This window comes from Cyprinus carpio, chromosome B23, assembly GCF_018340385.1.
Source record: "Cyprinus carpio isolate SPL01 chromosome B23, ASM1834038v1, whole genome shotgun sequence".
Classification (NCBI taxonomy): Eukaryota; Metazoa; Chordata; class Actinopteri; order Cypriniformes; family Cyprinidae; genus Cyprinus; species Cyprinus carpio.
The window spans coordinates 12,378,519-12,493,776 of NC_056619.1; the positions used below are offsets into that span (position 1 = coordinate 12,378,519).

Here is a 115,258-nt window from a genome sequence, read left to right on the forward strand (position 1 = left end):
CTCCAGACCCTAGTGAGGAGAGAGAAAGAGACTTTTTTCAATTAAATTTAACCAGCAGGTCCTACGGTTCTCATTATATCTCATGTATTTAATCTCAATATGACTAGATCAAATGTTTTTGTGTTTAGTTTTTATGCTGTTTGAAGGGTTTTGTTTAATGCTTTTTTACATTCACTGTTCACTGTCTTCCCTTTGTGTTCCGACAAAGCATATCACAGCTCAAAAGAATACAAAGGATTTTCTTTCATGCCATTCAACATACTTTTAGTTACTAACTTTCAATATTACATTCTAAATTCAACGTCCTTATCCATATATCATTCTCTCCCTACTTTTTTTAAAATACAAAAACTGCCACAAAACAGCTCTCCTCTCTCTCTCTCTCTCTCTCTCTCATATTACATTCTAAATCTGTTTTCCTTATCTCTTTCTCTCCCCACTGGTCTTTGTTATCAAACAGGAAGTGGCCGTGAGTGGCATCCTGTCCCAGTTCCATGCTAAAGGACAATGACGTCAGGAGCAAGAAAGAGACAACTTTTAATGAAATATTCAAGACTCTAGCTCACCCGAATGCACCTTCAATTTTTCATAAGGCGTAATGTGCCTGTATACTTTGTCTGTGAGGTTATGTGTACTTGTGTGCAGATAGTATTTCTTCTTATAGTTTCAAACATATACACACACATAGTCACGCTAAATGAGGCTGTATTATATACTGGAGCCTCTAAGCTCCACTACTTTATGTGAGGAAACTTGCAACATGTAATTTACATTTCCTGAACAGCCACAATCTCCCCTCCAAAACATCTCTTTCTGAATGGGACAGTAACCGGCATGACAGATATGCAGCTGTGACCGGCCACAAACAACTGAACTGAAACCAGCAGGAGACAGTAACAATTTGCTTTAGTCTGCTGCTAGCTAATCCTTTATGTTTTGACACAAAATCAGTATGTGAGGTAAACTTTGGCCTACGCTTGTACGTTTTCAGACACACGCACAAATTATAAGCCATATACAAACCAATATAACAAGGTTTCATACTGAACCACAATGATTCAGAACAAAACAGGAGCTGACTAAACAATGACACAGTGGCATTACTACAGTTGCACCGTTATTGCATGGACTGGGAGGCTCAGATAAACTCACAGCATGAAAGATGTGAGAGGAGAGGAGTCGGAGGGGGAAGCTTCATTATCAGGGCCCCAGAAACGCAGCACCCTCGGTAGGGCAGACGCAGCATGCCGCTCCAAACAAAGTCAGGTCTGATGTAAGGTGATCTGGAGATTAGATCACCTTTACCGGAGCAATCTGCGTCACGGCTTTGAAGGGCTTCAGGTGAGTCAGAGGACAGGTCAGGTCATCTTGGACAAGACTGGGAGGAATGTGCACAGGGTGAGCCGCAGGTGCCTTGGGCAAGTAATAAAAATGACAGCGCATAAAATCAAGAGATGAAAAGAACCTGCGTGATATTATCCTGTGCTACACGCACGAGATGAGTAATGCAACAAGCAAAGACGCATTAGACAACAACAAGTGGTTCGATCTGGTGAAATTCCACACCTCTCCGCTCTTTCTGCCTCCGGTTACACAGCTCATATCTGCTCCTCTCTCTCTTGCTCTTTCTTTTTCTGCATGTTCAACAGCTCTCACAAATACACTTATACATATTCTAACATGACTTCATTACTGAGTAGACATGAGACAGTCTATTTTGAATGCTAACATTATGTTTTAAATATCCCAGTAGGTAGAGAATTTTTCTTTGATTGGGTGAGACATGCTAATATATGTATATATATTTGTCATAACAACTCTTGGAGGGATTGGCATGGTAATGTACATGACAATGTTAATGTACTTGGTCTTGGCGGAATAGATCTGCTATACGCTGCTGGTGATGGTGATGGCGCTGCTGCTACTGCCAATACTGTACATCCACAACATGCTGCTGTGAGCATGTAAGAAATACTGCTGCTGCAAATATAACACATGAAATAACCCCCCCTACAGCATACATGAATCACCTCATAGCAGATCTACACAGGTGGAGCTGGGGAAGGTGGGGGGTTCCTGAAGCTTGCTGCAACAAGCACTAGTCAGGAGAGAGCCAATCAGCTGTGCCATATGATAATGATGTCATCAGGTCAGATTGAGTTAGACCTATCAAACTGCGCCATTTAGAGTGTCATATATATACTTAATTTGTAATTATATAAATATTATATATATTATTATGTTATATGTAATTATTATTTTCATCACTTTTCATCACAATTACTTTATTTTCTGTCAGGCATAGTTTTTGTTTTTCTTCACTCTTAATAGTTGGTAGAAAAACAATAAAACAAATTAAACAGAATTAACAGAAAGCAAAATTAACCTTATATTTTACATATATTTATAATATTTAAAATGTCATAATATAAATGGGTCTTTATGTGTGAAAATATATAACTGCCTTTTATATTTTTTGAAGGTGATCCATTACAAGGTCATCATTGGTAGTCTGTGGCATTAAATAGTTTATACCCCCTTGCAACTTGAATGCCATTTTAAACAGATATAGTATCTACAAGACCTCAGAGATCAGACTGTACTCGAGAACTAAATTACAAAAACAAGGAACAACCCAAACAAAGGATCCTCTGAGTGCTGTGAGCCTCCTCCGATGAAACAGTCATGAAAAACATCTCTGTGGAGCTACAGCTGACCTTAAGACACAAACTGCAGACTCAGCATGCTGTGTGATCATACGTCAGCAGCAGAGGCAGTGGGAGTAAAGCTGACGACAGACAAATGAAGACCTTAAACCCCCCACACACAATTAGGTACTAGCACAGCTGATAGACAGTGCTTGAACCACAACAAACGCCTCATGTTATTTCAGACCCTTCCTGTCTCTGCCCACATGACCTATGATGCACATCTCCACCGTTATGATGAAATATCTGCAAGAGTCAGAGGAGTAGGGGTGTGTGGTTCCGCAAGGATGTAGTCAGGGTTACAAAATTATGCATTTATGCAGAATTTGAGTAAAAATGATCTTTGACAATACTGTTGAACTTTATTAGAAACAGCAACATAATACATGATTTAAAATGATAGTTTGTAGCAGGCTGCAACAAACCCCATTAGTTAAGCTTCTCACACACAAGTAAAAAAACAAGGTTCAGCTTTTAAAAAAGTTCAGAGACCCTGCTTTCCTCAGCATCTCATGTTTTTAAACTCACCAAGACGTGGCGCTTTAAGTATATGTTTACACAGAAAAACAGTTTTAAAGATAGCATAGTGCTGCTGTAAAAATGTGCTCTGCGTGAACAATTTACGCAATTCAGATCAAACCATCTGTTATGACTCGCACATTTCAACAACAATTTTGGATGTTAAAATGTATTTTGGATGGTATTGTTTCTGGTTTAGTTTCTCATTTTTGTGTCATTGTTATAAATTTGTATCCTGTATGGTAGGAAGTTTTCTGATGTTTTGCAAAACATCTTAAGAGGCCGTTCTCACTGAATGCATTGTTGCATTTAAAGGGATAGTTCACCCAAAAATGTTTATTCTGCCATTAATTACTCACTCTCATGTCATTCTAAACACGTAAGTCCTTCGTTCAACTTCGGAACAGAAATTAAAATATTTTTGATTAAATCCAAGGGCTTTCTGACCCTGCATAGACAGCAATGCAACTGACAAGTTCAAGGCCCAGAAAAAGTAGAAAGGACATCATTTAAATAGTCTATGACACATCAGTCGTTCAACTGTAATGTTATGAACCTATGTGAATTCATGTTTAAAACAACCCAGTAGGCTAATTCAAAAAGCAGTCTAAAAGTTGCACATAAGATTTACTCATTGGCATTAATCACAGTGACCCCTTTAGCTGATATTAGAGGCTTTTGTAAATCGTAAGTATGTATCATCCACACTTTTCTAGCACTGTGTTTGTGAGCCTCCTTCAAAAATGACTATGCTGAGCTGTGTCTCAAGAGGAGGTTCCCCAGGGCTCTGTGGCAGGGTGTCATAGGATTAGGTCTCGTTCAGGTAGAATAAGAGGCTTTGAATCGCAGGACAAGCAAACTTAGTCTGATTGACAGGACAAACAGGCAGCTGTAGGGAAGCTGGTTCACTCTAATCTCAGGTCTGAATTTAGATTTGATAAACATTATGTAGTATCAGATAGTTTCACAACCTTGTGAGTTGCCTAAGGATCCCACAATGCATTACGATGAGCTCAGTGCAAAAACAGAGGATGAAAAAAGAGGATAAATCAGCACATGTATCTCATTTAATATTGAAAAGAAGATAAAAATAGTTCACTGTAATTAAAAAAAAAAAATAATAATAAATAATTCGATATGTATGTGTCCTACGTTTAGGCTCATTAAAGTACTGCGCCATTACCTTAGCAACATGCTAACAGCAAATTCAGTTATGAGTGAAATCTCTTGAGAGGAGTGCTATTTGTGTGGCATGTGGAGTTGATTGCTTATGTTAAATGTTCAAAATAATTTAGTTATGAAGTGAGGATGCTGCCTTAAGGCTAGAATGAACTACTCAACTGTTTCATAGATTTTTACCCCATTTAGAGTCTGAAGGAGTCAACTGAAAGTCATATCCAGTCAGATATTGGGCAGTTGGAGCTGACAGATTTCCCAGAAAATTGTGAAGTGTATGATGGGCACAGACTCTAATTTTTCACTTCAGATTACGATTCCATCCAATAGGAGGATATTATATGTGTTTAGTATTTGGATCTGATTTTAGAACATGTTTTAATTTGTCACGCGTCTTCTAGGAACAAGCTGAATGTTTCTGCATTACTTTTCTGTGTTTGAACGACTTGAAAGTCTGGTAGTGTGTAGTGTTTTTTGTGGGTCAAGTTCTTACTGAAAATAAAGTTCATTAAATAAAGTTTATCATTTGGTTTCTGCATAGACCTGCATTTGCCGCTCTTGTCATACCTACTACGTGCGTGAATTGGTGGGTGGGGCTAAAGTGTTGATCTTCTTCTGCATAGGCGGTGTTTAGCCACACTATTACATCATAGAGTGGCAGATTCCACAACCTTTTGCTTTGGCAGATTGGCTTCAATATAAACTGATTTTACACTAACAAGAAAGTTTGGAATTCTGAAACTTACAGAATGTTTTTATAGAACAATGACCTCTTATATATATATATCAAAAGATCAAGGTAATTTTAATTTCTCAGTTCATGACTGTTGTAGTTCAATGTAGTTCAAATTAATTCAAAAATAATTTCCTGTTTAATTTCCAATCACATGTCTGTTAGAGCTTTACTTGGGGTCTTTTTTTTTATTAATTTATTTTTTTATACCTTAGCTTGCTCACGTGTTTCCCTTAGGAACAGTGTGTGTCAGTGTGCAGCTCTATTTTTGTGTTCAGTACTTCACATTTTCTGCATGCACAAACTCATAGCACTTCATAGCATTAAATCTTGCCCATGTTACATTTTTCATGAGTACTGCATGTGAAGAACTCTAAACATAGAGACATCTAGACTTTTCTGAATACCTATTACATATCAAATTTACATATCAAATAGATAGATACACTCACACACATATTAAAAGTATGTCAAGACAGAAATAGATCTTTTCCATTCTTCCAAAAGACAAACTCTCATGCAGCACATCCTTATATGACAAACTAGCGAATATTCCTCCTATTATTCTTCCTGGCTGCCCACGATGGCTTTAATTTAAAACAATGCTCAGTAGAAAATTATATACAATTCAAACTGAACTGAAATAGAGTCTCTTGTTTGACTGCATTGTAAGGAGAGCCCACCTACAGTTCTCAAGACAAATGAAAACTGTACGAACACAAAACAGTCTTTCTCTGTGCACATTGTTCTCAGCCTCAACCACAGATCTCCTCCGAATGCAAGATCTCATGCCTACTCAAACGACCCAGTTTGCAGACATTGCCTTTGAGACATTACTGTTTCTTTTTGAAGACAGCTTGAGCTGCACAGCATGACATCCCTGTTAGAGAGAGAGCGTAGGAGAGAACTAAAAAGAAAACCATTTCCAAAATAATAATTATTGTTACTATTATTGTTATTATTATTAATTGTAAATTAATCAATCAATACATAGCAGAAAGGGTCCCTTATGCACCACTAAAAATACAAGTACAAGGTGAAATAAAAAAGTTTCATTGGTTGAATGCTTATGTCAGTGTGATTTTGCTTAAAATGTGCATAATCTACAAAATAGTATCAGTTTGCTCAGAGAACAATAAGATCCGTGAAAGTCTTTTCTTCGCCTGTCTCTTCTGGTTTTAGGAACCAAGCCATCTTGTGCACATGAAAAATCTGTAATAGTAAGATCAAAGAGAGACTGAAATGTTTAGATACTATAGCAAAAGGACACGATATGTAGGTTAAATAAGGTTTAATGAAATGCCAGGCTGCAGGATTGCAACAGAGCAAATGGTGACTGTTCTCAGTATGTGCCAGTGTATGAATCTCTCCGTATATGAATCACTGCCTGCTAACTTGAAAGTCATTTGTATTTTTTATTTCTGAACATTTTCACCCACACGTCAGGTCAGGAGTGTGTGAGGGAGAGAGAGAGATTTACATTACTGAGACCTAAACTGAGAAAGAGGGAGCGAGAGAAGCGGCATCAGAAAGTTGCAGGCGCATCATAGCTCTCTTTACGCGCATTAGTGGGAGCCAAAAGTGGGCTAGATTTTGCATTTTTAATTAGAGAAGGGATTTGCTATCTGTAAGAATCCTCTGCTGAGTGAATGGAGAGGGAAGTGAGAGGACCAAAGAAAGAAGAGGTTTTGATGATGCTGTTGTTTGTGTGCCCTCAATACTGTATATCTATCTTCTCTTTAATTTCTGGTTGCTTCCAGCTGGCTCTAGATGGCTTTCTAGATATTATGAGGTTTGCAGACATATCTTACATTCAGTACATAATCTAATGGGTCTGTGTTTTTGGCTCTGCCTGCAGGTTCCCACACTGCAGATAAGCTAGAAGGACATACTGCATCACACAGCTGCTGATGTCACTGTCCAGAAATCACATCTGTAGCAGGACACTGTTACAACAAGAACCATTTAAGGAATATTCCAGGATCAGTACAAGTTAAACTCAGATCGACAGCATTTGTGGTGTAATGTTGATTAAAGGGGTGGTTCACCCAAAAATGAAAATTACCCCGTGATTCACTCACCCTTAAGCCATCATGACTTTCCTCTTTCAGACTAATACAATCAGAGTTTAGCCAATCACATGTGCCTCACATTCACGTTTTTATGAGGAAAAACTTGATACAGTCTGCAGTATTTAATAGAGGAGGAAGCACAATGCTTTTACAGCCGTTACATAAATATTGTGTGGTGCATTCATCCACTCAATGACACTGACACACTGCAAATATTCAAAAAAAATGTTAACACGAGGTTTAGGAATGTATATTGTTAAATGTAAGTCTACGAACACACAGGATTAATTGTTAACCCTGGGTAAATTATGAGCAGTGTGAAACATGAAGCAGGATAACCCAGGATTTCCTGAGTTAGAATGGTCCATATTATTTACCCACTATGTAAACTATATTCATGCTTTTTAAAAAGAAAAAAATAATGTTGTGGCTATCCACATTATGCTACAAATACTACCAATTGAGCTTAACTTGTATCACGCTTGGAATATTGTTTCCCAACTCTGTGCATCATATCAAGTAGACTACATCCTGGCCACATGACCCCTCAAAGGACAGAGTAAGGATTGACAAAAATAAATAGACTACATTTAATTAGTGCTTTGTTAAAGATTTCTGAAGTAGTTTACCTGTCATAATCTATGCCTACAACATAAAACAACAAACATGTAGAGACAAGCAAAACTACTTTCATCCCAGAGTGATAAAGGAAAGGATTTTGTGTGCACACATAAACCGACTCAGAGATTCAAACAGGAATCAGACAAACAGCCTAGCTCTTATCTACCAAAACACCTGCCGTCAGTTGGGACCTAGTTTCATTTAACACAATGATGCAAAGACGACTAGGAGTTGGGCCGAATTGTGTATATCTGTTCTTGAGTGAGGGAATGGGAAAGTAAATTTTTTATGGTAATGAATATCCAGAGACAAGAGGCAAGAAGAATTGAGCAATGCATGAAATAGAGGCAAAAAAATAGAAAAGTGAGAACAGGCAAAATACATATTTTGTAATACATGATGTACTCCTTTTGTTACAAACTTTTATTGTAAATTTTAGCATTAAAAATGGTTGTAATTTACAAAAGAACTGCCGTTTTCTACAGCATGACATTTAACAGTATTAAACCGTAAAATTACATGAAAGGCCCATTATAATGTTTTTTTCCATATAAGTTCCACAGTATTTAAAAGTCCAATCATTATTTGCAGTGTAATGAATACACTGCAAGGAGAAACTGAACTGAAGGGACGGTGTCAGAGAAGGAGAAAGTGCCATCACATGACCTGGTTTATTAGTCAGAGTTCATGCCTAATCAAGTGCCGCTCATCCATCAAGGCCATGAGCCACTGATCTGATGAGTCTGGTTGTTGTAGAGAAGGATAAGGAGCGACTGATACATATCTGACTTTCTGTGAAAGATCAGTTTGGACTGGTTTGAAGTCATCTAACCAATTTTTTATTGTTATAATTGTCATTGCAAAATGTTCATGATTATTTACAGACCTGGATTTAAATTTTTATGCTTTTTGTGTGCTAGCATAAAACATGGCTTGTTTAAAGAATAGCCATTAAGATGTTGCACAAATATGTAAAAAGGCTGTTGGTTTATCTCACAAGGTCCACAGGAACTCACTAATCTCAACTGCTAGTCTGAAATAATAAATAACCACACAGTCAAGGCCTTTATATATTTAAGGCACGTTTTACAACTTACAGAAAGAAGAGCAAAACAATTAGGCCAAAGTCCAGATAAACATGGCCTGCATCTCATTGGCTAGCCCTCCTTTATCTCATGGGTTTAAGCACAAAGCAGACAGACACAAGAATGCACTACATTTCCTGAAAAACTTCCCAAGCCAGCAGCAGTGTCTCTCTTCCACCATATACCACTTCTCATAAACAGTAAAGCCAAAGAAGCAACATTTACAGCCTGGGGCATGATTGTCAAGCTACCTTCATCCAAAAGGGCTGCAGTGTTAGTTTTCCACTGGTCTTTATAATCAGCTCTCACAGAATTTTATATATGTCTATTGACTGAGACAAATCAAATGCCCATAGGGTGCAGTTCATGCTTGTTGAATAGTAGCCATATCCTGCTTAGTGTTTCTTTCTCAGATCTCTGAGAGTGATGAAATATTGAGCAGGCATCAGTGTGGGTGTCCTCTCCATTAACATGAGCAGTGATCCTTTCAGAATTCAAAGCCATGCTTACATTGTCTTTAAAAAAAAAAAAAAGTAAAAAAAAAATCAATGAGGACATATATTATATGACGGCATCTCTCTATTTTTTTTTTTTTTTTCTCTGTATATATAGTAGTCAACATATGTGGTTAATAAAGTTGTTTTGATGAAAGGTTCACATTTTGGTTTTCGGTTTTAGGACATCTTTGTTTATGTGTTTATTGTTGTATACATATGAAGTGATTATAATTTTGATGAATGGTTGAATTGTTTTGTTTATTTTTGTGTTTTTTAATGATTGTATGATATTCATGCTTTTAAAAAACAAAAGAAGATATTTTGAAGAAAGTTGGGAATGGAAACTAAACAACACTGGAGCCCATTAGATTCCATTGTATGAAAAAAACCCCCACTATTTCTCAAAATATCTTTGGTATTCAAAGAAATTCATACAAGTTTGCAAAGACACAAGGTTTAGTAAATGATGACAACATTTTAAAGTTACTTTAATAAAAGTTTGCAAAGACACAAGGTTTAGTAAATGATGACAACATTTTAAAGTTACATTAGAATTTAAAGTTTTAAAGTTATGTTAGAATTTCAAATATGTTTTTCATGGGCTAAAAACCTAAACCAAAAAATTTGTTAAAAGTTTAAATTTGGCATACTAAGGTTGAAGACTGTATATTATATATATATATATATTTGTGTGTATATCTCTTTTACATTTACATATATATATATATATTATCTCAATACAGTTTACTCATATGATTATGAACGGAAACATCTGAAACACGCAATATTGCGAAATAAGTCCTGCCTTTTGGTAAAGTCATCACATCACACACTTATGACTGCACATGCTCATCGGCTGGACCAACTCATTTGAGAATAAAAATAACAGGACAGTTCATGTCAGAAATTGTTGTCGATTCAAAATATTGAGATTTTGCTATTTCCTCATTCAAGTAGATAATAGTTGGTCATGTATGGCTGCCGGATGTGATGTAAATACCTGCTAAGTGAACTGACTTTTCTTGATAGAGACTTTGCTAAAGCATATGCTTAATAGGTCACAGTTCATTCCCACCATCGATAGATTCTGATTCATAAGACTGGCCAGAACTGACATAGATCTGTACAGCTTATCCCCCTGACTTCAGCTGCTGACAGTCTGCTCTCTAAGCAGATGAGTGAGGGTTAAGTGGCTTTAGCTCAGTGAAGAATGAGGCTGATGAGAGCAGACTAACCAATACTCAAGGCACATCCAGTTAGATGCACAGGGCAGATGGAACTGTGTATGTGTATCTAATCAGCTTACGACCACATATCCACCCGACCGCCTGTGAGGGAACCCTTGGGTCAGGCAGTGACATACATTGGCGGCTGCTGTGCTTTGTGGTTTACATCAACACACCACATGCCCTGCACTGTAAAAATAAAAGGGAAAGGTTGTGCATTAAGATGGTCTTATTTTTCTTGCTTAGTTCTGCAGATTTGAATTTGTTTGTTCATGAAATGCAAAACGTCTCATTCACCCAATAAACTGAAAAAATATTTCTCATTTGGTCACCTTTTCATTCTTTCATATGGTTTTAAATGGCTCTTATTATGTAATATACTCTAAAATAATAATAATAATAATAAAAACAGCTTGTGAAGCAGAAGCAGCACACATAAACTTCAATAATGGTGACAAGTCAACAAACCTCAAAAGTAAAATTTATAACATCACCAAACATATCTAGCAAAGATAACAAAAACAACATCATCAGCATAAATATAGCCAGTAAACAGCACAAAATAAAGCTAACTGCATAATTTTTACATGCTACAGTGAATGCAAAGTGCATCCACACTGCAAATTCAGCAACATTGTTCACAGTACATTTGGGAGACTTTCATTTGTCTCACGTTTTATAAAGATTCAAAGTAATTCACATTTCTCATTTGCAATTTAAAAATCCTCTGGATAAAATCTAATTCCTTTTTTCACAGCCTCACTGGTGCAATCCCAAAAAAGTCACTACACACTAGTCTGATCTCTGTGATGTGTTTAATATGTGATCCCATTGTAATATCTAGAGAAAGCAGGGGAGCAATGAACACCCTAGTAACTGATTACTAGAGCATAATGCAGTAAGTTATGAAACTGTAACTAAACAAATTCTTCTCAGTATCCAGAAGTGAAAATTAAAATACATCGCCGGAGGCTCGTAGGTGTAGAAGTGTTTACTGTACTTTGTGTGTTCCTGAGTAAAGCAGCTGGTGTAACAGTAAACACTGTATGAGTGCACATTTCCCTCAGCGTCTCTATCATCCATCTACATGAGTTCACTGCATTCACCAAAAAACACACTTCACCCCAAGCCACCTCACTAGGGAACAGCATTATCCTAAATCTTACTCATCCTTACACCAGTTTCATTTTCTTGGATTAAAATGGGAGGTTCTTCAATAAAAATTAATTGGACTGTAGAAGATGCTGTTAATCACACCTCTGGCCTCTTCATCTTCTTCTAAAATGGTCACATCCCTCTCTCCTCTCCATGGCTGTAATTCTCTACTTGTCTGCTCAAGGTTGGTCATAATTCAAAGGTGAAGGGGGCAACAGGCTGCTGCTGTAACAGAGCCTCAGACTCATCCTCAGGAAACAATATTTTACAAAGTATATGTTTGGAAGCAGAGGTTGCATCCTTAAAGAGATAAAAAAAAAAAAAAAAATCTTTAAAAAAAATAAAGATTCTGTCATATGCTAAGTCTTTGGACTCAGATGACTTTCACTCTATAGCCAAAAGCATGATAACATTTTTAATGAAAATAAATTGTTTCAATTAAAAGTTTCTGCTGTAAGTTAACACAAAATATTAGCAAACCCACCTTCACAGCTTGGGATAACAACATCTGTTCAGTTCAGGTTTGGATTTTACCTCATGTTAGGCTGTATCTGCTGCCTTTATATTCAGTCCTCTCCGTCTCAAGGGACAAAAATTTGTAATCATATTCAGAATGACATCTGTTCTGGATCTTTATGTAAAGTGGCTTTCAAATATGTTGCACCCTGGATTAAAATGTCTTTTTCAGTAATCTAGGTGAAGTTTTAAACTACTAAATCATACAGAGAATAAACAACTCACAATTTGTTTTCAAAAACATATCTTTATTGACATCTTCAAAGGACCGATTTTGCATTCGACTCTTTCCGAGTCAATGGTAAACTTCAGAGAACAAGCAGAACCACCATGTTACCCTTGGTTTGTACCTTTTTGTGTATTCTTTTTGAATGTGCTGGCAGAGCAATGTATTTCAGTCAATACATGTTTTGCATTTACCTCTTCATGCATTTATGGCTATATTTAGATTGCACAGTCTAGGGGGAAAAATATTTTGATTATTGTGCATTTTTTTAATAAAGCAAATCTTTCTCTCAAAAACTCTCAACCAAAAGTGAACATTTGTGTGGCTTCATGACTTGTCTATGTGCACGTTCAACCAACTTCCATCAAAATTGCATTTTTCTCTTTGTAAGGCTTTCCTTTCTCACTACAGGTGTGAGAACTCTGCAGTAAACTGATTTAACAGCTTTGATTCCCCTGAGAGTATTGAGCCAAACACTCTTTCTCTCAGTTCTGTCAGCTCTCAAACCTTACCTGTCTTACACAACTGTTTAAAACATAACCTATCCAAAACACAAAAATAGGCAGAAGGAACAGTCACAAACAAAACCCACACAAATCATACATAAACATTAAGCTGAATGGAATGTACGTCCATATGTTTTGGAATGCATGTTTGAGAAGTGCACATCGTGCAACTGTGCTTTGCCACATAATACAGCTGTACATCCACGTGTGCATGCTGACAAGAGGCTTTCACATGCTTATATTTTGAACTTCTAAACTTATATTCAACATTAACAGTCTACCAGCCATGTTTGCAGAGGAGCAGCGCCTCTGTAGAAGCTCTAAATTCTTCACAGTATCATAGCCTCGCCTTCAGAAAAAAAGTCTACACTGAACATCTGACGCACTTGTGAATTTGACACCTAAGAAGCAAAAGTGTGTGTACAGTGAGCAGGGGTTCGTATGTGTCTCAGTTTCTACATGTGTGCACTTTAGGACTTTGCATGCTGTGTCTCTGTTCTAGGTGTGGCTTATTAAACACGTCCCTGAGGTCTTACTACCACCGAGACCAAACGATGACCTCATAAACAAGCATCCTAAATAGGTTCATTCATTCTTCAATTCTTCAAAGATTTCTAAAACTAGAAAGTACCTGCTTGATTTCCAATACTATGAACACAATGGTTCCTACAGGAATTAGCTTAGGCCACGGGTCCGACAGCACTGCTGTTAATACAGACTTTGTACCTGAACGGCACCAGCACAGCAGATCGACTGCTGCTTTCATCATTCTCATCACCATCCACTCTTTTAGTGCCTTTAGCATTAATCTTATTGCTTAAAATCAAAATGTATCAAAGTCACAGTGCTGAGTCTGTAGTATTCCGCATCTAGAGGTACGTTATCCTTGCAGATAATCAGATACTCAAAAAACGACAGGATGTATCTATGTATGTTACAAACATCATGAACATTATCCATATAGTAAGGCAAATACAAACGAAACAAATATTTGTCAGAGCCTTTAAACATCTTCAAACAAGAACATAATAAATATAAGGTGTGTGATAGACATCAGCTGAATACTACAGCAAGTCTCTGTCTTATTTATATTGTCTCTGTCCGAGTAGACAACCAGAGAGAAGCTTCTAGACATTGGAGATGTTTTGTGATGCATCCCGTGCTTGTCGAATACCATAGAGCCACTTAATGACACGTGCGTTCCTCTCGATGACCGAGATGCCATAAGGAACACGCTCACTGGGCTTTATAGGCCCATCGTCATCATCCTCCTCCTCTTCCTCTCCTCGTCGTCCATCCCCACCGTCCCCACACTCTGAGCTAGGCGTACTGACACTCCGGAGCTTGGAGACCGAAACAATGTCTGAATTTGCCCGGGCAAACCGCTCCACGCCACCCATTCCTTCCACCTCATCTGGGTCCAGTCCACAGTAGTTGAAGAAGCGCTCCAGGTCAGCTGTGGCGCGAGAGTAGCGGTCGCTCAAGTCTGACTTGGAGCGGTGGAGAGAGGGATGCTTCCGGGTTGAACCGGGACGTGACCCTCGAGAGCTGGCTGAGGAAATGCGGGTGAAAGCGGGGGAAGCCGGGGGTAAAACGCCAGGGCGTAGAAGCAGCGGGCTGGGGGGTATGCAGGGGGATGCAGGGTGAGTTCCCGAAGGTTTCTGCTGTGTGGGAGGTGCCTGTGGCTGGGCTATTTGTGGTTGAGCTACTTGAGCTTGTCTAGGTTTGGGTTGAAGAGGCAACCTCTGAGGTTTCCTGATCTCTGCCTGTGGTCGCACATCCACCCGTCGTACAGTTACGGAGTTGGGGGTCCCATAACTACCTTGTGGTACCAGCCGGGGAGCTCTGGCTGGGACCGGAGGTGGCCTTCGGCTGGGCTCAGCACGTGAGGACTGATTGTTAAGAGGAGAGGAGGTGCGAGAGGAGTTGGACGTTGAGCCAAGGTGTGGTTTGAAGTTAATGCAGTGCTGAGGTTCTGCAGACTCTCCACTACCAACACTCTGACCTCCGGAAGAGGGTGAGGAGGCTGAGGGAGAAGGAGAGGATGGGGTAGGTGAAGATGCAAGTGGTCCATCGCAGACGTTGATTAGATTATTGAGTACTTCAAGGTTGAGTTGTGGTCCTCTGCTCATGCCATGGTCCGATCCTCGGTTCTCCGTCTCAAGTTGGCGCCGAGTAATCTTCCTTGCTGGTGGAGTGTTTATTCTGCACTGCATCATCATGCTTTGTGATAATAGCGGTTTGCGGATGATTGGGGGTTTCACCGGTTCTTGTTTATTGAGTGCTACTTGCTGACTCTTTACGTACTTGGCCTTGTCTGCTTCCAGGCGCTCAACTGCACTCAGCTTCCGCGTTCCTGGTTCGGGCACTCTACGGAAGTAATCCGGGCCTTTGTTGAGGATTCGGAAAGGCATGGCAGAGGTGAAGGGACCCCCAGTAAGACGGCCATCTGTGGGACGAAGGGTCTCCACTGGCATGATTGTAAGCAGTGAGATTAATTTAAGAGGTGAAATGCAGGCTAAGGGTCAAAGTTTCGGTTGCGTTCAAGAATGTCTTGCAGTCCCAAGAAAGACTTTTGTAGTCACAGGTCTCTTTATTTCTTTTCCTTTGTATTTTAAGTTCTTTTTCCCCACCTTCAACGACCCCTTTAACTTTCTTACCAGTCTGAACACTCCTGCTGCTGTTACTCCACTCTTTTTTTGTGTGCTGGCCTCTTCCTTCTATTATCTGTTCTCTCCCCAGTCCGGCTCATTGAATAGAGGCCCGTGGGATGGGGTCATAAAGGGTCGCATTCCACATCAGTCCGGCTGAGTGACCCACCAGGACGGAGCAGATCCTGAAGCGAGCTCCTTGCAGCTGAAAGGTTAGCAGAACAGTTCTGGTGAAACACGGTGACTCGGTTCCTTCCTCTCAAACTCCAGACGTCCCAGACTTGTAAAACACTCCTTAAAAATCCTATTCTCTTTTTCTTGTAATCCTGGACTCTTTTCCTGGAGGAAGGAGAGAGAAATAAAGATGCTGTCAGACATGGGTAGGCAAAGAGAGGACCTCCTCTCGCTCCCTCTGCTTCACACATATAACTGGAGTACTCTAGGGCGAATGGAGGCAGACGTTTGGTTTTAATGCACTGTCTGGCCCCTCCCACTACAATCTTAAAGCCTCCAGATGCTGCATGTGCGAGCAGCCAATCAGGAAAGAGAAAAGAGTTCCAAGCACAAGAGGAGGAGAAAGGAGTATGCCAGAAGCCAATCTCTGATTTGTCTAAGGTTGGAAAGCGGACCAATTGCACCCTTCCCCCCACTCACAACAAACACTCCTACTGAATTTTCATTCAAATGTGATTCTTTGAAAAGAAACAAAAAAAGAAAAGGACAGAGCTAAAGAACAGCTGCAATCTTTTATATTCAGTTGCATCAAATAGTGGCATTTTATGAAAATATTTAAATGTCCTCCTCCACTTGTTCAGTGTTCATGAGCACACAAAGGCGCTTTGTGTAGTATCTTTACAAAGTACATTATAGGCAGATTATCATCTTTTATATTCTGGTCTCAGACTAGATCTAGGCCAAGGCTCATTTAAATCCGTCTGAAACTCTCATGAGCATGCATACAGCTTGTCTCAGAAAAGCTAGTTTTATAGTAAAACCCTCTTACCTTCAGATTTTAAACAGAGTACTGTTCTCAAATCTGTGCTAGCTCAAATTTAGACATTTCCCTCACTCTCCTTCTCTCTTCATCACAACTTCTGATGCTTTTATATTCCTCTTGATCCTCATTGTCAAGGGAGTAAAGGCAATTTGCCTTTTCCCTTCCCTATTCTCCTTTTCGTTACAGCATTAAAGGTTTGGATTACATCATCAACAGCGCTGAGAGGCTTGTTCCTTGGCGTTCATCATCATCATCATCATCATTATATTCAAATACACATTTTTAATTAATCTTTTTATAGCATGACTTCTAGTCTGGGCCCTCATCCCCTTTATGTTCCCCCTCCCTTTCTTTTACTAATAAGATAGAAAAGACTTAATACAATAGAAAGAATCCTCCAACCAAGCAAAAGTTCATTTGAAATCATAAATATAGTCTTAAACTAATTGCAAAACAGAGTGAACTGCCTTTAGAGAAACCTGCTAATAACCTTTCTGACATCTGCCAGAAAGACTTAACAATAAATAGCCTAAAAAAAAAAAAAAAAAACTAAAATTTGACCCCATTTACTTTCCTAATACATGTTGCTTGTATTATTGTGAACATTTAATCAGTTTGGCTTTATTACAAATGTTAATCAAATTTTAGTAGCTTGCTCTTCCTCTGACATTTCAGGGTCCAATTGTTCAGTTTAACTTCAATGTAATGCTGATTATCATTTAAATATGTAAAATGGGAACATTTCATATTAAAATGTCTCGATTTTTCAGCGTTATTTGCTGTTAACTGTTGCTAATACTTCCATTCTGGTTTATAAATCATTCCCATATGTGACTCGTACATGACTAAGTTAAAAGTAGGTTACCACTGATGAAATGTCTTGTGTTGTGTTTTGTGATTTTTTATTTAATTTGGATTTTTTATTAATGCTTGGCACAATTCTGACTGTTATTGTGTCTTATAAGAGGCTTATGGACAGAGTAATGCAATAAATGCTTATCCAGGTCAAATTCTGTGATGGATTTAGATGATGCACACACACATACAGCTGTCTCTCAATGGCCAGGCTTTTAATAGAAGGCACAGTTGCTCAGGACCCTGCTATGCTGTTAGGGGTGATGCAGCTCTAGTGTCCAAAAGTCAAAATGGATCATCATTCTTTCCCCTCCACATCTCTGTATTCCCCTCTGCTACACCGGCCAAACACCAATATAGAAGAAAGCTCTTCCACAGGGACCATAGACCACAAGCATGAAGGCTTGTACATATATGGATAACAATTAAAGCTAGCAGAAATTCTAGGCTTGTTAAGTCATCAGAGCCCTTTCTCAAAACTATTTAATTACTTCAGGCATCAGTGAGATAAGCAGACAGATAAACACCCTATGCAACATCCAAATGTGGTTCCAACTTAAACTATATACTAAAGATAAAGATTTTCTGGAACATTATTAAAGGGATCGTTCACCCAAAAATGAAAATTCTGTCATTAATTGCTCACCCTCATGTTGTTCCAAACCCGTTAAGACCTTCATTCATCTTCAGAACACAAATTAAGATATTTCTGATGAAATCCGACAGCTTTCTGAACCTGCATTGACAGCAAAGCAGCTACCACATTCAAGGCCCAGAAAGGTTGTAAGGACATCATTTAAACAGTCCATGTGACATCAGTGGTTCAACCTTAATTTTATGAAACCACGAGAATACATTTTGTGCACAAAAAGTGAACTTTGCACATGGACTATTTTGACAATGTCCTTATCACATTTCTGGGCCTTGAACGTGGTAGATCCCTTGCTGTCTGTCTATGCAGGATCAGAAAGTTCTCAGATTTAATTAAAAATATCTTAATTTGTGTTCCAAAGTTGAACAAAGGTCTTACAGGTTTGAAATGACATAAGGGTGAGTAATTATTGACAGAATTTTCATTTTGGGTGAACTATCCTTTTAACTTTAACAGTATTTTAATTTTATGGCTGGTAACCTTTAAATGGCTGCTACTAAAAGTATATAATAGTTTGTTAAAATAAAATAGGCATGAAATCAAATCGCTTTAAACATGAAAAATCATTTTCAAGATTACATTTAACTGTTTTTAATATGCAAATCAATAACACAGGGAAAATTAACATGCAAATAAATATCCAAAGTTGGCCGATATGCATCCAAAATGGTCAGATACAAACAAATGCTTAAAATAGATCTCTAATATTGGCAGATAATATGCATACCAAAATTTTGTACATTTCTAATCCATACAGAACTTAACCTGAGCTTAAGCAATGATAAAAATAAAGTTCTCCCATGCAGACTGTAATAAGCAGGGTTTAGTTCTCAATGTTGGGTTGCAACCCACCAGCTGGGAACCACAGTTTAGAGCAATGATATACTCAGTCCAACAGAAGTTGAAATCTTCTCATCTTACAGCACACAGGGATCCCAAAACCATTAAAGTGTTTAGGTCTCATGTAAAATAAGATTTCCAAACAGAAGCAAACACACAGTGGAATGTAAGGGCCACAGGGGTGAGGGTGGCACGAACAGCCCACAGCTATGGGCACAAGCGTGGTGTGAACTGATTGAGATAACAGAAGCATTTCAGCGCTGAGCCAACTGGACCCAGAACACCGAGGACGTGAGAGCCAAGAATACACACACTTAGAGCCACACACACCCACGTCAGACTGCCACAACCACAGAAACACACAGGAATCTCCAAAGCAAACCTTGCTGGGCACAAAATAAAGATCTGGTTTTGATTTCTGAAAGCTGATGTAATTTTCCCCACAGTGTTTAGCGGTGAACTGGATTGTTGAGCCACAAAAACGTGAATGGAAAATGTTTGCTAACAGCTTGAGCATGGCATGTAACAGTGATTTTTTTTCTGGGTGTTTTTAACCTGAATGAATATGTAATGTTCATTTTATTAGTGTTTAATGATTTGAGGTACACTAGATGAAGGAAAATGTGATGCAAATAAGCTTAGAGTAAAATCCATGGACAAATGCACTGGGAGACAGTGGGTCAAGCACGGTGGTCTACAGTTGCAGGGAGAAAGTAAAAAATTACCTAATTTTGGCTGAAAGAAACTCTGCATTATAATTAGAGGGGAACTCAGTGTGGGTCTGAGTATGAGTGGTGTTTTTATGATGTTTTTAGATTTATACTGCGACAACAGATCCAACATGAAAGATACATGTGAGTGGGGAAAATAAAAAATAACAAGGAACAAAAAATGCACTTTGGGAAAGAGAAGAATAGTAATGGTAATGCTTGCCCTAGTTATAGAGTTGTCAGGCTTGGAGCGCTGATGAGTAGCTTCTGGATGTCAAATTGTCTATGTAGAGGTACGACTTTGTGACTGGAGACTGACAGCTCTAAATAGATCAAAACCTACATTTCCTGCTCGTAGCAGCCTGGAAGGATTCACTCTAAGTCACCTGTGCAATGTTACAGTTGTGCTCCTGTTCCCCAGGCTACATACTTTCCATCCTTTAACGTGTCAATATTGCAGGAAGCTCTTGTGAATCTCTTCAGGTATTAGGTAAGGACTGAGCGTAGAAGATCTGACGTCACTACTATGAGTAACGAGGGAATTCAGGAATCTCTCCCAACTGGAAACATGAGGCATCCTGCTGACTAAGCGGATGTTATGCAAGGAAAAGAGAGAACGAATGTGTAGATCAAAATATCACAACCCTGTGTAGTAAAGAGACATGGTAAGGTAAATATTACCTTTGCAGGGTCTTTTTTTGCATGCCACCAAAAGAGGAATGTGATAAGGAGAGCCAGATAAGAAGAATTCTAGACAAGCCCCCATAAACTACTATTCAGCAACAAGTAGCTAAATATTATGTGACAGTTCTCAACTGATTTATTGATATCGGCTTGTTTCAGAGTAAATGTGCCCTACAGATGAACCTCACTTAAAAAGATTTGACCTCTTGCACTATACACTGTAGGTGTTAGGTGTAAGTACAAGCTAACTAGCATCATTCCCAAGGGTTTTCCCTGATGGCTTTTACTGCAGTAAAAGAGTCAGACCTCTCACTCAACTCACCTCAGAGACCACGATAAAGACGCCCCAGAGGATTCAAGCCTTTAGTCTGATAACCTTTCACACTGCCTCCATCCGTAACTACCACAAAGCTCCATCGGTGATGGACAGCTGGTTATAGAGTGTTTTAAACAGCCTTCTCTTCTCAATGTGTGGCAACGTACAGCACAGCTGTTTCCCCTCCGTCCACAGCAGGCCAGGATGACCTCTCAACACAACATCATTAGATAGAGCTGGTATTGTACTAAACGGCCCACGGTTAGACCAGGATACAGCTAACACTGAATGTCTGAATGAGCCCTGAGGATATTATCATCATTCATGTCCCATTTATAATGTCAGCCAATATGTGGATCCCTAAAGTTGTAAACACAGTTGTCCTCAATGCCATTTCTGACACTCAGAGTTTGCCCAAATAAATTAGGGCATAGCAGACTTCTGTTGATTTCAAGAAATATAAATATATTAAATAAATTTATAATTACTACAGACTAACTCAAAGCATAAATAGCATTTTTTTAGAATTACTTATAATAAATATATATGGGGCTGTACTTGATTATTTTGGTAACAATTTTGGTAATAAATTATTTTTGATCTGTCAAGTAATTCTTTAGTAAGTCAGATTAAAAAAAAAATATTTTCTGTATTTTATTAAAAGAAAAACCATGTTATTTCACTGTCATCACTCAAAGGTTGTGTATTTTATGTAAAAAAAGCATACAGTTTGCAGAAAGGCAGTTGTAAAACATCACCATATTTGAAATGATAAGAAAAAAAAATAAAAATCACATTATTTCATTATCAATTAATTGTTGCTGTCTTAATACTAATTATTTAATCTATTAATCATGTTTTTGTGTATCTTACATATTTATATCTTTTCCATCATATTGGGGATATTCATTTTATGCCTAAAAGGTATTTCAGATTAATTGGCCTGCCTATAATATCAATTTATCATTAGTAGAAAAACGTACAAAGTAATGTAAACTAATTACAGTTATCCACTTAAATGTGCCACAAAAGCACGTTAAAAAGAAAACATACAGAGAATAGGATCGGTCCGTTCCTCCATCTCTCATGTTGACTGTAATAAGATAATCAGATGAGAGCAAAAAGTCCATCTGCCCTTCATGAGCCAACCACAATGTGACCATAACTTCCCCACATTTCCCTCCATCCATCACTTTAAAACTTCAAATCAGAGAAACCATATTAGATCAAATCAGATCCCTGGTGTTTCCAGATCACAGCAGATCAGGACGCTCACACAGCACAGCGCCGCTCAGATAAATGTATTTGACCCCAGAGACCTGGGTGATCTGTCACTTACACGACTATTAGTGATTTATGTTTTCCACTGGATAAAGCTCTGCAGTACCAGCTGCACATTTGAGGAAGAACACTGCGGTGTCAGAGGTCACTTTAAACTCTCAACCCAGTACTGTTCAACCTTCCTGGCAACATCCTCACAGTGCTGTCAGCGGTAAAAAGAGAGATGCACCACGCTGTCATATTGATCAAGCAAAATGCCCTGATCATCCCCTAATTACAACCATAGCAACCTTGTCTCTGTCAGACTCATCTCAGGAATCTATGACCCTGGGGTCCTCTAAATGGACCCTGACCCTGTGGCCCACCTCAGGCCTGACAAAGTAAAGCTGAGAAATGTCACTCACACATTCTCAACACTAAAAGACACATGCACACTCATGCCTGCCACACACAAGCATATTTGTGTGGACACAGTGTGTAATCAGAGAGATGAGATGGTTCAAGCGTCAGCCCAGAGTGTTGTTTTTACCTTCTTCCACCGCTGTTAACAATTCTGCTTTCCCACAGTCACACACACACTAAAACAAAAGAACAACAAACAACTAGTAACTACGTTTACAAAAACTAGAGCACAACACAAACACAACATCCAAACACACAGAGACAGAGGTCACCTATTAACTCAGTTTGACCAATAACTAAGCCAGGAATGTCAGTGAGTTAATGGATCTCGGAGAGGGAAAGATAGAGAGATAGAGATAATCTAAGACAATATGACAGAAAATCCCTCACAGTTATTATTACACACACACACACACACACTGACTCAGTTCCTCCTTTCTCAATCACTATTGTTTTGACAAACTGTTGACATTGATTTTAGGGATGTATGATGTATCGTATCATATCGGCTATCAATTTTTAATCACTATTTTTTGATATTGGATATTTAATTGTTGATTCTCATTTCACCGGTTTACATTCAAATTACCTTTGGTGTCATCTAACGCTCACTTAAAGTTAATCTTCAAAACACTTTTTAATAAATTCAAAAAAATGAAGCAAATATCAAGATGAATGTCCAGTTTTATGTACAACTGTACATCAAATAAAAACCTCACAGACATCCACTTTTTTAAAGTTTTTTATAGAATGTCATATGGGTTTTATTTGTGTTTATTTGTATTTAATTGTGAAATAAATTGAATTAAATACTCAATGTTTTGCTGATCCTGTATAAACAACCATTATGTCCTACTAGGTAATCAGTCCAGTCCCAGCACGCTCAAATTAGCCTCACTAGACACTCACATCCTTCATAAATGAATGATGAAATGAGAGGATATGAGTTATAAATGAGCCTCACTTTAACTGCTATAACAGTTGAACACAAAATAACACAAAAGGAAAGTTAGGGAGATAAATAGACAAAAAAAACTAAAAAAAACTAAAAAAAAACTAATATAAAGCAGAGTTCAAGACGGTCAACACAAACTAACTGCAGAAAGCATGAGACTAATCCACTAGTCTATAGATCACTGGATTTCTGTTACAGGTTGCTTAACTTACCAGGACAAGTGTTTTCCAAGAGCAGGATGAAGCTCTCAGGCTGTCGAGCCTTTTGAAGAACGGAGCTCAGCAAAGAGTCGGCGCTCCAGTGAATTTGTGTGAGAGTCTGTGTGTGTGACTGACACGGCAACTCAAATACTTCTCCTCCTCCTACTCCTCCCTCTTTCCTACATAGCTCCTCCCAGCCAACTCTTTCAGGAAGAGCTGGACTGGAGAAATACAAGCAGGAAGCGCAACTCTTCCGTACAGACACATGACCAAATGAATATGTGTTTGTGTCTTATTTACTCCACAAATCCTTTGCCTATTCTTGGTCTCGAGAGGTTTCCGATTGGAGTTGTCACTTCCGACTGGTGTTCACCTCCTGGATATTTGTGGCGGTCATTTCCCAAAACAGCTCTCAATCTTTTCCCACGTTCCACCTACTGTAGACTACAGGAGGAACTGATATAAGAGTGTCTGTCGGCTTCATCAAAGTAAAAGGAGTGCTGTGGAAGCCATAAGGAAATCCATTCATTCGGTCTGACAATTTCAGGAAGATCTCTAAGGAATTAACAGACAGACTGAAGAGAATCATCTTGTACCATTTCTGTTCTGGGAAGCAGACCGCTAAGAAGAATTTGTGGTTTCTCGGATCTCAGAATGTGAGTCTGGGTTGAGCATCGCCCTCAAAACACAAGTAAAATCCTGTAAGAGCAGGGAGTGGACTGGATCTAGCTCAAAGTGATGGAAATAAATGAAAGTTACGAAACAAACACTTTTTTTCCCCTCACTCTTCACGCCAGTATCAGAATCACTTTGGAGACTCCACCTCTCCTTTTTTAGTAAGATTAACTAGATTTAAGGAGTGGTTCTGGTTTGGCAGACCACCTTTGTTTGAAGGTGAATGTTCTGCTGAAAACAGATAACATCTGCCATCCAGATGCACAACAAATAAACAATAAACAAGTCAGTCACAAATAGCTCCACCTTTTCGGGTCTATTCATTCAGTCAAGTGCAGGTGTGGATTCTTAGCCAATTCCTCTCCATCTGACTGCCTTTGAAACCCACACCCTCATGCCAAGGGGGCATACATGAGTCCCACTGAATCACAATACCCACAGAATGTCCGCCTGTGGCTATGGTAACAGATCTCTATGGGAATGGCTGAAGCTCTAAGTTGAGGAAAGTGAATCAGGCAGATGCTAACCAAAGGTCTGAAAAAGGAGGGTTAACAACCGATTGACAATTAATTTAATTTATAAAAGGACGCTGATGATTAATCAACTTAGTAGTGTGAAAACACGGTCTATACAGGGATCTAAGTAGGGTTTTTTATTTGTGAGTTTTTGTAATACGATGTTGATAAATAGTGTTCAGTATTGGCCGATACCGATCCGATACCAGTGAAGTTTTTTTTCCCCATTTAAAAAAATGTAGAATTTGTATATCTCTGTGTGTGGAACTGATAATCATTCTTTCACCATCTACTAGATACAGACTACTTCATTATAACGAAAAATAAAATAAACAATAAATATGAAAAAATATAGACCTATGCATATTCATAATCTACGAATGACTGACAACCACGGGGTAGAAAAGAGTTTGTGTGAACTTTAATGTAAGGACTTAAATATTCATATGTAGCTCACATTAAGCCAGTGGTTCTCAATCCCAGTCATCGCGCCCCCCAGCTCTGCATATTTTTCACGTCTCTCTTTAACATAACTGATTCAGATAACCAGCTCATTAGAAGTGAGCTCCGTGCATGAACTGTTTCCATTGACATGCTCCCTACTCCCCGAGCAAGGGAAATCTGTGGAAGTTTACCTCACTTCCCAACATGTATTCACAGATTTGCGCTGCGCAACATCTTCACACACGGACAAGTGTGACATCATATACCTCTGTAAATAAATGCAATTTAAATTCATGTCTCGCACACTTCAATGCACTTTGAATGGAACATATACGTTCGCTTCGAACTGGAATCATGACGGAATGTCCAGTGATGTCCACTTCGCAGGGGACTTACGTTCAAATAGAACAAAGGTCTGAAGCGATAAGAGAAACATACAAAATGTGCAGAGCAGAAGGGTGCAAGGACTGGAATTGAGAACTGCTGCATTAAGCTATCGTATGGATTCAGAAGTAACACAGAATAATTTGCACAATCGAAAAAACTTGAATTGTGTGCTGAGCAGAAGGGTAAGGTGAAAATGCACATTGAACTGCATGTAATATTTGCAACACAGATGTGCACCCCTGGATTGTGAAAACGAAGCAGGCTAAATTTGAAGTGTTGCAACATTTTACTGTCTATAAACAATGATCAAACAGTAACAGAGACCACAACAACAAGCACTATCAGGATTTTTTCCTGCTTTCCCAATCAGGCCAAAACTTGCCCTGGTAATATTAATTAATGTAAATTAATTAATTAAAATGTCAATACTCAGATTTCATAAGCATATTCATTCACAATTACATCTAAAATAGGGTATATGTATAAGGTATTCAGAGTCCTGCACATTAAAATTAACAAACTTAAAATACATTTGAATGAAAATCACCTCTATAGTCTCAACTACAAAAAGATTGTTTACATGGGCTACAATAGTTACTACGTTATCTAATTATTGTATGAACTACTTTCATAACCATCATCAAGTTTTGATGGCCACTGAGTTCTTCTCATGTCTGTCATCAGACTTCCTTTTCTATTTCTATATCTATCTCTTCAAACTTAGTGTAGAGATGAACACCCTGCTTCATCCCTGCCCAAGTTCCTGAAATGTTTACGTTGAAGCTGCTTACGTTGCAGGATCAACACTAACGTTAAAGAGGCTGGCTGCCCTGTGTGCAGTGCCACATTGGTAATGCTGTCAGCATTGATCTGTCTCGGTGCTCATCGGAGCTGCTGAAGAATGGCAGTGTCTTTGAAAGAGGATTATGGAGCAGTGCAGGATTACTACTGCTGGCCATCTTTTATTCTGAAGATCATAGACCACGCTGTAGGCTCTGAACAAGACACACTCACATGGTCAGACTCGCACACGGACATCTCACATGACATACAGACATGTCCAAACGGGCTTTCACACCACTAAATGATGACAAATACACACACACACACACACCCCTCTGTGAACGCACATGTACACATAAACATGATCGAGTGATTAGTCAAACAGTGGTGAAAATGACTGTTTGCCACAATGAGGTCAACTATCACAACAAGCTGTTTACATACTTAACAGCTGCATTTAAATAAACAGTTAAAATTTCCATGTGGGTAACATTTCTTTTCAGAGGACTTTTTAAACACGTCCAGACAGAATCTCCACTGTTTATTTTTTGCATGAAATTCTGCAGTAGGCTATGGATCTACCCAGCTAACAACAATTTGCTAACATTCTCATTGAGTCATTTATTATTAAACCATTTTAAAACATTACGTTTTTTTAAAATGTTTTCAAAAATCATTTTGCAAACTTTATGGTAATGTCACTTTTGCACTGAATGTTCTGAAACTAGTAGCATTCTAAAAACATTAGACAAACATCCAACTAAAACATTTTACAAAACTGAATTTTCTATTAACATTACTGGAAGAATGTTAGTTCATAACTTTAAGAGAACCTTGCCAGAGCATTTGCAAAGGTTCTGTGGATGTTCCCTGTTAGCTGGATGAACAACAATGCAAGGGGTGGAGTGTCAATAGAACTTTCCATTCCGTGGAAATCTACAGAGTTTTCAGCAGAATTCCGTGCAGAGATTATTATGTGTATGTTCAATACAAGTGGATAGTATTGAAAGGATTGTCTGAAGTCGAGCCTGCTTTAACACGTGCACACACACAGAAAAGTTTAAACCGTTTGTTAAAGAGGCCTGGCGAGTCAGCGCCACAGATTTGGAGACGTTACACAAAAACAGGAGCACCTGAGCCCATCAATGCATGGAGAAAGAGGGAGATCAGGGGTGAGTGTACTCTCTGTTGCAGTGTCATACAAGGGAGGAGGCTAGATCCACTCTCTCACGTGCTGAAGGGAAACAAGGCCCTCTGGGAAGGGTGGAGGGCTGGCAGGACTAGTGCTGTTTATCTTGGGAGGGCAGTTTCTAGGGAAAGGCTTGAAAGAGCCAACTCACATTCCTCAGGAAAGAAAAAAAAAAATGGAGATTTAGAAGAGTGTGTGAGGAAAAGAGAAAAGCTTGGTCACGTTTTGAAGTCCAAACGTGGGGAAGCTGTATTTAGTCAATGCATGTGGGCGGTTGATGTGGCAAACATCTTATGGGTCAAAAGCATCATCCAGAGATAAAAATAAGACTAGTTTTATTAGTTGAGTGTGCCAGAGTTGCATTTTTCTGGAATTTCAGTGCTCATATTATATGACTGTAACGATGTTTTTTTTGTAAATAAAATAAAATCTTTATATTTATTCATTTAGCAAATGCTTTTATCCAGGTTGATTTACAAATGAGGAACATCACAAGAACTTTATAATAAAAGTCCACAATATTCAGTAATCAGGTATACAGGAGAAAATCAACTTAAAAAAAAATACAAACATTTGTTGATTAGCAACTATTTCTTAAGTCCATAATAAACAGGGGTTGTGGTTAAATTGGCTCTGTCAGAGAAATGAGTCACACGGTGTGTCACTATAATAAAAGATTCAAACTCCGTTAGAAATGTTTGTGGTAATACTTTTTTTGCTCATTGGAGAGGAAAAAATTATTAAGGACTTGACTCAAGATCTCTGTGTTCTATGGAAAGCCTATATCTGCTTTAGTCAATAAAAAAATTAAAAAAAAAAAACTTTATATCTTTCAGCAGCATGATACATAAAAACGTCATGTGTAATTGGGAATGCTAAAACAATTCTAGGCAAGTTCAAATGGCCACAGATTGAGGAAACTGCATGAACCATTATGTAAGTCATAGGGAACACAGTCACAATCTTATATATATTCTGCAGGGGCTTGCTTGTGTGTGTGTGTGTGTGTACTGGTATATATGGTTTATGAGGACACAAATGTGCATAATGACATGGGTACTGCAACATAAACATGGTTTATGAGGACACTTCCTGTCTTAAAAAAAAAAAAAAAAACAGTGTTTTATGAAATTCAAAAATTGCCAGTAGTTTCCTGTAAGGGGTAGGTTTAGGTGTAGGGCCATAGAAAATACAGTTTTACAGTATAAAAACCATTATGCCTATGGAGAGTCCCTGTAAACAACAAATGCAAGCATGTGTGTGTGTCCCATTATCAACCCATCATCTACTTAGAAATCACAAAATAAACTAGACCTCTTGTTTTTACATTGATGCCTATTCAAACACTTCACTGATTCAATATTTTGTTCCAAATGAATCATCAACAACAGAGTTTTGGAAAGTTTAAGATCACTCAGAGAACCCAAAGTGTCTCAGATTTTCTCTAATCTTCTCAACTCTGCTGAGCATAGGATCATTTTATCCGCTGGAGCCCTGAGGGCGTCAAATATCACAGAAAGAGCTGTGGTGCTTTGAATGGATTGCTGAGTATGTGGGTTATGACATAGTGGGTATTTTGCGGTTGACATGGTATGTGTGTGTATGGTTTGAGAAAACAGACTTTGCTCTGGAGGAGACAAAGAACATGCAGACTACAGATTAATCTTTACTAAACAGTAACAGTCCCCGCATTCTCACTCTCTGCTGATAGACCTCTGCTCACCGCTGACAGTCCTAAATTGGAATTTGACTTGCAGCACATCCTGGAAATCCACAAAGCACATGCAGAGACAGAGGAGGCCAGTGAAGTCATGGACCTAGGCTGTGTTATGACATTCAGTCTGATCCCACATTTCACAACACTTTGGAGGATGACTTCCACAAAACTGACATAAGCACTAACAGAGTACAATCTTTTGCCACATGTGGGATGCTGTGGGACTTTACTCTATCCAAATACATATTAGGCATGATTAGTCTTCATTTTCCACGTCTAGTGCACAACTGAGCACACAAACTCTTCAATGAATTCACTGATTGATTAATTCCTAGTGGACATTAGATTTATGTAATGCAGAAAGGGAAAATACAGTCAGAACTGTAATAACCCAATCTTTAAAAAAATTAATTTACGGTATAAACTGTTAATGTTTTATACCTTCATTTGATTAAAATATATTTTGATAATTAATTTGTATTAAATCATAATCCAGAAAAATTAAAACAGACACAAAGAATTTCTGAAAAATGAAAAAATAAATATAGCATTATTGTAGCACTACATAATTATTGTAAAATATTTTTATAAATTATGTTAAAGATTTATAAATTCACTTGTTTATAAAATTTTATTAAACCATTAAAATTGCAAGCACAGAATTTGGGAAAAATAAAGCAGAATTTGGGAAAAATAAAATGGATCTCATACGGCCTTAATGTAATTTTTGTAATTAATTTAAATTGTAAATGGGAAAAAAAATGGCCTTAATGTAATTTTTGTAATTAATTTAAATTGTAAATGGAAAAAAAAAAACAGAAAAAATAACCATTTAGGAAATAATAATATGGACTATGCTGATGACAAAAATTACATCACAAATGTCCACAAGCAGAAACAAACACGGACAAGCGAAGACATACAAAAACATAGCTTAAATATCCTATCAACAAAATAATGAGGTAATGATATGGATGAAAATATTATATAAATAATGTTCTCATGATGAAACAAACACGGACAAGCGAAGACATACATGAAAATACACTAAAAATTCATTATAGCACAAAGAAAAGAGCCACAAGTGCCAGGATACACAGACATAAAATAGCTGTTAATGTTTGTGTGAATACTTTGGGTCTTATCGTTCTAAAAGGTCATTGTGATGCAATTCCCTATTTAGACAGACACTTAATGATAATGCTCAGGCTATCAACTAACAGGGAATAACAAAAACATACTCTAATCCCTTTTCAGTTTCCTCTGCAGTGGAATCAGGTCAGAACGAGTTGTAGCCTATTGATTTTTTTGTTCAGTTTATAGTACAATGTGACTAACCAGAATAATCAAGGTTTTTCGTATAATTTTTTTATTGCTACGTGGCAAACAAGTTACCAGTAGGTTCAGTAGATTCTCAGAAAAACAAATGAGACCCAGCATCATGATGATATGCACGCTCTTTAAGGCTGTGCAATTGGGCAATTAGTTGAATTAGTTGAAAGGGGTGTGTTCAAAAAAATAGCAGTGTGGCATTCAATCACTGAGGTCATCAATTTTGTGAAGAAACAGGTGTGAATCAGGTGGCCCCTATTTAAGGATGAAGCCAACACTTGTTGAACATGCATTTGAAAGCTGAGGAAAAATGGGTCGTTCAAGACATTGTTCAGAAGAACAGCGTACTTTGATTAAAAAGTTGATTAGAGAGGGGAAAAACCTATAAAGAGGTGCAAAAAATGATAGGCTGTTTTCAGCTAAAATGATCTCCCAATGCCTTAAAATGGAGAGCAAAACCAGAGAGACGTGGGAAGAAAACGGAAGACAAACCCATCAAAATGGATAGAAGAATAACCAGAATGGCAAAGGCTCAGCCAATGATCACCTCCAGGATGATCAAAGACAGTCTGGAGTTTACCTGTAAGTACTGTGACAGTTAGAAGACGTCTGTGTGAAGCTAATCTATTTTCAAGAATCCCCCGCAAAGTCCCTCTGTTTAAAAAAAGGCATGTGCAGAAGAGGTACAATTGCCAAAGAACACATCAACTGGCCTAAAGAGAAATGGAGGAACATTTTGTGGACTGATGAGAGTAAAATTGTTCTTTTTTTTGGGTCCAAGGGGCCACAGGCAGTTTGTGAGACGACCCCCAAACTCTGAATTCAAGCCACAGTACACAGTGAAGACAGTGAAGCATGGAGGTGCAAGCATCATGATATGGGCATGTTTCTCCTACTATGGTGTTGGGCCTATTTTATCGCATACCAGGGATCATGGATCAGTTTGCATATGTTAAAATACTTGAAGAGGTCATGTTGCCCTATGCTGAAGAGGACATGCCCTTGAAATGGTTGTTTCAACAAGCCAATGACCCAAAACCACACTAGTAAACGGGCAAAGTCTTGGTTCCAAACCAGCAAAATTAATGTTTATGGAGTGGCCAGCCCAATCTCCAGACCTTAATCCAATTGAGAACTTGTGGGGTGATATCAAAAATGCTGTTTCTGAAGCAAAACCAAGAAATGTGAATGAATTGTGGAATGTTGTTAAAGAATCATGGAGTGGAATAACAGCTGAGAGGTGCCACAAGTTGGTTGACTCCATGCCACACAGATGTCAAGCAGTTTTAAAAAAACTGTGGTCATACAACTAAATATTAGTTTAGTGATTCACAGGATTGCTAAATCCCAGAAAAAAAAGTTTGTACAAAATAGTTTTGAGTTTGTACAGTCAAAGGTAGACACTGCTATTTTTTTGAACACACCCCTTTCAACTAATTGCCCAATTGCACAGCCTTAAGAGCGTGCATATCATGAATGCTGGGTCTTGTTTGTTTTCTGACAATCTACTGAACCTACTGGTAACTTGTTTGCCACGTAGCAATAAAAAATATACTAAAAACCTTGATTATTCTGGTTAGTCACATTGTACTGCTATTATTTTGAACAATACTGTGTATTTTGGTTAGTTAAGTTGTAGTTGTATTCTTTATGTTCAGAGTAAAACAAAACTACCAAGCTGTCTTGTTATATGATCTGTTTCACTTGGATTGGTGACTAAAGATATCCTGTATGTGCAGACATCCAAACACTTATAAGTTTACTTTTCCTGGATTGCATCAAAAAAAATTGCTGGGATTTAATAACACGGGAATCTGTGTGAAAGGTTAAAGAAAATAAACCAAAACATGTTAATAAAGGAAGTTCCTGCGGCCTCCAGGGCCGGTTTCCTTATTAACAAAATGTTCTATCCACTTACTTAAATATAAAAATAGTCCAAAATGCACAGTACCGTGAAATAGATAGGAAGCAGCTGTCACTTCATACTCCTGTGCTGCTGTTTTGTTACTTTAGTGAGCAGTGTAACAGTCAAGGACAAATCACCCACAGTGTGAGGTAACCTTCACTCCAGGACTTGCCCTCGGGCTCCACTTTTAACAAGACTGCACATTAATTTATCAAAGTGACGTTCTGCAGTAAAAGTGCTCATCACCCAAAACTGATTAGGAAGTGAATCGGTTCTTTCGAACAGTTAATATTCAAAGGAAAAGATTCAATGATTCAGGGAATCACGTCATCCCGCAGTGCCTGACATCAAATTATATTATCAATGTAACACTCAACTCATAAAAATATAATTCTCAAGAACACATATACCACCTGTGTTTACATTAAACAACATATTAAAAAAAAAAAACATTTACATCACTTGGAATCATTCAAACCATTTGTGAACCGATTCAAAAGATTCACTAGAGCAAATTTCCTGAGATACATATCTTTGTAAGCATTACAAAACACATTTGATCTAACTGAATATGCTCAATCAAAATTTTACAAAATAAACTGCGTGATTAACATTTTCGACCGTTGCGAGCATCGTCTATTTTTAATACTTATTCGACATTAAATATCCGTTAAACTGGAGTAAATTTTTAGAAAGTCTTTTCAGCATTTAAACTGATGCTATCGTTTTTGGTTTCGAATAATCCAAAGTGTGATAATCTTTGGACTATCATAAACATTGAGTCTTTTTAGCACTCACCTCAGCAGCGACACTTTCCAAAGGAAAAAGACAAATCTAACTAGGCTGTACCGTATGCATTTTGTGCTAAAATATCTTCGAGAGAAAATGTGAGAGTACCTACATTTTCATGAAGCCTGATAGCCGATTTAATTTCTGCGGGGAATATACCACTATCAGACCATTATATTTGGTGGGTGTAGTGTTATTGTGTTTTTAAAAAATGGACGAGGACGGTAACACATGCTTTAATTTACCACACAAATATATGTATGGAGTGTCTATAGATGTTCTTACAATAAAACAAAAATATTGTTTAGGACAAGAGAGCGGGTTAGAGTGTCTGCACTCTGTGCGAACACCCCTAATACTGCAAATAATAGTATGAGCCGAATCCCGCCATTGGTCGCGTCCCAGTTTGGAAAACGCAGGACAGTTTCCAAGGTAACCGCCCCTCAGTGTGTACGTATTACGTAATTGTTTTGCCTCCCTAAAACTCATGGTTAGTAACTAATAAAATACATTTGGGGGAAAAACATTGGGTTTTATTCTGGCATCTACTTCGGAGCATTCACATTCATTTTTCCATTCTGTCAAGGCCTGGATAATTTAGCCAACATTTTAACCTTGTGATTTGACGGTGATGTTATGTCAGCAATAATAAAAACACGGTTAGGTGCAAGGAGAGGAGGCTTTGCAAGCCGAATACAAAAAAAGAGGAAGGTACTTTAGAAATGTAAATTTATTTCAATTCTGGCCTAAATTAATTTTTGCAGCCCAGTTAGACAAGAGAAAACTTATTTTATGGTTCATATCTACAACAATATTAATTATTAATTAGTTAGTGGAGAAATCTAAATTTTTTATTTTTTTATTTTTTATTTATTTATTGGAGTTTGTTCATTTAAGCAGTTGTGCTACATGGACTACATCACGTGTTGAGGCTCAGCCAGCTGGGGTGTTATGGGGGATGGGGTTAATTCATTACCTGGCACAGATTCACTATAGCAGTGTTTGTTCTTGTCTGTGTATACAATGGGGCTGCAGATAAACTAAAGTAGCAGTGTAAAAATTAAAAGTGATTCAATTAACTTAAGGTAGACCAAATTGTCTCTGGGTAGACTTTCACATTTTGACTTCTTTATGTGCTATTGAGAAGCAATTGTGAAGACAAAGAATGCAATAATGTAATTAAGTAATCTCAGTTATATTTACAGATTTTTTTTATGTAATATTTTTAAGGTATATATATTATATTTTAAATTTGATAATGATCCAATGTTAAATCATCAAATAAATTTAAAAAACAAACAAAACAATACAGGCATTTTAGGGGAATATATTGCATCAATCTCAGTTAAAAAATACAGATTCAATTATACATATATAAAGTGCATATTTTATTTTTTTAATATGATTTACAGGCATTGTAGGGGAATAAAATGAACCAAAAAATATAACACTACACTGCTGCTAATTGAAGATGAGGTCTGTGTAGACTAGTTGTAATTAACGAGGAGATGCAGAAAATAAGAAACAACTCAGCTAACTGAGTTAGCTGGATTTGATTGTTGATGATTTGGCATGATCTTGGATTGGTTGATTCTTCAAAGCTCATCCCGGAGTTGCTGTCATAGCAACAGGTCCTTAAAGGGATACTCCATCCCAAAATAAAAATTTTTGTCATTAATCACTTACCCCCATGTCGTTCCAAACCTGTAAAAGCTTCCTTCATCTTTGGAACACAATTTAAGATATTTTGGATGAAAACAGGGAGGCTTGAGACTGTCCCATAGACTGCCAAGTAAATAACAGTGTCAAGGTCCATAAAAGGTATGAAAAGCATCGTCAGAATAGTCCATCTGCCATCAGTGATTCAACCGTAATGTTTTGATGCGACGAGAATACTTTTTGTTCAGGATTTTTAGAGTAATAGTTTCAGAGGTAAAGATTTTGTGTTCTATTTTTATCTTCAAATCACCATAGAACCATTTTGGAGAATATGAGCTGAACGCAGACAGCTTACGCTCTTCTGTGTCAGCCGTGCCACACGGATGCCAAGTTTACTCATTGAAAAATTTATTTGTGATTAAATAATTTCTTTAAATTATAATTGTATTGGAGTCTTACACACATACAGTTAATCTGAGCCGTGCATTAATTTGAGTGGTGACAGCTATTATGGGAGTAGCTTGATGGAGTGCAAGAGATGCAGATAACATGATCTTGACCCTTAAGAAACTTTAATTAACACTGTCATGTAACAAATCTGCTGCAAAGATACAATTAAATGAATTGTTAATTAGAACACTGAAATAAATGTAAAGCCTGTACGAATACTAGAAATTATGAATATAAATAATTGGGAATCATGTAAAAAAAAAATGCACATTTAATTTATCTGTTATTACATTTATGTAGTTTTGTTCGCTTGGCTGTTTCCAGATATTTGTCCAGTTTTTTCATCAGGTGTCTTTTTTAATTATATGATGTCATTACGTTGCTGTCTTGCTGCCAGCCAATCGCTGCATTGCTGAGTGTGGTCTCGAGTGTCTATACATCTGCCCTTTTCGGGGAACACGAAAACGTGCACTAATCTTAGACAATTTAATCCAGATATTTTAATCAAATCTGCAAATTCGTTTGAAGAAATTAGCCAGAGATCAGTTATCACGATTACTAGATCTGGAATCTTTCAAATTATCCCAGATGTATTAAGCGAGGTACAAAGAACAGACCCCTGATCTTTAAACCCCCATTACTCACTCCCACTTGGGCTCTGAGAGGCCAAATGGCGTTTGCATCCATTGTTCAGTGCTCGGTTTAACTGTTAGCCATGACAGAGAAAAACAGAGAACTCTGAGACACAAAGACGCCATCCCCTGGGCCATGAACCTCAACCGTCAATCCTCTCTCATTACAAGCCTTTCTCATTAAACACTGAGCTACTGCTGATCCGTCTCTCTATTGAAAATAAACAATTTAAAAAGTGAAGTATATCAGTTCCACTTCCATACTCACTCTATCACTTGCAACAGAAGCGTGTGGTTTTTATATGCTGGCATGTACTAAACAAAACAAGAGACTAAAGCAATTGAACCACCATAGGTGTTATGTTAGTTTTATCATTTAATTCTTATCTAAGACTGTGAAGAGATGTGAAAACTTTCTTCCCTGAAAAATCTGTTTGCCTGAGTAAATACATAATATGAGCAAATAATACCATTCTCTTTTAGTTCCATTTTGTGTTTCCATTTTATTCATAACACTTAGACATGAAACAATGACAGTTATGTCAGCAGTCTGCGGTAGTCCACTTTCCGAATAAATGTTCCTGAGAAGTTTCTGAGAAAACCTTCCTGATGATGCTCTGGAGCTTAATATATAACCTTGTGTAGAGCCAAGTTATTGTCCGTTTTCAATGACTTCCAGTTAACTGTGCCAGGACTTCATGTTCTGCTTAATCTAGGTCCAAAATCAACCATAATTATAGGAGAGGAAAATCACACCTTGACACACTCTGAAAGCTTTATCTGATGTTTGTATTTAACATCTACCCACAGAGGACTACTGAGGTCTTAAACATTCTCTCACACAGATCTTGTCTTGTGTAAGTTTTTGTCAGGCTGAAACCATACTTGTTTATCTGTCATCTCTCTCTATTCAAGGTTTCCTTCAATCTTTAATCTGTAGCTCATGCATAATATGCTCATAATTCGGTTATATTAACATGACATGATCAAGCGTGCGAGACTAAATTCTGTCATATTTACTTTCCCTCATGTTATTCCATTGAATTTTTCTTCTTCTGCAGAACACAATCAGATATTTTGAGGAATGAGGATGACTAAACAGTTTTTGTGCACAATGACTTCCATTGTAGGGGGGAAAACATCTCAAAATAACTTAATTTATGTTCCACAGAAGACAGAAAGTCATGCAGGTTTGGAACAGCACGAGAACAACTGTCACTTTAATAATATATGAGCATCTTAATAAAGATAGACAAACAGCTGCATGACTGTTTTGTATTGGTTATTGAAATATGAATACACCTTTTTAATGTCCTTCTATCACATTCCCAAACCCCATCCAACAACCGCATCTTTCCTTGCATTGAGACAGAGGCTGGCAGAAAGCCAAACCAGGATGCTGCTATTTACTCACCAATAACAGTCTCGCTTTCTCTCTCTGTTTTCCCCAACCCCCACATTTTCGTTCTCATATAAACAAATACTGTCTTTCCCTTTCCCTGTCAGTCACCCTGACTCATTCCCATTGGATGATGGACCCATGGGAAAGGATCCATACTGCTGGCGATGGGAAAGGAACTCTTATCTCTTACCTTTCATTATCCCACTGGTGAAAACAGAAAGAGAGTGGCAAGATGAAACAGGAAAGATAAGGCCAACAGCTTTGGATAACAGAAAACCATTGCAGAGACAGACAATGAGAAAACACCAGATGACAACCTTGATCAGCATGTGAGATGTTTCATACTTGATAAATCATTCCATATACTGACCTGCACCACACAGAATCCATTATAGTTTCAGAGTTTTTAAAAGTGCCTAGTATGTGTTGCTTTGAGATACGAACCTCTGAAAATGTTTTGACTAAGCATAAGGTCACAGTCTACTGACTTTCCATAATGCTTACAAGAGAAAGAGCAGTGCATTGTCTTATCAGTGCACAAGCACTCCCTTCACAATCGCTGTATTTTAAGCAATAGTTCACCCAAAAATGAACATGCTGTCATTCTTTATTCACACTTAAGCTTTCAAAACTCATATGACTTTCTTTCTTCCATGAAAACAGCTATTCTTTTCTATAATAAAAGTGAATGGTGACCATGCATGCACAGTAATAATTACATTAAAAAAGTTATGCTTTTAACATAGAAAAATATGGTGAAAAGTTGTTTTAGGAATTGCGTGCTGGCATATTGGTGCCTGTATATTCTACAACTTATAACTGTATATTTAATCAAGTAATAGGTATAATGTGAAGAAACACAACATGAGGCTGTGAGTAAATGATGACAGAAAATCATTTTTGGGTGTACTGTCTCTTTAACTTCTGTATCTGACTTATGTTGTCTCTCAATATACCTTCTTTCCATTCTCTCTGGTGTTCTCCTGTTCCCAGTGGAGTGAGTGCGTGAGTGAGTCCACCCAGCAGGGCCATGACAGAGCAGATGCCAGGCAGCAGAGACTCGCACTGAATTAAACAGGTTCAGCCAACAAAGCCCCCCCAAATATGCACAAGAAAAACTCTCTCGCACGCACATGCACCACCTACTCTCTGTCAGTCTTTATCAGGAAATAGACACAATGTAAACAATGGTTCTTTTAAAGTCAAGGCTGCTTCATGCTCATTAGCATTGGGTGTTTTTTTTTTTGTCTATTTTTATACACTAGCTTGCACATGTGTATACAAATCCAAACCACTATTGTGCCTGGCGCATTGTTGTTTAGGGAGTTAAGGCATGCTTGAATTACACGTGTCTCAGAATGTGAGTACTTGAGAGTACATTAAAACCCACTGACTCTTGACAGGATAGTTCATGTTAACTGTATCACAATAAGTGCATGTGGAAGTAGAAAGAGGAAGAGTGGCATGTTAAAGGTTCATGTTTTGATGGCGTTGGTGACCAAGTCACTTGGAAGGTCAAAGATAACATCTGTTCATACAGAATAAACACTGAGTGTGAATATGCAGAAGTATGGTGAAAAAAAATGATAACAAAGAAGAAACATGGATGATGATGATGACGACAGGTCTTCACACACACACACACACACACACACCAAAAAAAAAACTTAAACCCTTAAAGCTGAACCTTAAATCTGTTGAAATAAATAGTTAACTATTTATAGCAGGACTGTGTTATATACAGTCCACATGCCATTTTTGCTTTTTCATGTTTCCTTCCTTTCATCTTTTCCCAAATACAACATCCCACCTAATCCAAATCCTCTTTCCTTTTCTTCATCTAGACAAGCAGCTGCTGTCCTTCTCGCTCTGAATAGAAAGCCCCAGGAGAGATGGAGGATGAGTGTGACTAGACGCTACAGGTCAAAGGTCGAGATTGCATGTGCCAAATTTCTATATGGCACATCAGTTAGGCAAGTGCTCACACCTACTAATCATCATATATATACACACGCTGCACTAAAAAAAAACCTTTAAAAGGGTCATTCTGTCATTTAATAGTCATCAGTTTGTACCGACACATAATGTTTAATGTGTTTAGCAACTTAAATTGCATTGTGCTATATCACTATAAATTAATAAATTCTATTATATATTTGGATTAAATTATGCTTTCAGAAAGATAAAAAATAAACAGATAAAAAAAAAGAGGAGACTAACTTTTCTTGAACACTTCACTGTTTAAACTATTTATTATATAGTTTAATATATTGAATATACATGTATATGTTTGTGTGTATATATATATATATATATATATATATATATATGTATATGTATATACACACACACAGATACACATGAGAACGCAAAAGGTTTTCTTATAGAATCGGTAATACAATATATTAATTAAATCTACAAAAATATAAAGAAGGAATACAGACACATTATTTTGATTGAATATGGTTTTATTTAATCAAAATACACTAATATAGCAACGAGGAGATGGAAATGTATGCAGCAGTTTTATTTTAGTGCTATGCTTTTATTGATATTTTGAAGCTTTCATTTTTATATATTTTAGTTTTTGTAATTCTGATATGCTTTTGTAATTTTATAAGTTTTCATGTTTTATTCTTTTAAATATATATATATATATATATATATATATATATTTTTTTTTTTTTTTTTTTTTTTTTTTAAATAAAACATGAAAACTGCTTAACAGAACTTTTATCTTATAATTTTTTTTCTATTTCAGTGAGCAGCCAGGGATTTTTTTTGTTTTTTTTTACATTTTTTTAAGTTTAAGATTTTCATCTAGTATTTATATGTTATTTTATTTCAGATTCATTTCAATTAATGAAAACTCTTTAATAGTTTTAGTTGACTGGTTTGTCAGTGTATTTAGAAGAATGTTAAATCTGATACGATTTATCCATTTTTAGACGTTATTTGCAAACGCACAAACTATATATATATATATATATATATTTTTATATATATATATGACACTACTATAAAGATAAAATTTACTGCTTTCTTATGTCAATGCTATAAGGCAAATTGACTGTGAAATTGGTCGTAAAACCTTCAGACACACTGTTGTTCATATTAAGCAGCAGCACATTACAAAAAGAAGACACACAAAATCAGCTTTTTCTGTCCCTAAAACGCACAGGCACACACACACTCACACACACAGGCTCATTACTCGCTTATTGCAGTGTCAAAGATCAAAGCCCAGGGGAGCTGACCTCGGAGCCGCTGAGGAGGAGGTGTTATCCCTGCCATCCCAGATACACTTCCTTCCCTCACTCCCTTCTCACTCTTTCCACTTTCCAAACTCCACTGATCCTGCTGCTATTAAGCAACAAAATGACACGAGGCACATGTTCCTGCTCAGTGACTGCATCCCTGTGCGCAGAAGCACTCAGCTGAATTATGAATATGAATATCATAATGAATAAGGAATGCAGAATAATGTTTTTGTCCTGAAGCTGTGCAAAAAGACTCAGAGACTTGCAGATGTAGGACAAGGGTTTTGATTCTACACTGCATTGTGGTTAAAGCTGGCTTGTTCCTTTCTTTCAGATACTCTTTAAGATAATTTGCAGAGGTTTTGCAGCATATTTTATATTTTATATATGCTTTCTAATTTGTTCTTTTTTGTTTGTTTGTTTTTTTTATGTGAGTATCGATGTTGATTAATTACATTAATTCAGTACTTATAAATAAGGGTTTGTCAATGTGTACAGTTGTTCATATGTAAATAATTTAGATGCTGTCAATATTTTATGTTTATTGTCTATGTGGTAGAACAACATTTTACGTAGAATTACTAAATAATAAGATAACATTTTTAATAGCTAATGCCTATGTATATCATACTTTTGTAAAGTACTTGAATTTACAATCCCTTAAAGGGACAATTTTATTGTTTTATTTTCCCCCCTACATGATATCCCCTATAATACCACTAAAATTGGTAATACTTTACAGTAAATCAGTTTGGTAACACTTAACATAGCAGGGTAAGATCAGGTTAATTAGGACATTTTTTTCCCAGTCATCTCAACGCTGAACAGTGTCACAATTTCCCTGAATTTTCCCTATATATTTATAAATTAACATCTATTCTTTCATACTCAGTTTGGTGGAAAACCACAGTCATCCCCCAACTGCCTTTGGCCCAATTTAAAGTTTTTTGTTTGTATCTGCACATAAGCATGTTTGTTTTTCTGACGTCATATTTGGAAAAGCCATTCCTAGTGAGCCGTGTACATGTGTATGCAGTGTGAGTGTTTGCACAAGTGCTTCAAAGATTTGGGTTGAACATGTAAATTTGGGACAGTGGGGCCTATTCTATGGTTTACCCACATACACACAAATCCATTTGGTTTCCTTCTTGTGTAGAGCTTTACATGTACATACACTACAAGGAAAATGATTTTCAACAGCAAGCAAGAAAGCCACGGCACAAGCAATACTTCCTCCACTTGCTTCAGATATCCATTCCACTGAAAAAAAAAAAAAAAAAAAAAAAAAAGAGCTGACTCAAGAGGACCAATGTCTGTTCCTTCCTTAGAACTCGGAGAACAACCTTTAATTCAATATGCACAAATAACACCTCATATCTTACCATATATCTTATTTCCAGCAGCTCAAATAGTAGCGCAGTGTGCTACATCTAAATCAATCACTGCTTTTGCCAAATTCATAGATGTAGGCTCATTAACAAAGAATGAAAAACATGATTTTAAATCCTGTTTAATTTTCCAAAATGTTTTGATATTGCAAATATGGAAACATGACTGGCTATGGCATGCACTAGCACGCATGCTTTTGGCCCGACGGTGGAAAAGTGGCTGAGAAATCTGGAAATAACAGTTTTCGGTCATTATGTAATTTGGACTATCTGATCATCTTTGATTCATACATGCACTAAAACAAACCAGAGAAAAACATCAGCACCTGATGTAAGAAGTGTTAAAGTGCAACAGATATTCTTATGAAATTTTACTCCAGTAAACTTTTATGCAGGCCTACTCCTTTTTAATTTCTACTTGAGTAAATGTACAAAAGTACTTACATTTAAATGTAGCCTACTTAAAGTCAAACTCACTCTATAAATACAAAATAAGAAAGAAAGGTCTATTGTCCCAGTCACACAGGAGCTTGGGCTAGAGCTGTATGAAATGATTATGAATTATGAACTAGCACACTCGACCTCGGAGAATCGTATTACATGCAATTCTTGGCTAGATGATTCAGTTATTTGTTTACCTGAGACTTGCTGTGACCATATCATTGAATCTGTGAGCTGGTAACTGATGTTTTCAGGGCTGTGTTTCCAAAAAAGCATTGTAGCCTAAGCCTAAGTTGATCGTAGAACCAATTGTCACCAATGGGGCTACAATCAATTTAGGATTACGAAGCTTTCGGGAAATGAAGCCCAGCTCAGAAAAGACACTCGAATTTACAGATATCATAGAAAAACTTTCTTTTTCCAAGTGACTATTTTGTAAGAATTCATAAGGTGTGAATCGTGAAACCAGGACTCATGAAAATTCACCTCTAACCCTGCCCTAAATGTGTCAGTGGAGCATAAACGGATAGAAAATGTACTAACAAGACTGTACGAATTAGACGGCAATTTGCCAAAACGTAAAATAGTTCCGGGTTCCAACGGGTTCAACCAGTTCATCGAAAAAGAATCGACTCGAAATGATTTGCTCACGAATCTGACAGCGCTGAACGAGGAGAGGCATGTTTTTTTCTGTAACATAGTAGAGAAAAAAATGCTAGATATTATGCATTGGAATGTAACAAAGTAAACGTAAAGGTAGTAAAGTAACAAATTGTATGTTTACTTATGTATGTTTATTTTTGGTGTTTTGAATTGGAATTTGTTGGATGTATGTTTACTTATCGTGTTTGGAAGAGAAACTTGTACACAAGACATCAGGATTTTAAGATGATGTGGAAATAATTTAGAAACTTGTTGGACCAGCAAATGGTGCATAAAGCCTAAAAGATGAGATATATCTCTGCAATGATTGTTTAGGGGGGAAGGCACTGATGTTACACCCTGAAGCCAAATGCTTAACCTCATTTGCCTCATTACATATCCTGCCAGCACTGCAGATAATATGGAAAACTCTAAGCAAGGTAGCTCAGCCTGATAATCCTGTCACGAAGATAACACTGAATGCTATTATTATTGCCAAACGTTTGGCAGTGCCACTTTGAATAGAGAAAAACAAACAGTGAGAAGCTCTAATTGGTGTGTAATGCAGGTCAGTCTCCCATCATCCATCAGGGCCATCACGGAGTGCATCATCTGACATCCCATTCGCTGCTCACAAGCATAACCTCATTGAACAAGAGCCAGCAGAGGAGGAGAGGATCCAGATCAAACACAAAACTGTAACCACACATAAAATGAGCAACAAAAAGAGCAGCCACACTTCTAACGAAAGGCAGTGGGAGAGTGACCCATTTACCCAGCATGCCCTGGGGAGGCTGAAAGAAAAAGACTGTCTTATGGTGCCAGTATGCAAAGTAGGTTGGATGTGAATGGAGGAAGGAAAGGAAGCGCGAGAGAGGTGGCACAGTGAACCAGGACACTGGCAGGAGAAGGTCTAGGTCAAAGCTGGCACTGTATGTATGGCATCTGCCCTTGGCCATATTTTTGAGGGCAGGGTTTCTTAGGTTCACCCTCATATTTATGGCCCTACAAGCATTAGTGTAAAGAGAGTGAATGATATACTAAAGTAGTGCTCTTTCAGATTTTGGCATGAGAAGGCATTTCCCCACAAGGCTGAATGAACCACACATAGGCAGAAAGTAATGAAGCATCTCTTTAAATTTCACTTCTGTGACAGAAATATCTCAATGCCAGGTCCATCTTTCAGCACGGTGAAGTCTGTGGTTATCTTGAAGTTTAAATAAGGGATGAGTGAGTAACACTTTTGGCATATAAGTAACTTACTATACAAACTACACACACACACACACACACACACACACATACATATATATATATATATATATATATATATATACTATAAATTATTGTTTTGACTGTCCGTAAAGTGTCAATTAATGTCAAGAAACAAGTACTGTAGTTAAAAACTACATATATATATATATATATATATATATAAATTAATTCATATTAATTTTTAAAATTTGTAATTTTGTATGTGTGGTCCAGGTATTCCCTACATTATGGGGACCAAATATCCATAAGGATAAAATGTCAGTAAATTTTGACCTTGTAGGAACTGTTTAATTAATTAATTTATTCCTTCATTCATTTGGGTCCCATAAAGAAATAAGCTTTATATGTATATATATATATATATATATATATATATATATATATATATATATATATATATATATATATATATATATATATATATATATATATATATATTAGGGCTGTCAAATGATTAATCACGATTAATCACATCTAAAATAAAAGTTTTGTTTACATAATATATGTGTGTATACTGTGTATATTTATTATGTATATATAAATACACACACATGCATGTATATATTTAAGAAGAATATGTTATGTTTATATATTAAATATATTTATATATAATATAAAATATAAGAATATAAATATATAAATGTATATACATGTAAATATTTTCTAAATATATAATTTATGTGTGTATATTTATATATACATAATAAATATACCCTGTACACATACATATATTATGTAAACAAAACTTTTATTTTGGATGTGATTAATCGTGATTAATCATTTGACAGCCCTAATATATATATATATATATATGACAGAATGATCTTTTCTGAAAACTGAAAATAGCAGAAATTTTCATGTGCAGGATATGGTTTAGGGATAGGGGGATAAAAAATAAAAACTGTATAAAAACCATTACGCCTAATGTCCCCATATAACATGAAAACCAGTCTGCATGTGTGTGTGTCAGTTTCTTGAATACTCATTAGATTTATGAAATAATTGACATGCATGTGTGCTTGCAGTGAAGTGGGTGTCTCATGGTTTGCAGAGAAACTATTATCGAGTTGTTTGGATGTGGACATAGACGAATTGTATTGCGGACCAGACTGACTTCAAGGCTAACAGTCAAGGGGGTCATTTCTACTTCAGTCTTCATCTCTGACTTTTTGTGGCTTTGTGAAGGGACAAGACAAAGCAAGAAGCCTGGGGTGGGGAGGGAGAAGACAAATGGCATATGAGTTTCCTCTAGAGAACAAAAAAATGCAAAATGTAAGCATATATTAGGACTGAGCTGGAGGAAGGGGTCTAGGAGATAACAATGGGTGTAACGACAGAAGCAGGGGGTTGCGTACACTCAGTTTAAGCTGTGTTTAGTTGGGGGTGGGCAGGGACACGTGCCACTCTTGGTGGGAGGGGACAGGGTGGACTCCGGCCCTCTGCTTTGTTCTGCCAGCTGTTGGTGTCACGGTCAACACCCGAGGAGCAGGGGGACCGACAGCACCTTAATACACACTAACATAGTTCTCTGATAGAGAGGGGTGGATTGATGTTGAAATAGTGAGGCTTTCAACTGAAAAAAGATCAGGCATAAATGTTTTATTAAAGCTGAAAAAAAAAAGAAAAAAAAAAAGAATTAAACTCCATTATGGAGCTATTGATTTAAAATATATGCAGAGAAAACAATTATTTTAAATTGTATTCATAATATTAATATTTCACAATATTACTGTCTTACCGTATTTTTGCTGCCTTGGTGAGAATAAGAAACTTTCAAAAACATTAAAAAGTCTTATTTATTCCAAATCTTTGGTTGCAGTGTACAAACAAAAAGAAACCATTATTCAAAACTGTTGTGCAAGCTTGCAATTTTATATTTCAAACACAGATGGCGATAGTGATGCTGAAGATTTGTGGTGCTGCTTTAATACTGATTATCCATCTAGCATTTATATAATACATTTATAAAGTTCAGAAGAAAGTTTACAGGAAATGTACTTTGTTAGCACATAGTTGTTTAAGGCAAAATCTATTTTTCTTCTGCACTCATTCAAACAGAGATTACAATGTAATAACAGAGAAAAGAAGCATCATCTGGAGTTTTTCACTTCACTAAATAATGACCTAAATGTAGCATTTGCTGTAGGCTTATAGGTTTTCATGCTGTCAGATATAATAGTAAACTATAAACGTTGTTAAATGATTAACGGTTTTATAATTACTGTTAAGTGGAAAGCAAAAGAGGAATTTAGGACTTGGTAAGTGGCAGTTTTATGCAAACACACACACACACAGACACAAAACTTTCCATGAAATGGAGCTATCATATAGAGCGGTTCAGTTTGCAGTCATGAAACCATGAAGAGTGTTAGCATTTTCCAGCCATGAATTTCCCTCAGGAATTTCCTATGGGTTTTTAAGAACAGCAGTTTTGATTTATGAGTGAAATAATATCTGTCGTTATCCTTACTTGAAGAGACTTTAACATTTTACTGTAACACAAATTAGGCAGTTATAGCCTACCTCAATTGTAAATTTTGCAATTATTAAAAATGTAAGCTTAAGTAACTACCACATCGCTATCAGTATATGCTAGCTTGACAAATCAGACAAGACAGCCAGTGTAGTCATTTTATAGTAACTTAACACTAACAGCACCAGTATAACAGTTTTAATATTTACACTTGACATTGTGTTATGTTATAGAACAAAAAGTCTCTTAAAGTAGTTCACCTTATAGTATACCTTATTTTCCCCAGAAATAACTATTCTAAAAACCCATTGTGAATTCCAGAGGACATTTGGAGAATTAGACTTGCAGTCTGGCCTCTAAATTGATGTCTACAGTTCAGAAGTACTATTTGTGATGATGTCCTTTATTCCCGTTTTAAAACAGAGCAAGCCTTACTATTCACATCACCAACAAAAGCCTGACACATAGGCCTACACAACAGTCGAGCTTGTGAAATGCGCAGTGTTTATCACGTTTTAAGACATATGTTCGGTCAGACTCACTGCTGCCCCCTGTACAAGCTAAGAATGACTGAAGACCGGTTTTTGGCACCGTGTGAGGCTTACTGCTGCCACCTAGAGACTTCTGAAGGTTTGTACATTCACACAAATGAGCTCAGCTCTTGCTGGTGCTTTTCAAAAAGACCTTTATGTCCTGTTCTTTTGAATTTATTCACTGATACACAACCAGTGAGAGTTTGTTTAGATCGTTTTATCCACTTTAGGCCTTGTTTACAGCTGATGTGACAGCTTTAGTTTGAGTTGTATCCAAAGAAAACTCCCAACTTGTCCTGCATTTGTTGTTGTTGTTAGTTTGAGGAAAAAAGTGACATCTGAAGGTGTTGTCATCTACACATGTAGCCCTGTTTCAGCATGATTGAATGGCTGATGAAAACAGATACATTTCAGTTATATACACAAATGCTTATGGGAAGAGATCAGTACTGAGCAGGTATTTTCGGGTACATCAGAGTTAATGTGTAAAGGTTGCACTTCAGGTTCTTATATCGAACACAGAATGGTCATGAAAAGTAGACTAGGCCTATATGTCTAGCCAAGCCCTGTTAAAGCAACATTTTAGGTTAAAACAACTTACAATACAACGTTTTGTCATTTTTATTAGTTTTAACATTATATATATAGGTTTTGTGATACTCAACAGCATGTGAAATAGTGTTGATAGGGATTTGTTGGAGGCTTGTTTTTAACATTCCGAGATATTCAATTCAATTTTCAATTCAAGTTTATTTGTATAGCGCTTTTTACGATACAAAATATTGCAAAGCAACTTTACAGAAAATTAAGTTTCTACAATATTTAGTAGTAGCTTATCAGTGGTGACTGTCAGTTTATGTGCATACGGCAGAAATGTTCAGAAAAATCAATAAAAGACGTAAACAAACAGACGATTAACACTATTAACAGCAATTATGCAATCAAACTTATAGCAAAATGTGGTAGTTCTGTATGTTGTTTCAGGGTTGGCATCATCTGAGGTCCTCTGAGGGGTTGGCATCATCTCTTCTCAGGTGTTCTGGATCCAGACTGGAGCTTGTGTAAATCCTAGTTACAGAGAAACAAATAGAGACATAATTAGCGTAGCTGCTGTTCCAGCCAAGTAAAATTAATTAGTTTAACCCAAGCTAAAGAATAATAATGCGCATTTGATCAGATATAACTGCAGTCCAAAATTATGAGATGCTTTATTTGAATGCTTGGCCAAAGAGGTGTGTTTTTAATCTAGATTTAAACAGAGAAAGTGTGTCTGAACCCCGAACATTATCAGGAAGGCTATTCCAGAGTTTGGGAGCCAAATGCGAAAAAGTTCTACCTCCTTTAGTGGACTTTGCTATCCTAGGTACTACCAAAATCCAGCGTTTTGTGACCTTAGGGAGCGTGATGGATTGCAGCGTGGTAGAAGACTAGTTAGGTACGCAGGAGCTAAACCATTAAGGGCCTTATAAGTAAGTAATAATATTTTGTAACTGATATATGATATATGGTAATATGATCATATTTTCTTGACCTGGTAAGGACTCTGGCCGCTGCATTTTGGACTACCTGTAGCTTGTTTATTGAGGATGCAGGACAACCAGCTAGCAGTGCATTACAATAGTCCAGTCTAGAGGTCATGAATGCTTGAACTAGCTTTTCTGCATCAGAAACAGGTAACATGTTTCGTAGCTTGGCAATGTTTCTATGATGGAAGAATGCTGTTTTTGTAACATGGGAAATATGATTTTCAAAAGACAAGTTGGTGTTAATATAACACCCAGATTTTTGACAGTAGAGGAAGTAACAGTACATCCGTCTAGTTGCAAATTGTAATCTTCGAGATTCTGTGTAAATTTTTTTGGTTCAATAAGTAAGATCTCTGTCTTATCTGAATTTAATAGGAGAAAATTATTGGTCATCCAATCTTTTACATTTTTAAACACACTCTGTTAGCTTAGATAATATAGAAGTTTCATCTGGTCTTGTTGAGATATATAGTTGAGTATCATCAGCATAACAGTGGAAACTAATCCCGTATTTTCTAATAATATTACCAAGGGGCAACATGTATATTGAAAATAGCAGAGGACCTAGGACAGATCCTTGTGGCACTCCATATTTTACTGGTGATAAATGAGAATTTAAATAAACAAAGTGGTAGCGATCGGACAAGTAGGATCTAAACCATCTTAAAGTCTGCCCTTGAATACCTGTATAGTTTTGTAATCGATCTAGGAGTATGTCGTGATCAATGTTGTCGATCGCAGCACTAAGATCAAGTAAAACTAGCAATGAGATGCAGCCCTGGTCTGACGGAAGAAGCAAGTCATTTGTAATTTTAACAAGTGCAGTTTCTGTGCTATGATGGGGCCTGAAATCCGACTGAAATTCTTCATAGAGATCTTTATTTTTTTTTTGCAGGAAGGAGCACAATTGAGCAGACACAACTTTATCTAAAATTTTTGACATAAATGGAAGATTTGAAAAGGGTCTGTAATTTGCCAGTTCACAAGGATCTAGTTGTGGTTTCTTAATAAAGAGGCTTAATAACCACCAGCTTTAATGGTTTTGGGATGTGACCTAAAGATAACGAGTTAATAATATTGAGAAGCAGTTCTTCTGCTTCAGGTTACAACTCTTTCAGTAATTTAGTGGGTACAGGATCTAATAAACATGTCATTGGTTTAGATGCAGTGATAAGTTTATTTACTGTAGCTCTTCCTGTCCTATAGTTGTAAAGCACTGCAGTTTATCTTTGGGTGCGATGGATAAAACTGAAGTATTAGACGCTGTAGAATCTACATTTGTTATTGTATTTCTGATGTTATCTATTTTATCAGTGAAGAAATTCATAAAGTCATTACTATTTAACTGTGAGGAAATATGTTTAGATCGGGTGGTGTCTGGTTATTTGTTAATCTAGCCACTGTGCTAAATAAAAACCTTGGATTGTTTTGGTTATTTACTATGAGTTTGTGGATATGCTCGGCCCTGGCAGTTTTTAGAGCCTGTCTATAGCTAGACATACTGTTTTCCATGCAATTCTAAAAACTTCCAAGTTAGTTTTTCTCCATTTGCGCTCAAGACTGATATGAAATCATTAAAATGTATGGCAACAAATATGTTAAAGAAGAGCATGATACCTGCAATTATTGTTGAGAAATTCTCACTTTTCTTAGTTATAGTAAAGCAGAGAGATCTGAGAATTTAAAGAAATTACATTTAAAAACAGTATGTAACCATGTATGATTATCTGATCATTATTTCGATATATCTGACACTTTGTGCTGGAGCAGCTGGAATATTTCACAGCAGGTTTGCCCTTATTTGACCCTTAACTGAGTATTTCTCAATATTTCTCCGTCTTTCACTTCTGGTTGAGTGGTGAATCATATTCCCACATGCAGACTCACTGCCGGTCTGACTTTAGGTCAGGTTGCATTGGGCTAAACCCAGATCAGGACTGGACATGAGCCAGATAAACTCCTCGCCTCTCTCCCCCTCCTCTTTTACCCCATTTTTTCTGGTGTTTTCTTTATGATTGCTTCCATTTCCTCTTTTCTCTGAAACTTTGCTTCCAAGAACTGTAATCATAAATAAAATGATCTGCAGATTCATAAACAAGTCTTTATGGGATCAAAACTAAATATGAAAAAGAAGGGGGAAAACTGCCATAAAAATAAACAACAAAACCAGCACTGAGCATTTGATATGTGAAGAGTTAAGCTTCAGCACAGACGTCCCAGTGAACAGTGAAGTCACATGGTTGTCTCAGATGTTTACTTGCACAGTCTCTCACAGTTTAAAATCCCTACTAAAGCCAAAACCTCCCTAGCTCTCTCTCTCTCCTTCCTTTCTCCACCCACCCCTGTGTTTTCATGGTCAGTTAGTGCCAACAGCCCAACTAGGGACATACGCATAAACCGAATCTTTCTTTTCCCCAGTATTTTCTTATTTGTGATTTTGTCATCCTTATCATCTGGTCTCTCAGGAAAGCTGTGAGTACAATGAGGGAACTTTCTAGAAGTAGCAGGGGGAGAAGGATAGTAAGCATGGACTGAAAACTAAGAAAATGCATCTGTGCACTTAAAAAGCATTTGAAAAAAAACATTTTAAATAGTTCCAAAGATGAAATGTTTAAAATTCTGCAGCAAGAGAAAGAGATCCAACATAATCTTTATGAATTGGTCAGCATTTAACAGTGTTGTAAAACTGTTAAGTATACACATGAGTTTAATGCATTTACATAATGACTTCTTTGCTTTTACTTATTGTACATGATCGTACTGTATCTTTACAGAATAGCAATGTATAGAGCTAGCCATATGTAAATAATCACTTTTTAAAAATGTTTTGTTAATTTGTTGGAGAGTTGGAGAATGTACAGGGTACATTGTGAACTCTTGATTTGGGCTTTTGCCAGTTTCGTCCATTTTAATTACAGTATTTTTGTTTCTCTCTTGCTGCACATGGAGGGTGCAGAAAGGGCTTGCACAGATAAGTAAACGTTTTATGACAGCAAATGTCCATTTGCTTTGTAAAAAATACAAATAATTAAATATTTTAATGGGGTTTTGTTCAACAAAACACCAAATTTCCCAGATCTTTGTACCATAGACACATAATGTACCATAGACACAACCTGTGGATGGTGGAGACTTACTGTAATTAACAGCAAAGATGATTATGTGACTAGACTAAACAAGCAGGGATTTGGATTTGATCCAGAACAGAAGAAGGAACTAAGGCATCAGGGGGGTTATGTACTTTTATGTATACATGCATAGTAAAAATGCAAAAAGTCCTCAAATCAAGGTTTTTCTCTTTTTACTTGATAATCAGCACCAGAACTGAATGTATAGTACACAAGCATATGGAGGTACTTACATTAAGAGGATGGCGTTCAACTTTAGGAACAGCAAGTTTCCATTTTGTAGATCACATAAAAGTTCAAAGTTCAAAAAGTAGTTACACCACCATTTGCAAAGCAAAAAATATTCTGACACCAGATATATAAATTTTGATTTTTATTTTTTATTTTTTTTTACTAGTGGGTTCAGGACACTATAGTTCAGAAATGTAACTGAGGATAGCAAAATAAAGTGAACTGTGACATATTATACCCAAACATTGATAAAAATGTGGGACCAAAAATTACTCAGACATTTTGACCTGACCATGTTTTGCTTAAGTGTTTTTTCTTTAATTGCTTACACTGCAGACTGAACCTTGCTAAATATTGCTTGGTAATTGGTTGACCTAAATTGGTATTATCTAATTTTGTAATTAAATTTAACAGCTGACAGCTATTCAGCCTAATTCATTACATACCTTTCTATCAAAGTCATCTGGTATTATCAAGATGAATTTGTTCTGACACAGTTTAACTCTGAGATCTTGCCATATTTTATTACCATTTTAATTTATAGCGAATAAACAGTAATAATGTGAGAAATGTTGAATTTTGGTTTGACTGTATTTCACCTTTGTCTGCCAGGTACTGTGTTTTTTCTGAGAGGTTGTGAGTGTGTTTTTCTTTTCTTTTGTGGATCAGATGCTGCACTTGACAGCGGGACGTGTAGCAGGGCTTTTGTCCAGACGGGGAGTGGCTGTATTCAGCACCAGCGGTGTCAAGATGGCCAGTCATGGTAATGTTAAACATTATTTAAAGAACAGCATAAAATTAAATTAAATATTTTTACTACATAAACTAGGATGACAAATGAGCAGCATTACATCAGTATTATAACAATGTTTTTATAAAATGACACTTTTTTTTTTTTTTTTTTTTTTGGTTTTGTTTTTTCTTGTTCCTTGTGTTCCTGCATTTTCTATTTCATATTTGAATTTTTCACTCATTAGTCAATTGATCATTTCCTCCTGTTCTCACAGGTGGGGTGACAGAACAGACGGACATGTCTGTACCCCTGTACTGTGACCGTCTGGACACTCCTCTGCCTGACAGACCATACAAAGACACCCTCAGTGCTGCAGACAAGAGCCTGAAGCAGAAGGAGAAAGGCCCCTGGAACAGTCTTTCCAAAGAGGAGAAACTTGCCTGTTAGTACTGCTAATGCTCCTGTGTCTCTTTTACTCTGTACTTTTTAGGGAGTCCAAATATGTTTATATGAGCAATACAGTCAAATTAAAGAGTTTTGTGGCTTTGATTATTCTATTGCTAGTGCTAAAAGTTGGCAAATTTACTTTTAGCAGGTATTGACATTGTTTTTATCTATCAGGGCAAAGCACAGACAAAATCATGGGGAGGGGACTAAAATACTGTATGAATGTTGCAGTCTTTATCTTCTGTGGTTCTTGGTGGCAGTGTACAGGATTATGTTTAATGAGACATACGCTGAGATGAAGAAACCAACTGGTGAGTGGAAGACGGTGTTGGGCGGCATCTTTTTCTTCATTGGGTTCACTGGCCTGGTTGTTCTCTGGCAAAGGTACTATGGTAAGGAACGGTCTTACAGTTTTGGTTTTTAATTCCAATAATAATGATTTATGTCTGAATTAAAATAGGTGAATCTTTTGTTCTCTCTCTCAGTGTATCCCCCTCATCCTCGTACCCTTGATGACGAATGGCAGGCTATGCAGGTGAAGCGGATGCTGGACATGCGCGTGAACCCTGTGGAGGGTTTTTCAGCCAAATGGGACTATGAGAAGGGCCAGTGGAAATAGATGAAAGGAAATGCCAGCTGTGAGCAACGCGTCAAAGCCTTGCTACTTATCTGCAATTCTCCTTTGGCAGTCTTCTTGTATTACTACACCATCCTTTTTATGTGAACATTTGAAAATTATCCAATGGGCAACCATGTAAAATTTGAACAAACACCGAATGAATGACAAGTGTTTCCTCTTCACTGACGGAAGTAAAACTTGAAATTACATCTTGTGCATCGTTGTATTCATTCAACACACATAATAACCACAAGAGATGTCTTGTGTATTCAGATGGGTTTTTATTTAATTTAAATGATATCAGACATTTAAAAAAAAAAAAAGTCCTAAGACATAAAACAGTTATTCAGGGGTGAAGCTTTTTAAATAAACCCAAAACATTAAAAAAATAGTTTTCTTTTTTGTCCTCTTGTTTCGGTTAAGTTGGCAAAATATAAACACAATAAGAAACAAATACACGTCAAAAGAAATTATAATGGAGAATAAGGCCATAGGAAGGAACAATATGCGTTTACACCAAATATCATAAATAATATTTTCAAATCATCAAATGCCTTAAATATTTTCACTAAGCTATGATGAGCTAGTCTAATTGTCATTTAAGTTAACTAGTTTACATAGTGTAGTGCCAATGCTGGTACATTTCACTCTTAAGCATACTGTCAAACTCGGTAACCACACAGCATCTCTCTCAAACACACACACACACACACACTCTGCAACATGACAAACAGACACAGACTAAGCATGCAAGCAGCAAATTTCATAACACGGAATGTATTCTGTGAAATCAGTGTCTACAGAGCAGCAAAAGGTGTAAATGTCGGCAATTTGAATCTGCTGAGACTCACCCACTATAATTTGTACATTGTTATTGAACACTTCACTTGCAACTTATAAGTTTAAAAGGGCGTTATTGGATTGAATGTCAAAATTGTCAGATTTCTTCATTTCAAACTTGAAGTCAACAGGAAACTAAATTTGCAAGCCAATTTAATTAAATGTGATGTAGGCCTACCTCTGAATGAAACTTGGAACCGTGACAGTGAAAGAGTAACGCGTTACTCATCCGGATTGTAATGACTTTCAAATGTATTGTTATTATTACATTAACTGCATTAAATCATTATGTAAACTATTAGCAATATTTCAGAAAGGCTGTAGGCCTATTTAAGAAAAGAGAAAGTGACGCACGTTATTATACATTATAATTTCTGTCTGGATTTATACTGATTGATGAATCGTTAATAATAAAATGTAGTAGTTAATGGGGTACATTTTGATTCGATGTTGACATTAAGACAAAACACTGGGAATTTAATTTAATAGTTCTTCCAAGAGTGGATCGGGGAGTAGGCTAAAAATCTTTCTTCCAGGCATGCTTAACGATCCGCGGAACACTACACGTCTCTTTTCTGGGTTAGGTCTCAAGGGACGCTACGCTTATGATTGGTATGTTTTGATTGACACACCAAAAGATCTCAGCTTCCCCACGAGATCTCCAACTGGGCCTGAAGGCTTGAAACACACCTGCACCACCATAGCTTTCATCGCTTCTGTTTGAATTAACCCGCTCGTCAATCATCTTTACAACTCAGAAAAGGCGAAGAATATTCAACTTGACGTCCTGTTTGAATTAATGATGTTTCAAAGCCTAAAGATCATTTCTCCACATCTGCGGGCGCTTTAACGAGTTTGACACGAGCCGAGCGGAAAGAAGCAGGTGACACTCACGCTTAACCGCTCTGACAGCAAAGCGTTTAAAATGAAATTCGGCGGGAATCAGGAGCTGTGAGGAGACGGAGAGATTTATCTCAGCTATTCTGAGGTTTGCTTTCAAAAACATGAAGAATTGGAATTTGAAGAAAAAAAGAAAGAAGAAGAAAAAAAAACCCCACTACGAATCCTAAATTTAAGTGTTACAAAAAATAAGTTACGTCAAATATTACGTTTTTTTTTTTTTTTTTTGCAGTAGCACCATGTCAGCCAGGATTTAAAACATCGTGGACCATTACACGGTAAGGGTCAACTCAACAAATCCAAGAATGCTCAAGTATCTGTTGAAGTAACATTTAACTTTGGAAATGTAAATGCTAAGGGACCAAAAGTGAGATTAGCATTTTAGCTTGGCTCTGTAAAGTTAAGTGTGCTGCAAGTCTTAAACTTCTGCTTACCAACAGAACAACTGCAAATGACATTTCATATGGAAGTGAAACAAAAACTCAATGAGTATTAGCTTGTCACAACTGCTTGACCAGTAGTCCAGTTATATCCTCATTCTCAAGACCATAGAAGACTCCGAGCGCTCTTGTGGCACTATGGATTAATCTAGTTTTCTAATAATCTTTCTGCTGTTTTCGGTTACATTTTCTGTGTACACAGTGAAAGGCAGCCACACAAACATCAGGAGTGACCTGCTCACTCCTTGTGTATCTGTCTTCTCTAGCTCTAGTTACAACAATCTCAAAGGGATAAAGAGATTCATCTGAAGCTGAAGTTAGGTTTAATGAATCAAACATCAAACTGCAATGAACAGACAGAACTTGCTTTCACAACAAAACAATTTCTCATAACTGTTGGTCCTTTAATTTAGATTCTCCAGAGGATTTCAATCTTGTACATGCAGGAAGTCACACACTTTTAACCCTCATTAAATTTGCATTGGAAAAAAAGAACAGAACAATAATTGAGGGAAAACACACACACACACAGAGACACGTTTCATCTGTTTTCCACACTGTCCTCTAATGATAGAGAGATCACAGAGGAAGCAGGCCCTCAAATGTAGTGCTGGGCCCAAAAAGGTGCCTCTCTGTTCTCAAGCTGATATCTGGCACTGCAGACAGCAACAACTTTCCTTAATGTCAGTGCTGGTTTAATGACTGAATACTTCAGATTCAGTTCGGATTCAACTACTTCTCTTTCATTGGATCATTAACTCAAGAATCACGAACAGGCTTAAATTAGATTCAAAGATAAAATGTTTGTATCCTTGTCCGTTTTGCCAGTCTCTTTGAAAATGAGAGAATAATAAGGATACTTAAAAAGACTGACGATAAAGCTGAAAATAATTATAACAACAAGAAAATAATTATTACAGACACAAAGAATGAAGGTTTGGTCAAACGTTCTTCTTTTTTAGTCATTTTTCCTAGACTTTTTTTTAGTCATTTTTCTCATTTAGTTAAACAGGGTTTAAGGTGACATGGGTCAGCTTGATCCTAGTCAGCTAAAAATCAAAACACCCTCATGTAGTCTGGGATCATGTGATATCACATCACAGATGCGCTCCACTCAGTCAACAGTATATGGTGGGATGTGGGATGTAAACATGAAATTTCTTGGCAATGAAAGGGAAACAAATAAATCCGAAACAAATGTATTTTTTAAGTTCCTTCATGTTAGCAGGAGGTCTAAGTGAAGCAGTGGGTGTATTTGGATCTTCAGTTATCCTGATCCTCACAGGCGTTTCTGTGCAATGAGTGACCCGACCACGACACCCGTGAGCAAGGTCATTCCAGCCAGCAACCACTTCTTGAAGTTTTCTTGCGATTTTCTGCTCTCTGCCGCTGCATCTTTTCCAAAGATCTCCGCGAAGCGTTCCTGCACACACACACACAAAACAGCTTAGAATGAGATTTATTTCTATAGGAGCAGACTCATAAACCAGTAGATTTTATGAAAACATGAACACATATATTAAAGAGTTATTATTAGCATGAATAAACACTTACAAAAAAAAATTACTACTTTAAACAATTACCACAGCCTCATCAGTAGTACAGTGAAGGTGACATAACTGACAAGCTCATTTCAGCCAACAGTTGAACTCCTTCAGTGCCCCTCCCCCCCAGGCTTTTCAATAATCCCGCCCTTCATGTGACAAGTTTGTGTGCACAGTGTGTTCATACCATGACCACCAGGGGGCGAGCTTTACCATGCCTGTTTCTAAGACTTCCTAACCTCATTTCTCAGCACGACTCTGTAGCAAGCCCAATTTTATTGGAAAAGCCGAAAGGGGATTTCAGGCTTTATAATGTAACCTGTTTCCTCAGGGAACACACACAAAAGTAGAGCACACCAACTCCAGACGGAGGCTGAAATAACTCAACCGAAGCACTGCAGTAAAAATCGAATATGACTCAAACATTTGTGTGTTCATATAACCCAGACAATTTCTGTTATGACAGAAGCATTATTTTTTTCTTCAACGTTTTCTCAGTTGGATCTTCGGATTCAGAGAAAATACAATTTGTTTCACTGGTATCGCATTTTTGTCAGAGGTATTAGAGCAATGCAGTGATCAAGCCGAAAATATGTTGTGCACGCAGCCAATTACAACACACACACACACACACACACTCACAACCCTCAAACGCCCACCCCTGTTTGCCACACAAGACGACTGATGTCATCCTCCAGTCTTTCCCTTTGCCCTAGTTATCTACACAAGCTTGCAAATATGGGAAGAAGAATGTGGAGGACTTAAATGAAACTATCTGACGTGTTCAAAACGTGCTCTGTTGCAAAACTTATCAGTCATTTATCAGGGTTTCTTTTTACAATGAAACAAAACTGGAGGAGATGTCACAGCATGTAGCAGGAAGAAGTTTATTTGACTTTAATTTGGATTTTTCTGAATAAAAAGTGGCGGGTGGCTGATGCCTGGTGTAATACTGATATATTTTAGTCTATGTGATACTATTATACAAGTAAAAATTACAAAATATATGATAAAACACTGAGAACAAACTTTGGTATATGGCCAAGCAGAACAAATATATTAACAAATTATCAGCTAGTGCTAATTAAAAAGCACAATCAGGAGATGGAAAAGAAATGATGTTTTGTGACAGGCTTGACTCAAACTCTGCATATAGTTTCATATGCATAGCAGTTCAGTAAATCAGAGAATGTTAAATTGTTAGTTCACCCAAAATGAAAATTGTCATTAATTACCCCCGAGTCATTCCAAACCCGAAGACCTTCGTTCGTTTTCAGAACACAAATTAAGATATTTTTAAAGAAATCCAAGAGCTCTCAGACACTGCATAGACAACAATGCAAATGTTCCCAGGACCAGAAACGTAGTAAGGACATCAGTAAAACAGTCTGTGACATCAGTGGTTAGACCGTTATTTTAAGTAGTGATAATGCTTTTTGTGTGCAAAGAAAAACAAAAAATAACTAATTTAACAATTCTTCTCCAAATGACATCTTCCGCCATTATCAAGAGTAACTCTGAATATAAACAACGCTAAGCCTGGTTTAGGAACGTATGCGTGCATGTGTCGTGATAATCTATAATGGCATCTTAGGGTGATGCAAAGGAGAAGAATTGTTGAATAAAGTTTTTTTGTTTTGTTTTTTTGCGCACAAAAAGTATTCTCATAGCTTTGTAAAAATTATGGTTGAACCACTGATGTCACATGGACTATTTTAACAATATCCTTTCTATGTTTCTGGGTCTGGGAACATTTCAGTTGCATTCCTGCTTTCGCAGGATCTGAGAGCTCTCAGATTTCATCAAAAATATCTTAATTTGTGTTCTGAGGATGAACGGTGTGGGTGTTACGAGTTTGAAACGACATGAGGGTGAGTAATGACAGAATTTTTGGGTGAACTAACCATTAACCACAAGGCCTCAGCTCCAGTGCTTTGTCAACATATTTTTGCATATTAATACTCATAATCTATTCTAGCAACTACACTAAACTCATGTTTCATAGATTCTGAGATGGATTGTGAATTCTTAAACATTACAAATATCTTTACATCAATGCACTAAAAATATTATGTTCAATAATACAAAAAAGGAGCAGCTAGGAGATGTCATATGGGTTTCTGATGGAAGGACAATGGATAATCAGAATAAAACTGATACAGTGGGGAAAATATTTATTGCCCACTTACAAAGAAATGAAGGGTCTGTCATTTTTATGGTAGGTTTATTTTAACGGACATAGAATACCAACCAAAAAAATCCAGAAAAGACACATTATATAAAGGTTAGAGATTGATATAAGTCACCTGTCCACACAATCTGTATCTATCCATTTCAACCTCTCCCACCACTAGGGATATGCCGGTATCAAATTTTCATTTTGCGATTAATTGCTAATGCTTTTATCACGATATTGCAATTTAGTTTCGAAAAAGTGGTCATATTACAGTATAACAGGTTTAATAACTTTTTTCTTATATAAAAAAATAACTATACAAAAAAGCAATACAGAAAAATATATAAAGTTAAAAGTCTTACACAGATTAAAGTGCACAAGAACTAAAAAGACCAATAGGTATCACTTTAAAATAAGATCTCATTACTTAACCTTAGTTAAAGCATTAACAATCACAATGAGCAATAGCTACATTTGCTACAGAAGTTATTAATCTTTGTAAAAAAAAAAAAAAAAAATAAAAAAATAAAAATACAACTCTTAGTTCATGTTAGCTCATTAAATAACACAGTGCAACTTTCGATTTTAACAATGTGTTATATATTGGAATACCTAAGATTAATGAATGTTCAAATAATTTTTCATTGGCAGTTTATGTTAACTAATGAATTAACTAATGTTAACTAATGAAGCCCTAATGTAAAGTGTGAATGAACAATAAATAATCAGAACACTTTCAAACAATATCTAGGGCATGTTGTAGTCCAGATTAAAATGTAACAAAAAAAGTTAGAGAATAAATAGCCTATTAAGTATTTGGCGCTGTGATGAACACCACAGCAAATTGTATGTTGTAGTGTGGATTTTTTTGTTTGGATAAAAGTAATAGAGTAAATACTTTATTTATGGGGTTTCCATAGCGCTATCTGCTGTCAGAGAGTGAATGTGCTTTCAATCACCGTGTCTCTCACGTGTTCCCCCATGTGCTTCTCATGCACTTGTTTACATCAGCTCACATCCTCTTTCAAGCAGCATACAGCGGTGTTATGCATTTTGACCAGTTGATGGAAAAAGTATTCTTAAAATGCATTCCAAATTCTGAATAACTTGTAATATATAATTATTCATGGTATTTAGAGGTGCCCACGATAACAATATTGTGCATATTCATTACCTTGATATATCGCATTACCGAATACTGGCACATGTCTACCCACCACCATGGGCAAGACCAAAGACAGGGCTCCAAACAAAAAAAATCGAGTAAGGAGCCATTGGCTCCTATAAGAAAAAAACTTAGGAGCCAAATAATTTTTTTAGGTGCCACATAATAAACGTGTTTTATTTATTTTACGATTATTATTATTTATTTATTTACATTTTAACATTTCAATCATACTGTCATGTGTTTTTGTCTCATCTTTTCTTGACTTTATCAGCATTTTAATCCATCTTGTAGATGACCTGGGAACTAAGGTTCACTTAAAGTGGGAACTAAATGTCTTTTCCAGCTTGAAATCTACAGTCACACAGAATTGTTCATTACACAGAATCTGTACCAGTATCATGGAGCATAGCATCACTTGGCCACTGAGTGTAGCTTGGGCTCCTCCTAGATGAGACATTTCAGTAAGTTGTACTGTAGGATCTCTTATAAAATAGCCTACCTTTTGATGTTAATTCATGTTCACTATGTACTATATTAGTAAAGAGAAAGATTAAATGGGTTCACTTGCCCTTGAACTGAGGCGCTAAAGCGACCGCGCCTGCCACATTAAGGAGCGCCAAAACTTTATTGTTTGAATTTCATTATGAATTCGGAATAATTTTAAAGCTGGTACTTTTTATTAAAAGTTACAAAGCACAGAGCTTTTTGCGATTACTGGACGGCAGTTGCACTTCAAATAATGAAGTTCACGCATTAAAAGAACACAGACCAAGATCTTGTTTAGAAGAAGCCAAATTAGTAATTATTATAAACGAGAATTGTTAACGATATTGCCAATATTCACACAGCTGACAGCTTTACCTGTTCTAGTTTGTTCAAGTTGTGCATGAAATAGACGCTGTATTTTCTGCACTTTCCCTTCTTCCGTCTCCGTCATTTCTCTCTCGCTGCACAGCGGAGCTGCGTTTATCAGACTGTGTGCGTCAGCGCTGATGTGCGGCAAAGATGAGGACTGTCTGAAACTCTGTTTTTCCACTAAAACTTTAATGCGCATCGTCTCAGTTTAATACGTGAACATAACAAAAGATTTGATCGCAAAACGATTAGGAAAAAAGGCATTACATTCAAATTTTTAAGTTGTAACATGTAGATATATACCCAGATAGCAATAACACTTGGGCTGATTCTGGGTGAAATGCGTCTCTGTCGGTTCAGTCTCGGCATCGGTGAGAAGATAATGGGCCAGAGCCGCGCCGACTCTACAAAACACTTCTGGCTGACAGACGGCTTTTTCTCTATGGGCCGATCTCGGCTGAAAGCTGTTGTACACGCGGCAGGTCCACACTCGGTGTAGTTGTGTGTATTAACCTTCTGCCCGAGTTTATCACAGACGGGGCGCTGCTAGAATGAAGCAAATCAAAAAAAGAGAAAACTTTTTTAGCGGTTAAATCCTGAGGAGTGCCGACCTCAGCAAAAACGTCACTCGCAAATTAATATTTATGGTCGCAAATGCGACTGTTTTAGTCGCAGTTTGGAGCCCTGCAAAGAGCTGTCAAAAAATGTCAGAGACAAGATTGTAGATCTGCACAAAGCTTGAATGGGCTACAAGACCATCAGCAAGAAGCTTGGTGAGAAGGAGACAGCTGCTGGTGCGAATATTCAGAAATAGAAGAAATACAAAACAACCATCAGTCGGCCTCGGTCTGGAGCTCTGTGCAAAATCTTGCCTCATGGGGTAAGGATGATCATAAGAAAGGTGAGAGATCAGCCACGAACTACACGGGTGGAGCTTGTTAGTGATCTTAAGGCAGCTGGGGCCACAGTCACCAAGCAAACCACTGGTAACACACTACGCCGCAGTGGACTGAAATCCTGCAGCAAGATCCTGCAAGGTCCCCCTGCTCAAGAAGGCACATGTACAGGCCCGTTTAAAGTTTGCCAATGACGTCTAAATGATTCAGAGAAGGCTTGGAAGAAAGTGCTGTGGTCAGATGAGACCAAAATTGAGCTCTTTGGCATTAACTTGACTCGCCATGTTTGGAGGGAGAGAAATGCTGACCCCAAGAACACCATCCATACAGTCTAGTACGGAGGTGGAAACATTCATCAAAAACAATCATTGTGGTGAAATATCTGTTGTTGAAAATTAATAATAATTATATAATAAATATAATAAATATAATATAATAAAATTAATATGAAATATCTGTTGTTGAAAATTAAATTAAGGTTTACAGGTCAATGTGCATTGCGAGTACAGACTCATCATAACCTCCTTATAGGATAAAGAAATGACAGTAAGACATGACTGTGATCAAAGTGAACGTGTGTTCCTGCAGATTGCAGAACATTACTCTTACCTATTGGTTACAACAGACTTTGTGATTTTATTCATCTTTATCATCTTTATTATTATTTAAAATTTTAATGCACAGTTTTAAAATATATTCACCATTTACAATGCTTAAATTTATTAAAACAAATTTATGTAAGGTTTTTAACAAATTATGGTTTGTGCCACTGCTGCTCTAAAGTAACAGTGCTGGTGATTACCAAAAATCATTTTTTAGCTTTCTGTATTGGTTAGTCCTCCAATATGTGTAAGCACTTTAGTAACAGTAGTAGGCTATTTTTAATGCTACAATATAATTATTGCTGTTATCTATGAAAGAAAGGATAGTGTTTTTATAGTGTTTTTTTTCAGATACCCAAAAAGTCAAAATAGAGTCAAAAAGTACATGAACAATGCCAGCAAGAATGCAAGCTGCTATGAAGGGCAAAGAAAGCCATCTTTGTTATGTGAATAATACTATTTAGTTGTTTAAGTTTATTTGCCCAATAAATGACAATAAATTTTTTTTTAATAAAACAATTTTGACAGATTCTCTTTATTATGGCAGGTGACCTAATAAATTAAGCAAGCACTGTATGTTTTCATAGCATTCAGTTGGCACGTTTGTTTGAAGGACAATGGGTAAAATGTGTAATAGTGTGTTTTTTGTCAAAAAAAAAAAGGTTAAAAAAACAACAACAATTAACCGAATAAATAATTGACCAACTAATCGATTATCAAAATAATCATTAGTTGCAACCTTAGTTGGTATTCTGTCTCTTATTTTTATGGTAGGTTTATTTATAACGGATAAAGACCCTTCATTTTTTATAAGTGGGAAAACTTACAAAATCAGCAGGGGATCAAATATTTTCCCCACTGTAAGCCTTGGTTATATAATCTGGGGTGGAGCTGTCAAATTTATTGACAGGTACTTTCTTTTAACTGACAAAAAGCCTGAAAGAGCTGGAAGAGGGGAAGGAAGTAAGAGACAGTCAAGTAGGGGGAGAGTGTTTGGATATGAAATGTGTGACAGGTGTAGTCAAGGAGATGTCCTTTGTATAGATTTGTGCAATGAAGTAAAAAAGCAGAGTGATTTACATAGGAACAAGATGAAATTCATAGGAATTGATTTCGTAAGTGTGAGGGAGGGGTGATGGGAGTGGCGGAGGCTGATAACAGACCAGCAGTTCCAGAGCAGAGGGGTTATCACAAACAGTGACGCGGCACATGACAAGTCGAGACCTCAACTCACTTTCACTTAAGGTTCACACAGATACCCAAAAACACCCACAAAACACCTCATATATGCACAAATCTATGATGAACAACAACATCATTATTAATAATAATAATAATAATAATAATAATAATAATAATAATAATAAATATAGCTGCAAGCAGCAATTACGGGGCCAAGCACTACATGAGCAAGCTTCAGACGAACGGCAGGAATGAGTAACTAAAACCGTTTTAAGATTATTTTAGGAAAAATGGCTTGAAAACAATAAAGACAACAACTAGTAATAGGATTTATTGGCTTATCACGTTTGACCAATAGGTGGCGCTGTTGTCAAATTAGTGTGGAATGGTCAGTGTGAAGTGACTATTGCACATACAAAGTTTGGTGTCAGTATGTCAAAGCTTTGAAGAGATATAGCCTTAGAGTCATTTTGAGACAGTGCTTAAAGTTTATAACGGCGCTGTACGAAAACGGTTTTGTCTTTCGACACGAAATCCACAAATTTTTTTCATCACAGTCTGAAGATCATCTGATTCGATTTTGGTGAAAATCGGACCAACGGTTGATGAGGAGTGCAAAAAAGTATGTTTTCAACATAAATCAAAATGGCCGACAGAAAGTTCGGCTTATTATGACATAATTGATATGTATGTTGTCGGCATGACCCAAGGAATATTTTGAGATCAGTTTCATTACAATAGGTCAATGAAATCAAAAGTTATGAAATTTTCAAAAATGCTAATAATTAAGAATTAATGAATGTTTATTACTCCAGACCAATAGGTGGCGCTGTTACCAAATTGATGTGGCGTGATCAATTTGTGGTGACAATGGAACATGCAAAGTTTGGTGTAAATATGTAAAATCTGTGCAGAGATACAGCCTCAGATACATTTTGGCATCCTTCCAACAAATTCGTTGGTGCGCTAAACGAAAACCGTTTCGTATATCGACCCGAAATCCATAACTTTTTGCCAGAATCGTCTGAAGATGATCTGAGCTCACATTTGGTGAAAATTGGACTAACGGTCTAGGAGGAGTTTGAAAAATTAGGTTTTCAACATGAATCAAAATGGCGGACAGGAAGTTTGGCCAATTTTGTCGTAATTGGTATCGATGTTCTCGGCATGATCCAAAGAATTTAGGCAGACCAGTTTCATTCCAATAGTCCAATGTATTCAAACGTTATTAGCATTTATTTTAAATTTCTTTATAACCTTTGACCACAAGGTGGCGCTGTGCCCAACTTTTTTGATTACCATCAGGGCATGGTGTTGAACATTTTTGTAATTAGTTTCGTAACGATACGCTAATGCGTTTGTGAAATACAGCAACTTAGATAATAATTCAAAATGGCCGACGCCCAAAATGGCTGACATGGGAAAACTGGGTATTATTCGATTCAACATGATGCACTGAATCTGAAGAGACCAGTTTTGTGATTTCTGACCAAACTATTCAGAAGTTATAAGCAAAAATATGCATTTTTCATATCTCCTGACCACTAGGTGGCACTGCGTCGAAACACTGCAGGTAGTCTCAGGTCATGCTTGTTATATCACCCACCAAGTTTGGTCTCAATACGCCAAATTGTTGCGGAGTTATAGCCTCACAAGCATTTTTGTGTGCTTTTCGTAGAATTTGGTCGCGTGGTATTTGAGAACGGTTGGACGAATCAACTTGAATTCCATAACTTTTTGCCAGCATGGTCTTAAGATGATCTGAGCTCATTTTGTTGAGAATTGGAGAAACCGTCTAGGAAGAGATAGAAAAAGTAATTTTTTCGAAAATCTAAAAATAGAAAAAAAAGTAAACCTTGCGATTTTTGAATTTTGGGGTTCAATCGACTTGGCATGAGCCAAGGATTCAGAGAAAAATATAATGTTCCTTATGTACCTTAAGGTTCAAACGTTATTAGCATAAATTTTTTGAAAATTTGGACAAGTGGTGGCGCTAGAGAGTTTGAATTAGAGACTTCATATTGGCTCTGGTTAATGTTGACACTGTCCTTAATTAGCATTCCAAATTTCATAACTTTCCCGCAATCGGTTCTATGGGCTGCCATAGACTTGCGGCGGAAGCGGAAGAATAATAATAATAAATATAGCTGCAAGCAGCAATTACGGGGCCAAGCACTACATGAGCAAGCTTCAGACGAACGGCAGGAATGAGTAATTAAAACCGTTTTAAGATTATTTTAGGCAAAATGGTTTGAAAACAATAAAGACAACAACTAGTAATAGGATTTATTGGCTTATCACGTTTGACCAATAGGTGGCGCTGTTGTCAAATTAGTGTGGAATGGTCAGTGTGAAGTGACTATTGCACATACAAAGTTTGGTGTCAGTATGTCAAAGCTTTGAAGAGATATAGCCTTAGAGTCATTTTGACACAGTGCTCAAAGTTTATAACGGCGCTGTACGAAAACGGTTTTGTCTTTCGACACGAAATCCACAACTTTTTCTCAGCACAGTCTGAAGATCATCTGATTCGATTTTGGTGAAAATCGGACCAACGGTTGATGAGGAGTGCAAAAAAGTATGTTTTCAACATAAATCAAATATGGCCGACAGGATATTTGGCTTATTATGACATAATTGATATGTATGTTGTTGGCATGACCCAAGGAATATTTTGAGACCAGTTTCATTACAATAGATCAATGAAATCAAAAGTTATGAAATTTTCAAAAATGCTAATAATTAAGAATTAATGAATGTTTATTACTCCAGACCAATAGGTGGCGCTGTTACCAAATTTATGTTACGTGATCAATTTGTGGTGACAATGGCACATGGCAAAGTTTGGTGTAAATATGTCAAATCTGTGCAGAGATACAGCCTCAGATACATTTTGGCATCCTTCCAGCAAATTCCTTGGTTCGCTAAACGAAAACCGTTTCGTATATCGAAACAAAATCCATAACTTTTTGCCAGCATCGTCTGAAGATGATCTGAGTCACATTTGGTGAAAATTGGACTAACAGTCTAGGAGGAGTTTGACAAAATAGGTTTTCAACATGAATCAAAATGGCGGACAGGAAGTTTGGCCAATTTTGTCGTAATTGGTATCGATGTTCTCGGCATGATCCAACGAATTTAGGGAGACCCGTTTCATTCCAATAGTCCAATGTATTCAAACGTTATTAGCATATATGTTAAATTTCTTTATAACTTTTGACCACAAGGTGGCGCTGTGCCCAAAGTTTTTGAGTATCATCAGGGCACTGTGTCGAACATTTTTGTAATTAGTGTCGTAACGATACGCTAATGGGTTTGTGAAATACAGCAACTTAGATAATAATTCAAAATGGCCGACGCCCAAAATGGCTGACATGGGAAACCTGGGTAACATTTGATTCGACATGATGCACCAAATCTGAAGAGACCAGTTTTGTGATTTTTGGCCAAACCATTCAGAAGTTCTGTGCAAAAATATGCATTTTTCGTATCTCCTGACCACTAGAGGGCACTGCACCGAAACACTGCAGGTAGCCTCAGGCTATGCTTGTTACAAAATACACCAAGTTTGGTCTCAATACGATAAACCATTGCGTAGATATAGCCTCATAACTATTTTTGCGTGTTTTTTCTTGAATTCGTTTGCGTGTTATTCCAGAACGTTTTGAATAATCAACTTGAATTCCATAACTTTTTGCCAGCATGGTCTTAAGATGATCTGAGCTCATTTTGGTGAGAGTCGGACTAACCGTCTAGGAAGAGATAGAAAAAGTATTTTTTTTGAATATCTAAAAATAGAAAAAAAAACTAAACCTTGTGATTTTTGAATTTTGGGATTCAATCGACTTGGCATGAGCCAAGGATTCAGAGAAAAATATAATGTTACTTCTGTACCTTATGGTTCAAACGTTATTAGCATACATTTTTTGAAAATTTGGACAAATGGTGGTGCTAGAGAGCTGGAGTTAGAGACTTTAAATTTGCGATAGTTAATGTTGACACTGTCCTCTATGAGTGTGCCAAATTTCACAACTTTCCCGCAGTCGGTTCTATGGGCTGCCATAGACTTGCGGCGGAAGCGGAAGAATAATAATAATAATAATAATAATAATAATAATAATAATAATAATAATAAGAATCCTAACGGATACAATAGGTGCCTAAGCACCTTCGGTGCTTGGCCCATAATAATAATAATAATGATTACAATTTCTCTAATAGTTATTATTGCTTTATTAATCATAGAACTAACTAGACTTTTACAATTCTGTAAAAAAAAACATGATTAAAAAAATGAATGCTTAGAATAACTGCATACAAACCACATAATTTGACGTTTGAAAAAGAATGCTTAGAATAAGTGAAAAAAAAAAAAACCTCAACAGCAATACGACAGACAAGCTCAAGTTGAGCAAAACTCTACTTAAAAAAAAAACTAATCCAAAACACTGTACTGTACAATCCTACAGAACGTTTACTATCCTATGATAACAATCTAGTATAAAAGTGAACTACTGTGTCAATGCATAGTGAAGAGTAAATATAATTTCTCTCATGCACTTCCTCAGGCACACCTTTGTCAACCTTAGGTAGTTTAAACATGACCCACGCTGACCTCATCATGAATGGTGAACAGAGAGGGCGTGCTGCAGTCAATGCAGTCAGATGGCAAGAATTTGCATCACCCTTTTACAGGTACATGAGTAACCCCTGCAGGAATGCTAATAGTATGACCTGAAAGCAGAACCAAGCCTAATGCACACATGCATTAATGAGTATCAGTCTGTGAAACCGTGAGAACAAGGTGAGAACAATGGAGATTGGTATGACAAGAATGTGACTCTTTGATTATAGTCAAAGTCATAAATCTAAGACATGTTAGGGCATGCTTGTTGGCTGTAAGATTATGGTGCAACACAGCAGCATACATCCTAGTGTTTTATGTGTTGTATGTGCAATTGAGTACAGGCACAGGCAGTACATGTGAAAGGTGGATGCAGGAGGGGCAGATATGGAGGTGTGGTTTTACCTTTTGAGCTGACATCTTTCATGCTGAAGTGAATAAGCAAAATATATCTGTGTCATGCATAATAAGATTTAAGGAACTAATCATCAGCTGAAACAGGGCAAAACAGGGCTTTGTTTAAATCTCCAAAATAAGCAATAGTAATGCTTGCCTTAGTAAACACCACTAATAAGCCTTTGTGTCAAGCAATTAAATGCATTTCTTTCTTTCATATAAATTGAGCAGTTTAATCCAAGTTTTCTGAAGAGACACTTGTTTTATATGATGAACATGTTTAATTTCAGCTTTTATTTATATATAAACATTGATCAGTGCACATACATAGAACACACTGAATATGGTAAATGGAAGCTCAAATGTGCTTTCTTGATGTGTGATTCATATGGATTTCTTTTACAATCTTTTTCTAGAGTTTTTATAGCGAGAAAGTTTCAGTTGTTTAGACATTCAATGGAGTAACAGACAAATCTCAGGTTGTCTTCATTTCTTGAAAATGAACTAAAGTCTTATGTGTTTGGAATCACATGAGGATGAGCTACTGGTGACAGAACTTTCATTTTTGGGCGAACTAACCCTTTAACAAAATCTAGGGTCTTAATAATCCCAAGCCCACCGAGCCAGGTACAGCACATGCCCTGACATGTCTCTAACAACACGGTGTAATACACCTGACCATCATGACAGCTTTGTGACTCGCTTTTTAAACAGATCATTAACCAATGTGACTCTTTGTATATCTTGCAACAACACCTTAAAAGATCCACTCCCAAACTCCCACTGATCCTCTGTAGGTGTGACTGAGTAAGAAAGCATTAGTACACAAACACAATCTGTCAAGAAAACCTTATTTTTACTTGCTCCAAACAGCGCTGAGATTGTGCGAACGTTCCCAAGAGATACCGGCTGCTAGGTAGCAGTGACTGCCAGGCGTGTTCCATAGCCCTATCTGAACAAAGAGCACATACAAACCAGGCCCTACAGGAGAGAGTGAAACCAGGTGCAAGGTGCCTGCGTTTTGTTAGTTAGCATAGGCTAATATCCAAATAGAGGCCACGAAAGGGGCCGATTCTGTTTCTCAAAGGAACACGGTGAAGGAGAGGTACTAGAGGGGTATATAAGCTGGCACAGATGATGAGACCACAGAAACACAAAGTCATCCTCACCACTATATTGCTACAGTTACAATACCGCTAATGAGCTACTCTGTTGACATCAGTGTATTACATCAAGCCCAGCCTCATCCTGTTAGAAAAGGAGCAATTTGTTCATGAAAGAGATTTTGTGTGTGTGTGTGTGTGTGTTTGGGACATTATGGGAGTGTCGTACAGAGAGTTCAGTTAGGTTCGGTCGAGTCAGAGCACTGGGTTTCTCCACTGTTACACCATCCTGACCCTTTAACCCTTGCCATGCCGTTTGTGAAGCCAGTCACTTGCTTTCCAGAACAGCCTGTTCTGTTTTCAGCCAGATGATTGATGATGCACACACTTAGAACATAACATGTTTCACAGAAACACAGCGTGGCTGCTCTTCTTTACTGATTAGAGAACACTGGTGTGTCTGTACAGAAGCTAGTGAGGGATGGGAAAATCTAAAGTGAATACAGATTACAAAACACTAACCAAAACCATGAGATTTGTATTATCATGGTTGGTTAAATTAAGTCAGTGTATAGTCAGTGGAGGTTGGTTAAAGGATACATGAAATGTTATTGCATTTACCCTTTTGATAGAATAATCGTTAATGATTTTAATCAAAATAATCGTTATTAATAAATCAAAATAATTGTTATTATCAGTTTAACCATTATCATACAGCTCTACATGAATGTAATCCAGACGTAATACGTTTGTGATGTTATCATTGTAATGTGACCTATAGACGTCAGTTAAGTTGCTTCACTGCCATTCACAACTCCTCTTCGATGGCCTCATGGGAAGTGTACATTGCATGCGCACTTCAGAATCTTGCCTGAAGTAGTACGTCATTCAGGTACTTTTTGGTTACTGTTTTGAGAATACTGTGAATTTAGACATAGTACTTGTTTCACATTATGTTTTTTTATATTGTAGAAAGTACACACATTCAGATGGAGCCCTGGTCTCTTCCAAAGTCAAAAGACCCCACAACCAATTAACTATGATATACTGGTTCCTTAATATGACTTCCATCTTTTGGCCAACGTTAAATGCTGGGACTTTTCCCCAAAATTTAATCATGTAAATTGTCTGATCACTTAGAAAAATAAAACCATTAATAATAGTCTTCTCAACAAACCACATTTGAGGTATCATTGATGTCCAAAGCATAAACAATGCAGGTCAAGTTACACAGTTTAATCCTTAGGATTATGGGTTTGTTCAAACGCCTAACCCTAAGCAATAGTAATAATGAAAGAGCTCATCCTGGATATCTACAGCCCGAGGCCGGCAACCAAACAAAGCAGCCGAGTTCCCGGCAGATGAGACAACAACCTGGAATGTTAAAGAGGTTTCCTAGCAAAACAAAATAGGCTCTCGCTCTGAGATACCGTCTGGCCTCTTTAAAATGCACTGAGCCTGAGTGGTGAGACAAGAGGAAGCCAGTGGGATTCTTTTCTGCTGTGAAGCCCGCACACCAGCACTGAACAGAACGATTACAGAGAGGCCGGAAGGGCAGGATTTCCTCATGATCGCTGAGGAATGCTGTACACCCTCATTCCTGTGTGGAAATCAGCTGATAGAAAACGTGCTTTGAGTGAGGAAAAAAATTCAATTCCAACTGTGTGGGATCAACAACTGGCCTTGCTGTTTCTCACTCAATCTCAGCTGAGTCACTAAGACTTCAAGCTGGAACCGGAAATTTCCAGTCCATGACTGAAGAGATGGTGGAGAGAGTAAGAAAGAAAAAAAAGAAAAGAGGTAAAAAGAGGACTGAAGCAAAACAAACAAACCCACCTTAACCATCACAAGGCAGGATATGTGGCAGCCATGGTCATTTAAGAATTACACAAATGTTGCAAAACAAACAGGATGTCAGTTTTTTAAGAAGGTGAAATTGCATTGCAACATTTTTAGGGTCAAAATAAACAACAACAAGGCCAAAGACTGGGTTTGCCACAGTTACTTAATTTCTGATCAAACTGATGGTCATCATCTCTTCAGTTCAGGTCAACAATGTGATCTCTTGTACTCTAAAGGCCCGTTAGGTGCTTACAATATAAGTATAAGGTTGTCTATTAAGGTTTTGTTCTATGATTTGTTTTCAGTATTAAAGAACAGAAGAGTCCACACCAAAACTGCCACGATAAAGACAAAGAAAAACGATATGGTTGGAATCACTTTCAAAACAATTTTTTTCCAGCTGATGAATGATAAAAAAAAAAAAGACAGCTAATCAGAATCCATCCTGCTGTAATGAACTTGAGAATTTAAAGCGGCAGAAGAGCGTGCACTTAGAATAAACAGAAGATATCATTCGCTGGTGTGGACGCTAATATCGTTATTTTTACAGTTATCTTTATAGTTATCGTTCTTGGTGTGAATGGGCCTTAAGAGGGTGATGCTGAGAAGGCGTTTTACAGCAAATGGGATTTCTGATGTCAGCCTGGCATTTACCATTTTAGCTGTCAATGACATCAGCACACACCTACAGGCCAGGCAAACATTTATTATAGAGAGCAAGAATCTCCGTCAGGTTTATGATCTGTGGGTTTAGTGGTTCACAGTTAGAGTAGCTCATTCTGAATCACCTCCTTAATGGTACAGACACAATGGTACTACCAGCTTCCAATGGAATAGGCTATGTACCTTAAATCTCATTAAAAACAATATATTTATCCCTGGGTTAAGATACTTTTTTTAACACTTGTAATTCTGAAACAATGTTATCACCCCTTTCAATCTGATTTTGAAGTGCCAATCCTAAACTGTGCTGCCTGATGTTCAATGTGAAACAATGCTATTAATATTGTTGAGTGAGTTTATTGACAGAGTACCACTCATAAACTGCATAATTATTTAGTTCAAATGACACAAACCTTTACATTTTTAAGCCCAAAAGATCAAGTACTAAATATGGATCCACCCATTTTAAAATTTCAGCTGATATGACAAGGTTATTATTTTTATGCTATGGCTGATATTAAAATTGTATATTATTTTGACTGAATAAATAAAAAAATTTATCACTATAATCTAAAATCTCAGTTTTAAATGCTAAATGGGAATTTAGTCCTCGTATTATAATGTACAGTTAGAGAAGATTACATTTAACAGTGTTATTAAAATTGTGTAAAATGGTGACAGTAAAGCAAAATAAAATACATAATATTGAACAATAAATGAATAATAATAATAATAAAAATAAAAAAAAAACACTAATATCAGCCACTTCTAAACACATATAGTTTGGCAAAACGGACACCAACGGAAAGGTTCTCTAACGGTTTAACATTTTTAGTAATCCAAATACAGGAAGCAGCACCCTTGATGAAAACCAAACATCCGTTTCCCAAGCACAGAAAGTACAGTCACCTTGAACCACAGCAACACTGGCCTGGACAGATGATTTTTCCAGCAACTCTATTGCCTCATTCACAGTAACCACACTAATTGTTCTCAGTTTATTAACTATTCTCCTACATCCAATTTTCCCAATTACATCAGTCTTTGCCCTGAAACATCATTAGTGTTTCATTATGTAACTGTTTAGTGAGAGGCGATGACACCTCAAACATAAGACGGGTCTGAAGCCCCACGCCTCAAATTCAGCTGACAATTAGAGCAACAAAACAGACTCCACTAAACCCACGGCCCAAATGAAATTTAGACCACAAACATCCAATCAGATCACAGCATGCAAAGTAATCAGAGTGGCACACCTTCTTGTTTTATTTTAGGTTGTATATCTGGAGGATCTGTCTGTGGGAGGTGTCTTTTGTGTTTGCCTGGCAATGTGGTCATGTTTGTGCGTACCGTAAATGAATTAAAGAGAAGATTAATGAGTCAGGAGAGTGGGGCTCAGACTCCAATCTGTTCCGCATCTCACCGGGGAGACATCACCACCAGCTCCCATTCTGTCAGCCAAATCCCAAATGAGCCGGGACACATGCAGACTACATACATCCGTATACATACAGATATTTGGACACGCATATGCAGCCAGATTTTCCAGCCTCTGACCTAAACCTGCTCTTACAGGCAGACACAGCCTCTGGGGATATTTGTCAAGAAACAGACTGTAAGACTTATGCATATTGGATGATGCTGAAACAGAGAATGCATGCAAGTACAAGAATGGTGTGATGCCAAGATATAGTCATGCTTTTTAAATCACAAATGCTCCAGTCTTTTTTTAAAAATGTAATGAACTATGTGTTGGTGGCAACCTAACCAGACCAAACATCCAATTTCAGCTGATTTGTCGACCACTTCCAGGCGAAGGAGAGTTCAAGAATCCTGTTTGAAACAGTCATTATTTTTGAAATTCCATTTGGTGACATTAGTGGAGCAGAAATATTATTTCTGAGGAGGAACAAGGTTGAACCTAGAAAGAGACTCATAATAATATGACTGATGATATCAACAGGCTTTATCAGTCACTACGACCCCATCGTCATAGCCTTTTATTCATGGCTGATTCTAATCCTACACATGGCGCCTCAGATTTTTCTCCATAATCTGATTTTAACTAGCTATAAGGGAATGAGGGAAAACTAGATAGAAAAAGAGGGGCTTTATGGAAAGGTCCGGAGAGAATATAAAAGATACAAGATGAATAATGAGTGAGAAAGAGATGGGGGGGTGGGGGGGATTACTCATGACCTGATTTTCCAGCATAAGCCAGTTCTGTTAAAGCAGAGCAACAGTCATATCATGTCCAGAGCGGCACAGACGAGAAAGCCTTATCTTTGATCTCTAACCTCTGTTCCTAATCTGGTACCAGCCAGGCATCACACACTCAGACTGAACTTACGTTCTGAGTCAGGCCATTTTCTCAGTCCTACTTGAGACAGTCATCTCTGGAAATACCGTGTTGAGCTCTGGTCTCGAATGAAACCATCTCTTTATGACTTTATTTCAAAAATACAACACGCTTATAAATTCCAACACAAGCACACTAAGATGCTTAAAAACAATGCTTGATTTACATATGAAACATTATGTACAGTAATAAAACACATACACCAAAAAAAATCTGAGGCTATTCAGCACATTACATTAGAAGCAAAAGTGAAGCGCAGATGACCCTTTATAAAAACAAAGCACATTTGCTTTTTTAAAGTCGTAACTCTGTCAAATGGACAAGGAGCTTAATGTGATCCACTGCTCTGTGGAATGGCGACAGAGCCGCTAAAAGGTTAGCAGTTCCTTTCAGTGGTTCGTTATTTGTGTTATTAGGGGCTAATTGCAGTGCGGTTTGATGATGCTGGATAATCTTGGCTAAAGTGCATTAGGAAAGCTGGGCTTAAAGGTGCAGGTCACTCTTTCACACCACTGACCAACACACAGAGAAGTGTGTGTGTGTGTGTGTGTGGAAATTTTTAATTAGCAAAGAGGAGCTTCAGCTAAGAAGCTATATCCACTGGAGTTGAACGTGTACAAAAACACTGGAACAAGACGAGAAAAAACGTGTGGGAAAAAGTTAGCTAAAAATACACTAGGTGTATTCACAACGCTTAGGTGAGAGAAACTAGCGACATCACTGCTAACAGACAAAAAATGTGCTTTAGTTGGGCATATGTGCATGCATTTAAAGTATGTTTCACCAAAAAAATAAAATAAAAATTCCTGTAATTTACTCGACCCTATATTCTTTTAAACTCCGACTTTCCGAAAAGAGAAAAAAAATTCAAAGAATGTTGATGCTGCTCTTGATTGTTGAGAGTCACATGGGTTGGGAACAAGTAAATCACAAACTTTGAATTTTTTAGGTGAACAACCTTTTCAAAATCTGTAAAAATTCTACATTTCCAACCTCTACCATTCCAGCTACATGGAACAAAACAATTCTTTCCGTGTTTGGGACGCTCCGTTTCCCCCCGTGACCCTGGCAGAATGGATCAGCCCAACCGTATTTGAAGGTGAGGCCAGAACCCCATCTCCCCCCTGCCTGTGACATGAGAGGAGTAAACTAGCATAGCGTTAGTCGTTTTCTCCATCCCTTTCCCCAGTTCTCTCTCACTCACTGGTGACTAGGCTGCTGGAACAGACTGAATCACACCATCTGTTTACTGCCATTTTCACTCAGTCAGCCACACACAAACCAAGCACACACATAAAGGCATGTGCATGATATAGTTCAAAAATGAAGTCACCTTATGAAATATAAAAAGAGAACATTTCAAATTGTAGCAATGAACTGAGTCAAAAGGTCAGGGCTGAACTATGACCTTGAGAATAGCAATGCTCAGCAGCAACAAAAACATTTGCTGAAGCTTAAGAATGAAATGACAATGAGATCTGTTCCAGTGTCTATGGAGAACATCACCCCCTTGGATCAGCGTCTCCACTGCTGCTGTCACTGCGTTTACAGCCAAGCTCCTAACCTGGATGCTGCAGGCGTGCATGTGTGTGTGTGCACCCGCAGCTCCTTTGTTTAAGGTAATCACATGCTCAGCGTGTGCTATACCTTGAAATAATCGCACAAATGAGAGGCATGTGTGTGTAAACATGCATGAAATGGAACGATAATGCACATATTGCATTTAAAATGCGACGCGCGATCCAAACCCAGACACAATTGACCAGGAGCACAAAAGCAGACGTATAGTCTGTCATGCGACACACAGGCGCAGAGTGGGCGGTGCTGATGTATCGGAGCTTGACGAATGATTGGGGGAGGCGGGCCGCAAACACGCATGGCCATCGCACCTGCCAAATCGATAGAGATGACCAATAAGGTGGAGGGATGATGGATGGACGGATGAACGTAGAGCGAACGAGACAGAATGAAGGGGTGAACGGGGACACTAACGGCGGTGACGCGGTCATGTTGTTGCATGTCTGATCTGCAACACGTCCACCCACGTGAGAGCGAGGGAAAGGCGGGGGAGATAGACCAAAAGAAAGAAACAGAGAATCGAAAGAAAGGAAGGACGGACACAAGATGGAAGCGGGAGTAAAAGTAAAAGTGATGGAGGATGGGGAGTAGGGGGTGGTCCCGTGGGTGTTCCCTGTGCAAACATGATAGACAATGGGACGAGGGCATGTGTGTGTATACGGTATGCGTATGTTTGCATTTGCATGCGTATATGTTTGATGAAACTCTCTGTAACAGCCATACGTCACACAAAGACCCCTGTTGTGGTGACAGTGATTAAAACGTGCTAAAGGTGGGCCTTTGTTTATCAGCATGCATGAGCGCATCACTACTAGGTGTGTGTGTGTGTGTGAGGGGTATGTAATTAATGACTGGTTGTGTTTGAAAGTCACTGTTCTAGTTAGGAGAAGAGTGATAGTGAAGGACCCTCGCTGGACACTAATGAGGGTTTCAGAGGAACTGCCACAAAACACACACACAGACACTAAAACAGGAGTAATGAACAAAGCAGGTGTACTAAGAGTGAAAAAGTATGGACCCCGCCCCCACCCCACTGTATTGATATTCTGCGCTCCAACTCTCATCGACTGCAAATAATTTATCCTGTACTAGCCTTTTCGAACAAAGGCAGTTACCCTGAGCACATTCACATATAATTCAAGCCTAATTGGTAATATCCCCACCCCCTCAGGCACTGGACTCCTGTAGTGGCGACTCATTCACGTCAGTCATTCCCATTCCCAGTCCCTCTATTGAATAGGAAACAGCAATTGTTTAAAAATACTAGAACTGAATCACTTGCTCATGCATTCTTCTGTAGATACAAACAGTTAATAAATGATTAATGATTTTTAACCCAAACCATCATGGTGATCATGCACAAGGAAAAAGACCTGATGTGACCGCACCTCTGGGCATTATTACTGTATCACTGCAGATCTCCCCAGAGCAGGAGAGAGAATAACACAGGCTGACATGCAGGTACTGCAATACACCTGCATCATACAGCTGCGAGCAACTGCATATGCAAAGAAAATAATACAAAAAGGTAGTTGAAACTGTGGCTGTGTGGGAGGGGAAAACAAGCATGCACAAAATCATTTTGAATATACGAGAAGTGTGTGAGTGAGTGAAACTTGAAAGGGCATTCCCAGCTTCTCCCCCAGCAAGGGGATGTCCCAGTGTATAGAACAAAACAGCTGGCACCCTTTGGTTTTTGCGTCAGCTGCTTTTAAATCTCATAAAAAAGCAGAAACTGAGATGAATAAATAGCATGAGAACCCCCACCCACCATCAAAATGCGTCGATGTGTGGAAAATGCTCACTAGAGAGAGTTCGACCGTGAAATTGAGCGTGCGTGTGTGCTTATGCGTGCCTCCCGCCGCCACACCACTGGCCTGATTGAGACAGAGCATCCTAAAGACAACTGCTGCATAAGTTCAGACTGAAATTGATGCTGAATGTGACGGAGATGAAGAGGGTTGAGTGGGAGTCTACAGAAAGGTGGCCTACATTTAAACAACACATGCAGGTCTATCTTTTGTATGTCAGACACGCAGACCTCATTTTCCTTCCCCATTGAGGAAGTGACGTGAAGCCCGCACTCCCAAAATTTCTGATGAACCAAACCTGCAGCTGGGTGCCTCAGGATGTGAAACCTCAAGAATTCATTCATTAGCCCATTGTAGTGCCATTCAAGTCTTCAAAAACAGCATAATAAATCACAGCATTATTGTTTCTGAAGTAGAAAAATATAAGTTTCAAAGACAGTTTTCAAAAGCTATTAAAAATACTGAGACATGTTAATATTAATATATATAATGTTTAAGTATTTGGTTTAATTTGCACACTTTTCATTTAAATGTTATTTTTGTAGACAAAAATTAGATGCAATATTAGTCCTTAAAACTGGATAAAATTAAATGACATAAATTAAAAAAAACACGGCTGAAGGCTCTTTCTGTTTATCTGAACGATGAAGACACAATTGAAACTTTTTTTTTTAATTACACATTTAAGATTTGTTGTGACTGTTGTGTGCCTTAAAGCTCTCATTCCTAAGGTCACATGCTTAGAGATTCAGGATCCAAATTTATAGATAAAATGACGTGTTGACTTTTACTTTCTACACAGTTCTGGATTGTTTGTGCAATCAAGACATCACAAGATAGAAAAAAGGAACGTCAAGGGAAGAAAAAAAAAATGCACGCTCTAGAACAAAACAAAACATGATTTTGTAAATGACACATTGACAAATGAAAATAAGCATCTAAACTACAAAAAAACAACATTAACAAAACCAGTCTGCTAATCAGAGTCTGTTCTCTGCACCATTCAATAAACCATCCTTGTTAAAAATGACCTTTAGAATCCACTTCCATATCTCACCCTCACCCAATCAGATCGCAGCCCTGATCACAAAGAGAAAAAGCTGACTGGACCAGGACCCCTCCATTACCTGCCACTCGTCCAAACTACATAAAGAAGAGAACCAGCACAAAGGGTTTTCACATGACTTTACTCATGCCTGCCTTTCATCACTGGAAAGCTGACCGAGGGGAAATAACACAGAGATAAAAAAGTGAAAACAATAAAAAGACAAAAGATGAAAGGAAAACTATGAACTGTCAGTGCATTCCCCTCCATTCTCAACCATATGTGCTCATCTCCCACATGCTTTTGACTCTGCTCCGTTCTGTAGAGTTTCGATTGGGAATGAAGACTATAGAAATCAATAATCATCTGACCAGTAGCTGTGGTTTTACTATCTTATCTCCCATTCCTTTCCCCTCCACAGAGTTTCAGCATCCCCACCCAGGCCCAAGAGGGGGCAGGTGCTAAAAACAGCCCTGTCTGGACCCAAGGGAGTCAGCAGATTTGGCCATGCGAAACACGCTCTTTCATCAATAACATCCAATTTTCCTGGAGTATTACAGTCTGTTAAAAGCTTCATACAGTATTTGAATCTCAAATGGCAACAGAATTCTTAACAGGATAGACTACCAAAAAATGTCTGTCATTTACTCATGACGTGTTGTTCCAAAACCATAGGACTTAATCTTCAAAACTAAAAATAATATATTTTTAATAAAACCTTTTTCGGTACCTCCATTGAAAGTACAGGCAACTACAACTTAGAACATCCTAGATCTTCTGGATTCATGTGGATTCAATTTACAACAGCTTTATGACCTTTTTGGATGTTCTAACTAGCTTTTGGTTACCTGGACTTTCAATGGAGGCACAGAAACCTCTCGGATTTCATTAAATATACCTTCATTAGTGTTTTGAAGATTAACCAAAGTCTTACAGGTTTTAGAACAACATGATGCTGAGTTTGTTGAGTCTTTTAAAAAGACCTTTTCTATGTAAAGATTGGCCAAGAGTGGTTTAAATGCAATGAACATATCTTCTGATCCAACAAAACAATTTGAGATGGAAATAATTCAAAACCATACACCTGAACAGGTTACATACATAGAGGCTGCTTGCGATCAAACTGAAGAAAGCTCACATGGTAGAAGTTCCTTTCAACTCACCCATCCTCCTTGGCTCTGGATCCAGGGCTGAATTTTGTTGTCTAGGTAGACGGTCATCCAATGCGCGATGCTTCCCACTAGCGGGCTCATCTCCTTCTCCACGCACTCAACACACAGAGCCCCTCCGAAGGCAAACAGTCCCACGATGCGGCCCCAGTTGACGCCGTCGCGGAACACCTCATCCATCACGCTCTCGAAGCTCTGGTACGCTGTGGCAGGCGTGATGTGGAGCTGCGAGGACAGGTCGTTGAATGCTTGGGAATAACGCAGCTCAAATTCGTTGGCAGAATCGCGAAGCGCCTCCTTTACTGCATCAAGACCCCCAGTCCCGTTCGTCTGACGCTGGGGGGCTGAAGTGGGGGACCTTGGTGGGGTCCCAGTGGAACCAGTACTTGTTCCGTTCAGGGAGCCATTAACGAGGGTCGTTGTTCCTGCTGCCTCCTCATCATCATTCCCTTCCACCGCATCAGTCCGATGTGTGTCTTCTGTAAATTCAATGTGATTGTACGGGTAGTTCCTCTGTGAGAGTTTATATTTAATAAAAAATACCACCAGTTCTCTGTTATAGTAAGACATAATTCACGTTGTTGCTCGTCGTTCTCCGATGTCTGGATATCCACTCGCTTGTTCTTAGAACACAGTGCACACCCTTGCGTCCTTCTCAGGCTTCTGCCGACGCTCAGGGATGGTGCAATGGCTCATACCCTGTGGTAAGACAACAGTGCAATGAATTGATCCGTAAATACGCAATCATTTTCACAAACAGGGAGAGGAGGGGGTCAGGGTGAAACTTTGGAAGAGGTTAAGGGGCACTGAAGATAAACAGTTTTTTTTTTCAACCTCTAAAGCCCTCTTGCTTAATGTAGAGGCTTGATCAAAGGAACAGATGGTAGCCTCTCATCACCTGCCTCCTATGAAAAACATGGACAATGTCCTCTCTCCCCCTGTCCAAGACATGGCTAAATGTACACTGACCTTGACATGAGTGAATTTTAAGCAGCAGGGGGCAAGAACAGCCAGCGTGGCTAGAATTATGATTCCCTCATTTCAACAAATCTATAACGGACCTCAACTGGGGTGCCAGAAGATCCAGCCAAGAGTCGCAGACAAAAGATACCCAAGTGCTTCATTGTGCTTTTAAAATGTTTTTACAACTCAGTTATAATCTTAATGTATTTGCATAATCTTTGCTAAACAGAATAGACTAAAATTAATACATTAAATAATTTATTAATCTGTGCATTAATTCATAATTACATATTTGTGATTACAGATCAAATCTATACGTTTTGGAATTATAACGTCTGATCAAGAGAATCAATCAATCTGAGACTACATATCTGGATACGACAGATAGATAGAACTAGTAGAGAGAATTTTAAACAACTTAAATAAATGGGTTAAGTGACTTTTTTTTATTTTTTTTTGCTGATTTCGTCTTTTTGACGACATCACGAGCGCGGGGTGTTCACGCGGTGCATTATCCGATCGCTCCTGGGAAAAGCGCGAGAGTTCTCAGGAAACACTGCATCAGCCAAACACGTGCTGACAACAACGAGGCTCAGAGCACAACACATGGCCATTTCAGAGGCTGCTCTTTTTGTCGCAGAAAAAAAAAAATTACCAAAAAATATATGTATCTTGTTACTTAAGAAATGTCTCTCTGTCCAAATATATCGCATATTGTAATTCTCTAAAATATGAGTCACATCCTTTATTCCACGTGTAATATACATAACATTTACATATATAGTAACGTTACGTGATGTGGTCGCACTTATTGATTCGCTGGATTGATCAGCAGACACTTCCAATGGGTGAATTATTTAATACTCCAAGAAGGACACACGCGATCTGTTTACAAACACAATGTCAACTCACAGCACAACATTCCAACAACCGCGAACGAGCGTGTGTGAATACCTCCCAAAACAAAGATATTCACTGCTTTATGTTAGTGTTCTCGAGAAACTACATTTTTCTTAAAGGAAAGTCTACATACAGTAGTGGCTAAAATGCAGATTTGCATTTAAAGCAAAGCTTTTATCGACCAACTTGTTAGAAATTACCCAAAACAAAGTCTAACGTCAACACTTTTCTTCTCGGTCTCACGTTATCGTGCTTATTGACAACGTTTAAGATAATGACAACACGGAGAGTTAAAGAGCACTCAGCTTACCATAACACAGTCTGCTCATTACTCGTAGATTGAGTCAACCCAGAAACAGCTCCAGAGAGTTTGTGTGAATGTTAGTTGTAGATTAAGCAACGCTATCAAACAGAAACCGCGGCACATCAAAAGTAATAATACTGCGTGTGTGAGGGGAAAAAACGAGCCAGTGCTAGATATTTCTCTTTAAAGCAGACCTCCCCTCTCTGTGATAGGATGTGATCACCTAAATGACGCTCGCGCTGCCTACCCAACCATTACGTAATAAAGGCTCCGTTCTGGGGCCCATAGCAGAGGCCGAGCGGAAACAACCGGTCACTTCTGTTGGGCAAGACGTATCACTTTCAGAGAAGCGATCGCACAGAATCACTCCAGTCCGAGAAAACGAACATCAAAGGACCAAATAATCATCATTATGAGCCATATATTTCCGCTGATCACTAGCAGAGGGCGAGAACTCTCCAAATGTCGCCCTGTCTATGCTGAGGAGAAACACTGGGTGTAGATTATTATAGCTTTTCTTAATCTTTTATAGATCGGCATACAACTACTAGCATACATGATTTACGCATGTAACGTTAAGTAAAATCTAACACCCTGTTATTTTTTTATTTACGAATGAATGCACTAACGTTACATTTAATGCATTTCTGCACCATATGCAAGCAAGAGAGCAAATTAATAACAAGCCCTATATAATTGATGGTTCTTTGCTAGCCAAGAATGCATTTCCTGTAAAATCCAAGCCAACTACGTCAACCTTTCCCCCTTCGGCTAGTTAGCCGTGTAGCTAGCGTCATGGAAGGTGGACTGGCTGTAGTTACAGGGAAACGCGAGATCATTTGGAAGCGGGTGTAAAAATAAAGCTCCCATTTCAAAACGCATCGCAGACCTTTGGTACTTACTCGGATATTTGGAAAGGCAAACTCCTGATCTCCCGCATGATCGATGTCGGCGTGTTCCTCCTCGAGCAGAGTGCATTCGGTGTCGAGCTGCTGTCAGCAGCGCCGCGGTGCTCTAAGCATTCAGCGGCGCTGGCTCAGTTCCGCCCATTCAAAGCTGCTCTGAAACGAAGGGCCTATTCATATATTACTGCACATACATCAGATGTGGACTGAGTATGCTGGATTATGGAGTAACTACTTTACTCACTCCGAAGTCGTCAATTAAAGCGTATTATCATTTAAAAAAATCAACATTCCGTTATGTTTTAAAACGCCGAGACGCGCGATTCAGTGTACGTTAACTGCTAACGTTACTAAAATCTTAACTCGCAACTTTTACGCATTACGTGGTCTTAAATGACTGATATAAATTCTTCTCGGTAGTTTTCTTCATCTAACTACAAATATTTGGATATGTACACTTAACAGACGGTATAAATGTGTATTTTTAATAACCGTAAACGGTTAGAGCTCACTAAACAAAGAGTGGCAGGATTACTATGGTAACCTTTGTTACCCCAAAGCGCGCGCGATGCGTCTTCTGTGACAGCGACACCCTGTGGCGCATCTAAACGAGTACAATCCTCGCTTTACTAATTAAAATGAAATCATTCATTTCATATGCTGGTGTTGTCGTGATATAACGAGTTTGTTTTCTATCTTTAAAGACTTTAGGAGCCTCCATCCAAGACTCTGTCAAACAAGAGACCCCTGCTTTAAAAGAACAAGCATAACTGCATTATATATGCGTTTTAAATCGTTAGACATGAAGTTAGAAACTCAGTCCCCCTCATTGAAAACCTTAATATGGAAGAAACAACATGTACAGGTAGGAGAAAATTCAATGGTTCAGACTTCAAACTTTATTGATTACTCAACCAAATGCTTGTAAGATTACATCACAATATGTATAGAGTCGAACATTGTGTATATTTTACATGAAAACTTTACACATTGTATTTCTTAATATACTTTATATATTTATATCTCCCAGTCTCAAGGGAGGCAAAGTAGACATCCATAGTTGCAAGGGAAGGAATGCTTTTCAGAAAATATTTAAATGCACTTCAAGAATGAAATACATACTTAATGAAAATGAATTGGGAGTTGAATCTGCATTGGTAATACACTAGTAAGTCATATGCTGCAGGGGTTTAATGAAGATATACCTGGATTATACAGTGCATTTGTATTTCTGTATTTCCCCCACTTCAATTGTTTTATATTAATGTGACTGGCATCCATCTCATAAACCTGCTGATTCAGTCTAACTCCAAATCAAGAGCGAACAGCACTTGCAAAAATGAAATGTAAAAAAAAATAATAATAATCTATTAAGCAAACTTTAGTGCACTAATATTAAATATTCATTAGATGTCTTAAGATTTCAATGATATAATATATATATATATAATGAAAAAAAAAAACTTTCAAAAAATGCAATACATTTTTTATATGATGGAAACCAAATGAGCATGATGTGTGGCATGTAATAAATGGTAGTGTCGGCCTGGTCTGGATTAGCAAGCGTAAGTACTGACACATGTAAAATAAATACCAAATGCTTTGAAGGCAACCGTTACATTCTTAGGACAATTTGGAGTTTAGTGTGAACACATCGGAACCAGATTGAAGTCTTTTACCCCAAACTAAAAGCATTTAAATGCAAAAACCTCTGTGGGTTGCTTGAATGAATTCAAATCAGAGATGATCGTTTAATTGTTTGATGAATCAATAAAGGACAATGATAATGGACCATTGTTGGACCTTAAATCATTAACAAATATACCGTTTTTCACTGGCGCAAACACATTGCACATCGGGTTTCTTTTACAAGCTCTTAATAACAGGGGATGATCTCATTTCTGTTTGTCTATCTTTCTTCAGCCTTTAAAACAGACAAAATTTTACAGATAGGACAAGAGCCAAAACAATGAAATCAACAGATGATCAAAAACCAGATATACAGCAGTACTGGTAATAAATTATTTTCGCAGCCATCCAGAAGAAAGTAAAAATAAAAATAAACAAATATGACTCATGACTCTAACAACACAGACGAATGACACAGCAGAAGCGTCACCCTGCTGGGTCACAGTGCTGTTCTCTCATAGGGAGCGACTGACGGCGGTGAGTCAGGACTGGCAGAGGAAAGTATGGGACAGTCACACACAGTCATTCTGCGTTCCTGTACAGTTCTTTAAATCACAGCAGAGGCTTATACACGCAGACTATCCATACACTTTACAGCCCCGCTTTCTTTCCAGTTCATCTCTGAGCTGTGTTCCCAGTCCTGATCCGCGTTATGATGATGGTGAAGGCTGCGCTCTGCCCTGTTCAGGAGCGGCAATCTGGAAGACGGAACCGATGCGAAGGAAAAATCGCCGCAGAGCAGCGCGAAGCTCCGGAATGAGGTCGAACTGCATCATCTCACACAGATGGTGGTAATAGCAGGAGGCATGAGGCTTGAACTGAAAGAGAGTTGACAATGTTAGGCATTCATGGGCTGACATTTTATTTTATATTGTTTTATTTGAAATTTAATTACATTTAATTTAAAAGTGTTAAAGGTATAGTTCTCACAAAAATGAAAATTACCCCATGATTTACTCACCCTCAAGCCACCCTAATATGACTTTCTTCTTTCAGACAAATCCAATCAGAGTTACATTAAAAAATGTTGTGGCTCTTCCAAGATTTATAATGGCAGTGAATGGTGGTTGAGATTTTGAAGCCCAAAAAAGTGCGTCAATCCATCATAAAACACACCACACACTCCGGGGGTTAATCTGAAGTTAATGTGTTTGTGTAAGAAAAATATCCATAATTAAACCTTGCGTAGCCAGATCTTCAGACTGATGGCAGAAGGTCTGGGAACCTTGGCCGCTTTGAATGGCCAAGGCCCGCCCAAGAGGCCATATGACTGACAGCTAAAGCAACTAATCACGTTCTGTTTTGTGCCACGTCATGTTTAATTGCGTGGAAATGTCCCCACAGTAACAGACCAGTGTGTCAAACTCTTAGACATATTTTAAGCATTCTATACCGTGAACTTTAGATATTTCACATACTTTTGAAAATCCAGCTTGTAGTTGACCCTAAAAAGTGCTCATCATCACAGCTGGAAACACGATGGCTTTCTTCTTCCATGAGGGGGTTTGGTGCCACGGCATCTTTTTTTAAAGGCAGAGCATTAAAGAACACGACACACGTCTCGTGGAAATCCTGTGTAATTCAACCAATCTGATGATGACTTTGAAACTCCCAGTGTTTCCAATTTTGTGTGCGATATGAATCAGAAGTTCAGCCAACGGTCCAAATCCCCGTTTTGTATTTCTAATTCATGACCGGTGGTTTGTTTTGCTCTCTCCTCTGTACTTCCGCTACATTCTACATCATCCGCTGAGACACTACTCTCTCGTGAACACAAGTATGACAGTTAAAGGAAACTAGAGATTACAGTTTATCAAGTTTTAAATATGGATATAAAAACACATCGATTTGCTTCCGGAGGCCATTATTAACCCCCAGGAGCTGTGTGAAGCACTTTTTATGTTGGATGCACTTTTTTGGGCTTTAAAGTTTTGACCATCATTCACTGCCATTATTAAGCTTGGAAGAGCCAGCATGTTTTTAATATAACTCCGACTGAGTTCTTCTTAAAGACAAAAAGATCATATACACCTAGGATGGATTGAGGGTGAGTAAATCATAGTGTAATTTTCATTTTTGGGTGAACTATCCCTTTGTCTTTTCAGTTAGGGATTTCCCTTAAAGTCCTTTTAGCAGAGTGTCAATCTGGGGTGGAATGCCGCCAGGAAAACTTGATATTATCAGAGGAGTGATGAATAGAAAAGTGTATTTTAGTTATGGACAAGGAAAATCCCCAGGGCTGCTAGTAGATTGTCTGCCTAATAGCGCAGGTCTCTTTTACATATAAAGGTCATCACACTGACAAGCTGGCGTTTCAGCAGGGTGCTTCCTGTAATAAAAGCCTCAACTCAGACCCCTGAAGGATAAGCGAGATATCCAAAACAAGTCTCTCCTACAGGAAATAACACCCATTGGCTAATTATCAGACTCACCTGTATGGTTAATAAGGACACTATTTTTGCCTTCCGTTTTTCTTGCTCTTAATATGGAATATGTCAATATTTTACAGTATAAAACCAAGATCTAGTGGCTGAACCCAGCTGGATGTCTACTTAATGTCTGAATCAACATGAAGTGTTGACCACTGTCTTTAACCATCTGATCAAGGACCTCAAGTTGAATTGTAAAAGACACAACCTGTGTTGTTGTGACTCTTACTTTTAGAAAAATTTAACATCATTCATAAACTCCACATGGTGCCAAATATATTGAATATTCCAAATTTAAAAAGAAAAAAATATATATTTTAATAAATAAAAAAAAAAAAAAAAAAAAAAACAGTTTCATGGGTGGCAAGAAACATTGGCTGTTGAGACAAAAAGGTCATTTTGGGCCCTGCATCTAATGTTCTGGTTCAGTGAGAGGGTGTGTTTGTTTATGTATGTTATTACTTTGTCATCAGGCAGTCTGAGTGTCCGGGTGAGGAGCAGCAGCAGGAGACTCGTCCAGGCTTCCCGGTGGCTCTCTGAGGTAAGACCGATGAAGTAAGCCAGGGCTTCACTACACACCCTAAATCAAACACACACACATATATTGTTACTGTCCCAATACCTTCCCGTACAGCATATGTAAATCAGAACTTGATTATGAGACTCATCCCTCAGTGTTTCACATAAAACAGTTCCTACTGCTTTTTTTTTTTTTTTTTTAAAGTCATACAATTGATCTGATTATTACACATCCGGCAATGAATGCAGCACCTATATTTTAGTGCTTTCAAATCATGTTCATAATGTCAAGAATAATACAAAATAATAATGAATCAACTCAAGTGCAATTTCTTCCAACAATAGGTGCATCTGAACTCATAGCACAGACAGTATTGTATAAAAGCAGGTATCTTTGTGTTGAGCTTGGTGAGTGAGCGTGATTAATGAATGAGGCAGACGACTGCACTCACTGCAGCAGGCGTGTCTGGATGTCTGGCCAGGAGTCTCGCAGCTGCGTGTCGGAGTACATGCGAAAGAGGATCCTCAGACTGCAGGCCAGACTGCTGGTCTCCTGCTTCAGAAGATTCGGTTTTGACTTCCCCTTAAAGCCTACATGCAAGATTAATAAAAGACATGCACAATAAAAAAAAGGACAGTCTCCTATAAATGACAGCATTACCACAACCCAGACGAGGAAATAAAAGAGTGCGGACCTGCTCTCCAGAGCGCTGTCCTCTGCTCATTGTTGGAGTTGAAGTCCTTGGCAAACCTGTGGGACTCAAGGAGGCAGTCAAGCAGTTTGAAGAGGTGTTGTGAGGACAGGTGTCTGTACATGCCCTGATCGGCCTCTGTCTCTCCCTCTTCTGCTTGCTCGAGTGCATCTCGCTATTGGGAAACAGACAGAGACAGAACAAAAGAAACTTTAACTAAGCCATGGTATCAACATCATAAAGTGCTGGTCACACAGGCTGCATTCTCACAGTTATTAGTTGTAATTCATAAGATTTTATGGCTTTTATGTGAACACACCTGAGCAGCCGCCATGTTCTCAGCATCCTCCCTCTTGCTGGTAGCCGGGTAGAATACAATGTTGTCTATGGTCTGAATCAACTCCAGCTGTACGACACACTTTATAAGCAGCCCTGCAAACAGCCTGTGGTCTGAGACCCCTAGATCAGAGTAAGAGAGTAACATGTTAAAATTCACAGAAGAACTCAGAAAGGTGATGTGTAAAGTGGTACAAGGATTGGGCAACAAGGTTGTCCAGTGTTGTTTTATTTTACATTTAGATCAGCCTCCATTCAATCTGCAGTTTCTTTGTTCCAATACGTTCTCAGTGGACAAAATCACATCTATATAGTTTTCGCTTATTCACGGAGCACTTTCACATGGTTAAATGTCAACAACAGGGAACAAAAGTCGGTCGAGTTTTCCGTTTCATGCCGATTTTAAAAGAGGAAGAGGTTATTGTTCAAAGAGAATATGGCTGTTGGTGGAAACTCTAAACTGTTCGGTGGCTTCAGCAGCTTATCAGAATTCTTTATATTTTGGACAAAGTAAGAGAGTTGTGTGACATGAGGTTAGGTTTGAAACTCTCAGTACAAGAGTAAATCCCATTGAAACTTCAAAGGGATTTTTTTGTTCTGTAATAGATTTTTTTGCATTGTGGTAACACGGAAATGGAGACTTTATTTTCTTTAGTCAAATCTAACTTTAGGTTTTTTTCTTTTGATTTTAGTGAGACATACACTACCATTCAAAAGTTTGGGGTCGGTGATACTTTTGTTTTTGTACAAAGTATTTTATGCTCACCAAGGATTTATTTGTTTTGTTAAGTAGTTGATGTAGTAATGTTGTATTTTTTTTTATTTTTTAAGAGTTTTTTTTTATTCGCATATATTTTAAAATGGAACTTATTCTTGTGATGAATTTTCAGAATCTCCAGTCTTTAGTGTCACATGATCCTTCAGAAATCATTCTAATATGCTGCTCAAAAAACATTTCAACATTAAAATTGAAAAGAGTTGTGCTGCTTAGTATTCTGGAATTAAGGATTCTTTAATCAAGTTTAAAATAATTTATCATAAGTAGAAATCTTTTGTAACAAAGTCTTAACTGTCACTTTTGTACTGCAGCTGTACGTACTGGTTTGGGACTTTCCTTTCCACGTTTCATCACTGGCAGTGGACATCTGACTGTGTCCTCTCTCTGAATGAGTCCTCTCAAAGCTGCTCTGCGACTGAGAATCAACCTCAGCGTCCTAAAACACAGACAAACACACACACACATATGCATGCATATGAAAATCAGAGCCTAATATGCAAATGTCCACTATAAATAGCAAGCAAAGCATGGTGGGTGTGTCTTAGTGTTAGCAGAGTGTAGGACACAATGTTTGACAGAATAAAGGCTTACAGGTGCTTGATTGTGGCTTATTATTTGTGTGTGTGTGTATTCACAATATTTATTTATGTTATTGTGATCTCACCATGTGTTTCCCTTCTCCCACCTCCTCTTCCTGTCCAGCTGGTCGCCATGTCAGCAAGCTGTTAAAAGCAAAGTCAGAACCAAACTGAGAGAGGATTTCATAAGCAGAGCCCAAAGAGCCTTTTCAAACACAATATCAGCAGTCATGTCAAGAGCTGCAATATATTGGCGCAAAAAACAACCCAAAAAAGTATTTTCTAGATTTAGCTAGAAAATACTAAAAATTCTAATTTATTTAGATTAATTAGCATATCATGTTATTTATTTGATTGTTTTTTAGAGATCGATCGACTACTCTCATCAAAACACATCCAGAGGGAAGGCCGTTAAAGTGTCATTGAAACAGATGGTGGTGTGCAAGAGTGTCATACGCATGAGGGCTGGTGGTCTGGAAGATATCCAGCATGCAGGCGCAGGTGACGTCCCACACATCCGGACTGAACTTCTCCCCGTTCAGGATCACCAGGTTCTCCAGACAGTTTGTGCCTGACCGCGCCAGCTGCTCATTATCTGAGAACAGAGGCAGAGTTGTGAGTGTAACACACTCACAAGTTCCTTGTATTACCACACCCTGCTGATTTAAAACACTACCACCCACAGGGCCAATATGTTTCTCCAAATGTGACATGTGTAGGCGTCACATCTGAAATGTCCATCTGGAATGAAGTTCAACAAGTAGCAGGACAATTTCTTAAAATTCCTAAACTCTCCCTCATGATTAGCGCAACAGATGAGTGAAACCCCCACCTTGTTTCACGCACCACTGCAGCTGTGCAAAAATATCCGCCAGAAGCACCTCACTGAGAGGCTCGTAGAATTGTGTGAACACATCGCAGATTGCGTAGAGGGCATGGTTACATGTCGTTGTCATCCACTCTGTTTTCTATGAAAGAAAAAATCTTATTTTACAATGTGGAAGTAAGACACTTTCTGACAATATGCAAGCCTAACGATTTTTTTTTAGCTACTATAGCTAGAAGAATAAAGCTACAAATGACTGCATCTACTCTTACGTAGGGATGTAACGATGTACCCTGAGCCGGTTGAAAACTGATAAAAATGTGTGATTATTCAAGTTGGTCAAGATGTTAAATGAATCGCGAAACATTTGTGGGTGAGGTTTAATATGATTGTTTCTGATCGCTCAGTCTGAAGGTTGCATGCACAAAATAATGTGATAATATCGGTGATGTAACATTTTGTCCTGTTACTAGTGGGAAAAAGCTGCCTGTTATTGGACAAGCTGAAGTATTTTGAATACAGCTGAGCTATTATCACATTATTGAAAATGTAGATAGGTAAGCAGCGTTGCTAAAGTTGGTAGAATCAAAGTTGTGATTGATACTCACTTCAGTTTGCTGCTCAGGGAGCTTCATGTTGTCGAATATTCGGAAGATGATCCGGAAGAGGTCATGCCACCAATGCTTTTCAAAGGTGTGTCCGTAACTCTTCATGATCTCAAACATGACAGTCAGACCCCTGCATGACACAAACCCTCTCAGAATAAGCTCCAAACATCCACATAGTTTCTTTGTATGGAAGTGAAGTTGGGGACCCACCTGGTCCTGACGTCTAGTTTGCAGCGGTTGATGATGCAGGAAAGCTCAAACAGGATGGGGAACCAGCCTCGCACCCAAACACGGTCACCGGGGGCCACATTCATGTCATCACTAGTGTATTCCCTCAGTGCCTGGAAAGGGGAAGAGTGACTAATATGTCATTTTTGAAGCTCAGTCGTCATGAGTAACAAAGGATGAGGTGACAGCACTCACCTGCGGCCGGTCAGACACGTATTTAGCGCAGTGGCGGATGAGCCGAATGGCTTCCATACTGGTGTCAGGAAATGCAGCGTTACACACAAACTCTGACAGACACTTGACTGCGTCCTGGAAAGAGTCGATGGCTGCGGCAAAATGCTGCTTAAATGTATTCACTGTGAGGAAACAGAAAGGATAGACATGAGAATGATGTTTTATTTTAAATGTTCAAGATGAAAGTTTTAAAATAGTGTGAATTTTCCGGTACTTACTAACAATGTGTCCTGTGGTTTGAAACGCGAGGTCCACAATGTTCTCATCATGATCTGATGCTGCTTGATGGAACACAGAGAAGATGTTCTTCCAGCCAGAGCGAATATTAGCAGCCTGGGAGTTCACCATCTGGGCCACACATCGTATCACCATGTCCCGGATAGTGGGCGACCTTTAAAATAGATGAAGTTATTGTAGCAGTAACTGAAATGCACGGCTTCAAATAAAAAAATATGCTAAAATAATGAGTTCTGACAGGTTTCCTGAATACTTCACCCATTAGAAAAACAGATAGTTCTGCCCCAAACTTGCTTTTGAATGAGCTAATGTTGCTGGTTTTAATGGCACCACAGAGCCAGTGGAAGGGTTGCATGATTTATTGAAATAAAAATGAAATCATAAATTTATTCAAAAAAGGCACTTTTATTTTAAAGGCAAAGGCTGTGATTTATTTAAATAAATATATGCACTGTGTTAGGGCCGTCTGTGGTTTTCCATCAAAATAAAAGTTTGATGGTTTACCATTTGAAAATTAAATTTATGAATTAAAAAAGAATATTAAATGTTTTGAATATTTAAATATTCTTTTTTTAAGTTTATAATGTTTTGATTTTTTGAATATTTATATTTTATGTTTTTAAGTTTTATAATTATATTTTTCTTAAATATTCACGTTTTCATTTACAGTGGAATATTACAATAATATATTTTTATTTTGTAATTGTTCTATTTCTACTTAATAATAATAATAATAATAACTGATATATGCCATATTGATATATAATTACAACATTTTAAAAATCACAATCTCAACTTTTATCAGGAGATTTGCAATAAGTTTTTTTCCCCCAAATCATGCAGCTGTAGTGAGTGTTTTTTGGGAAAACATCCTGCAAATGGCCTACTTATAGTTCTTGTTGCATAATAATCTGGGATAACAAAATATTTTACCTCTGAATATCACACGTTTAAAGTTAACATGTTTACAGATTGCATCATTTCTTTATCTCTCCAACCATTCACATTTCTAAATCTCCTCTCCTCACCTGTTCTTCTTCATGATGTGTTCAAATGGCCTTAAAAAGTCCTTCTGGAAGCGGAAATTGGCCAGTTCTCCTTTCTCCAGAAACTTCATAGAGAGTTGTCTCAGGGAGTCCACAGCAAAGATGGCCACATCCTCATTAGGATTACAACCCACCTGCCAAATCAGAAATCAAACACAATCAGACAGCTGTTTTACTGATTTATTAAATCCGGGGAAAAAAAAAACTAAAACATTTCACTGGCAGCTTGAAGGTGCGGTCTCATTAGCAAAATCTGACTGCATCTTTAGGTAAGGCTACAGACCTTGTTAAAGTGATCTCCGATGACCTGCCAAATGCGTGACCACTGCAAACGGATGCGGTTCATGTTGTAGTAGGAGATCTCCACTATCTTCTGCAGACTGAACATGCGTGGCTGGTGAGCAGAAGCCAGCTCGTCCATGGACACCGCACAGAGCCAACGCACAAAGTCCACTGGGGATGGAGCAGAGTTTACAATTAACACAAATCTCAGAGACATTTTGCCCCCAAATACATTATCTACACATCCACTGCCTACTGGCAGAACACATTCGTTTAGAACAGAACAGAGTATCTATGTGAAAGTTAATCAATGTGGGTTGATTTATGGGTCAGTCCAGAGAGCCATTTTGTGTGGCAGTCGCCTAATAGTAAGAATACATAAAATAACCAAATAAACTGCGTCCACCCAAACAGTCTGCAACAGATCATTTTCAGCCATTCATACACATACAACCAAAACATGTAGCAATTATTATAGAAATATTACAGAAAAAGTCTTTAATAGCGCATGCTTTTGCTAACATTGTGATTGTAAGGTGACATCTTTGCAAGTTCTTACATCATTTCTGAAACAAAAAGGCCAATTGTCTTTCATCAAAGACAAGCTCCATCATGGAACCATGTCTGTATGTAGTACACAGATTAGGGAAGTTTGTTTCTTCTGAATTCAGAGTCATAGAAGCAGGTCATTTCAATACAATGTACAAACTGAGTGTAAATGTCACTTCTACATTACCCAGAGGTCAACATGATATTTTGGATGGTTAATTTTTTTTTGATTGGTGTATTGTTGTTTTTTTTATAATTGGTTTTTTATTTTATTTTTTTTTTTATTTTGTTCCATAATCTTTAATTAAAAATATTTACCCTAATGTCAACGACTGAATTTCCTGATGAACATATAAAGTGAAAGTGACGTGACATACAGCCAAGTATGGTGACCCATACTCAGAATTCGTGCTCTGTATTTAACCCATCCAAAGTGCACACACACAGCAGTGAACACACACACACCGTGAACACACACCCAGAGCAGTTTTGATATGTAAAGTTACACCCTACATTTTTTTCTCATTTAATAAGCAGTTCACCTGTATATACATCACAATAGTGGAGAAAATATGATCACAATTTCAGTTTCCATATGAGTTGAACCCTCTGGAAAGCTTACCAGCTTGGTTGCCAGGTTTGCGTAAAAAAAAAAAAAAACTAACCCTATGGCTAATCAAAACAATCCCAAAACCCTATCACATACCAAAATCATATCAAAACTTAAAATATGCCACTCCCACACCTAAAATACATACTTTACAGTCACTGTTATGCATTAAACACAAATTTACTTAAAAAATCACTATATAGTAGTCATCAATCACACATCTGTTTTCATAAAGGAGCTTAACCAGAGCCTCTCCCTCAAATACCCAAAAACTAAAAAAGTTTTATTATTGGTTGAAAGTAAAATAAATACAACCATTTCAGTCAAATAAAATTAAAAAACTGTGGACTTGGCTACCCTGTTTAACAGAGATCCAGAAGCAATACTGACAGAACAACCCTACACCCTGTAAGTCACTTCCTTATGATGTAATGGACCAAATGAATGAATCTCAGACAATAAAAACAAACCCAAGCTATGGTGAAAAGGGTAATGAAAAGCATGGACGCCCACTTACACAATAAAAATATCAAACTGATTTTCCATTGCTCATGGAGCTAATGGTATGTTAAGAATGCAGCTGTTCCTGTTAATTTCTTGCTAAATACAAAAAAAAACCCCCAGAACCCACTGACTCAAGTTTACCCAGGTAGAATTAAATTTATCAGTTTCCAAATAATTAACCCACACAGATATGCTCTCAAACAGTGTTGTGGATTAACTTAATACATGAATAACCTAGCTACACTTCTCAGTAGCGTGACAGCAGCGCACCTGTTTTCAAAATAGTGGTGCTTTTCCAGTAACAAGCTATTTTTTCTCCAGTGAGTAATACTGTAGTGTTCTCTGTATTAGTTGTAGTCGTTGTTTTGCTTATTTAGTAATTCAAATAATTCATATTTAATGTTTGAATTTTTGTTATTTGTTATTTATGATGTAGAGTTAAAAAATAATGTTAAATATAGACCTCACAACTGCTACTTAAAAACCATATAATTCCTGGGGGAATCCATGCTAATTATTTTTCATGTTTTACATCTACAAACCGAATCGCTCTATAAATCAAACCCCTAGCATTTGCAGCATTGGGGAACATTCATCACCATGTTTTTGAATTAAATTACAGCATTTAAATAGATGTCAACTTACTGTATTTGTTCAAGATTGTGCTGTCACATCCTGTAGTTAATTCAGACCCTCTTTGATTATGTGCTAGATAAATAGTGCTGTAATAATAAATTTGTTATGTGATCTCATAGTTACACTATCGTTCAAAGGTTTGGTGTCTGTAAGATTAAAATAAAAAAAAGTATGATTTTTTTTTTTTTTTAAGTATACTTTTATTAAATTGAGAATGTGTTAGTTTAGACATTAAACATTTCTATTTCAAATAAATGCTGTTCATTTTTTCATCTCAGGAATAAATTACATTTTAAAAATATTACAAAAGAAAAGTTACTTTAAATTGTAGCAATATCTCACAATATTACAGTTTTACTGTATTTTGATCGTATATATAAAGCTTAAGTGAGTATAAGAGACTTCTTTCAACAATATTTAAAAAAAAAAACTTTTGAATGGTAGTGCATGTTTTGAATGTTTAAAATATATTTCCCCCTTAAAAAAAATCAATGCTAATGTTGTTACATTAAAAAAAAAAAACCTACCAATTGCATTTCCATCAAGCCTGGTGGATCCAGTGAAGATTCTGGCACACGAAAGAGAGACGGAAGGTCAGACAAGGAAGCATAAACAGTAAGAGCAACACTGTATATTTGTATTGTCCTGTGATTTCAATGCACCTGTCCACAGCCACCACAACACTCTGAGAACTGGTCTCCCCCACTGACTCCTGGATATGAGCCATCTGACGCTTGTCTGGACCTCCAACCAGAGTACCTGCAGGAGACCAATAATACTGTTTTGCTCCATAAGGAACATCATCCACACACACCAATAAACAGACTGAACACTTCGGTCGCATCCATGAGCTATTAACTGCAGTCGTACAATGGCCTACCTAAGCCGAGGGGCATGAATTCCTCTCCCCCTGATGGGAAGCCCTTTATGCTGCCTCCCTGGTCCCGGACCACACCAGAGATATAACGTGTCTTCACCCCTGTCCCAATCAACTGGGCCAACTCCAGCTGACTGATACATCTCAGAATCTAAACAAAGAGCAGGCAGATGTGTAGAGGCTGGAAAGAAACTTTAGCAAATCAATAGTTTTGGAGGAGAGCAGGGGTTTATGCACACCAGCGGAGTGGAGTTGCATGACTTTGCAGGGCTCAACAAAATGACCTGCTGGTCTGGGGTGAGAGTGAAAGTGTTTCAGGCAAGTTTTCTATTATGTATTTTCTACATTTCTTTTAAAGGATTAGATCACTCCAGAATAAAAATTTCCTTGATAATTTACTCACCCCCATGTCATCCAAGATGTTCATGTCTTTCTATCTTCAGTCAAAAAGAAATTAAAGTTTTTCCCCTATAGTGGAGTTCAATGGGGACCAATGGGTTGAAGGTCCAAATTGCAGTTTCAATGTAGCTTCAAATGGATCTACATGATCCCAGCTGAGGGTCTTATCTATCAAAACGATGTCATTTTCAAAAAGTTTTAAAAAGTATAATTTTTTATAAAATTTTTTAATATTTAAATAGCTCGACTTCATGTGCTATGTAATCACATTGGAAAGTTTATTTAATAAAATTTGTTTAGTAAAGAGAAAGTGTTTAGAAAGTCGAAAATGCATTTAAAGTAAAATGGTATTTAAATGATGTTGGTAGATCAATGCTGTGGGGGGTTTTTTGAGATGGAGTTTTTCGCTCTACCCTAACTTTCTGAACCGGAGTACATGAAGAATGAAACGTGCCTGACTTTTCCAACATGATTACGTAATGCGTGAAGTCGTGGAATTTTTAACCGAACATTTTGCTAGATAAGACTTTATTCCTCGGCTGGGATCATGAAGAACCAAAGCTGCAAGCTTTGAAGCTGCATTGAAACTGCAACCCGTTGAATCCCACTAAAGTCCACTATATGGAGAACAATCCTGAAACGTGTTCCTCAAAAACCTCAATTTCTTTTTCGACTGAGGAAAGAAAAACATAAACATCTTGGATGACATAGGGGTTAGTAAATTTTCAGGAAATTTTAATTCAGGAGTGAACTAAACCTTTAATAGAAAACCAGGAGTTGATTTGGTGTAATTATAGCACACTTTAAGGGACATTGCTGACATTATGCTCAACTCTCAACTCTATTCACATGCTCTGATGCCCACCTCATGCCAGGAGTTTCCCAAGTAGTTTCCGTCTGTGTGGGCGACCATGATGAGAGTCTTTATGGTATCAATGTTCTTCTGCTTCATCTCTGTGATACTTGAGCTAGCGGTGAGCAGCGTAAACCGGGCCAAGGCCTGGATGTAGGCATCTCTCTCCAACTGTGAAACAGAAAAAAAAAGTAAGAACTAAATAAAAAAAGGCTTGAGTATGATTTGTCACATGAAAAGTGTAAAAACACAAACCTGCATGTTGAAGATGCAGGTGATCCTGATTGCACATCGGATCCCCTCCAGACAAAGAGATGCCACGTCCTGATCGTCACAATCCTGGAGTCCTACGCTGAACGCTGCCAACAGAGGAGTCCAGGCCAGCTGTTTTACAAAAATTACAAAACACAGAAACATACATACTGAAAAATTACACCCACAGATAACATACGTTCAAAGTTTGACTTCCTTTCAACATTTAAAGACTGATGTGTGAAACCACAACATCCTGGAACAGTATCAGATCATGTCTCCTCCATGACCTGCTCATGATCCTTACAATGACTTTCTGTTCCAGTACTCAGCTGGCATTGAACTGTGTTTACTGGACATGTTGCATTACCTTGAACATGGGCCGGACGTGCTCTAGGTGAGTAGCACTGAAGAAGGGAGCCTGGGCGTGACTTACAGCCTCCATCAGAGCCTTAGCCGTTTTGGCCATCTGCTCCATCTCCATGTTATACAGCAGCCTTCTCTGCTTCTCACTTGCTACATCTAACAGAAAGACAAACAGCTCACGTCAGCATTCAACAGGGTTACATTCGATTCCATCAAAGGAAATTACAGGTATTTTGTTGAGAGGCTCTTACTCTGTTTGCTGGATTTGGGAGTGATGGAGTATTCTTTGCTCTCCTTCAAAGCAATCTTCTTTCCTGCAATTTCGTCGTAGATGGAGGAGAGATACTCCTCGGGCAGGTCCTTACTGTCATTAATGCCACGGTTCATTTTTATGTACTGCTCCTTCGTCATTTTGTTCTTCACCTGAAGAGAAACCAAAAACAAAACTAGTTTTTTACATTTCATGTAAATAAAAACATCCTTGTTTTTTTAGAATGTTCCTAAATGCTGGATGGTTGCAAGACTTTGTTTTGCAGTTAACAAGGTTCTGGTTAGTTGCTCTTAGCAAATACAAAGCAAAGCAAAAGGAGAGAAGGGAGATAAGTGAGCAAAAAAATAAGTAAGTAGTCTTACCTGTGGACTGTGCAGGTCGGTGGTTAACATGATGATGGAGTAAGCCAGAACATAAGCCGTGTCTGCGCTGGCAAACAGAGTCTGCCTACAGAACAACAGACAGGTCAGCACAAACACAAACACCAGCGAGCCTCACAAGTATATAACTCTTCTTCAGACTACAAAATTTACCCCTGATTGCACTCCAGGTATCGGGCGGCAAACTTCTCCATGAGCCTATCGATTTTCTGTGCTTCACCTGGAAGCCTGAAGCCTTCAAGGAAGGCACGGAGCGCTGACACAAAGTCTTTGCCACAAAAGTCCAGCCGGTCCACATAGCAGTACATCACTTCTTTATTAAACTTCACATTCTCTCCCAGGAACTCGCCAACCTGAGTCTGATCACATGACACAGCAGAGCCTAAGTCTCGGTGCACTAATTTATCCATGTCTGAAAACAAGCAAGAACTTACCGTGTCCAGTCGCTCCTCCTGTTGCAGGAACTGTGCGATGTCCTCTGGTGTGGTGCCCAGCATGCCTTGCTCCTGCAGGTACTGCAATCCCCTTTTTGGTTTCTTGTTAAACCTTGTAAAACACAGAAATGGTCAAAGAAAAACATGGAAGAAAAAATAAAGACGCTTAAAAAAGATAGCTTACAGCTCAATGCCATGCTCGATGATCTCTTTCTGCTGCTTGATGACCTCATACTGCTCGGGGTGATCCGGCTGAGACTGCTGAACTCCAGACGACACAGTGGAGTCCAGAGAGCTCACACTATCTCTGCGAGAGGAAAGATTCTCATGGAGCTTCCCATCCGCACTGTCGCCCTCTGCTGGACGTTCCTGACCTGCAGCGCAACACAGTCTAGACTTAGAAAATTCTGATGAAACAGATGATTAAAAAAGATCTCGGTGTAGTCTTACCAAGGTTGGCCTGCAGGTTGGGGTTGACGTACATGTCTCTGCTCCATTCCACCATGCACTTCAAAATGGACACCAGACACTCCAGCCCTTTCTTTCTCAAACTCAGCTCCTGCAAATGAATCATTAACCGATCAGCTTGGAATGAATTATTACACACTAACAGTGTGGCTGGGGAAGATTTTCACTGCAGTGAATCATGCACTTGTTTTTACTGGAGAAGTTTGTACTGTTCTAGAATTATTTTTAAAATGTAGTATTGTGGCATTGCTAATATTGTTGGCAATGCCACTTATGATTAACCACATCATCTTTTTATATTTTAATAAAAGGATGAAAAAATTAAATACAGTATATATTTTTACCACATTTTAATTTCAATTTCAGATTAAAGCATCTGCTTAAAATCTACATTATATGACATACTGTATTATCAAATAACATGCTACCTGTTTTTACTAGAAATGTTTGTACTCTTTTGAATTTATGTTAATGTTGTTTTTAATGATTAATTACTTGTGTTCATATTTTTACCTCATTTAAGTTGTTCAGATCAAAGAATATGCTAAATGCAAAATTTTATAGCATATGCTGTATTATGTACAATTAAAAATAATACCATGCCATGTAAAGTATGCTACTGTTATATGATGATGATGACTGCTACCTGTAATGGAGTCATGCCGAGCTCCTGTCCACTCCTTCCCTGGGCGATTTTAGACAGGTCATTTACCAGCCTCTCAAAAATATTGGCAGCGTTGAGATCACAGTCATAGTTCACATAAATGTCCACCACACATTGTGCATCTGTGAGAAGAGCAGCAGACTCAGTCACCATTCGGTTTGATATTTAAGCCAATTGCATCTGAGATTTTTGTTTGTGTGCCCATATTGTGTGCAAGTGTACACTGAGGAGCGCCAACCTGCACATATTCGAGTAAGAGTCTGAATGACCATCCACTTGTGCTCGAAGGAGCTGGATGACGTCTCCAGGATTGTTAGAAAGATCTCCCTGAAGAACACCTAAAAGAAAACAGACAAAAAAGAAGAAATGGAAATTAAGAAGAAAAAAAAAAGTAGTTTAAAAATCATGTAGGAACAATTTATATTCACCTGTAAAACTAATTTAATACATTCAAGCACAAGATTTGAAGATTACGAGAAAAATATTTAGTCAAGTGCGTACAAACACCTGATCTGAACATCTGATTTTTTTTTTTTTTACCTCGATCTGCATCTTAAGGTGCACTTTGAAGTGGGAGAGCAGGGTAAGGAAGATGGCAAGAGACAGTTCAAATACTTCAGGCACAGAGGAGACCCCGTTTTTGGAGAGCGCCACACACAGGTACTGTTTGATGGCGTTCACAAACATCTCATGGGTTCGGAAAACAGGTCCAGCTCCCTGCAGCACTGACAGCAACAGCTGCAGGGAAACCACCTTAGAGCGCAACTCATGGGACCTGAAAGTGAAAAATGACAGCAGCATGAAACTGAACACATTTCCAAATAATGGCAAATTAATTCCAAATCATTCTACAGTGAGTGTCCATTGTGGAACTAGAGCCCTCAGATCTCCTCCAGCAACATGTCAGTTTTTATGATCATACTACTGACACGATTCATCATTTACTGGTCTTTCACATGAAATAAGTTAAAAAATATTTGCTTGACTGATCTGTTATCTAATATTTCATTTACTGCAAATAAAAGTCCTCTCCAGGTTCTTACTTTGGGTCGGGTGGTCCATCAGCCAGGGGCTTCATGGAAAGCTTGCAGAGGGAGCGGAACACGAGGAAGGCGTCTTTCTGCAGGATGTGAGAAAAACGAGCAGCTGTCTGACTGCCCTGAATGCTTTCTGCATCCTGTTCAGAAAATAAACAAAATACCAGTCAGACCACAAGTAAAAAGGTATAGTGTAATATTTTTTTTTTTTTTATATTTTTGATTTTATAAACAAAATTATTATGTAATAATAATATGTTCTATTATGTTTTTAATGTTCTTCTATTATGCAGATTTGCTGCTCAAAAAAAAAATCTATATATTTTTTGTAACGATATTAAAAACTGATTAATAATTTCCTGAAAATCATGCTACTTTTTCAGTATTTTTTTATCAATAAAAAGTTCAAAAGAACAGCATTTAATGTCTTTACTGTCACTTTTGCTACATTGAATCACTTCACTTAGATGACTAAGAGTATTGCTTTAAAGAAAAATTACTGACCCCATTTTTGAATGGTCATGCATGTCTTATTAAACAAATGAAAAACAAATTAAATTGTATTCACTTGCCCTCCATCAGAAAAATTTAGAAACACACCAGAATGTCTGTGGAGGACTCTAAGCCACGATCGTCCACCATTCCGTTCATCTGCTGTGTGTCGACTCGAACGACAGGGAGCGGCACTTTGGTTTCTGAGTCAGAATGTTGATCTAAGCCTGTGGTAGAAACAGATGCAGGAGTGACTACTATGTCACAGGTTCACATAAAGCTACAGTCAACTATTTCCAGTGTGACACACCTCCTTCCACAGAGCTATCTCCCAGTCCACTGTCTGGCTCAGTCTCTTCCTGAACCTCAGCGCCTGCTTCTGTCTCAGGCTGCGGCTGGGCCTCCTCTCCCTCAACACCTCCTGCCGGTGATGAAGTCGTCTGGTCTGACTCCTGAATCTCTTCATCTTTAAAAACAGTCAAATTAAATAAAATAAAGTGCATCAAAACTGCTTTCTGAAAGATAACAGAAAATTGCCAGAACCTTATAATTTGGAGTCATTTCTCATATATTCCGACACCAGTGATTCCCCGTACCTGGATGTGCAATTTCCTTTATGCTCGGTTTATCTGTGGCAAACTCCTCCTCTGACTTGGACTCTTCTGGCTGGCCATTGATGGAGGATGAGTCTTGGGGGGTGGAAGGAGTGGAGGAGGCCCCAGGGGGGCTGAGAGAAGGGGATGGGGGTCCATTCTGTTCTGAGCAGGCTCGTCCGAGCCGTGGCGATCCAGACCCCCGACCAAGAGTTGGGGAAGGGTTTTGGGCCACAGGTGAAGGGTTACTGGATACTGGAGAAGGATTGCGCAGCTGCAGACGTTGTCTTTCCTTCTCTGCTTCCTGAGCTTCCAGAGCCTACAAGAGAGTCATTAGAAATTCAAACCTAGTTTCCCAGTTTTAGTCTAATTTTCCCAAACTATAATGGCGCCTATAGTTCCACTAGGGTGACACCTCACATCTAAACAGAGTTGTTACTAACCGCCTGGTTCTCCATGCGGGTGAAGATGACATTGAGCATCTGTGTGAGAGTGGCCTTGGCCGTGGTCTGGTTGATCAGGTTGCGGCTGGCCAGGTAGATGTTGTAGCAGGTGCGGACAGTGAGGAGAATCGTTCCCTCGTGGATCTCTATGTGTGGTGATGTCACAGCAGTCAGCAGAGCCTACAGAGTAACACAATGCATTATGAAATCACAGATTATGGCAATTTATGCATTGACAAGTTTATGGCTTGAAGCATTCTGCAGGTAAATGATGACATTGATGAAAACGAGATCTTTTAATGTGCAGCCCTCTCAGATAATCATGTGATCTTATGTGTACACATCTTGGTGATAAAACTGCCCAACCTCTATGTGCAGACTAGTACTCTCTACTGCTTCCTCTCCATTTATAGAGAACAGAATATTAGAAAATCTTTCACACTGCATGCTTATCTAAAATGATAAGAGTTAGGCTTGGATCAAAGAAAAGACTTTGTACTTTAATGTTCAGCTTATGTTGCAAACTTATATGACCGTTTAGATGCCTGTTAACTAAATTTCACCCATAATGTCTTGCATGACTCAAGTTTGTTGACGTAGGTGCTGAATACAGAAGAAGCTTTGATTACTTTGGCATGAGCTTCACTCCAGTGACCAGGTGAACTCAAGGCCATAGCCAGAGTTTGCAAATTAGTGAGGTTAAGAATTGTGCTATAATAACCACTACAAATACAACTCATTATATACACTAAACACTTTAAAAGAGACAGAGATGTAGATGTTTGTGAAAAATGTTTTCTGTTTTGGAGGGATGCACACTGTTAAATTGTACCCTGTTTATTGCATCAAATGCAAGGGGTGGATAATTTTATCAGTTGTTTATTAATCATGCAACAATACATATTACTGTTATAGTTTTCATTAACAATCATTGCTATATACATAACTTTGTCTAGTGCTCTTATGAATGTTTTAGCATGATTTGTGAAAATGTAACTACTATACTGAATGACATAGCAGACTTCTTCATGGCTAGTGTTTGTGTAGGCTATTTCATTTCATTCCGTAACCTGCTTGTTCTACAGATCTGTGTACTAATTTTAAATGCTACTGTCTTTGACAGCATTGATAACGTTTCTGAAAGATAATATTATATTTTTGCGTTTCCCTTACCGAAGGTGCTATCCTGTCAGCAATAACCTGTCCATGATTTTTTTTTTTTATTACTGTCAGTTTATGTGCCGATACAGTGTTGCCAGATATTGCTATAAAAACCAAAAAATAACTAAAAATAAACCAAAATTATTTCAAATCTTTGCAAATAAGATAAGAAAGATATCGCTGACCCTAAACTGCAACATCCCACTTTATCAACTTCTAAAGTGCCAAATTAAGTGGAAAGGAAAAGTCCAAAAACACTTATAATAGTTGGATCTGACAACACAGAGGCGTGTCCATATGAGGAGTTTTAAACAGCAAATTAGTCATTCAGAGAACAAATTTTATTTTTGAACATAAAAAATTTCCAGAGGTCTGGACCTCGGTGACCTCATAGCTGGCTACGGGCCTGGGTGAACTTATTGCAAAGTCAAACCTATATGTGTTATGAATGATGAAACTATGAATTGATACCATGTTGCAACTTTTCTACTCAAAATTTTTAGATTAATAAAAAAACCAACAAAAATTTTAATTTTAATTAGAGTTAGAGTTGACTTTGTTTTAATTGTTATTTTTATTTCTATATTAAATATATTGTACTGTTTTTGAAATAAGTCTCTGATGCTCACCAAGGCTGCATTTATTTAACCAGAAACACAGTAAAAACAGTAATACTGTTAAATATTACTACAATTTAATTAACAGTTTTTGATTTTAATCTATTCTACAAACAATTTATTCTTGTAATGGCAAAGCTGAATAGAGGTCAACAGATTGAATGGCCTGATGATTTTTAGGATTTTTTTATTAATCGGCATCGGCCACTTTATTGGCAGGCACATCTGCGGGAAGCTAAGCATTGTTGCTGAAGGTTGGAGAATCCCTCTCCCTCTGAGGCTGCTGCTGCGTCCCAATTCGCATACTATCTGTACTAAATAATATTCAAAAATAATAGTATAATAGTACTAATAATAGTACTGCTGGTGCGTCCCAATTCGGATTTTATTTGTATTATGTGGTATACTGGAGTTTGTCAGCAAACGTAAACAAATGCATACTTCAGAAAGGTTTTGAGCCATGTATTATTACTATGAATTGGGCTACTACTACTATGATTATCTTGTACCCTGCAATAATCATTTACTCAAACTCACTTTTATGAAATGAATGGGCAAAAAAAAAAAAAGAAGATAGTCGGCCCCAAAAAAATGTGGTTTTATATATGAGATATGCTGCTGTGATTTTTTATAAATATTGGCATTGGCCAGTGAAAAACCCATATCGGTCGACCTCTAAAGCTGAATTGCTCAAGAAACATTATTATTAATGTGGTGAAAACCATTATCTTGCTTAATATTATTTTTGTGGATTTTTTTTTTTGATGAACAAAAAAAACAGCATTTATTTAAAATAGAATTTACTGTAATATTATAAACAGTGTTGGGGGTAACGCATTACAAGTAAGTTACATAATCAGATAACTTTTTCTAAGTAACTAGTAAAGTAACGCATTTTTAATTTAGAAGGAAATATCTGAGTTACATTTTCGGTAACAGATTACTTTCCATAAAAAGTAACCAAGTAACGTAATTATTTACTTTTTTTAGGGAGTAACACAATATTGTAATGCATTACTTTTAAAAGTAACTTTCCCCAACACCAATTATAAATGCATATAAAGTAACATTTGTTACATTATAATGTAACATAAATGCCTTTAAAGCATCATGTGCTAATATCCTTGCTAAATAATAATATTAAAAAATTAAAAATTCTGAACGGTAGTGTATGTATGTAATATACTGTAATACACTTATTTGCATTACATCAGCCATCAATTATGAATTTCAAATCAAGAAGTGCCTGTCTGAAAAAAAATGAACTGGTATGATGGAGAGTTGTTATACCTTAATGATCTGTAGCTGTACCCCCTCATCAGTCTGGGGTCCCTGGAAGCAGTTACAGATGGTCTCCACCAGCCGGTCAATCAGCCGTTTTCCTGGAGCTCCGCTGTCAGGGGCGTTCCCTGTGATGTGCCCATACGCAATGAGTTTCTGTGATGAATAAAAGAAAAGTCAGAGAGAAAATTTATGAGTGGAATGATTAAATGAATGAAAATATAAAAACTATTGAACTGCTATTTACACAAGAAGAATGAACTAGATTGAATTTTTCAAGTAATGAAATCCAGCATACATGATCACTGTCTGAACAAACAGAAAAAGATCCAGCTGTTCATACAGTGTAGACAATATCTGAAATATCTACATCATTTGCTGTAGTAATAATGGGACGTTTGCCAGAGATGTCCTTCTGCAATGACTGAGAACAGCGTGAGACAACATACGCAATGGAGGTATTACAGTGTAACACACATTAATTCATACAGTATGTTTAAATTTTCATTCAATATTCATAATTATCAGGTTTTTATAAGCTTCATGATCTTAGGGAGTTCACAATCAGTTTTCCCGTGCAGACCATAAACAAATATATTTGAGTCACACATGTAAAAAAAACTCCTTTTTAAAAGAATTAAAAACTAAACTGAAAAACAGGTGTTTTAAATGCATTAATGTTGAGTATGATGAAGCACTGCAGTAGAGTGAAGTGAATGAGAACTCTGCGTACCTGTAAGCAGTCGAGAGACGTACTGACAATACGTGGAGACTTGGACTGACATGCCAGCTCGAAAGGCAGGACGTACTTGTCAGCCTCAATGTAATTGGCTCTGGGAGGAACAACAGTGCCATCCCTGGCACACACAAAATTCACAGCACAGATCAGTAAGCAGGAATAACCATGCAGCATTGAAATACACTTCATTCAATGAATATTACACAGCAACAAACATCCAGAACATCTTCATGTCAGTAGCCCTTAAGCATTATGGGTTTTTAAGCACAGATCAGTAACCAGTATCTGAAATTATTACATAACCATAATGGTTCAGAATGAAGAGGATTAAGCTCCAGAGAGCCTTTTCATAAAAACACAATAATAATTATTTTAAAGGGGACATTGGATGCAAAATTCACTTTTACATGGTGTTCACATTTAAATGAGTCTTAGCAGTGTGTGGACAAAACCCCCCTACAATGATAAAAATTTAAATGATTCTTAATAGAGTTTTTAATGGTGTCAATTCATACTGCTCAGGCCGCTTAAATACTGCACCATATTAGCATATTTGTTGTACGGCATGTTTTCCGTGCTCAAGCAGCTGTAGCGTCAACAATGTCTTGTAAGCAATGCAGGTGTTTTGTAGTTAGATGTAAAAGTGAACATAAGTCTTCATTTTCTCCCAACATCCGAGCCACTGAGGAATGGATGCAGTGGATTAGTTTTGTTTTTGATGGTAACGCACCATCGAATACACAAAAAATGGCAGAGAGGGGTGGGGTGAGCAGTAGCTCATTAGCATTTAAATGGACATGCATCTAAACGGGTCGGGAGCTAAAGGTAAAAAGAGTGTTTTTTATATGATCATTGTGGAATTTTAATCAAAGTATTTCGTTGACATTGCATGAATGCCCTAAAGAATCATACCAACTTTTGGAAAATGTGCATCCGATGTCCCCTTCGATGAATGTTAATTCAATGTAGATCACAGGAGACATTTGCATGGATGGTGCATGTTGGTAAATGAGATGTAAACTTACTTCTGCTTTTCCAGTTCATGCTTGATTTCATCTAAAAAAAGAGAGAGAGAGAGAGAGAGACAAATTAACACATCAACTCATGTCTATTTGTCACATCTCTCCTAAAGTGGAGTGAGTGTGAATTCAGAAAACTATTACAACAGTGTCTTGGTATTTACATTTACATTAGGGTATTAGAGTATTAGGCTGTCTGGACTCTAGGTTTTTAAGGTATTCAGATTATTCATTCATTCGGACATCAACGTGAACCTACAGCGCAGCAGCAGGAATATGTACCCTAAAGGAGGATTTATGATTTATTGTTGGGTGTAGGACGTAGACTTTAGACTTCGCAGGGTGTGTTGTTTTTGTTTTATTTTTATTTATGGTTGTTTGTGTAGGTGTGCGTTAAGCTAGTCTAACCACTAGTCCGCAGTGTCCACAGGAATGTTGCTGTTGTAATCCACAGTACCATGACAAAAGCCGAACAAGAAGCGGCTCGTTGGAGAAGCATTATAGCCGTGACGGCGGCAAATAAATATCAAATCATTAAATCATTATTTAAAACTACAAAAAGGGTTCAAATAATTAAAATGTTGTTGTTTTGAGTTTTTTAAGTTTTTTGGAGTGGTTTTATGGTTGATTTTTAATTTTGTTTGTGACGTAGGATTTGTGATGTATTTTGCTATGTAGTATAATAAATGATAAGACACTTGTTCTTCCTTTGCTTTATTTTATATAAGAAGGTGTAACATTAATATATATTAAAGTGCACATAAACACATACAAAACTCAAGTACATACAGAGGGAGGGGTTCTAGCAGACCAATCACAGCGCTTGCTGTCCGCGTAGAATAGACACGCTGTAAGATTTTTGGAGAGGTGCACGTCAGGCTACGCCGTACTACACATAACCTATGGCGTAGCTACGGCTTAATACTGCCAAAGCAAAAATGCACACACTATCCCTTATAAAAAAACACTGACTACTCCAGTAATGGTTGTGCTTATCTACAATTTCCATTAAAGTTAGTAATGAGACTATTTGTAGGTGAATGGTTTGTCAAAAATGCATACATTATTTGATTTGAATTGACTTTGTTTACGTGATGTGTGTATGTTTGTTGCATTTATTATGTATATATAAATACACACACATACTGTATATATTTTGAAAATATTTACATTTATATATTTATATTATTAAATTTTTATTATATATGAACATAAAATTTTTCTTAAGTATATACATGCGTTTGTATTTATATATACATAACAAATATACACAGTACCCACTCAAATATTATGTAAACAAAAACTTTTATTTTGGATGCGATTAATCGTTTGACGCACTAGTGTCTATAGAGTGGTATGCACCTTTATAGCTGAAGTGCTCAAAGTAAACTTAAATTAAAGCAATAATTCACCCAGAAAGGAACATTCCGTCACCTACTCAATCTCATGCAACCTTACCTGCGCCTGCTGCTGTGAAGCATGTTCACAAGAGTTCTAACAGTTCGGACACTGCTTGAATCAAAGGTAAAAAAACGATATAAATACTGTTCAGTGTCTTGCACAGACTGATCATTTTGTGTCTTTATACATCAATGTATCGTCACGAGCCGCAGGGTTTAATTTGGATTTGTCTGTGCATTTTTTTATCTCTCATAGATTCTGTTACCATTTGCCAATCATTGCAAACTGAGAGACTGCAACGCCTGAAGCTAAAAATCATAATTTGTGTTCTACTGAAGAAACAAAGTCATCTACATCTTGGATGCCCTGGGAGTAAGCAGATAAACATCAAATTTTCATTTTTGGGTGAACTATCTCTTTAACAGGAACTGGACCTTTCAAGCTTCAAAAAGGATCATAAAATTATCCTAAGTGTCCATCTGACTTGCACTGCATAAAAGTTAGAAATATTGAATATGTGACTGTGTGTATAAAAGCCAATGATTCCTGAAACAGTTTGTGAATTCTGATCAACACCAAGGACTGCAGATAAATACTATACTTTACTATACACAAATGCACCTGTGGATTGAGAATAAAAATGAAAACATCCCATTTCATCTGTTCACAGCAGGCAATTTTAATTCTGACAGTCACTGTCTTGAATAAACTCTATAAAGAATCCTTTAAATACACCACCACTACAAATCTTAAACTCACTTGTCAACATCACTAATTCACCAAGTTGATTGTTAAATAGCTGATAAACTATCCCAGCCCATCTTAAATCCAATTTTGAAAATAAATTGTCCTTTATGCTGTGTCTTTTCAATGAATCCGTGGACATGGTTCACTAGACAGGTCTAAATGATTCATTAATGAATCGAGCAGATCTAGTTCTCGAGTTCAGCTCAGTGATTCAGTGATCAATGCAGTTAACAGCTCACTGAAGGGGAAAATTATCAGTGCATAACAGTTTTCTCAATTTCTCACACAAAACTTTTGTATCACTTTCGAATACTTGGAAAACCAAAAGTAATTACATTCTTCAAAAATTACAACCCGTTCTGTCTTTCACAGAAGAAAGGAAGTCACAAAGAAAAAATAAATAAATGATACTTTTACTTTCTGTGAGAACAATTACTATAAAATAAACAAACAAGGCTACTGGGATGAGCAAGTTGCTTAAAGTGTCTGAATATGCCTCTGATATTCAAGAACAATCTACAAATGAATCCTTATTCATTATCAGACAGCCATCTACTGACAAGTAGGTACAGGAAACTAATGTTAAGCAACAACACATTTCATAAGAAGCGCATTTTATGAACTATGTTTTTATCTGGCAACCTGTAATACTCAAAAGTGTTACATGTATCCAGACAGCACAGCAAACTAAGGCATTGCCTAGCAGTGTATCCGGGTGGCCAGTGGACTGTGTAAATAGGTCTGTATGTTAATCAGGCTCTTTCACTCACATGACAGGGTAATGAGGGAGTGTCTGTTTGAATGACGTGCTTCTGAGAGCATTCAAACAAACCCACTAGGAAGTTGCATTACACTAACAGCCAAATGGCTGAACAACACTACAGATAGACTTTCAGGATCAAACTTCAAACATACCAAAAGACAAAACAACAGAAGTTCACAATAAAATGCATGGAGGTTTTTTTGTTCAGACTGAACTATTTTTAGATTGACACTTCAGAACAAAGGTTAGAGTTTGGAAAAGCTCACTAAGAAACTAGATCCTACAGTCTCCACATGTGCTCATTAACATTGTAAATAAGTAATGCAGCGCAGGCGGGACGAGTCAAATGAGTCTAACCTGCATATCCAGCTTACACATAAAAAGAGGGATGGATATTCCGGGAAGTTATTAAATAAAAATGGGAACACAGAGTGAGCAGCTAATGCTAATCACATCACGTCACTAGAAAAATCATCAAATTAAAAGTATAGTTCTTGGAAACTCTGTCATCATTTCCTCACCCCCTTTTTGTGTCCATACAATGGAAGTCAATGATGACCAAAACAATTTGGCTACCAACATTCTTCATCTTTTTGTACAACAGAACAAAATGACATTATTGCAACTATGTTATTGTCTGTCTGTTATTGTAAATTACAACAGAACTTTAATTTCTGGATCAAAGTTTAATAACAGCAGTAAAATAGGCCCGATGCCAGAGACAAAAAGCCTCAAGTCACCATTTAATGCCACTGAAAGACAGATGCCTAATGGTTAGAGAGTTTGACTCCTAACTCTAAGGTTGTGGGTTCGAGTCTCGGGCCGGCAATACCCTTGAGCAAGGCACCGAATCCATAACTGGCTGCCCACTGCTCCGGGTGTGTGTTTACGGTGTGTGTGTGTGTGCACTTTGGATGGGTTAAATGCAGAGCACGAATTCTGAGTATGGGTCACCATACTTGGCTGTATGTCACTTCACTTTGAAAGATGTAATAAAAATAAATGGTGACTGATCAAGCCAACTCTTTGAGTGTGGGCGAATGAAACAATTTTAATTTTAGAGTGAACTGTTCCTTTAAGATGTTACTCACAATACAGATCGATTCTGTTAATCAGTGAGTGATCTTTAATCAACAAGGGAGCAGTAAATCACGAATCTGTCAAAGTCGATTTAACGGTTGATTCCCGCTAACACATGCTAACAGCTCGGGATAACCACAACAGGAGGAGCCGGACACCAAGACTCGTCATTTACTCAGCGGCCAACATCTCAGTCTTAATACTGTAACGTTATATAGCCGAAGGAAAGCATGACAATGTTAACTTAAGGCTAAATGAAACAACGGAGTCTTGACAAACAGTCGCGTGCTGGAATGACGTTAGCTCGCTAACCAGACTTGTACGTTAATTTAGGAAATCAGGGGGTAAAGGAGGACCTCAGTGGTGTGTTTGAGGCCTGACAGGTAATGAATAAAAGAAGCTCACCTAGCGCCACTTGACAAGCCTTGCGCAGCTGGCCGTGTTGGCTCCGCTTCACCTCCTTATCCGCGAGGATTTTCTCCAGCGCTCGAGACAGAAACATGCTCTTGGTGCTCAGGCTTTCTGTCTGCGTTTGCCGTCGTTGGGTTTCCAGCTCTTTCTGTTCTTTCATCTCTCGGTCGACGTGTTAAAGTAGTCCGTCAGGCCGTCATCGCTGGCCCGTTCCCTGCGGTTTGGCAGGGGTGTGAGGGTGCCAGAAGCGGGCCGAGGTTGTCGCTGGTTCGGTTGGACGCTGCTATCTCAACACTGCGTCGCCATGTTGGCCGCACGTCACATCACGTGACCTGCCAGCGCTGATGTGTACATTCCGCGCACGAGCTCGGTCTGGCTGAGGAGGAAATGAATGGGGCATGTGTTTAGTGGACAGTTCGGTCCCAGGTAGAACAAAAAACTATGCTGGCATGCAGTTTTAAGACATTTTAACCAGTGTGATCACCAGTATATATGTTATTTAAGTCATAGTGAAAAAACTTCTCAAATGAAACGTCAATAAATAAATAATTGAAACGAATTATTTTCTATAACTGATTATTATTTAAAAAAAAAGATTATACTTGGTTCTAGTTGTCTATAAATAGTAATTTGAAATCATATAGCTACATACTCAGAAGCCTAATAATCATAACATATTGATCATTATTAATTATGCAGTATAAACATATTTTTTTTCAAAAGATAACATTTAAAAAAGGTTTAAAACAATTAGGCCTACGATTACAATTACAGAACATGAACTAACAATATATAGGCTAAATACACTTTTATTGTTTTACTGCGTTATTTTAGTGTTATGTGTGCTCTGTGTTCAAGCCACAGATGCTGGAGAGGATCATTTAAAATCATTGTGGTCAAAAGTTTACATACACCTTGCAGAATCTGCAAATTGTTACTTATTTGATCAAAATAAGAGGGATCATACAAAATGCATGTTATATTTTTATTTCGTACTGTCCTTTATTTGTGTATGTTATTTTACATTAAAGATGTTTACATGCAGTCAACATGACAAAATTATAGCTGAATTTATATTTTAAAAAATGACCATGTTCAAAGGTTTATATACGCTTGATTCTGTGTTGTTACCTAGATGATCCATTACCTGTTTAGTGATGGCTGTTCATGAGTCCCTTGTTTGTCCTGTACAGTTAAACTGCCCTTCAGAAAAATCCTTTAGTTCCCAAAAATTGGTTGGTTTCCAGCATCTTTTGCACCCTTTCCAGCAGTGACTGTATGATTCTGAGATTCATCTTTTCACAC

At 37.7% G+C, this 115,258-nt stretch overlaps 4 protein-coding genes across 9 annotated transcripts; 1 reads left to right on the forward strand and 3 right to left on the reverse strand.

The window, feature by feature from the left end:
- Window positions 1–12,539: 12,539 nt before the first annotated feature.
- Window positions 12,540–33,483, reverse strand: LOC109088209 (protein FAM110B-like). 4 transcript variants are annotated; one of them, XM_042751021.1, is made up of 2 exons: window positions 33,330–33,483; window positions 12,540–16,030 (listed from the first exon to the last, which is right to left on the reverse strand). In XM_042751021.1, exon 2 carries the CDS (start codon window positions 15,515–15,517, stop codon window positions 14,168–14,170), a length of 1,350 nt encoding a protein of 449 aa, XP_042606955.1. In that variant the 5' UTR covers window positions 15,518–16,030; window positions 33,330–33,483; the 3' UTR covers window positions 12,540–14,167. The 4 variants fall into 4 exon arrangements, with proteins under 4 accessions (XP_042606955.1, XP_042606958.1, XP_042606957.1 ...); XM_042751024.1 differs by having other exon boundaries at window positions 33,433–33,455; XM_042751023.1 differs by lacking the exon at window positions 33,330–33,483 and adding an exon at window positions 32,577–32,764.
- Window positions 33,484–51,324: 17,841 nt separating this feature from the next.
- Window positions 51,325–54,368, forward strand: LOC109078480. 2 transcript variants are annotated; one of them, XM_019093756.2, is made up of 5 exons: window positions 51,325–51,473; window positions 53,030–53,123; window positions 53,368–53,535; window positions 53,801–53,932; window positions 54,026–54,368. In XM_019093756.2, exons 2-5 carry the CDS (start codon window positions 53,030–53,032, stop codon window positions 54,157–54,159), a joined length of 528 nt encoding a protein of 175 aa, XP_018949301.1. In that variant the 5' UTR covers window positions 51,325–51,473; the 3' UTR covers window positions 54,160–54,368. The 2 variants fall into 2 exon arrangements, with proteins under 2 accessions (XP_018949301.1, XP_042607161.1); XM_042751227.1 differs by lacking the exon at window positions 51,325–51,473 and adding an exon at window positions 52,859–52,922.
- A 2,277-nt stretch (window positions 54,369–56,645) lies between these two features.
- On the reverse strand, window positions 56,646–84,929 carry bcl2l1 (BCL2 like 1). 2 transcript variants are annotated; one of them, XM_019093754.2, is made up of 3 exons: window positions 84,422–84,929; window positions 81,347–82,051; window positions 56,646–57,762 (listed from the first exon to the last, which is right to left on the reverse strand). In XM_019093754.2, exons 2-3 carry the CDS (start codon window positions 81,920–81,922, stop codon window positions 57,619–57,621), a joined length of 720 nt encoding a protein of 239 aa, XP_018949299.1. In that variant the 5' UTR covers window positions 81,923–82,051; window positions 84,422–84,929; the 3' UTR covers window positions 56,646–57,618. The 2 variants fall into 2 exon arrangements, with proteins under 2 accessions (XP_018949299.1, XP_018949298.1); XM_019093753.2 differs by lacking the exon at window positions 84,422–84,929 and adding an exon at window positions 83,526–83,981.
- A 371-nt stretch (window positions 84,930–85,300) lies between these two features.
- On the reverse strand, window positions 85,301–114,325 carry LOC109078481 (brefeldin A-inhibited guanine nucleotide-exchange protein 2-like). Its single transcript, XM_042751225.1, has 39 exons — window positions 113,948–114,325; window positions 109,558–109,588; window positions 108,527–108,650; window positions 107,803–107,949; window positions 104,735–104,914; window positions 104,295–104,610; window positions 104,009–104,164; window positions 103,807–103,925; window positions 103,213–103,346; window positions 102,710–102,944; window positions 102,408–102,507; window positions 102,152–102,291; window positions 101,488–101,596; window positions 101,222–101,411; window positions 101,038–101,149; window positions 100,757–100,962; window positions 100,586–100,670; window positions 100,204–100,375; window positions 99,957–100,108; window positions 99,590–99,718; window positions 99,347–99,505; window positions 98,086–98,233; window positions 97,868–97,964; window positions 97,733–97,773; window positions 94,908–95,077; window positions 94,607–94,758; window positions 93,560–93,732; window positions 93,303–93,463; window positions 93,090–93,220; window positions 92,880–93,009; window positions 92,278–92,413; window positions 91,902–92,040; window positions 91,532–91,589; window positions 91,189–91,303; window positions 90,073–90,212; window positions 89,757–89,928; window positions 89,514–89,652; window positions 89,005–89,122; window positions 85,301–86,931 (listed from the first exon to the last, which is right to left on the reverse strand). The coding sequence occupies exons 1-39, from the start codon at window positions 114,111–114,113 to the stop codon at window positions 86,764–86,766; spliced, it is 5,550 nt and encodes a 1,849-aa protein (XP_042607159.1). The 5' UTR covers window positions 114,114–114,325; the 3' UTR covers window positions 85,301–86,763.
- Window positions 114,326–115,258: the final 933 nt, after the last annotated feature.

Excerpts from the sequence above, each read along its gene's own strand:
- LOC109088209 (XM_042751021.1), bottom strand. The coding sequence starts at position 15,517 with ATGCCAGTGGAGACCCTTCGTCCCACAGATGGCCGTCTTACTGGGGGT.
- LOC109078480 (XM_019093756.2), top strand. The coding sequence starts at position 53,030 with ATGCTGCACTTGACAGCGGGACGTGTAGCAGGGCTTTTGTCCAGACGG. Across the intron at positions 53,124-53,367 it reads TGTCAAGATGGCCAGTCATG|GTGGGGTGACAGAACAGACG; the intron begins GTAATGTTAAAC and ends CTGTTCTCACAG. Across the intron at positions 53,933-54,025 it reads TCTCTGGCAAAGGTACTATG|TGTATCCCCCTCATCCTCGT; the intron begins GTAAGGAACGGT and ends TCTCTCTCTCAG.
- bcl2l1 (XM_019093754.2), bottom strand. The coding sequence starts at position 81,922 with ATGTCTTACTATAACAGAGAACTGGTGGTATTTTTTATTAAATATAAA. Across the intron at positions 57,763-81,346 it reads TCCAGAGCCAAGGAGGATGG|GAACGCTTCGCGGAGATCTT; the intron begins GTGAGTTGAAAG and ends GTGTGTGTGCAG.
- LOC109078481 (XM_042751225.1), bottom strand. The coding sequence starts at position 114,113 with ATGAAAGAACAGAAAGAGCTGGAAACCCAACGACGGCAAACGCAGACA. Across the intron at positions 99,719-99,956 it reads ACGTCCGGCCCATGTTCAAG|CTGGCCTGGACTCCTCTGTT; the intron begins GTAATGCAACAT and ends TTTGTAAAACAG. Across the intron at positions 94,759-94,907 it reads TCGGAGATCACTTTAACAAG|GTGGGTTGTAATCCTAATGA; the intron begins GTCTGTAGCCTT and ends CTGATTTGGCAG.